This window comes from Dromiciops gliroides, chromosome 3, assembly GCF_019393635.1.
Source record: "Dromiciops gliroides isolate mDroGli1 chromosome 3, mDroGli1.pri, whole genome shotgun sequence".
Lineage (NCBI taxonomy): Eukaryota > Metazoa > Chordata > Mammalia > Microbiotheria > Microbiotheriidae > Dromiciops > Dromiciops gliroides.
The window spans coordinates 314,456,944-314,601,122 of NC_057863.1; the positions used below are offsets into that span (position 1 = coordinate 314,456,944).

Consider the following 144,179-nt stretch of genomic DNA (forward strand, 5'->3'; position numbering starts at 1 on the left):
GGCACCCATTCTCATTATCCCCATTATACAGATGAAGAAACTGAAGCACGTAGAGGTTGACTCATTTTCCCAGGATCACACAGCTAGTAAATAGCTGAGTCAGCATTAAAACTAAGGCGTTTTTTGAGTCTTAGTTCAGCATTCTCATTACTCTACCATCTAGCTGTCTCTACACTCCCATCCATCCAAAAAAAAATCAAATAATTGAAAATTTCTACTATATTTTTATGATAAAGCAACAGATGGCAAGTAAACAATCTGATACCACCAAGGATTTTTCTTTAAAGCAAGTTCTAGAATATGACAGAGAGGTCAGCACAAATTCAGTCCAATCTGTTCCAACTTCTACATTTAGAGTGGTGTCCAATTCAATAAGGATTGATTGAGCAACTGCTACATAGCACTTTGGGGTTGATAAGGCACTTTCTTCAGAACAATTCATACTATTGATATCCTGAAGATCTTCCAATTCCTCCCAAATCATCCAAGAAAGATGAAATTGTAGTATATCAAATCCTCTGAAATATGGTGGTCCATATGGCAATCAATGTTCAATTAAGTAGACTATTCAGTTAGCTAGAATACTTCATTTCTCTTGGCCATTTTGCATAAATGGTAGTTTATGATATTTGTTTTTAAAGTAAAAAAAAGGGGGGGGTTGGAAATGAAACCATAGGATGACAAACATTATTTCTTTTTTATTCTTTTTTTAAAATAATAAACATTTTTATTTGTAGTTTTGAGTTCCAGTTTTTATCCCTCCTTTCCTCTCTCCCCTCTCCCCTCCCTGAAGTGGTAAGCAATTAGATATGGGCTATACATGTGTGATAATATAAAACATTATCATATTAGTCATTTTGTACAAGAAGACTTGAATGGAAAAAATGAAAGAAAGTGATACATAGCATGCTTCAGTCTGTGTTCAATCAATATCAGTTCTTTCTTTGGAGGTGGATAATATGTTTCATCAATAGTCCTTTGGGGTTGTCTTAGATCATTGTATTGTTGAGAATAGTCGAGTCATTCACAGTTCTTCATTAAACAATACTGCTTTCACTATGCACAACATTCTCCTGGTTCTGCTTACTTCACTATACATCAGTTCATACAAGTCTTTCTAAGCCTTTCTGAAATCATCCTACTTGTCATATCTTATAGCACAATAATATTCCACCACCATCATATACCACAACTTGTTTAGTCATTCCCCAATTGATGGGTGTTCCATTGATTTACAATTCTTAGCCACTTCATTCTACGTAATCAAGATCAAACTGAATGATCAAGGTAAAATCATTCAAGATCCTATCCAGCAGCTAGGGGGTACAATGGATACAGCATCAGTCCTGAATAGAGTCAGGAAGACTTGAGTTCAACCCCAAGTCCCTTAACCTCTGCCTAAATCAGTTTCCTAATGTATTAAATAGGGATATTAATAGGACCTACCTCCCAGGGTTGTTTTGAGGATCAAATGAAATAATGTTTATAAATCCCTTAACACAGTACCTGGCACATTAGTAGGTGCTATATAAATGCCAGCTAGCTTATTATTGTTGTTGTTTTTCTTGTGATTATTATTATCCCTACTGTTCCTTACTATTTGCCAGAGTTCCTCTTCTAACCAAGAGCTGTCAGAGTATAGTTTATAATAATGTACCCCATTCCTGTGTGCCAATGTAGAAGCTTCCTTTCCTAATCTCTATCACCAAATATCCCAGATCTGAGATGCTGTGAGAGTCTGGTGAGTTTAAATGCTACCCATATTCCTTTTCTATCCAAGCCCCATTATGCGCTCAGCTACATCAGGGCAAATCAAAGCCATACCAAAGACCCATGAGATCTTTAAGAAACTGGTTTGCAAAAACACATATAAATCAAATCAATACAACTGTATCCCCAAGCCCTAGATTAATATTTAATACTTGGCTCTTAATTGATGGGGGGGAGCGGGGAGGGATAAAAGTTATGTCCAGAGAAAACTGGGCTTCCTGGAAAAATTAGAAGGCACAGATTAAGTTGATGTTGATTCTTGAAAAGTATGAGTTCATTCCTGCTGTCATAGAACTCTGCATTCAACCTAAGACTTTTTCATCTTTATCACAAATATGCGGATCCCTCCCTCTTCACAGTTTGCACATTACACAGAGAATTTGGCTCATTTTTGGCATTGTTCAATTTCTGCTCTAAAGAGTCCAGGAACTTGAACCAGAGCAAAGTTGTACGGAGTAGGTGAGATAGTTCTTATTTATCTTTTCTTGCCTATGGTGACCTTCTATCTCTGCTCCAGTACAGATAGGAAAATGCCAGATATAGTGCCAAGCACTGTGTTAAGTACTTTACAAATATTATCTCACTTGATCCTCACAACAACACTTTGAGGTAGGTGCTATTATTATCCCAATATTACAATTGAGGAAACTGAGGCAAACAGAGGTTAAGTGACTTGCCCAAGGTCACATAGCAAGTAAGTATCTGAGGCAATATTTAAACTTGAGTCTTCCTGACCCCAGGCCTGGAGTTCTATCCACTGTGCCACCTATCTGCCTAGTAAGGAATCTCATTATGAGCTACCATTTAAAAAAGGGGGGGGGCAACTAGGTGGCACAGTGGATAAAGCACTGGCCTTGGACTCAGGAGGACCTGAGTTCAAATCTGACCTCAGATACTTTATACTTACTATCTGTGTGACACTGGGCAAATCACTTAACCCTCATTTCCCTGTGCAAAAAAAAAAAAAAAAGAGAGAGCCATCATAATAGAATGTTGCCTGATAAATCAAGATTAAGCTAATTTGGATGTAAAGTTCTTGTGGATGGTCTGAGGGTTTTCCTGTTCTTTGGGACTAGAAGCAGGTCTAACTAACAGGTATAGTCAAAGAATCATACTCTCTTAAGAGCCAAAAGAGAACTAAACTCAATTAAATTATACATTAGTTAGCCCAACCCCTTCTTCCTTTTACAAATAAAGATGAGGTTCCCAATAGAGGGTAGGCTACTTGAGGATGAGGACTATTTTTGTTTTTGTCTTTGTATTTCCAGTACCTAGCATAGTACATAACATATAGTAGGCAGTTAACAAATGTTCATTTAATGAATGAATGAGTCCAAGGGGAAAGTGACTTACTTCAAAGTCATACATCAAGTTAAGGTCAGAGCCGTGATGACAACCTTGGCCTCTTACCCCCTAGTCCCCCAGCAAAATGCCTAGCATATAGTAGGAGCTTCATAATTGCTTATTGATTGATGATTGATAGACAGTCGACAGAATTAACATCCTCTATATTGTATTACCTACATTTTGACGTCTTATCTCTTAGTCACTGAATAAAGTCTCTGGAACTGAGACTGAATGATCCTGTCATCTCTTGATGGTGATGGAAGGGAGTGGCGCTCATGAAGCATACAGTGGCACTAGCAAGGTTACTCATATTCGGCAGCCTAATCAGAAACATTAGTCTTTAACATCGTCAGTCTAGTGTCTTCCACAAGCAGTAGAAATTGGGTAATTCAAAAGGCCAGGAATAAGTCACACACGCTTTGTTCAGCTGCTGTTAAGGATTTTTTAAAGGCTGTTATTGCCATTTAAAAACAAAGTACCTAATGTTTTAAAAAATGATTCTGGATGATTTGGAAAAGGTAATGCTCTTCTTATATTATGTGCTGCCCACGTGTACTTCTTAGGCTGTGATTCATTTGAACAGTGTTTTATAGTGAAAGAACATTTTATTCTAGAATGGGAAAAAAGTGCTGAGAATGCCCTCCGGCACCGTGGGTTTGCCATTGCTAAGGAATGACAGACAGTTTAATCGAAACCAAAATAAACTCTGTCATAATCTTACAGTATATCAAGGCTGTTGAGTGAATTCTTATGTACAGTATTTTGGTTTTCATGACCATCATTTCCAATGAAGTCACATGATGATGAGTCATGTTGCTGGGGCTCTCTGGTAACCAAGAATGTGTGTGTGTGAAAAGACGTTAGAGTTGGCTTTACTTTTCTCTTGGAAGGAAGCACTTCCTACTGTCTTCATGCTTACTGCCTGTTGCTGCTGCTGCTGCCAAAAACTGTACCCTTGGTATATTACTTGGCTTCCAAAGTTATAAAAGGAAGGCTTGAAACTTTGGGGGAGGAGAGTTAGGAAGTTCCAGACCTGTGATTTCATTGGTGTGGAGAATTCTTGGTGCAATAATTCCATCAAACACATCAGTAGTGTGTCCATAACAGGGATTCTTAACCTAGGTTCCACAAACTTTTTAGTTTTTAATTTTTTGGTAATTCTTAATTTCAATATAATTGACTTCCTTAGTAGTCTTATTTTTTTTTAATTTTATGAGTTTAAAAACATTATTCTGAGAAGGGGCTCATGGGCTTCACCCTACATCCAAATGGGTCTATGGCACAAAGACAAGTAAAAAATCTCTGATCTATAATTTATACTCTTAGAGAATATATCTTTGCCCCGTTTGTATGAAGGCCCATCTGACTCCAAGTTTGGGTCTTTATCCTCCATCACAGGTTGCCTCTCAATAAATTAGAGTGTTAAATGGAAAATCCATTAACAAATAATTAATTGAAAAGCAAGATGACTCTACAAGAAAGACTGATTGGCAGTAGCAATAATAATTTTGTGTCTTCTTTATCCTGGGGAGATGCAGCATCAAATAATATTGATTCCTTGTCCTTGACAGCAGCTCCTACCTTGGAAGTAGTCAGCAATAGCTGTAGCTTTATCCCTTCCCAAGTAGCCCTAGGGTTCTATTTCAACCAGCCAGTGGGGACAGATCCAACTAAAAAAGAATTATAGCCAGAGTTGTTTAGAGAGCATGGAATCTTAGAAAATTAGCATTATAAGGGGACTAAGAATGTATCCAATCCACAGGTTCTTAGTTGGGGGTCCATGGATAGATTTCAGAGGGTTTGTGAATTTGGATGGGGAAAAATGTTACATCTTTATCTTATTATCATTGGTTTCCTTTGCCATTTCCTATTTTATTTTATGCATTTAAGAACAAATTACTCTATCCACAGGCTTTACCAGACTGCCAAAGAGGTCTATGACTCAAAAAAGTTGAAGAATATAAGCCTAATCTAATCCTTTCATTTCAGTTAAGTAAACTGGCTCAGAGATGTTCAAGGTGACACAATGAGTTAGTGGTAGAGTTGGGACAGTTTTCCTTTTCCTACATCAAGATGCCTCTCTATTACATATATGTTAATAATTTGAAAGGGAGTGAGCCTCTACCCTAATACAATTCATATCCTGAGAAAAGGTAATGTAGAGAAGCACAGCAGATGGTATTAACCTCCTTGTAGTACCTATGATTTGGAAATAGACTTAAAGTTAATCTAGTTCAGAGTCTCACCCAAAACAGGCATCCCTCTCTATAACTTCCAGGATAAAACCACCCAGTCCGCTTTTGAGAATGCCACTCCACCGCTGAAACTACCTGAGCTCTGGTAACTTACCTTGGACCATATCTTGTTCCATTCCAGACCTCTTCCCATACTTCCTGAACATCATTCCTTCAATTCTGCATTTGGAGAGCAGCTTGGTGGGACCAATGCTAAGCAGGAATTGAGCTAAATCTGAGCTCATTCTCCCTAGAGACAAAGATGGGATAAAGAAGAACATGTCCCAAGGTGCTGGGGGGAAATGTTTGTACTTTTACTCTTCTGTATCTTCAAAGTAAACATGCCTTTAAAATGTTTTTGTTGACATTTTCAGTTTCTTACATCTCCAAGGTACCCCATGTATCTCTCTGTCCCACTCCCTCAGACTCATCCCATATGATGATACCTTCCTTTCCTTTCCCCCTCCCTTTTCAGAAACAGATGTGTTGTCTTTCTTCATTAGAATGCATGGAAACTCTGCTATAAATTGGTCTAAACATTCTGGAAAACAATTTGGAACTATGCCCCCAAAGCAGCAAATTGTACATACCCTTTGATGGAAGGATACCACTACTGGTCATCATATACCCCAAGGAGATCAAAAAGGAAAAGGACCCATATGTACAAAAATATTTATAGCCACTCTTTCCATAGTATCCTCAAACTAGAAACCAAGAGGGTACCTACCTATTGGGGAATGACAAGCAAATTATGGTATGAATATAATGGAACATTATTGTACCATAAGAAATTATCAAATGGACAGTTTCCAAGGAAACTGGCAAGCCCTCAGTTACAGGGCTTGTGCTGAGTACATCAGTGAGCTCAGCTGGTGTAAATTTCCCAAGTAGAAGAGCCTAGTGAGTCGGCTTCCAGGAGAATTGTAATGACTTAAAGAGATGTAAATATTCTGTGGTTCTGGTTGGCTAAGTGCGGTGAATAGGAGGCTGATTGGCTTCCAAGGCATTCAGAAAGGCCTAGCTGCCTAAAGCCTTGTTCATTTTGCTCTTTAGCTACTCACTTTTGGTTTGGTTCCTTCCCTAATGGCATCGAGTAAGAGACAATGCTGTAAGGGAAAAGGCATTGGGCTGAAGCTGACGTGTGATCCCTTGGAAACAGGGTTCAGTCCTTTAGCCTGCCTTCCCATTTGTTCTTTTCATTGTGGATGAAAGAGATTGAAAACTAGGATCTCTTGAGTTTCAAAAGGTCAGGAGTCTGGGAGTTGTGGTGTCTGGTCACCTCATTATCCCTGTTATTCCAATGTCCCAGCACCCAGTAGCCAGAACAGCAGTGACACCCTAAGGAACAAGGAATCACCTTCAAGAATAACCTTTAAGACCCATCCCAGTGACAGCTGAAATAAGGACCCACAAACCTTCAATTCTACATTTGGATATGGACTTGATCAGACAATTGAGCTAAATATGAGTCCATTCTCCCCAGAGAAAAATGTGGGATAGGGAAGAATATAGCCCAAGGTGCTGGGGGAAATATTTGTACTTTTACTCTTCTATATCTTCAAAGTAAATATGCCTTTTAAAATATTTTATTGACATTTTCTATTTCTTACATCTCTATAGTATCCCATGTATCCATTCTTCTCCCCCTCTAATAGAGCCATCCCATATGACAAATATATATATTTTTGTAGAGGAAAAAGGGGGGAAAGGTCAGCACAACTGATCGATACCTTGAAAAAGTTCAAAAAAGTATGAAATGTGTAATACCTATAGACCTCCCTTCACCATGAAGTGGTAAATTGGGGGGTGTCTTCTTATATATCTTCATTTGAGTCCCACTTATCTTTATAACTTTCTTTACTTTTGATTTTGGAGTATGTCACTGTTCTTTCAATTTAACTTGTTGGAGTTACTGTGTATATTTTTTTCTTGGCTCTGCTATGTCATCCTACATTAGCCCATATAGATCTTCTTTTTTTGTTGGTTTTTTTTTGTTTTTTTTGTTTTGCAGGGCAATGGGGGTTAAGTGACTTGCCCAGGGTCACACAGCTAGTAATTGTCAAGTGTCTGAGGCCGGATTTGAACTCAGGTACTCCTGAATCCAGGGCCGGTGCTTTATCCACTGCGCCACCTAGCTACCCGCTATATGTATGTTGTAATGTAATCCCACAAAAGATGCATTTATTTGTAGGTAGGGTATTGCCAGGTTCTGTCCATAATACTTCCTGTCTGTCTCTTCACCCTTAGCTCTACCAGATTCTCATCCCTGTCTCTGCATATACATTTAGAAAGATGTCTCTTACTGATCTCGTTATTGTCACTGTCCTTGCCTGTTGCATATATTATCTTCTCCTGTGTTTCTATTGTTTGGGGTGTTCAAGAGGTAAGTAATTTCTTCAGTTCTGGTTTTCTTTCTCAAATATTTCAAAGTATTCTTTATAATTATTATTATCTTTTGTTCTATAAGCTTAGATTTGCAGGATAGGTTACCCTGGGCTGCATCCTCAATTCCAGTACTCTTTGGAACACATTATTTCATTCCTGTCTCTTTTTCTAGTGGGTACAGAATAGTCCTTGCTTTATTATTCAAATGTCCTTTCCTGTGTATTTCTGATGACTTTTAAAACTTGCTGTTTCTGAATTGAATTGTTCAATTTAACCACTATGTATCTTGGAGTTTGCAGCCTTGGATTTTTTTCTAGAAGTGACCTGCGAATTCTTTCTACTGGAATTTTTATTTTCTATCTTCAGAAGTTCTGGATCGATCTCTTCTATTATTTCCTTCATTGTGGTGTTAAGATTTTTTGTCCTGATACATTCTGAGAGAATTAGAACAGCAAAGGGTAATGGGAATTGAGTGAACCACACTGTCTCCATCTTGTGACTTAATTCTGAATCTAGCTCAGTTCACTTTCTATTCAATTATGGGTCTAGTCCAATTTCTGTCTCGTGAGAAAACTTTATTCAATTGTGGGAATTGTCAAAAAACCTTATTTCATTGTTTGAACCTAGCCCTGTGTGTCTGGGAAGCCAGACTACCTCTACTTGCTGCTTAGAGACCCTTAACTAAGAACCTAGGTTATGCTGAACAGAAACTCAGATCCAAAGATTGATGCAAGGAGTTTTCTTCTAATTCTACATTTCAAGCAACCCATATGTCTTATCTGAAAACTGTCCCAGTATTGATCAATCAGCTTTTCTTTTTGAGGGGGATGGGACACCTCTTTTTTTTATTTCAAGGAATTGCACCTGTTCACTCTCCCCCTTCCAACTTGGAAAGTCCCTAATATTTCCTTCAATTAGAAAATAGATTACATAATTTTGTGTCTGGTTAATTGATTTATTTTTAATTAATTGGTCTTATTTGATTGTTTAAATGTATAAAAAAAAATTTCTGTCTTCCCCGCTGTATTCAGGGTCCTGTGCCAAAGCTGAGGGGCCTGGTCTCAATGCAACTGGAATGCATTGCTTAATAAATTGATATGCTTAGAAACATGAACCTTTGTTTCCTTAATCATTTCATCTTTTGCCAGCCATAATTCTTCTGGTAGACCCATGATCCTTAGGTTGTCTCTGCACATCCTGTCCTGTACATATTTTCTTTTAAAGTTATTTATTGTTTTTTGCTTCTCTTCTTCTAGGTTGTCTTTTACTTCTGTGTGTATTTGCATTCCCAATCTATTGATTTCTCTTTTATTTCTTTGGTGAGGTTTGCCATTGTAGATTCAAGTTTTTCTATTCTCTTCATTTTTTTTTTATGTTCAGTGAATAAATTCTACACTCAAATTCTCATTTCTCTTTTAAATCACCCAAGGACAGCATGTCATGGTTCAAATTCCTGTCTCATCAAGTGTTGGACCATTTTTCTTTAAAGTATTTAATCATGGATGCCTGAACTCATTTACTAGATCCAGACACTATATTTCCTTCTGTCATGACTGTTTTTCTTGTTTATCTATCTATATTCAAGGTTTCTTATTTTTCTTCTTCCTGAAATCTTTGGTACTTTCAACCTCCCCTGCCCCTTATTTTCCTTATCACTTGTTTCTTTACTCTCACTCTCCCTTCTGATTGTAGTTTTCTTGGGGGCTGGATCTCAAAGTGTCTCTGCCTCCTCCCACACTGGGCACACACAGATCATCTTAGTGCCCCCATTTACTTCTGAGTGGTCAGAACTAGTCCCAGCTAGATGCCGCGCTTTTTCCCTCAGGCTTTATAGAGTGCTGCACAACCTCCCACATGCACGGTGTCCTGTCCTGGTGACTTGTCCCATTCTCTCTGTTCCTCTGATCTCGAGCTCGTCTCGCGCTTGCAGTTCAGAACCTGCTTTTCCTAGCATCAACAGAACTCACTTTCCCTGACATTGGTGCATCTGGGTTACAGCACCCACAAGCTTTTGCTCCTGAAAGGCAGTGGCTAAGCCAGCTATCAAGGCCCAAGAAAATATCAGCAACCCGGAAGGAACCAGAGTTTCTGTAGTCCTGGAAAAATAAGGGGGTCTAAGGACAGATTTTGATGTAAGCCTGTGTTGTATTCTTGGGCCTGTTAGTTCTGCTATCATGCCAATACAGTGCGAAGTGGAGGAGGGGTGCTGAGCGGGAAGATGTATCAACCTGGTTCTGGAATAATAAGCCAGAGCATTACTTGCTGTACCTCTTTGTACTGATGCAAAATAAAGTGAGAACTGGGAAAATAATTTTTACGATGACAACTTCATAGACAAAATTAGTTTTGAAAGACCCTGGAACTTTGATCAGCACAAATGACAAGCTACAGTTTCAAAGACCAAAGATGAAGTAAACCACCTACCACCATCCAGAGAAGTGATGGATTTAAAATACAGACTGAGATAATCTTTCTTTCTTTCTTTCTTTCTTTCTTTCTTTCTTTCTTTCTTTCTTTCTTTCTTTCTTTCTTTCTTTCTTTCTTTCTTTCTTTCTTTCTTTCTTTCTTTTTTTGGGGCAATGAGGGCTAAGTGACTTGCCCAAGGTCACACAACTAGTAAGTGTCAAGTGTCTGAGGTCGGATTTGAACTCAGGTCCTCCTGAATCCAGGGCTGGTGCTTTATCCACTGTGCCACCTAGCTGCCCTGAGATAATCATTTTTTGATATGGTCAGGGTGGAAATTTGTTTTGCTTCACTATGTATATTTATTATGAGGGTTTCCCTTTTTGTCACATGAAAAGGTGTGTATGTGTGTGTGTGGGGGGGGGGGGGTCTTGGGTATTCCTCAGTAAAGAATTACACTCTGGAACACAGTCCAATTAGAATTAAAATGGTCCTTTATTGGCCACTAGAGAAAGTGACCCAGAGGGAAGTCAAAGACTTAGCCTCAAGGGGAGGGAGGAGTTGGCTTAGAAACATTCTCCTCTCAGAACAAAAGAAAGGCAAAAGCTTTTATAGAGGATAGATGGAGTAAACACCTAACAATGGAAAGTCCCTTTTTGGGTGGGGTGAGGAAAGCTTGGATGCTTGTGAGAGGGGGATTGTTGTTTAGGAATGATAATCCTGACCTCTGGAGTTATCTCTCTCTTAGCTCGGGTAGTAGCCATCCCTAACTGTCTTTCTTGCTATAGAATTTTATCTCCCTTTACTTCTTAGGTGTGTCCATCCTGATATCTAGTTGACTAGGCTAAACTTTAATAGTCCCTTGATTCCTCGATATGTCTGTCCTGTTATCTGGTTACCTTTGGTTTTACTTCTCAAAGGAGAAACTTCTTCTGAATTATCCAAATATCCTAATTTAGCCCCATCTTATTTTCCTTTCCTTTCCCTTTTTTTTTTTTTTTTGGTATTTATCTATTAGTAAAAGAAATGAAATAAATGCTTGCTAATTGGGAGAAGTAAAAAGTAAAAGTTGAAAACAAAACAAAAAGAATCTAAGTTTCTTTTTTTTAAATCTATTTTATCTTCAGGTCCACACTGTCTCCTTCTCACTCCCTGTCCCTCCCCTCAACATTGAATTTCCAAGGAGGGCTAGCTCTCAGCAAACCTGCGAAGTGTGATCATGGCATATTTGAAAGAGTATTTGTACTTGATAAAGAAAACCTGGAATTGATTACTGTCTCAAACAGCCCCAACCTCAATTTCCTTATTTACAAAATGTAAAAATACTTGCAGTAACTACCTAGTGGGTCATTGTGAGGAAGGTATCCTTGTAGCACTGTTATTAAGGTGAATGAGCATTTATTTTTCCTTGGCGTCCCTAATCTGCACCATTTCCTATTCCCCAGAGTAATCTTCCCCAACCTCACCCAGTGTCCTTAAAAATGTGATCTCACAAAGTACTGATAGTAATTCGTTTACATACAGTTTCTCTCCAAAGGTTAATTATGCTACAGGGCTTCCTTGTGATTATGAAATTAAAAACTTTGTCCTCTGTCTAAGACATTTTCAATATAGTTTCTCAGGTTTGGGGTAATTTGAGATGAGGTCACATGACAGACAGCCTTTCTCTGGATTCCTGAGATCAGGTCATGGAGGCAGGCCCTTATATGTGTTTAAAATGAGGCCTGCTATTTATACCTAATTTTTAAAATACATATAACATTATCCCTTTACTTATAAAACTCTTGTGTTGGATAATATGAAAAGACTGTTTTGTCTTTTAAGGACATCCCAGTTTCAGTGGTTAGAGCCCCACCCAAAGCCTAGGGAACTATTTCCACAGGACAGCTTCAAGCTAACTCCCTTACTCACAAGCACTCTGGCCAAAAAAAAAAAAAAAATCATTTTCCTAGTCACAAGATGTTAGAACTGGAGAAAACCTTAGAGATCAGGTCACTAAGAAGAAGCATATATTTTTGTATAGTTTTATTGATGCATATTGTTTTTATACTAGTCATTTCCTGGTGAATGAATCCCTCCTCACTAAACTCTGCCCTTTTGTAATGAAGAAAAACAGGCAATCTAAAGCAAATAACCATGACGATGTCTGTCGGTGAACAGACATTTAAGTGTCTCCTATGTGCCAGGCATTGTGCTAAGCACTGAAGATACAAACATGAAAATAGAAAGACAATCGTTACTCTCAAGAAGCTTACACTCTAATAGAGAAAGACAACACACAAAGGAAGATGAAAAGGGGTGGGTATGGTGAAACAGTTGTCTTTCCTCATTAACCATTTCCATTTTTTGTCATCTTTACAACTTCCTTAAGCATTAGGTGAAAATTCAGTTGTTTCCATTTGTATTTCACTGTTAATGATTTGGAACAATGGTTCACTTGGCTGTTAATAGTTTACAATTCTTTTGAAAACTACTCATTATTTGACCATTTATCAACTCAGTAATGGCTCTTAGTTATACATTTTTCTTTATGTAATTCATTATATATCTTGGATTTCAGACTTGTATCAAAAATAAGAATAGTTTGGGGGGTTTTTGAGAAAAGAAAACCAAGAACTATCACATAAAATTCAGCCAGCAATTCACAGTAGTTCAAAACTCTAAAATGCCTTCCCTTCCCTGTACCCCCATGAGTATTCTTTAGTGTTATCAAGATTAGGACAGGATTCATCCCCAGGGGAGTGTCTTCCTAGTTGTTTAGAGACAGGCCAGCCTCACTTTTCTCCAATTAACTCACACTAGGCACTAGGCCAATAAACACAGATTACCCCAGATTTTCAGAGAAAATAAAAGGGAGAGATCCAACATCCTCCTCCTTTCTCAGGTACAATTCAATCCTAAACACATATCCAAGTCTGAAAGTACTGAAAATCCTACACTAAACACATGGCTGTTTCACATATCTAAGCTCAGAACTCTGCTCCAGCTAAAGAAGAATTAATTACCCTTGACTATGTAATGAACATGAGTTTGTATATACATTGATATGAGCATTATATGGAAGTTGGTACATAATAAATGCATTTTAAAAATTATGGAGCTGATGACAAGGACAATGATGAATGTGATGACATTTTAGATGAAATCAAAACCAACTAGTTTGATGTAGAGGATGGTGTTGCAAAAAAGAAAAGTGGTGGTGATGTCATGTTCTTAAGGGAAGGGACAGCATGGTATAGTGGACAAAGCTCTTGATTTGGAGTTAAGACTTGGATCTACATCCTACTTAAAACATTGGCATAACCATGTTGTTTAATCTCACTCAATTTCAATTTTCTCACAGGCAAAATGGGAATTATGATAACTATAGCATTATACTAGTTTTTCAGGAACTAGGAGGATTTGACAAAGAATTAAGATTGGTCAGTAAGATTAAGACAAATTGATCCTTATTTAATTCACATGAGGGGACATTTAAGGACTAAAATGAACACTGGGAGCAAAGACTCAAGAACAGGGGTAACAAGGGAATAGGGAGGGTTGGTAAACAGTTCTCAGTCATCAAGGGAAGTTACTGTCACTTGCTAGTTAAAAGAAGGAGCATCAGAGTGATGGTCTTTAGACAACAAAAGTAGATAGAAGTTGGGAGTGGTACCAGTGATGGTACAAAGAAGCCCCTTTGGAGATGGTACATCCACTTTTTTGGGGGGGAGGGTGTGTGAGGCAATTGGGGTTAAGTGACTTGCCCAGGGTCCCACAGCTAGTAAGGGTCTGAGGGCAGATTTGAACTCAGATCCTCCTGAATCCAGGGTCGGTGCTCTATGGACTGCGCCACCTAGCTGCTCTGGTACATCCACTTTCACCAAGCCCTCCATTACTCCTAATGGATGGTATCAGCCTCCACCACAGGATAATTCATTGCTCTATACTTGCAATGGTTTTTAAAGAGCTAAGGAAGTATTTCTTAAATCTTGTTTTCAGATGCCACAAAAAGGGAGGAACTAACAAGAGTCTAGTCCCTCTCTTCAATTTCATAAACAAAGAACGTTTTCTAATGGGATGAAACAAATTGCTAAATGGGAAGCTCTCAAAAGATCATGGCTTACAAGTCACTTACATAAAGTTAAGGAATTGAGGTGGGAAAGGAGAATTCTACAGGAGATTCATTGCCTTGCAACATTCTATCACCAAAGAACTTTCAAGGTTATTGTACGGAACTCCCTTTCTTTGCAAACTTTCAAGCACTATATAAATATGATAAGTTGATTTACAATTAAAACATTATTTGTTATCAAGCTCAATAACAATTTTGGATATCTGAAGGTGACCCATACTGGAACCATTTTGATTTCTGATTTTAATTCCAGACAATGCAATTGTCTTTATTGAATATAGGGTAACACATAATGGAAAAACCAACTTCCAACCACAGGAATAATCCTTTTCATTTGCAATCTACAATAGGTTGGTTGGGAAAAAGGTAAATATTAGCAATCAGTAAAAATGTTGTTTGCGGGGCAGCTAGATGGCACAGTGGATAAAGCACCAGCCCTGAAGTCAGGAGGACCTGAGTTCAAATCCGACCTCTAACACTTGACACTTACTAGCTGTGTGACCCTTGGCAAGTCACTTAACCCTCATTGCCCTGCCAAAAACCAAAACAAACAAAACAAAAAAAAATGTTTGCCTTTATATATTTTGCATTTAGTTGACAGATACCTGGAGCACAGATTTGTAGTTGGGATTAGTTCATTTTCTCTTAAATTGGCATTTGTTCCTTATGTTCAAGATAGCAGTAGGCTTTTTATTGTATACTTGTATTCCCATGTAACTGATGTTTAAAACAGACAAAGTAAATATTTTGTTGGTGTTGAGATTTTGGACTTTGTGCAATTGTGGGAACATTTAAAAAGTAGAAGGGGTGGCATTTCAGTTTCTTTTTTCATCAGTCGCCTTTTTTTTTTTCAGTCCATATGTAATGCTGCAATCCACGGTACAAAGTGTTGAGAAAAAATTGTCTCAGACTCGTGCATATGTTTATGGTGTCTTGAGCATGTTTTACAAACCTATGGTTGAAATCAGAAACAAGCATCTGTTGGTTGGGAGACAGATGAAAGTTAGTATTAATGAGAATTGGGTGCAAAACCAGAAAATTTATGCTGTGTCTATACACTCTGTATAAATCTCTTCATTACATAACCTTGCCAATCATTTCAGCCATTTGAGCAATCAGACTTCCAAATGGGGATAAATTTATAATGCAGCAATCCAAAACAATGTCTGCGATAGATAAATGATACAGTATCAATGTCACAGGTCATTCATTTTATGTGTTAGACATTGCCTCAACTTCAGTAGGTTTAAAAAAAATGCCTTTGGTATTTGAAATGCCTTTGGATGCCTTCTTTCCTGATCTTGCCTTCAATGATTCATTAATAATTTCCACTATGATATGTCAGTTACTCAGTCAACTAGCATTTATTAAGTGCCTTCTATGTGTCAGGCACTTTGTTAAGAATTGGGGATGCAGGGGCAGCTAGGTGGCACAGTGGATAAAACACTGGTCCTGGATTCAGGAGGACCTGAGTTCAAATCCTACATCAGACACTTGACACTTACTAGCTGTGTGACTTTGGGCAAGTCACTTAACCCTCATTGCCCTGCAAAAAAAAAAAAAAAAGAATTGGGAATACAAGGAAAGATAAGAACAGTCCCTGCCCTCAAGGAACTCACATTCTAAAGAGAGTGACAACATGTGAATAGCTAGGTACATATGAGATACAAGGTGGACGGGAGATATTCTCAGAGGAAAGATACCATCAGTTGGCAGGGTGGGTAAGAGAAGGGGAAGGGGCAGCTAGGTGGCACAGTGGATAAAGCACTGGCCCTGGATTCAGAAGGACCTGAGTTCAAATCCGGCCTCAGACACTTTACATTTACTAGCTGTGTGACTTTGGGCAAGTCACTTAACCCTCATTGCCCTGCAAAAGAGAGAGAGAGAGAGAGAGAAGGGGGAAAACCTCCTCTAGAAGATGGGATTTGAGCTAAGTCTTGAAAGAAGCTGGAGAACCTGAAGCAGAGATGAGACGGAAGAGCATCTAAGGCATGAGAGATAGGAAATGAAAAGGAAGAGAGTTGGGAGATGGAGTATTGTGTTCAAGGAACAGCAAATAGACCAATAGAGTCAGATTATAAAGTTGGTAGAAGAGAAGAAAATATAAGACCAGAAAAGTAGCAAAAGACCAGGTTGTGATGGGCTTCAAATGACAAATATAAACACTATATTTGATCCTAGAGGTAATAGGAATCCCTGTAGTTTAATGAATAGAGGGGTGACATGATCAGATCTTATATTTAGGAAAGTCACTTTGGCAGCTGAACTGAGTAGAGAGTAACAAGTCAGAGATCCATCAGCTGATTATTGGAATAGTCCAGGAAAGATGTGATCAGAACCTGTATGAGAGTGACGGCTGTAAGGGCTGGAAAGAAGGTAAGATATATGATATGCTGTGAAGGTAGAAATAACAAGATTTCATGAAAAATTGGACTTTGTTTGGTGAGTATGAGAAAGGAGCTGAGGGTGATAATGAGGTTATGGTTCTGGGTGCCTAGGAGGAATATGGGAACCTAAGTAGTAATAGCAAAGTTGGGAAGACAGGAGAGTATGCAATTTGGAACATGGGAGACACCAATATAGCCTACAAACATACCTTATTTGCACTCTGAATCCCTGGTTTATTTATGCTTATAAAAATAAGCAAATACAGAAATATATAACCTTTCAATTCATCCTACGGACTGCTCTCAGATTTACCTCTCTAAAATGCTGCTTGGATCATAGCTCTACCTTTTCAAAGGATGCCCATTGCCTAATGTGAGCTCATAAGATCACAGAGTTAGAGCTGGAAAGCACTTTGGAGGTCATTCTGCAGATGAGGAAACTGGCCCTGGGAGGTTAAATAAATTGTCCAAGGTCACACAAGTAGTATGTGACCGAGGTAAGATTTTAACACGGGTCCTCTGATTTGAAAGCCATTGCTCTAGTCACATACCAGGTAAAATATAATTTTTGCCTGGTGTTCAAAGCCCTCATTACCCTGGCCTTAACATATCTTTCTACTCCTCTTGTATACAAACCTCTCACTATAGATAGTCACAGTGGTCTCATCTTCATAACAGAGCTTGAAATTTCATGCCTCCACACTTTTGCTCACCCATTTCCTCCTTTTTTAATTTATTTAATTTATAGTTTTTTGGTTCCAATCTCTACCCCTTCTTCCCTCCCTCCCCTCTCACCTCCCTGACGTGGCAAACAATCTGATATGGGTTATACATGTACGATCATGCAAAACCACCATATTTGTCACTTTTTACAAGCAAATTAAATCATTAAAAAATGCAAGAAAGTGAAAAATAGCATACTTCAATCTGTTCCATCAATATCAGTTCTTTCTTTGAAGGTGGATAGTATGTTTCATCAATATTCTTTTGGGATTGTCTTGGATTATTGTATTGTTGAGAATAGTCAAATCATTCACAGTTCTTCATCAAACAATATTGCTGTTTCTGTGTACAGTGTTCTTTTAGTTCTGCTCACTTCCCAATACATCATTTCCTACATGTCTTTCCAAGCTTCTCTAAAGTCATCCTGCTTGTCCTTTCTTATAGCACAATAATATTCCATCAACATCATATAACACAACTTGTTTAGCCATTCCCCAGTTGATGGGCATTCCTTTGATTTCCAATTCTTAGCCACCACAAAAAGAGCTGCTATAAATATTTTTGTACAAATAGGTCTTTTTCTCTTTATTGGGATGTCTTTGGGATATAAACCTAGTAGTGGTACTGCTGGATCAAAGGGTATGCACAATTCTCTAGCCCTTTGGGCATAATTCCAAATTGCTCTCTAGAATAGTTGGATTTTTTCACAACTCCACCAACAGTGGATTAGCATACCAGCTTTCCCACATCCCCTCCTACAACTGATATTTTCTGTTTTTGTTATATTTGCCACTCTGATAGGTGTAAGGTGATACCTCAGAGTTTTTTTAATTTGCATTTCTCTGATCAATAATGATCTAGAGCATTTTTTCATATAATTATTGATATCTTTGATTTCTTTGTCTGAAAACTGCCTGTTCAAATCCTTTGACCATTTACCAATTGGGGAACGACTTGTATTTTTATAAATTTGATGTGATTCTTTATATGTTTCAGAAATTTTCTCCTATCTGAAATCTTTTCCTTTACTCATTCTCCTTTCAATTATCATACATTCTCCATGTCCCAGCTCACACTTTCTTAGTTGTAAAGTCTTCTCTGACAACCCCCACATGGAATATACTCTCATATCACTGAACTCCTGTACTATATATTTAATTCAGTAATTAAACACCATCTGGTGATGTATTTTCTATTGTCTCAAACTGTTATTTAAATATTTTTGCTGTTTAACATTTCATATGTTTATGCCTTATCTTCTTGAGAGCAGGGGGCCATATCTTATTTTCTTTGGGATATGAAATTTCACTGTATACACAGTAAGTGCTTAATAATTATTTCTCAAATTGAATTGCTACATGTCCATCTTGTCCTAACTATAATTAGTTTCTTTTAAATAATAATAGTTTTCCATTCCAGGACTTGCACATTACTAATTCTGTCTTCCTGTTTTATGAATTCATCTTCATCGTAAATGGAATTCCTTGACAAACAGTATGCATGCACATAGTAGGTAACTGGGAAATATTTTTTGATTTGATCTCAAAATGCCACACTAACTTTAAAGGAACCCCGAAATAGTCTAGGGTTAAGGGGGAATCAACTAGCAAAAGAATGTTAGTGCATCAAGGGATAGAGGGCTAGACTCAAAATTAGGCCGCACTGGAGTCAAGTCCCACATATATTGACTATATGTGGGCTAGTGTTCAGTCTTTCAGTGAGTGCCCTCAGCATTTTCTCTAAGACTTTAAGTTGATGGTGTCCCTTCATAGAAGGATCTTGCTCATTGACAGCTCCCCACATCAATGAAACCAAATGTCTAGATGAATTCACAGGTTTACTGAACGCATTTGACATGGTATCCTTCAACATTCGTGTTATCTTCATTATCTGTTGTCTCAAATCGGTGCCTCACTTTTCACATCTGTAAAATAGGAACAATGAAATTTGTACCACAACTTCAAAAGGTTTTTTTGAGGATAACACTTAAACACTCCATAAATATGGGCTTGCCTTCATCAATAATGATGTACAGTAATCATAGCAATATTGATAATAACATTGATTTCTAAAACAAATGTGGAGAAAGAAGGACTTAGGGGGCAGCTAGGTGGTGCAGTGGATAGAGCACCAGCTCTGGAGTCAGGAGTACCTGGGTTCAAATCCGGCCTCAGACACTTAACACTTACTAGCTGTGTGACCCTGGGCAAGTCACTTAACCTCAATTGCCTCACCAAAAAAAAAAAAAAAAGAAAGACTTAGAAGTTTAGCAAGCTACACATTCAGAAAAAGAACTATGAAGTCTGAATGCAGATTGAAGCAAACTTTTTTCACTTTTTTTTTGGGGGGGGGTGTTTTTTCTTTCTTGTGGTTTTTCCCTTTTGTTCTGATTCTTCCTTCACAATATGACTAATGGGGAGATATGCTTAATATGATTGTACATACATAACCTATATCAGATTGCTTTCAGCCTTGGGGAAGGGGGAGGTAACAGAGGAAGGGAGAAAAATTTGAAACTCAAAATCCTACAAAAATTAATGTTGAAAACTATCTTTACATGTAATTGGGAAAAAATAAAATAGTATCAAGTGAAAAAAATCAAAATAAAAAAAAAGTTTAGCAAAGGATAAGTGACCCTCAAAAGTAGTCCAAAAGTAGAGGCAACTAGGTGGCACAGGGGTTAGAACAGCAGCCCTGGATTCAGGAGGACCTGATTTCAAATCCGGCCTCAGACACTTAACACTTACTAGCTGTGTGACCCTAGGCAAGTCACTTAACCCCAATTGCCTCACCAAAAAAAAAAAAAAAAGGAAGTAGTCCAAAACTGGACACTCTACTCTATCTTGAATAGAATCATGATCCACACAGTCTTGACGCAGGTAAGTCATGACACCTAGCATGGCGAGTGATCAGAAGTCCAGATATGAATAGCATCTATATTCATGATCCTCATAGGGCCTCTTCTGGGAGTTTCCCCCATCAATTTACCCCCAGGCAACAACTGCCATAGATTCAAAGGTACTCTGTGAGTATACACTTCTAAAATCATAGTTCACCAGCCTCCATTGGTACATTTACTTTTGCTAATCGGCTGGGGCATATGAGGTGTTCAGGAGGACCAGCACTCTGGTGTGAGGGCTTGCTGAGCCCTTTTTAGGATGTTCAGCCCCCTTTGGTGTCCACCTGATTCACCCAACTCTCACCTTTGGCTTCAAGTAGCTGTAGCATGCTTGGTGGCCACACCCTGATGAAACTGTCTTGGCCAGCATAACAATAACCAATAGACCTTGTAAGGAATTAATTGTGATTTGGGGTTTTCATAACCCTATCTTTGCTTCCTTATGGTCAGACTGAAAGAACGTAAGCTTAAAAACCTAAGAGAGGATGGGTGTGTACTTTGTGAGATAATTGAAAAAACAAGAGGAACTCTGACCACAGGGAACACTTATTGAAACTAATTAACTATGCCTCCTCTTTTAGCTTTCCCCACACCCACGTGGGTCTGGCTAGATTATATTGGGGGACAGCCCATGTGGGTGTGCTGAGCCAATTAGAGACTCAGCATGGCTAAGAACTGCCCCTCCCCTTCCTGTGAAAAAATCAGTTAGATACAGTTGTGATTTGGTTAGAGGAGGTTAGGAATAAAGGCAGTTAGAGAGTGTTCTGAAAGGAACGGGAAAGGAAAGCAGACATTTAGAGGAGCTGCTGGTGTTTGATCTTCAGACAAAACAGAAGAGACTGCACAGCTAATTCTCCTTAGAGCTACAGATTCCAGGTGTGGTGAGTTTGTTTGTGTTTTTTGAGGCAATGCTGGCTCTTGGGAGCTGGCTGGGGGGGAGGCAGGTTCAGGTGCCTGGGGCCTTTTTAACCCAGAGATTTATACATTGTTTCTAGTTCTATTAATCTCACTTGTGTGATTCAGATAGTGTTTTTACTTGTTGCCATTAATAAACCTGTTTTGTTTTTGGCTGTTTCTTTTCTTATCCAATATTAAGGCGAGCCGCCCGATTAACTCTTCCCATACTAAATTTGGTCCTTACCACCTCAGAACTGAAGGTGAGTTAGAGGCACATCTACCCCAAACATGTGAAGACTTCCCCCAGCAGAATGGGTAGATGGGAACAGCTTGTTCCAGAGGCCATGAAGGCTGCTGAAAAAGGAACTGTAGAGCTTGGGAAGACATCAAAGACTTCATGTTCATCCTCTGCATCGCGGGCCATCAACAGTTGTCTTGACTTTTGTCCTTCTACCAGAATTCTATGACTCAGAAGGCTGACGATTGCGGGACCTGCCTCACTTAAATCCAATTCATGCAAAAGTCAAGCTATCACCCTGTGATGTCACTTGTCCTCTTAAAAAACCAAGGACAAATAACAACTAATCATTCAGCAAAGGCAAATTAGCTCCTGGCATCAAAATAGCAATGTAATAAGACATTCTCCTCCTGTAAGTCTAGGATTCACCCTCCTACAACTATACACAACATCAGTGAAAATACCAGACCTATATTTAAAGCATGTCATTAGTAAACCATGTGTGTAGGGAACACACGTGGCCATGACAATTCATACTCCTTCTTGGTCACAGTCTCTCTCACTGCCAAGCCTAATCTCTTGAATCTATACTTGTCTCTCTTCTCTGCTGCCAAGGGTCATACTCTTTTGGAGTCACCTCTGCTGACTCTCTCTGCCTGTTACTTGCTGGGTGCAGTGTCTCCCTTCGGGTAAGTAGCTTCATTGCCAAATGCCTTAGCTGATGGGAGAAAGAAGGAAAATCACCACCATCTCCAGGTGGGAAATGATTCCTTCTCAAGAGAGGAATTCTTCTTCCATAACTAGTTTTCCTCAAGGCTATGAAGGGTCAACTTCACATAACCCTCCCACCTTGGCTGTGTCCAAGAGCTGGCCCATTTGCTTTTGACCGGCCACCAGGGGTTGGACATCTTTCAATTGCCAATGGCAAGTACCCCTTAAAAGTCCATCACAGAAAACTTCTTAAAGGGGTAACAAGGTCTAACATATTAACACCTTAGGACTGTTACCTGTGCCTTCTATGATTTAATCAACTCTATCAATTTGTATGCTGTTAAACATTTAACAACCTTAATTAAGACATGCTGTTTGGTTTAATCTGCATTAGTAACATTTCTCCACCACTTTAAAAAATCTAGACAATCAACAAAACAACCAAACAAGACCTGATTTTTAATATTTGCCATTATGTTTAAATGATCAAACTGAAATTTTAACTATCTGCTGAAATCTCTGGGTCCTCTGACTTCCTACACACACATACACACACTTCACCTGCATCCAACGAATGAAACCTTTATTAAGACACCTATTACACGAGTCATTTTACTAGTTGCTATATAAAGACAGAAAGTTTAAACCAGTCCCCATTTTTAAAGAGGTAACATTTTACTAGATGCTTCATGATATTTTTGTATTGCTTTCTTAGATTGTTATTTAACTTATATGAATATTTAACCTTATAATCTTTCTATCCCCTACTTTTCCCAGTATAGTGTTGTGTGGTGTTTTGTTTTTTAATGTGTTTAGGTTACTTAAAGGAACAAGATGCTGAGGGATTGGGGTTGGGGGGGGGGTTTGTTTTGGGTTTTGGTAGGCTGCTGATGTTCCCATTCCCATACCGAGAGCAAAGGAGGGGCCAACATTTATGGAGCAGCAAACCAACTATTTGTGCATTTAAGACAATGCCACACATGGAAATAGTTTAAATAAAGACACTTAAATCCTTTTAATCTGTCGACTCTGGGAGCAAAAGAAGAAGAAAGAAATGAAAGAAAATGTTGGCCAAATTAACATTGTAAAGACCTCACAGCTTCCAAAAATTATTTGCCAATATGGCTTAAATCATCTTAAAGAAAAACATCTATTTGGGGGTTATTCTTTTCAAAGGAAAGAAATAAGGTAAAAACCACAGCCATTAGACAGCAACAACAACAAACCCTAGAATTTTTGGTTTTGTTTTATTCTTGTTAACTTAGGTAATTTGTATAAATAGTTATCTATTCAAATAATTTTCCCTTCCCTTTCTTCATAAATGTTATATTTCTTCTACCTATCAAAGACCAAAATGCAATTTTCATTATTGCTATCATCACTTGGGACTGTATAAGAAAACTGCCTGCAAAGGGAGAATGGGACATAAAGACTGGGTTACAGCTTAAGAAAATGCATTTGGCAGGATGTTAAAATTAATAATGTAATAATAGTAATAATGATGTGTTAACAATAATATATTCTTTCCAAAGCACGTTTCCTATGGGGATCTCAAAGCATCCAACACTTAGGACACATTCTTGGGCCACGTTGATTCTCTGGCAAAAGTACTATACTTTAAAAAGAAAAAATTTAAGACTAACCCATCTTCATGCCTTCTTATCTTTCTCATATGACTAAGTGGTTCACTTGGAATTTTTAAAGACTTTTCTGTTCATGTTTTAACCTTGGGACACTGGGTAAACTCTTTCTTGCTTCTACAAAGGAAACACATTTGAGTTTTCCCCTCACAGTTGTGTTGTGCAGGTGCCTGCCTAGAAGCCAGAGCCAGAAGCAGGAAGTAATGGAGGAACATTAGTGATGGCCCAGTGGATGTATAGGGAGAGAACTAGGCTTTTATCATCCATATTTCTCCCTGCCTTTCTACATTTACTTGTCCCCAAAAATACCATGCAAGCCCAGCTGCAGTACATAAAAGTTGGAGCCAGGAGCAGGAGTTGGGGATAGTTACATGATGGATTATTCAGTAGGGCCCGTGTCTCTCTAAAGCAGAATGCTGATGGTTGGAAGGAGTTAGCCATAGCAGGTTGGGTTGGAAGGTCACCCAGGGTACTCCAATGCCAGGACACAGGACTCTAAAATGTGTGGACTTAATGAGCTTTCGGAGCTCAAGGAAGATGCACTGGCCTGGGTTCAAAGGCCTGAGGTTCTCTCTCCAGCTTTGCCACTAACTAACTACATTATCTTCATTCAATTCAATAACAATTATTATCCATCCACACTATGCAAGGGGGTGTGACCCTGGGCAAATCACTTAACCCCACTGTGCTCCAGGAAACTCCCTCAGACTACTAGTTTCAGAGAATGTGTTGAACTGCACTGGTAGAAGGAATACCTTCATGAAGCTTCCTACACCCATGAAATCACAGGTCCAGTCCCCTTCCCTATCCCCACCTGCAACGAAGCATTGTGTAGTGGATAGAGACCAGTCCTTCAAGTTGGGCTGGAAAGATGGTGGGAAATAAGCATTTATTAGGCACCTACTTTGGGCCAGGTACTGTGCTAAGTGGTTTAAACTTTATCTCATTTGATCCTCACAACAGCCCCAGGAGGTAAGTACTATTATCTTCATTTTACAGATGAGGAAGTGGAAACAAACAAGTTAAGTGACTTGCCCAGGGTCATGGAGTTTTGAACATAACTACTAAATAGCTAAATCTGGATTTGAACTCAGGCCTTATGATTCCAGGCCTGGCAATCTTGCCACTGCCCCACCTAGCTAACTTGGACAGTATTTGAAGATTCAAATCTGGCCCCTGGCACTTTAGGATAAAGTGATTTAGAGTTGGAAGGAACTTTAGAAGCTGGCTGATCCTCATTTTTTAGATGAGGAAACTGAGGCCTTGAGAAATTATTGTTTTTTTATGCTTCGTTTTCAAAGAGGACCAATGATGTCATGGAGTGATGTCCTGAGTCCTTAGGTAATAGGATTTAAGTGAGGCAGAGTTGAACAAAATTGTCAGCCTCACTCTCTCCTCCAAAGTCATCAAAGTCCAGTGGCAAAACAAAAATCAGGATGACCAGTCATGGCTGAGGATGCATTGGATGACCTTCAGTGTCTTCTATGTCTGACCAAGCTCTATGGGTCCCACAATGCCTGCTTCCCCCAACTTCATGGCCTTTAGAACAAATCATTTTCATCTGCTCATTCCACTGGGGAAAGCCTTCTCCTGCTTGAGATAGACATCTCCTAACTCACCAATGTGTTTGAAGCTTATTGATTACCCTCAACCTGAAAAGATTAAGTGACTTGCCCAGTGACATAGGTAGCAAGTGGCAAGGCTGGGATTGAATCCAGGACTGAGAGTTGAATCAAGGTCTTCTGACTGCAAAAGTAGCATTTGTTCCCCTGCACTACACTAGCTGCATGGCCTGTAATTCTTTTTTTTTTTTTTAAAGTGAGGCAATTGGGGTTAAGTGACTTGCCCAGGGTCACACAGCTAGTAAGTGTTAAGTGTCTGAGGCCGGATTTGAACTCAGGTACTCCTGACTCCAGAGTCGGTGCTCTATCCACTGCGCCACCTAGCCGCCCCATGGCCTGTGATTCTTGATCAGTCACTTAAATCTCTTATGTACATATGGAACTTGCTTATCTACAAGTCATAGACTATTGAGCTCTGCATTTGCCCAGGTAAAAGGAGTTCCCACACCTGGAATTCCCTACCATGACAAAAATCACATATCCTTCCCCTATTCAAATATGTTCAAGGCCCCAATAATTTCCCCTCTCTGGGCCACTGTTTCTTCATCCCTCAAACAGCAGTTGGCCAAGAAAATGTTCAATGTGTTCCAGTTCTTACATTGTATTAGATAAGACTCTTATGTTTCCCACCTTCCACCTGTTAGGAAGCCTTGCTCAGACTACAAAGTGATGAAGTGTCGTTTGCAAGACTCCAATTTGATCTTATTCCTCAGGACAGATGGAGCTTTTCTTCCTGGCAAAGCTCTGAAGGTGATTGCTTCTGATGACGTGCATTTCAGTGTAGGCTGCATTTAAACTGAACCTCCCATTCTTTCCTCTCTCATACCTACTTAAGGACCAGTATTTATACACAGCTATGTAATTATCTGCTAAGCAAGTGAAAAAAGAGCACAGCAACTCAAGTGTTGTGGAAGGGAGGCTGAGCGTACAGTAGTTTTATGAAAGTACACTTGACATTGACAGGTGCGGAAGGCCTGCACGTTTGAATAGGCCTCAAAAGCTATCAGGAGGCCTGAGCCTTTCTAGAAAAGCTCTTTCAGGGAGCCACCACAGCTTAAAAGCCATAGCCCAGGTGGCCTTAAAGCCTTATAACTGCTTATTAACAATTATCCTTAAAAATGATAAATGCTGTATAACTCTGGGAAGGAAGTCTGTGTTCAACATGGAAACGATATGTTGGGCAGCTAGATGGCACAGTGGATAGAGCACTGGGCCTTGGGGTCAGGCTGAATTATCTTTGAGAGTTCAGATCTGGCCTCAGATATCTACTAGCTGCATGACCTTGAGCAAATCACTTAACCCTGTTTGCCTCAGTTTCCTCATCTGTAAAATGAGCTGGAGAAGGATCCAGTATCTGTGCCAAGAAAACCCCAAATGGGGTCACAAAGGGTCAAACATGACTCAATAACCCCCACATGGAGATGTGTTGGTTTGATTCACAGATGATCTACAATTTGAGCTCTTTCCTGTTTGTTTTACAGTGAGGTGTTTAAGAAATCTAAGGTGGGAAATGTCAGCACTTGGGATAGAATAGATTCAGCTTCTGTTTAAACAAACAATTATAGCTGGTAAGGCTTTCCATGACATTCATTATCTTTGGGGGGAAGTTATTTGGTGTATTCTTTCAAAACAAATTAAAGGCTCCACAACTCCAAGAAATGCCCACTAAAAAAAAAAATCACATTTGGCCATACTTTTTATAGATAGTGCTCCGTATGTTTGTGCTGAGAATTAATCAAACCCTTTAATTCTGTTTGATTAAACCAACACTTAATAAGTGTCCCTGGAACAGCCTGATTCAATTCTGGGTTTAGTGACCGGAAAACCTAGCCTTAGATATGTAGCAATAAGCAAGTCACTGAACCCTTCTGAATCCAGGTAACTCTTTAAAACTTTGAATTATAACTGGATCGCAATCTTTCCAGTCACCCACCAGGAAACCAGGGCTTAACTTTGGCATCTTGGCATCTTGGCATCGGTCCTATCACTGCTTCTCCTCACTTGGAACTCTGCTCTCTGGTTCTGACCTTCAGAGGCCTTTCCCTCCTCCTCCCCCCTCCCCTCCCCTTCTCTTCAGTTTACTGAAGACGTCAGCTTTTGACGTCTGCCCAGGAACTGAGATGACCTGAGTGGATGAATACAAACTCACCTAATCTAAATCCTATCTAGCTGCCCCAGACCATGCCTGCCCACAGTCATCTTCCTGGAAACCTGGGCCTACCTGGGTTTCTTACCATCTTCCCTGATACCACACCACACACATTTAGCCCCCATCCTCCCATTTTACTTCTCACTCTGAGAGCAGTCATCAAATTGTTATCACCATTATTCCCAGAAAAGACATGACAATCCACACTGTCCAATGGCTCCATTCAAAATCCCTGTCATTCTTCAGACCCAAACTTCCTTCCCTGGTCACTATTCTCTATATGTGTCCCTGTTAGAAGGTAAGCTCTTTGAAGGCATGGATTCTTTTTACTTTTGTATTTGTATCCCCAGTGGCTAGCATAGTACCTGGCACAAAGTGACTACTTAATAATGTTCATCCATTCATTTATGTATTCATTACTTGGGTAAAGGAGTTCCCACACTCGGAGTTTCCACACAAAAGAAATTGTAGGTGCCTGATTTATTGATGTAATAAGTTTCTACTAGCTTCAAGGTACTGTGCTCCCGGTGCTTTTAAAGATGAAAATGTGATACTTTCTGATCTCAAGGAACTCAGGAGAAAATGACCAATATAATACAAGGTACAGTATGATGGGGAAAAAGAGCTCCAGACAATGCATTCTAAGAAACCAGAAGAATAGCATATGCAATGGCTACAGTAAGGTAAATAAATATAAACTAAAAGACAATTAATTCATGTCGAACAAAATGAAGGATGTTGCTTCCAAGCAGCTAACATTAAAAAACACACTTCCTTTTTAGAAATGATAAATTTGGAAGATTTTTTGTAAGAGTGCTAGAGGGAAGAGAAGACTTGGAGGGGGAAGGGATCAGGGAAGACTTAATGAGTGAGATGGCATCAGAGTTGAAACTTGAAGGAAGAGAATGAAAAAGCAAGGAGGTAGGAAAGGGTATGCCACATTGGAGAAACACCCAGTCATTCACATTTGCTTCAATTAAGAGTATATAAAAGGAGCTAATGGGAAAAGAAGCTGGCAAAGTAGGTTGGACTCAGATTGTGGAGGATCTTAAAATGTAGGCTAAATCATTTGCATTTTATTCTATAGACCATAAGGAGTTATTGAGTAGGGCAGAGACATGATAAGACTGTGTATTAGAAAATTATCTGGGCAGCTGTGTGAAGTATGAGAAAAGGGGAGAGACTGCAGGCATAGCTAACTAAAATTTTCACTTAGCAAATTATTAACAAATAGATACATCCATATCCCTTGCCACCCTGGAGAAACCTCTGTGCTAATTGGTGACTTTCTCCCTGGGAACACCTCTCTCTGGAAAGGACCTCAGCCATATTTCACCCCACCCCCATCTGGATTCACTCTCTGGACTCCTTTACTTTGCCCCATGGTACCCTTCCCTCCCTCCCTACTCCTTTTCAGATCTCCTATATGTATTTTTTTTTTTTGCGGGACAATGGGGGTTAAGTGACTTGCCCAGGGTCACACAGCTAGTAAGTGTCAATTGAGCGTCTAAGGCCGGATTTGAAGTCAGGTACTTCTGAATCCAGGGCCGGTGCTTTACCCACTGCACCACCAAGCTACCCGCTATATGTATTGTTTTTACCCTAATTAGAATGTAAGCTCTTTGAGGGTAGGGACTTTTGGGGGGGTTTTGTATTTGTATTTGTATCGCCATGGCTTACCTTGTACATAATAAGAAATTAATAAATGTTCTTTCATCTAACTTATGTCTGTCTGTCTACCTAAAAAAGTTAATGTACCATAAACAGTGTCCAACTTTCTACTTAGGGGTAAAGTTCTCATTGGCAGAACCTATTCAAATGTTAACTGTATATATAATTTAGTAATAAAATAAATCAACATTTGTTCTAAGAGTTGGATTCTCTTTTTATCTTTTATAATAGTTTGGCTTTTTTTTTTTTTATAATTTCAAAATGCTGTTACAGTCAAGTTTCCAGGCATCTGCTTCAGTTGACATAACTGAAAATGAGTTTGGCCTATTCTGGGTCATTTGGCTGTTTAATTCATCTTTTATTATCTAACTTAGAAAGGGAATATTGGCCTGGAGCCTTAGAAGTAGGAAGTGTTAGATCAATGTTTTTTAAACATCCATAAATTTCACTGGCCAAAAGGGACTTGTCTCTGTAGGTTGAATTACCAGACACAGTACAGTTTTCATGTAAAATTCTGTGAGCAATTTGAAGATTGTTAGGCCAACTGCAGTTGTGTTACTTTGTTCAAGTTCCATAAGGCTCTATATGTAGTAGGCATAAAATAAATGTTTGCCAAGTTTATCGAGTAGTAAGGGATATTCAACTTTTGCTACAAAAAGTACATTCTTTTTTTCATGTCATCAATATGTATTCTTAACTCACAGACACTTCACTTTTGGGGTTTTTTTTTTTTTGCAGGGCAGTGAGGGTTAAGTGACTTGCCCAGGGTCACACAGCTAGTAAGTGTCAAGGGTCTGAGAATAGATTTGAACTAAGGTCCTCCTGAATCTAGGACTGCTGCTCTATCCACTGTTCCACCTAGCTGCCCTGACACTTCACTGTTTAAGAAAGGTTCACATATATTTTAAATTGAAGATTTCTTTTGAAAATTCATAGATTGATCTTGCAGGAATCTGAATGTCCTTTTTAAGTAAAGGAACTGGACCTGTGATTTCGTGAAGTAAAGGGAACTCCCAGATAAAGAAACTCTTCCTACCAATGTAGATCAGCTTCTTTTCTGCAATTTAATAAGAGTTGCCTTAGCCCAGGGATTCTTAATCTTTTTTTCTTTCCATAGGAACTCTGCTGAAGCCTATGTACTCCTCAGAATAGTGTTTTTAAAGTATTAAATAAAATATATAGGATTACAAAGGAAACCAACTATAATGAAATCAAATTGTGTATATATGCGCATATATGCATAAAAACACATGTATGTACATGCATATACACAGACACTTAAAAGCAAGCTCACATCCATGACAATATTTCTAGCGGCTCTTTTTGTGGTGGTTAAGAATTGGAAATCAAAGGAATGCCCATCAATTGGGGAATGTGGTATATGATAGTGAAGGAATATTGCTGTGCTATAAGAAAGAACAAGCAGGATGATTTCAGAAAGGCCTGGAAATATTTGTATGAACTTAGGTATGGTAAAGTGAGCAGAACCAAGAGAACATTGTATACAGAGACAGCAATATTGTTTGATGAAGAACTATGAATGATTTAACTGTTCTCAACAATACGATGATCCAAGACAATCCCAAAGGACTAATGATGAAGCATACTATCCAACTCGCCTCCGGAATAAAAACTGTTATTGATTGAATACATGCTGAAGTATACTATTTTTCACTTTCTTTATTTCATTTTTTCCTTCTATTCAAGTCTTCTTATATAAAATGACTAACATGGAAATGTTTTATATAGTTATACATGTATAATATGTATCTGATTCCTTACTTCCTCAAGGAGTATGAGGGAGGGATAGAATTTGGAACTCAAAACTTTAAATAAAAATGTTTACTTTTTTTTTTTTTTTAAGGTAAGCTCAGGGGCAGCTAGGTGGCGCAGTGGATAGAGCACCGGCCCTGGAGTCAGGAGTACCTGAGTTCAAATCTGGCCTCAGACACTTAACACTTACTAGCTGTGTGACCCTGGGCAAGTCACTTAACCCTAATTGCCTCACTAAAAACAAAACAAAACAAAACGAAAAAACAAAAGGTAAGGTCACGGACCACAGGTTAAGAGCCACCACCTTAGATAGTTGGGCCTAGAACAATGAGAAATTAATGACTTGCCCAGGATCATAGAGCCAATATGCATCAGAACAGGACTTGAACCCAGATCTTCTTGACACTGTCAGCACACTTATCAGTACACCAAGCTGACTCTCATATTCTCTTAATTAGTTAAACATTATGAAACTCATGGGAGGTGAACGTTCTAAGGTACAGTAGTTTAGCCTGAGCAGTTGGGGCATGTTTTATCCATTTTACTAGAACAATAACAACCCCTAAAACAAAAGATATTTAAATAATTTCACTTTTTTAAAAAATCAATTCTATGTTGCTTAAAATTTGACTTTTGAAATACTTAAATTTTAAAAATGAAAAAACCTTTAAAAACTATTTTGCCCAAATCAGCATGAAAAATATTAAAATATCATAGAGCTCCTTCATAAGTATTTTTTGTTTGTTTGTTTGTTTTTGTGGGGCAATGAGGGTTAAGTGAAGTGACTTGCCCAGGGTAACATAGCTAGTAAGTTGTCAAGTGTCTGAGGCCAGATTTGAACTCAGGTACTCCTGAATCCAGGGGCCAGTGCTTTATCCACTGTGCCACCTAGCTGCCCCTCATAAATTTTTTTTTTTTAACTGAATTGAACTCACTCTTCATTTTTTCTCCTCTAATCTCTTAGTGGGCTGGGGGGGTGTGTGTGTGGTGGGGATGGATTTTCTTGATTTTTCAATTCTCTGAGGATTTTAAATTCATAATTAATAATTAAAGAAAAGCTATATTATTTCTAGGTACTAAAAGAGATACACATTTTAATAAGGCAGAACTGCCTTGATGGAAATATATTGATTAATAGGATGTATGTGTATATATACACATACACATATGGAGGTGTGTATACTGTATTATATGTGCACATGTGTATATTCATGTATGTCTTTATGTGTTTATGTCATGTATGTATGTGCATATGACATACCCAGAGTAACGATACTACAAACTAATTTATAAGGGGATTATACCTATGCCCTATCTTTTAGAGTTATTGGGAAAATGTGTTTTGTGAACACTTAAACTTTTTATATAAATATGAGCTATTATTATTAGAGAAGTGCAAAACAAAGTAACACATGAGGTCTCTAAAATGGAACTCATTATCTTTTGCCCTAAGTCCTGTCCCCTCTCCCCTTCTCCCCACTTCCCCCAAGCCTTCCCTATTTCTATAGAGGACAGCACCATCTTCCTAGGCACTTCAGGCTCATAATCCAGGGCGTCATCCTGGATTCTTCACTCTCTCTCACCTGGAGTAGCCAAGTTCTTGTCAAGGCTTTCACCTCTGTGCCATGTTTCACATATGTCCCTTTATCTTGTCTGACTCTGCTACCACACTATACAGCCCTCATCACCTTAGATATGGACCATTACAATAGGCTGATAGTGAGTCTGTCTGCCTCATCTCTCTCCAATCCATTCAGTCACCAAGATGATTTTCCTAAAGCTCCAATTTGACCATGTCACCTCCCCCACAGTTAAAATTTGACTTTCGAAATACTTATATTTTGAAAATGAAAAAAACCCACTTAATTAACTCCAGTGGCTCCCTATGGCCTCCAGGATCAAATAGAAAATTCTCTGTTTGATGCTCAAAGCCCTTCAAAACCTAGCCCTTACATACCTTTCCAGTCTTCTCACGCCTTACTCCCTGCAGCCAGCACTTACATCCAGTGACACTAGCCTCTTTATTTTCACCAAGTGGCTTCCCTGGATTCCTTTGTTTATTGTTGTTTGTCCTTCATTCTCAAAGAGGACCATGACATCAAGGTGAGTCATGACCTGCAGTGAATTGGATTTAAGTGAGGGAGGGCTGAGCAAGGACACCAACTTCCCTCTCTTCCATAGCTATCTGGGTCCAGTGGCAAGATATATATCAGGACAACTGGAGATGGCCCTGGATATTTGAGGCATTTGGGGATAAGTGACTTGCCCAGGGTCACACAGTGCCTGAGGTGAGATTTTTTTTTTTTTGGTGAGGCAATTGGGGTTAAGTGACTTGCCCAGGGTCACACAGCTAATAAGTGCCAAGTGTCTGAGGCTGGATTTGAACTCAGGTCCTCCTGAATCCAGGGCTGGTGCTCTATCCACTGCACCACCTAACTGCCCCGAGATTTTTTTTTTTAACATTGTGCATAGTTAGTTATTCATTCAGAGGGTCATATGTGTACTCAGATCTATAGTCTTGGGTTACCAGAGTATAGGGCTTTCTACTTTGCTAAAGCCAGGGTCCTTTTGAAGTTCCCAGTAGGTGTCATTAGAAACCCATGCTTCTCTTTGATTGGCATCAATGACTTAAAAAAATTTTTTTGGTATATGTTCCAGGTGATTTTCTTCCATGTATCACCTTCGAGATCTTTGGAGCTCTTCTACTCTTTGCTTCTCAGCAGCTGCTGCTTCTAAATTCCCTTCTTCCAAAAACTTTTGATCTGGCCTGAATCTAGCATCTGTCGGAGGAAGGAGATCTCTCAGGACAGGATCTAAGTCATTGAGTTCAATAGCGAACCTTGTAAAACCATAGTAGAGTTCATAATTGGTTGGCATGGAATCTGGCCTCCATATGCACTTTGCTGGTGGTGGTACAACACAGTATAATCCTTCATGAGTAGCCCATCAGAGTGTGAACTCCTACAGGGCAGGGGATGTTTTTGCCTCTTTTTGTATGCCAGCCACGCAGTGCCTGGCACCTAGTAGGCATTTTATAAGTATTTGTTGATTGATTCCCAGTTGGGGCAAAGAGGATCAGGAAAGGATTCCTAGAGGAGGTGACATTTGCATTGGCCTTTAAATAATGGGTAAGAAATTTAATGGAAAAGAGAGGGAGGGAAGATAACTCAGCAGAGAGAATAGTATAGACAAAAGCATAGAAGTGTTCTCAGGGGGAAGGGAGCTGAGAGTTGGTCTGAGCATAGAGTTATGAGAAATAATTTTGGATAGATAGGGTTTTACCAGATTATGGAGAACTTTGAATGTTTCCATAAAGCTTTATTGTTGTTCTGTTATTATAGTCCTGTCTGACTCTTCATGACCCCACTTGAGGTTTTCTTGGCAGAGATAGTAGCGTGGTTAGCCATTTCCTTCTCCAGTTCATTTTACAGATTAGGAAACTGAAGCAAACTGGGTTAAGTGACTTGCCCAGAGTCACTCAGCTAATAAGTGTCTGAGGTCAGATTTCAACTCAAGGATGTGTCTTCCTGAATCAAAGGCCAGCACTCCATCCGCTGCACCACTTAGCTACCCATCCATAAAGCTAGACTTATATAATACACTTATATAACCAGGTATGTATTCTAATTGTTTCCAACATAAGAGAACTTGCCAGAGCTTGTGCTTTGCTGGCACAACTTTAAAAAAAACCCCAAGGTCAAATGCATGCCCACAAAAATGAGGCACTGGAATAAGAGTTTAATGGAGAGAGTCCACATTAAAAAAAAAAAAGTAAAGAAAAACAAACAAACAAAGCCTATCTGTCCTCAGTTTAATCATCTGGAAAATGGATAGAATGATATTATTCCTACATCTCTTATGGATGATGTGAAGCTAGTTCACTGACATAAGTAAAATGCATTGAACACTTTTTATACAAACACCAGTGGCATGTGTTGCAATACTCTCAGCTTCTGGCAACAAGACTGACATATTTCAGTTGAAAGTGTATGCATGTGCAGATGTTATTTTCAAATACAACAGATCAGAAATGATTGTTGCTATAATCCAGTATTGTGCCACTCATGGTGACAAACTGCTGTGCCTGAGAAACCATTGCCTTTTAATCGATGATTCAATAGGAAGTTATACATAGTAACATTGAAGGAAGAGAATAAAGGCATCGCACCATCACCTGACAAAAATATGCCAGTGGTGCCCAGGTGTGGAGACAGGTTTCTGCATGTTTCAGGAGTAGAATTATTTCAGTGTTTATTATATTTGTTAAAGTCAGAACCTAATTAGATTTTTGACAAAATGTAGCAAGGTTATTTTTCTCAACAGCAACACAATAAGCAAATAATTAAATTAATTTTATGGTGCATTTTTTTCATAGGGCTCAGTGCCTTCATTTACAGACATACCTTGTTTTATTGTACTTCATTTTATTGCACTTTGCAGACACTGCATTTTTTTCCCCACAAATTGAAGGTTTGTGGCAACCCTACATTGACCAAGTCTATTAGGGCCATTTTTTTCCGACAGCATGTTGCTCACATTGTGTGTCTGCATCATATTTTGGTAATTCTAATAATATTTCAAACTTTTTCATTCTTATTACATCTATTATGGTCATCTGTGATCAGTGATCTTTGATGTTACTATTGTAATTGTTTTGGGATGCCATGAACCACACTCATATGACAGTGAACTTAATCGACAAATGTCATGTGTGTTCTAACTGCTCCACCTCCCAGCTGCTCCCCCATCTTTCTCCCTCTCCTTAGGCCTCCCTATTCACTGAGACACAACTGTAATGAAGAATATTAAACTTAGTTGATAAAGCAGTGGCAGCAGCAGGGTTTGAGAGGATTGACTCCAATTCTGAAAGTTCTGCTGTGGGTAAAATGCCATCAAACAGCATCCCACACTGCAGAGAAATCTGTCATGAAAGGAAGAGTCAACCGATGGTGCAAATTTTACTGTTGTCTTATTTTATTTTTATTTTATTTTATTTTTTGTTTTTGTTTTTTGTTTGTTTTTGGCAGAGCAATAAGGGTCAAGTGACTTGCCCAGGGTCACATAGCTAGTAAGTGTCAAGTGTCTGAGACTGGATTTGAACTCAGGTTCTCCTGAATCTGAGGCCAGTGCTTCATCCACTTAGCCACCTAATTGCCCCCACTGTTGTCTTATTTTAAGAAACTGCCACAGCCACCCCAACCTTCAGCAGCCGCCACCCTGATCAGTCAGCAGCCATCAGCGTCAAGGCAAGGTCCTCCACCAGCAGAAAGATTATGGCTTGCTGAAGGCTCAGATGAGGGTTAGCATTTTTTAGCAATAAGTATTTTTTTTTTTTTTTAGTGAAGCAATTGGAGTTAAGTGACTTGCCCAGGGTCACACAGCTAGTAAGTGTTAAGTGTCTGAGGCCGGATTTGAACTCATGTACTCCTGACTCCAGGGCCAGTGCTCTATCCACTGCGCCACCTAGCTACCCCAACAATAAGTATTTTTAATTAAGATATATATATATATATATATATTTTTTTTTAAAGACATAATACTCTTATACACTTAATTTTATATTCACTGGGAAAGCAAAACATTCATGTACTCAATTTATTGCAATATTCACTTTAGTGCAGTGTTCTGGAACCAAACTCACAATATCTCCAAAGTATAGCTATATATATTTGTTCATTCTCTCATAATGAAGATGGGGAGGATGGAGCAGAGAGGAAAAGAATGTAAAAGCAGACAGGACGTTACACATTCCACAATCTAGACAAATAAACAGCTTTGGCACATGTAAGGTCTGCATTTGAGTCCTGATTCTGACAACTCTACTGGTTGTACAACCTTGGGCAAGTCACCTCACCTCCTCAGGGTCTCATATTTCTCATCTATAAAATTAGTCTTTGTCTTGATTGTCTAAGAACTAGCCTCGCTAAATTTGGAGAGACATATCACCAGAAGGTTGACCTTCTGGTAATGAATGAGGTAATGAATTATTTTGTCCACAGAAACTCATGAAACTATCTACTAGGTATGGAAAGGGTCGCAACCTGCATCAATAGAAGGATACCCACAGAATTGAAATTGTGTCATTTAAAATATTGGGGGCCAGCCTGTCTCTGTTTCAAATTATTGGGAAACTTGACTGGGGTTTTTAAGATATTGCTACTTATAAATTAATGGCTATTGCACCAATTTTTGGCATTAAGCATTTATTAATCATATTAAATGATAGTAAAAAGTTGACCATGTGTCTGCCTGACTTCCCTACTAGTTATATACCTAGCACATTTTTCCAATCAGGAGAGGAGAGAGTGTGGCTAGCTGAAGCAGGTCCCTAGTGCAAGAGAGAGAGCACATGGTTCCAATAGAGTTCAGAAGCCTTACATTACGAGAGAGAGAGAGAGAGAGAGAGAGAGAGAGAGGTGAGAGAGAGAGAGAGAGAGGAGAGGAGAGAGAGAGGGAGAGAGCTTAGCTACCACAGCCTTCCTCACCTACCATGTCCCCCAGAATAGCCTTCACCTAATGATCTCCATTCTCTTTTCCTCTTCTGATAGAGGTGGCTCTTGCACATTGATCAAAGCTCACTGGACTAGAATCATTCAATTTCATTGGTGAGGGTGGTCCATATTAGAATGAGCTATAGCTAATAGGTCAGGGTCTAGTGAAAGACAAACCCTCTCAGGTTTTAATCTCTATTGAGTTCGTCAATCTCCATTTCTATTGATCCACCCATGGGCTCCTGGATGGTCCCAAAAGAGATTAGCTAAAGTTTCTGAGCTAAGCCTTCGAGGTGGGGGGTCCTGTGTCCCCAAAAAGTCCATTATTAATAATTATTTTCTCACAAATTATAGGTCTTTGAATATTGGAGTATTGTCTGAAAGAATAAAAAGTACATCCAAAGGTTGTTGCAAAGGCTTATGGTTAAAATAAGTAGACTCCAAGGCATTATCAATGATTATTGTAAACTATAATTTGTATTAAGGATATCATTGAGAGGTACATAAGATACAGAAAAGGAGTCACCAAGTGAGAATGAGAAACAATAGATAGCCCAAATATTACATTGGTACAATAAACATGCTAAAGAAAATGAGGAAGGCACCAAGGTATTGGACATGTCTTCTATGAAGAATTCATGAAAAGAAATCGACAAAAATAGCACAGATCTATAGCAGTGGAAAGAGTACAAATGCTGGCAAAATCACAGGTCCTTCAAAACATTAAATTATATTTTTCTCAATTAGTAAGTTTGAACCACTAAAGACCCAAAAGCTATTATTTGTGATCCCCACCTCTAATTTTAAAATGCTCTATTTCTAGTCTGCTATTAAGTATGATTTTGGGCAAGGCTCTCCTTCTCTGCACCTCAATTTCCCCATCTGTACATAACATTTTAAAAAGATAAACTGCTGTTCTCTTATAACAGAACTGTCCTCAAAGTCGAGGGCCTTCTCACCCTAGAGCATCCAACCACTTCCCTGCAGCCTTCTCAAACTGGAATATTCCTCTATCTGATCTGCACCCCTACTTCTCCCATTGGTGAGTTCCTCCTGAAGTCTCCATTTTGTGGTGCACCCAACCAAACCTTAATTCTACTCCTTGACTGTTCCTAACTTCTGGAATTCAAAATTATGCCTCTATACTAGGTACCTTCATCCCTGTTGCCATCTCCTTTCTAGCTCCTTTTGTTGTGTTATCTATCTTCATTAGAATTTAAGCTCATGAGAGCAGGGACTATCTTTTTTCCTTATCCTCAGCACTTAGCACAGAGGCCTGGCATATAGTAAGCACTTAATAAATGTAATTACCCTCTCAGCTCATTCCACTATTGCAACTGTTGCCCTGACTGTTTTCAACTCCTCAGAGCAAGAAGTCTCTCCCAGGATAAGCTCATCACTTCTAAACTCACCACCATGATGCTAACTCAGTTTGATTGGTACCTCCTTCCTCAGTTTCCTCTCCCCTCTGATTGGAGGGCTGGACGATGGAGTACCAAACTCCTTTTATAGATGTCTTTTATATATGGTAGAAATTGGTATCAGCTCATACTATTTTGCATTGGCTCTTCTGCCTGGTTTCAACTCCATAGAACAAGATACCTCCATGGGTACCCCCCGGTATCCCTTCTCCTCACCTCCCTAATTTTCTCATCTTCTTGGCTGTGTTGTATCCTCCCCTTTAGATTGTAAACTCCCTGAAGGCAAGAATAGTCTTTCTTTTATTAATTATATCCTCAGTCTTTAGCATAGGGGCCTGCGATATAATGGGCACTTAATAGATGTTTATTGGATTGGGTTGGATTTTGTCTTTCTGTATATCCCTAGTGCTTACCACAGTGCCTGGTATATGTTAAGTCCTTAAAAAATGCTAATTGACTGACTGACTTTTAGGGGTGTTAGACTTCCTTGTCTGGAATGAAACTAGTCAGGAATGCATTAGAGGTTTTCTGTCTGTCATCATTCATCCATCCATCTATCTATTTATGTCTCTTTCTGAGGTGCTAACAACTCTCTCTCTCTCTCTCTCACACACACACACACAGACATCCCATATTGGATCAATGAGATATATTAAAAATAGGTCCAATGTTACAGAAAATAGCAGCTATAAACTGTTCTTTCAGATCTCTTACTCTTGATCATGAGTTCTCTTCTGTCAGCTAGCCTCTACAGAGAACAGGGAAATATTTAATTTTATTTCTAGGGTTGCTATCACTATCATCTAGTAACTTTTATTTCTTAATTGAGTTTATCATTATTCCAGATAGTGTTTGTTCCAAATGTGATATTAACTTTTAAAACTCATCTTAAATTTTGTATGATTAAGATTCTGACTATTCTTTCAAAGTTTCTGCTAAACTAATATTTGAAAACTTCCATTATAATTAGTGTTCAATGGGAGTAAAATACCATTCAAATGATTTTTTTATTCAGCTGTTTCACTTATACTAATAAACCAAGATAGTAATCAACCAAGACAGTCTTAAGGTAGTGAGATTATTATTGTTGTTGATATCATTAATAACAATAACATCTTTTACAGTTTTCAAAGCCCCTTTATATGCATAATTTTTATTATAAATAATCTAATTTACTTTTTTTTTTATTCTTTCTTTTTTTTGTGGGGCAATGAGGGTTAAGTGACTTGCCCAGGGTCACACAGCTAGTAAGTGTCAAGTGGCTGATGCTGGGATTTGAACTCAGGTCCTCCTGAATCCAGGGCTGGTGCTTTATCCACTGTGCCACCTAGCTGCCCTCTCATTTACTTTCATTCAAGAAAGTAAATGGTTAAGTTTGGGACACTCATCCAAAACTGAAAAAGGAAAGTTGTTGGGTTTTTTTTCTTTTTAATGGCTCTAAAGTTTTTTAAACTCTATGAAATTCTTTTTTTTTCTTTTCTTTAGAATAGAGAAGGAATCTGAATCAACAGACACAGAAGGCAAGGCCTTCTCAGTTCTACTTTAGGGTTTAGAAAATTAGAGTCAAGTTAAGTGGATTATCAAACTTCAAGTTTTTAAAACTATTAAGGTATAATATTGATAAACTTGTCTCACCTAATGGGTACAGCCTATGGTGAAACCATATTTCAGGCAGAGGTTTTGACCTGGTGTAATTATGGGCTGTCACATAATCTTAGCTCAAAAAGTAGTAAAAAGGCTTAATTATATACACTTGAGCTTTTGAATAAGAGTAATCTTGCCTGTCTGAACCAAGCCTGATACAGATATGTCTCTTCCTAATACTAATCAGTATTAGATAGTGGGATTTTGGTTCATTTGGGAAAATGTGCATATTGGCCCAAGAATGCATAAAACTAATTTGTTAAACTGCAGCCTCACAGGGCAGGTGGAAGACAAGGATACACAACAGTACAATATCATAAGGGAAATTGCAATTGGTGATTTATTATCTCTATGTATGTGTTGAGATGCTCTTAGATAGTGCATCATGATTACAAAGTATACTTATTTTTTAAATACTCAGAATCTATGGCTTTATTTTATTTATTTTAACACTCTATATCTTAATTAAGCACATTCAGTAGCTTACATTTTTCAGTTTTCCATGACACTCTGGAGAGAACATTGAGTTTGAAGTCAGAGAACTGGATTTTGAATAATAACTCTGTTTCACAGCCCTGTTACCTTCGGCTAAAATCACAACCTTTCTGGCCTCAGTTTCCTCATTTTAGCAGCAAGTTGCACAATGGATAGAGCGTCAAGACGAGTCTGAAAGACGAGTTCAAATTCAGACTCAGATACTTACTCGCTCTGTGACCCTGGATAAATCACTTGACCTCTGTTTGCTTCAGTTTCCTGAACTGTTAAATAAGATAATAATAACAACTCCCAGATTGCTGTGAAGATCAAATGAGATAATAATTTGTAAAGCATATAGCACAGTACCTAGAATATAATTGGGATTACATAAATGTTTGCTATTGTTGTTGTTGCTATTAGTTATTATTATTATCTTAAGGGGGTGCATCTTTTATTCCCACATTTTAGTTGCTTCTGGCAATAATTCTTTGATAGCGATAATGCCTTCAGTCTCCTGTTAGTATTCTTTGTTTGCCCAATGATTCACATTTATTTTTTCCTCTTATATGGTTTCAGGATACACTCTTTTCTTTTGTTTCTGCTTTTTTCCCCGTTGCATTGTTTCCTAAATATCTTTCCAGATTTCTGTGCAATATTCATACAAGTGAGTCTTAATGGCATTATTGTATTCTATTATATTAATGCACCACAGTTCATTTAACCATTGATCTATTTGAGGGCATTTAGGTTGCTACCAATTTTTTTGCACATAGAAAATAGTTGAGAGAGAGAGAGAGAGAGAGTAGCAGACAGACAGGACAGAGAGACAGGCCAAGAAGACAAAAATGACATTACTATGTTGGAGTCAAGGTACAGGTGTGTTGGACTGTGGCTGATCAGACCAATTCAAGCTTGGAATGCTCTACCATAGGTTGGGCACAAATAGTCTATTATGGATATTTGGGGTAGATATCTCTAAATTTGTGCACCTCACTTTTCTTTGAGCTACTGAAAATCTGCTGCACTCATAGAGCACAGTGCCTTCTTTAATGTGGGCGCACACATGCTGGGTGGTCCTTTACCACCATCTCCCATGTCACATAATTGATTCCAAAGTTCTTCAAGAAATCTTGAGCAGTCCTTGTATTGCTTCTTCTGACCACCATGTGAGCACTTTCCTTGCATGAGTTCTCCGTAAAATAGTCTTTTAGGCAAACGTAATATTTGGCATTCGAACAACATGGCTAGCCCATCAGAGTTGTGCCTCTGTAGTAGATTCTGAATGCTTGACAGTTTAGTTAGAGAAAGACCTCAGTGTCCACTACCTTATCTGGCCAGGGGAACTTCAGAATCTTCCTAAGACAATTCAAATGGAAGCAATTCAGTTTCCTGGAATGGTGCTGGTAGATTGTCCAGGTTTCACAAGAATACAGTGAGGACAATACAACAGCTCTGTAGGCAGCCTAATACCTCTTCTCTCCCACATTTTTCCTTCAGAGCCTCCCAACACTGAGCTAGGTCTGACAATACATGTGCCAACCTCATATCAATGTTCACATCCCTGGTAAGTAAACCTGCCAAGGTAAGTGAACTTATCCACAGTAGTCAAAGCTTTTCCATCCATAACCAAGATAATAAATAGACAGAATATACAGTGATTACTTACTTCATGCCAGTCATGTCTAAAAAAAATTTACGAGTCTCATATAACGATATAAAAATGCTTGGGTAGGCTCTTTAGTTTATACTTTTTCTAATACTTCCAGGGTATATTCCCATACTGAATTTCAGGTCAAAGAGCATGATTATTTATAATACTGTGTATTATCAGATTGGTGTTCAAAAAAGATTCAATAAGTTTGGCAATCCTACCATCAATTGTTATTTTATTTCATGAAGGAACAAGGTATGATCAAATTCATGGAGAGCCCAGGTGTTTATTAGGAATGGGTTTCAGGTCATATACCAAGTTTAATGTTGGGAAGAAATGAGGCATTTCTAGGTCATTGCACAGTTTACAAAGTGAGGTTTGCTTACCTATAGCAGAGAAAGTTATCAGTAAGAAGATCGTAGCACTTAGTTTCTGGGGAGAAGTGTGGTCCACCTTGACTCAGTATGGAAGTCCATGTGGTCAGCAGAACAGGATGTGATATCTCCAGTGATCTAGAAATATCCACCAAGTTTGGGTGGTACAAATCCATATGGGTGGACCATTTTATGCCTTTCAGGTTGACAAGGAAGTCACATGAATATAACCAGAAAGCTGACTAAGAGATTGAATCAAGGGAGGCACAGCTTGAGCCTTGTTCCACTTCAAGACCAGTGAACTATAGGCTTTGTTTCCTTCTATGGAAAATCTAGCCTAACTCATGGGGTTGGAATACTTGGTAGATATTGGCCCTATCACAGTGCCACTAAATAAAGATGAGTAGTAGCTAATCCAAAAATGCTTCTGATACTCGTGAAACAATCAAATTTTCATATGGTCTATAAAACTCTCATTTTTTTTTCAACCAGTAGAAGAGTTGGCCTTCCATTGTTCTTAGTGTTGAGTGAGAGCAAAAGTAAGCTGTCCTCAATTACTGCTTTATCTTACAGTGATTTGGAATCTTCTATCTACATATGTAAATATCTATATAATATATGTAAATCTACATATTTGGTATCACATCTGTAAAATAGTCTATTAAAATCAGTACTGTTTCGATCTCAAAGATTAAACAAATTTTGAGTTAAACATTACTTTACGAAGTATTGAAAATGGGAAATTAGACATTGGGAGGGGCCACACAGTACAGAGATGCACAAAATAGCAGATAAAATTAGACATGGAAATGTCACTATATCCATGATTTGCCATTATAGTTATTATATACAGTGTACATTTTGGCATTTGTTATCTTGCTGTCTTGTATTTTTTTTAAATAATAAACTTTTTATTTATAGTTTTGAGTACAAATTTTATCTCTTCTTCCCTCCTTCCCCTTCCCTCCTCCCCAGGTGGTAAGCAATCAGATATGGGTATACATATGCAGTTATGTAAAACATTACCATTTTAGTCATTTGTACAAGAAAAATTTGAATAAAAGAAAAAATGAAAGTGAAAAATAACATGCTTCAGTCTGGTTCAATCAATATCTGCTCTTTCTTCAGAGGTGGATAGTATGTTTCATCATTAGTTCTTTGGGATTGTCTTGGATCATTGTATTGCTGAGATAGTTAAATCATTCACAGTCTTCATCAATTTTGCTGTCACTGTACACAACGTTCTCCTGATTCTGCTCACTGCACTATACATCAGTTCATACAAGTCTTCCAAACCTTTCTGAAATCATCCTGCTTGTCCTTTCTTATAGCACAATAATATTCCATCACCATCATATACCACAGATTGTTTAGCCATTTCCCCATAGACAGGCATTCCTTTTGACTTCCAATTCTTAGCTTCACAAAAAAGAGCTGGCTAGAAATATCTTTGTATAAATAGGTCCTTTTTCTCTTTTGGTGGATGTCTTTGGGATGTAAACCTAGCAGTGTTATTACTATATCAAAGGGTATGCACAGTTATATAACCCTTTGGCATAGTTCCAAATTGCTCCTCAGTAATGGTTGGATCTTTTCACAACTCCACCAGCTGGGATTAGCATCCCAGTTTTCCCACATCCCCTCCAACATCCAATATCTTCCTTTTTTGTTATATTTGCCATTCTGAAAGGTGTGAGGTGATATCTCAAAGTTCTTTTAATTTGCATTTCTCTGATCAACTGTCTTGTATTGCTAGCTGATACACAAACTCAATTAATTACCAACAAGAATTGGTAAGTGGAATATATTCTTTTGGAAAGACAGCATGGGGTAGTGGAAAGAGTGCTGGACTTGGCATGAGGTGAACAGGCTTGAGTCCATGTGTACTTTGTGACCATAGGTAAATCACTTAAACTTTAAGGTCATTTTTCTTCATCTGTAAAATGGGAATAAAAATACTTCTGCTATTTATGCTATAGGGTTGTAAAGAAGTAGTTTGTAAACCATAAAGTATTATAGAAATAGGATCTTGTTTTGAAATCTGTAATTTGATTTTTGAATTCCTTTTTAAATTCTTCCAAGAGTTCTTTTTGGGCTTGTGGTCATTTGACATTACTCCGTGGAATTGTCTCCCTGAGAGCTCACAAGATTAAGGTCAAAGACTATGTCTTACTCTGCTTCTGCTATAATCCCCCCCCCCAATGACAGGAATGTAGGAGATAATAAATATTTGTAGAAGTGAAAAATTGATGTTAAAATTTGTTTTTACATATATTTTGGGAAAATAAAATTCTATTCAAAGCAAAAAAAAAGTGAATATGAATTCTAGGCCATATCTAAGGTGACTCAGTTACTTAACCAATTAGAAGAAGAATATTATACTAGGGATACATTATACATAGCTGTTCTGTGTAGTAGAGCTTAGAAAATTATATATATGTATATGTATATGTATATATGTATATGTATATATATAAATTTATTTATACACATATACATATGCACAAAATGTCTAAGCACCTCAGACTTGGTGGATTTCTAAAGCCCACAGGAGTTACCTTACCCTGTCCTGCTAACCCAGAGACTTTGTAATAGAGGCAATGGGGGCTGTATGCAGAGAAGGCTGAGAGTCACCAACTCCCTAGTGCATAGTTTTACTGTGTTAAGACAAAGTAAATCTCCTTGGTGTTAAATATTCAATGACTTTCTAGTGCTTTATTTCATCCTGAGTGGGACAAAATGGCCACCTACTCTAAATAATACCTGGAGTCAGAGAGTGAAAGTAGAAAAGAAAGAAAATTTCTTTCTTTCTCGAGAAAGGGCACAAACCTAAATATGACAAGTGTACCACACAAGCTCAGAAGTAAACCTTATATGTGTCCTAACACAACACCCCCTCCCACCCCTGTCTGACCTCCCATTGGCTGGTCATCGAGATTGTACAATCTACACATGACATCTAACCCAATCAGAGAAAAGGGGAGGGAAAGTTATATAACAACAAAAACAAGATGCAGGTGTCCCTAAAGTTACATTAAAAAAAAAAAACAGGATGATGATGATGTTCCTAAAGTTAAGTAACAAAAACAGGATAAACACAAGACAATCTGAGAAGAACACACTGCCCCCCCAATCTCCACAATCCCAAAATTGAACCTGAACTTAGAGGGTGCTAGTGTTAGAGCAGCACCTCTGATTTGTAGATACTCATGCATATTTTATACATCTAGCTATATTGTTTATATAAAATCCAAATGCACATACAAATATAGAGACTTATAAATATACACATCATTGAGGGCCTTGGAACATGGTGAGGTCTATCTCACTGTCAAAGAGTTCACTTACTTCATATATTCATTCACCTACTTTATATAAATCCTCCAATTTCTGCTACTGTCACTTTTTTGTTTGTTTACTTTTATAAACATATGGATTAGGTATTTGTGATTATCTTTGTCTAACCAAGAAAGGCTAGTTAGGTGACACAGTGGAAGGAGTATTGAGCCTGGAGTTAAGAAGACTCATCTTCCTGAGTTCAAATCTTGCCTCAGACACTTACTAGCTATGTGACCTTGGGCAAGTCACTTAACCCTGTTTGCATTGATTCCTCCTTTTGTAAAATGAGCTGAAGAATGAAATGGCACACCACTCCAGTATCTTTGCAAGAAAAACCTCAAATGGGAAAAATGAAGAGTCAGACAACTTAAAAATGACTGACACATTTATCTTATAAGCATTTGATGGAAGGAAGCTGTGTTACCCTCCCCTTAAGAGCAACTAGGGAAACACATTTTATTCTAATCTTGTAAAAGAAAGTGTCATATCTCTAGACTACATATATTTGATGCATGGTAAACAGACATATATTCTAGTCTTATGTCTCTTAGAACTGCCAGAGCAAAAGGGAGAGATTCACCTAGCCACAGTTAGAATGGATCCTGCCTGCCCCTCCTATTCTCCACAAAGTGGGAAATAGTAGTCTATCTTTTGAGATGGGAAATAGGGGTGTTCAGATCCCAGATCAGATATCTATCCATCCATCATCCTTGCCATAGGAGGGCCAACCATAGCATCATGCTAGATGTATCCACATCTATATTACATTGGATTTGGAAAATAAGTTGCAGGGGTCTACACTTACCATGTACATGTTGTGGGATTTTTTTTTCCCTCACAACAGCAGAATGTAAGCTCCTTGAAGACAAAGTCTATTCAATTTTTTTTATCCTTAGCACCTTGCATAGTACCTAGCACATAGTAAATAATCAATAAATCCATATTGAACTTAATGAAATTGCCAGCAAAGCCAGTTCCTCTAACAACAAATCTAGAATTCCTTCTAACACACCATGCTGCTTTCAGATGTACTGTGTGAGAAAAACAAATTGTTCCCAGCCTTGCTTCAATGAATCCCAGAATGTTTTCAGATGCTTTCTTGGTGATAAAGAAACCTCTTCAGAGGACATGTTTACTGAGCTTCAGGGCCTAGCATTAAAATATGCCAAGAGGGAATCCAGGAGGTAGTTAAGACAGCTACTTGTTTGGAAGTTTTAGCTGGGGCTCATGGACTCTAAAGAAAGGTTGGCAACAATATAGACATCCCAATGCCCCCATTCATCTGCTAAGTGGCCTGGACAGTGGACCTCAACATCAACAGGAGTTTTCATGGTATATTGAGGATGTGAAAGCACGTAGGATTAAACTCAGGTTCCAGGAGGAAGGATGGGTTTTTTTTTCCCCTCTGTATTATAATAAAAAATTGGTAGGATTTTTTGTTTGTTTGTTTGTTTCTCTCTGGAATGATAAAATGCCCCTAGGATTGGACTATATTAGAAGGAAAACTAGGGGAAAACTCCAGTTCCATGAAGCCTAAAAAATCTCAAGTGGTCTATTCAAGTCTCATATGATCCTGATTTTCCCAGCCCTGACATACCTCAGTTTTTAATCAGGGAGTAGCATTTACATGTCATAAAATGGAATTAGTCATCTCCTTCCTCCCTGCCTCCTTCTCTGGCTTGGCACAAAGAAAACATACTTTTGAGAATCTACCCTTATTCACCCAGGCATAAGCAAGATCATAGAACTGCAAGGGACTTTACAAGTCATCTAGTCTAGCCTCCTCATTTTATAGAGGAGGAAACAAGGCACTCAGTAATGGTGTGGAACTGGATTTGAACCTCAGTCCCTGGACTCCAAATCTAATACTCTTTCGGTATACACACAGCAGACAGTTAGCCATGTACTATAGGAGGACTTGACAAAGAAGCCAACCAACTGAATAGCCGAGCCCATGGCCAAGCTGAACAGTCTGAATAATCACATAAAAAATGAAAAATAAATGTTTTTTAAAAAGTCTTTCTAAAAGATTATCTATGCATTTTAGCAAAGCAACTACAAAATTTGTTTTAAAAATACCCAACTTTAAGCCTGACAGTATAAGGGTTGCAAAATTAATTGTAATGCCAGAGGAAATAGGTGATGAGTTTGGAAAGGAAAAGAGAAAAACTGCCAAGAAGCCATTAAAGGCTTTGGGAATGAGATGGGGAGGGGAGGGAGGTACAATGTGAAAAGTAGGTCTCAGAGAAATTAATACAGTGGAATTAGTTGAACTTCCAAAGATAAGAACTTCAAAATCATGAAAATCTCTTAAAGAGGTGTTATATGAAATGATACAGGGCAGAGGTTCCCCAAATCTCTCACAGTCAGTCCCTGCAGGACTGACCAAGGGTACCAACCCTTGATAATCGCATCCTAGGGACATATATCAAAATGGGATTGTAATGTTTTCTTTTAAGTCAGGACCTTATTCTGTCACCCAAAATGGTACTATTTCTTGAATTTAACAAAAACCTAGAAAGAAGGGAAATGTGGGTGCATGGACAATATGAACTTTTGCACAAATTCAGAGTACTGTAAGAAACTTCTGGAGATCACTGAGTCTGAGTGTGCATTACAACTTGCTACACAATCTAACTGTGACATTTAAAAAGCCTGAAAGACAGTTCCTGGGTAATTTAATAATTTTATTAATAATGCTAGCATGTTATTAATAAAGGATGTTCATTTGGCATTCTCTCTTAGACCAAAGACCGCTCATGATGGTGGATTCAGAGTTTATATGCTCTTGGAGAGCAGGTGTTCCTGAGCATGGCAATGAATTCTGATTGGCTAACAATTAATGAGAAAATGAATATTACAATGAGGGTCTAGGGGTATATGGCTTTAATCACCCAAATTTTGGTCAAAGAGACTTATTGATATTCATATCATAGAGAGAATCCACTTCTATCCCAGACCTTCCTGATAAACACAATGAACAAGAATCCTCCCATTAGCTCAAATTTAGAATTTCTTAGAACTGTCTGATTATATCTTAGCTTAGGTAAATCTTTGAGAAAGATTTCCCACACTGGTTGATTTCTGATAAAGAAGTAGAAAAGGAAAAAAAAAACTTGATCTCAATTAATAATTAGTTATTAATACAAGAAAGAAGTAATTATTTCTCTCTTGACCCAATGGGACATTTGTCCAATTGCCAAATTGCTATAGATCACCAGGTAACTCCTTTTTGTATTCAACAATGCTCACTGTCAGGACATTATTTACTACCTAAATTCCTTCTACTGTACTTTAAGCCTTAATGCCCTTGACATTTCCTAAAAAGAGATGAAATATAATTACCATTCATTATTCTCAAGATAATTCCTTCAGCCAAACCATTTAAACATTTACTGAGTGATTCCTACTCTGTGCCCAGCATTGTGCTAAGTACCTTGTAGACATTAAGAAAGATAAGAGAAAATCTAAGACCTTGAATACCTTAAAATAGAGTTGGAGAGATGATATATGATCATAATATTTAGAGCCCCTCATTTTTATAGATATATACCCATAAAGTATCATTAAGGATATAGTCAAAGGACTATATAATTGGGAATAAAAGATGGTGTGGTTCATTCAGGAAGAATGAAAGTTAGCAAATGGGATAGCCACTTTCTCCATTGTAACCATGAAATCTCTATTTATTTTGAAGATTTACTTATTTTTATTCTGAACTTAACAAGTAGCAAGTAAAATGAGCATTTACACACAAAGGGAACAGAAAAAAAAAGATGATTATACATGAAACAAGTAAAACTCTATCATAGTTTGCTTTTCCTTTTTTTAAAGAAAATATTATAAATTCAACATGTAACTTTCAAAGCTGTCCTGTTTAGTCTGTGTTTCCTTATAGCCTTCATTCCATTCATACATGTGCATTTTAAAATGTTTAAATAACTTTTTCTTTCTTTTCTTTTCCTTTCTTTTTTTGGGGGAAGGACATTCTATCTCTGGTCTTCCCTTCTGCCCTCTCCCACTGAAAAATAAAATCAAAACCTTGGAACAACTAAGCATAATAATGCAAAAACAAATTCCTATTGACTATGTTTAAAAATGTACATCTCATTCTGCACCAGTGAGTTCATCCCCTTTCTGTCAGGAGGTTGGTGGCATGCTTATCATTGATCCTGTGGAATTATGGTTTGTCATATAACTAGAGAATCTCACCAGAAGACAAGGAAGGCCCCCAAAACACATTGGGTAGACACAGGGAAAAATTAAAGAATATAGATTATGATCTGTACACACATCAGTGGGCTCATAATGCATAACCACATCAGAAACCACATAAAATGTTAAGTAATAATAGAGTTATACTTATTATCAAGATAGCAATACAAGGGATATCCCATGGTATCTCATACCATGGAGGAGTGAATACAGACAGTTAAGTATATGAATTCAGAAAAAAGGTCCATCCTTGTGGAATGCAGTGGAATAGGCCTCTTGGAAGAGGTATTACTTCATCTGGGCCTTGAAAAGAGGTAAAAAAATAACTTTATGTTTACTAACAAATATTAACTTTATTGTACTCAGAAGAAAGAATTTACAATAAAGAAAAGATGAAAATGATTTTATGTGTCCAACTCATTAGGTCATTGTGTTGGTTCTCTATAGATCCTTCTTCAGATTCTCCACTGGTGGCTACCTCCCAACAAGAAAGGGCAGCTGACCTGTCCATCAGCAAGGCAATAGCTATCGCCATTGACTCCACTGTGGGAAACCAGTCTATCTCCAACTTGGAGGCCCTGGTGAGTAAGAGAAAAAAAATAGGACATCCACGTCTCATAGCAGGTGTTTCTATTGGTCAGTTGCATGTGTTGGTTGTAAAGTCATAGATTTTACACCTGGAAGGGACCTCAGAGATCATCTAGTGCAGCTGGGATCATTTTATAGATGAGAAAACTAAGGCTAAAAAAGGTTGATACTTGTCCAGAATCATAGCTAGTAAGCATGAGATAAAGAATTTGTTCTTGTGACTCCTGGTCCAGTAATCCATCTACTTTTGTTAGGCTAGAGAACTCTTTTTGTTAGAACAATGTAGCTTTGGGGGACTCTGATTACCAAAAGATATTCCTGAGTTTGCACTATTTTGTGTTGTCATGCTGCTTGAGGTAACAAGATTATAGATTGAGACTTGGAAGGGGACGTCTGAGGTCAGCTAGTCCAACAACCTCATTTTATAGGTGAGAATCCTGAGGCTGAGAGAAGTTAGGGGACTTGTTCAAAGTCATACAGATGACATGTGTGACACAAGTCCCAGGATTACAAATTCAACACATTTCCTACAGAAAACATACTGCCTCTTTTTTAGCACAGAATAGGCCAAATATCTGGGGACTGATGGCTCTATGTCAAAAAATTAGTGCTAGTGGCTACTTTGACAGGCGCCATCTGATGCCGTCTATATCTTCTGGGCATGGGCATTCCTGTGTCAGAAGTCATGAAACACTTGGCACAGAGTTAGCACTTGATAAATGGTTTTACTTGATCCATTCATCAACAATGAGATGATAATTAAACCCTAGGAGTTGATGAAATTACCAAAAGGGAATGTTGAGAGAGAAATAGAAGAGAATATAGGATGAAAATCTGGAAGAGGAGGAGCAAAGGAGACTGAGAAGGAATGGTCACACAGGTAAGAGGAAACTCAAGAGAACAGTATCTCAAAAACCCAGAGAGGAGAGAATACCCAGAGGGAAGGGTGATCAGCAGTGTCATATGCTACAGAGATGTTGAAGAAATGATAATTAAGTAAAAGCCATTTGTTTTGGCAATAAAAAGGAATGACTTTTGAGAGAGCAGTTTCTTTTAGAATGGGGGAGCCTCTGTTTTCTCATCAAAGTTTGAGGTTAGGAAATTCAGGAAGGAATGGGATTGGGACTGAAGGGACAAGTAGGTTTGGCCTGGGCAAGGAGTGACTGACTGACTTCAGACTCTTGTAGAAGACAAAATGGAAATGAAAGCAAAGCAAAATATCCCAAATACGACCCAGAGATTCTCTCTCCTATTTAATTCTAGGAAATATTTATCTTCCCTCTCTTTCCAAATATTTTGTAAAATAATCATAAATGGCTTCAGAATTGTGATAAAAAAAAAATCACATGCTCCCTTGTGCTCGTGTGCGCACATGCGCAACACTCCAAGAATTGAGGATTAAGCAAGCCAAGAAATCACAACACCCTTGAAGGATAGCCCACTGATTCTATTAACTCAAGGAATAACAAGAAAAAATCCACCCCATGCCCTATTAAACACACACAATGCATAGTATTTACATACAATAATACCTCCCTGTAGGCAGAGGGACTACAAAGGGCTCTTGAAGTTGCAGAGAAAATGGATATAGTACCATTAAAGCATTTTTAAAAACTCAGACTTCCCAAATGAAAATTATTATACAATAAATTATTTTTATATGAAAATTTCCTAAAACACTAGTTTGACCATGTCCCCCCTGCTCAGCTAACTCCAGTGACTTTCTGTCACCTCTAAAATCAAATCTAAACCCCTCTGTTGGGTATTTAAAGCTCTTCACAATCTTTCCTCTTTTTTCTTGTCTTACCACTATTATTTTTTTTAATTACATTTTTTTTTTTTTGTGGGGCAATTGAGGGTTAAGTGACGTGCCCAGGGTCACACAGCTAGTAAGTGTCTAAAGCTGGATTTAAACTCAGGTCCTCCTGAATCCAGGGCTGGTGCTTTATCCACTGTGCCACCTAGCTGCCTCTCACTGTCTTACACATTATTCCTTCCTACGTACCTCACAGTTCAGCCATGTTGGGTCTACGTTCACACCTGCTTCATTTTATTGCCTTTGCTTGACTGTTGCCCATGCTTTCAATGCTCTCCCTTGGCATCTCCATGTCTTCAAGGCAGTGAATAGAACTCTAGACTTAAGAATTAGAAAGGACTGGATTCAAATTCTGCCTCAGATACTTACTGGTTGATTAACGTCCCTGGACCTCAGTTTCCTCATCTTAAAAATGAGAATAATCATACATATCCTCTCAATAAACTCCAGTGGCTTCCCTATCTCCTCCAGGTTCAAATACAAAATCCCCTGCTTGGCAATTCAATGCTCATCATAATCTCGTCCCCTTTTATCTTTCCTGTCTTCTTACATCTTACTGAGGCACTCCATCTCTTAGCTCCAGACACTTTCTCTGGCTTTCCCTGCACCTGAAATGCTTTTCCTTCTCATCTCTGCCGGTTGCCTTCTCTGTCTTCCTTTAAGTACAAACTAAATTCCCACGTTCTACAGGAAGTCTTCTCTAATCCCTCTTAATTTCAGTGCCTTCTTTCTTATTCCTGTCTGTCCTGCATGTTGCTAGCTTTATATATATTGCTTTCATGTCGTTCCCCTCTGTTAGACTGTGAGCTCTTTGTGGGCAGGGACTCTTTTGCCTCTTTTCTATCCCAAGCACTTAGCATAATGTCTGGCACATACTAGGCATTTAATAAATGTTTATTGATTGATCAGTGCCCCCAGAAACCTTTCTAAAACTTTAAGTGCAGAAAATGTGTCCCATCTGCCATGAGGAGGGAAAATCTCTCAGCTGGAGTTCCGCATCCCTATGAAATCAAAAGTGATCTTAAAGATGGGGAAGGGAAAGACACAGATGCAAATAATTATAATAAATGCAATAGCATAACAAGTTCATTAGTGATACAAAAATAAATGCTTTGTGAGATAGTGGAAAGCAATTTTAATACTAAAACCAGAGCATAGGGGGCAGCTAGGTGGCACAGTGGATAGAGCACTGACCTGGGTTCAGGAGGACCTGAGTTCAAATTTGACCTCAAACACTTAACACTTACTAACTATGTGACCCTGGGCAAGTTACTTAACCCCAATTGCCTCACCAAAAACAAAAACAAAAAACCAGAGGCATAAAACTGCAACATTAGGTGAGAGCCTATCCAGTTCAGAATTCTCATCTGATAGTGTTATGTTAAATAAACTACTTAGGGGAAAAGTTGTTTGTCCTTCCTCCTTAACATTGGTGATGTCATAACTTGCACTGAATTGTATTTAATTGAGGGAGGGCTGTGCAAGGGTCACCAATCTCACTCTCTCTTCCAGAGCTATCTGGATCTGTCCAATGGCAAGATATATATCAGAACAACTGGAAATGGTGCAGGATATTTAAGGCAATTGGAGTTAAGTGACTTGTTCAGGGTCACATAGCTAGTAAGTATCTGAGGTGAGATTTGAAGTAGGTACTACCAACCTTTAGGTCTAGTGCTCTATCTTCTAACTGCCCCTAGGAGGAAAGTAGATATATACTGTTATACCAGATATGAGAGCAACCCAGTATGGTAACATTGGAAAAAAAGAAAGGACACCACCAATTTAAGGAATATTTTCGGGGTGGGGGGGGAGGGGGAAGCAATAATAATAAGCCTTTGTCACTGTACCTAGGGAATGAAAAGGAGAAATAAATCAATTAAGAAAAACACATTTTATTTCTATGCACTATTTACTGAGAAGGAAAGCTAAGTGGCAAAGTATCTAGAGCAACAGACCTGGAGTCAGGAAGATTCACCTTCTTGAGTTCAAATCTGACCTCAAAAAACTTATTAGCCATGTGGCCCTGGCCAATTCACTTAACCCTTTTCACCTCAGTTTCCTCATCTGGAAAATGAGCTGGAGAAGAAAATGCCAAACCACTCCAGTATCTCTGCCAAGAAAACCCAAATGACGTCACAAAGAGTTGGGCACAACTGAACAACAAAAATGTGCCGAGAAGCAGCATGGTGAACCAAGAGCTGGTCTCAAAGTAAGAAATATATGGGTTCATGGGGCAGCTAGGTGGTACAGTGGATAAAGCGCTGCCCTGGATTCAGGAGGACCTGAGTTCAAATCTGGCCTCAGACCCTTAGAAACTTACTAGCTGTGTGACCCTGGGCAAGTCACTTAACCCCCATTGCCCTGAAAAAATAATCTACAGAAATATATGGATTCAAATTTCCCCTCTGGCACAGACTGATCTTCAAATTGGTAGCAGTTGATTGCATGTGAAGGACACTCTAGTGGCATACTTATCTCTTCTTGGCTTTCTAGCTGATCGTTAAATTTTCAGTATGAGCCTTTACACTTCTTACATCAACAAATGCTGCCTATCAGGGCTTGATTTATAGTTGTATTGATTGTCTAGACTTAAGCAAGTGAGGGGGGAAATGGTCAATAATGTATATTAAACTTAAAAGTATGTCAAGGGTTCTTTATTCTTTTTTTCTAAGAGCTAATTGTTAAATAATCCACATACTTTTTAAACCTTAAAAAACCATCCACAAACTTTGAAAACAAAAGCATACCTCTGCTATTTCAGAATGACTATTGGATCAATTAGAATCATCAGCAGTGGTCAGCCATCCTCATCCAACCTGACAGACTGAGTGAGTCTAGAGGCAATGCTACACATTAATTGGATTCATTCACACAACTGTTCATTATTAAGCCACTCCTGAGTACAAGACTACCGTAGTACCTGATATACAGGGACAAAAGGTCTTTGCCTTCAAGGAGTTTACAATCTACAGTAAAACAGTTGAATAGCATGGGAGCACAGCATATAAATAAGTAAATAAAACACTATATATATGTATATGTACCATATATAAATTACATATATATATGTTACATTATATAAAAATACATATAAACACAGATATATACACGTGTGTATTACATATATACAATATATACATATGTATGTGTATACACACACATATAAAATACAATGTAATTTTTAGGGGAGAATGAACCCTAACAACTGGGGGAACCAAGAAAAGCCTCATTAGCAGGTGTTATCTGAGATAAGCTTTAAAGGGAGTTGTGGGGAGAAACATAAGTAAGGAGAAAGAGAGAGTGCTTGGACAAGCTTGTTCAAAAGCAGGAGAGAAGGAGAATAGGAAGTCCAACTGGACTAAGAGAGGGTATACAATGAGATGATCAAAAGACCTTCCGAAGGAAAAAATGAATCCTTGCATCTAAGGGCCACCATCAGTGTATTAACCAGACCACAAGGGAAAATGTTGTATGTATGGGGAAAATGTATATACCTAATACCATTGATGATCAAAGAAAGAGAAAAGGACCCTTGTGTACAAAAATATTTATAGTAGCTTTCTTTGTATTAGACCCCCAACTGAAAACTAAGGGAATGACAATTGTGGGGGGAGGTAGATGTGAATTTTAGAGAAATATCTTCTCCCCAGAAAAAGTAATTTTAGAAATCACAGAAATAGACCTATTTGTTGTTGTTGTTCAGTCGTTTCAGTCATATCTGATGCTTCATGAGCCCATTTGGAATTTTCTCCACAAAAACACTGGAGTGGTTCTGCCATTTCCTTCTCCAGCTCATTTTACAAAGGAGGAAACGGAGTCAAACAGGGTTAAGTGACTTGGCCCAGGGTCACACAGTAACTGAGGCTAGAGTTGAACTCAGGAAGATGAGTCTTCCTGACTCCAGGTCTTGTACTCTATCCACTGTGCCACCTAACTAACCCCTAAAATAACTAAAAAATTAATTTTAGAAATCAAAGAAACAGAACTCTACAGTTGTATAAATAAAAACCCACTGGCTGGCAAGGATGGAATTAGCCTTACTGATTCTATCTTAAAGGAAGATTCTACAATTTTAGAGATTTCCTAGCAGGATATCTGATAAGATTAACTACAGAGAAAACATCTGGACCAAATCTCAAATCTGGCAACTCCTGAAACCCCACCCCCCAACATTAAAGTATTCACCGCCAAATCACTTAATATCCTTTCCCTATTTCTCAGTCTCCCAAATAAGGGAAAATGGCTGAGCAGCATCACCTAATTGTCTCCTTTTGCATGTAATGTCACCCTTAGGACTGTGTAAAACTCTAACTAAATAGGTAGGAATAGATAGATGATAGATAGATGGATAGAGAGATGGATGCATGTATGATATGGTAGATAGGTAGATAGATAGATATAGCTATAAAACATATATACCCACATATATGTAGACATATTTTTAAACATGCACATAGACATATACGTATAGGCAGGTGTATCTCCTTTTGTTGTACAACGTTGCCATCCACCCAGCAACTTTTTATCAGTTGATGCTAACTAAAGTTTTTATCTACTAGTTTCATTTCCTGATTTATTAAACTCAAGTTAAATATACCAAGGAGGGGAGGAATTACTCTCTGAAGTATATGATGACCTCTGGGATTGAGGAATTCCCAGTACCACCTATTGAGGGAAGAACTAAACAAATTGTGGCATTTGTACAAAGTGGCATATTATTGTGCCTTAAGAAATGACAAAATGAGCAGTTTCAAAGAAAACTAGGAAGATCTCTATTATCTGAGGTAAAGTAAAGTGAGCAGAAAAATAAGAATGATTTACACAGTAACAGCAACAATATAGAGGAAAAACAAACAACTTTGAAAGATTTTAGGACTCTAATAAATGGAAATCGTGAGTCTAGAGGACTGAAAAGGAAGCACACTACCCACCTCCTGCTGGAGAAATAATAGATTTGAAATCCAGAATGAGACATCAATTTTTGGCCTTGCCCAGTATGGGAATTTATTTTGCTGGAGTATGGAGGTTTGTAGTTAGGGTTTTGTTTATTTGTTTGTTTAAAGTTACTTTTATTGTTCAGTGGAGTGGGATACAATGAGAAGGAAGGATAATAAAAGTTTGAGAAAGGAGGAGTGAAGGGAAGAGAAAAAGAAAAGGAAAGAAAGAGGGAAGAGAGAAGGAAAAAGAAAAAAAGGGAAGAGAGAAAGGGAGGGAAGAGAGAAGGGAAGAAAGGAGAGAAGAGAAAAAAGAAAGAAAGAGGAGCAAAGAGAAGGGAAGGAAAAAAGGAGAAGAAAGAGTGGAGAGGAAGAAAGGAAGGAATCGTAAATTATACATAAAAGTAGAGCGTATTCTCTACCGGACTCTCCTTAAGACACAGTTGATCCAGTCACTTCCTCATCTTTTTTCCCTTAGTTTCTTATTTGTTAAATGAAGGGGTAGAGACTAGATGAAATTCTAATTCTGGCAGTTGTGTATCTTTTATAAATAGGTCAATGTTTGTTAGTACTAGATCCTCATTCAAGTCATGGGTGAGTTGAGATCCCTTGAAAAGCTTGATATGGGATAGGGTACAAAGCAAAGGGACTGGGTACTGGTGAGGGACACAGGTATTGCTATATAATTTTCAGTATTATAAGTTATAGGTAATGTTAGCTGTTAGATTTTAGCTAGTGGAAAGTGCCAAGGTTGTTCAGCAGGATATATTTCCTAGGTTTTAATCCTGTAGAATTATAGCCCCCCACCCACAGAAGCCTGAGGACACAAACACTCTGTATATACCAACATTTTCATAGCTACATTTTATGGTAGAACAAAGGGGAAGGGTCAACAAAGTGGTTGCCTATCATGAGGGAATGGCTATGTGAATGGAATGACACTTCACAAACAACAAATATGAGGAATTTGGATAAACCGCAAAGACGGGTATGATATCATGTAGGATGAAGTAAGGAGCACCAGGAGACAACATACACAACGGTCACAATCATAAAGCACCATCTCCTCATCCCCACCAAAAACCTCCACAGACCATAGCAGGAAGCCAAGCACAGATTAATTGCAATGACTAATCATGTTTCTAGATATGATGTAAATACACCTCCTTCCTCTCGGCAGAGTAACTGGGCTTACTGTTCCCACAATGTGCATATACCAGCAGTCTCTAAACTTTTTGATTGGTCACTCAGACTGTGTCCACTGGAGTTGAGGATAAACTTATATTTCTAATAGCTGGAGGGAAACCCCATTTGGAAAAGGCAATCTCCCAGCATTGCTGGTGGGATCTGGCTTCTAAAATCCTAGTTAGAGTGGTCTTACAACCCCTGGATCTGTGACCCAGAGAGTGTTAGGTCTTGAAAAAGTCTGAGAGACATTGTTTATAGGTAATTAATAGTCAGCTTATTAATTATGGCTAGCAGATCATGCACTGAGGTCAGTGGTTTCTCTTATAAACAAAGGCCACTGAATGTTTAAATACTCTTGGAAAAGGGGTTGTCTCAACAGGTGGAAATCAACTCTGATTGGTTATCAATTAATGAGAGACTGACTATTATAATAAGAAATGGACTTATTCTAATGACGGGTGGAGATATGACTTTGGTCACGTCACCTCCTGGACAAAGACACTCATCTCTACCCAGATCACCCTTCTACAGCCCCACCCCCCCACCCCCCACCTAGGGAAATCTAGACAAAAGGGTCTATTCTCCACCTAATCCTGTCAGAGTAGGGACACAATGGGCCAGAATTCACCTAGATTAGATTCTCTTTACCCTTTAATGAGAATAAACTCTCTTAGTTGGGTGGAGTCCTGCCCAGATTGAGGAGAATGTCTCATTGTCAGCCCCGTCCTTCACAAGGGACTGGGCTTTGAATAAGGGAAATATAAGAGTAACCGGGATCCTCCCCCCATATCATTAATTGGTTATTAATCATCATCTTTCTCAGTCTCCAGGAAGCTGCAGAGACCAGGTTCACAATCTCACTGGCCAGGTATCCCTGGCCAGGGATCAAAGAATGATCATAACTACGGTAGACACCTAAAAAGGTTATTTGTTCACCCTCTATCTGTATAGCCTCCTGTAATTTCCCTGTTTCCTATAGCCTTTAATGTGTGTTTGGTTATTCATTCATTTATTATGTATATGTATTACTGCACTAACATATTATGCACATTATAAACATATAAAATTAGATATTAAAAGAAAACATAAAGATGAATAAAATTTAAATATTTTCTTTATTAATGGCATAAATTCTTTTTTCCTCTCACTCAAAAAATAATAATATTTCTTAGCAAAAGGCAATGTGATTGAATATGTTTTTTTAATATCCTGGCATATCACATTTTGATGCAAATACTCAAAGGTCTGATTCTAAGTTCTGTTTGCTTCCACACTTGGTTTAATGTCTGTCTTAGCTGTAAATGGTGGACTAGAAACAAAGATACATGGACCCAAATGGAAAAAATGCATCAATGGCTACGCTTAATAAATCATGATACGTATTTTTCAATCTCATCCAACACTATCTCTCAAAAAAAAACCCCATCAATTAAGCAGAGGTTTTAGTTGAATTAAGCTAGTAAATTTCCATTTTCCTCGATGTCAACTAGTTCTCTTAATAATAGCTAGCACCTGGGGCAGCTAGGTGGTACAGTGGATAGAGCACTGGCCCGGATTCAGGAGGACCTGAGTTCAAATCCCACCTCAGACACGTGACACTTAACTAGCTGTGTGACCTTGGGTAAGTCACTTAACCCCATTTGCTTCCCCCCCCAAAATAGAATTATATAATGATAGCACCTACTATGTGCCAGGCACTTTACAATATGATCTCCTTTGATCCTCACAATAACTCTGGAAATAGGTGCTATTTTTTAATCCCCATCTTACAGTTGAGGGCACTGAGGTTAAGTGATTTGCTTAAGTATCTGAGACTGATTTGAACTCAGGTCTTCCGACTTGAGGCTCAGCACTCTAGTCCACTGTGTCATCTAGGTTGCCACTAAGTTCAAAGGATCAAATCAGGGGTGAAGAATAGACTTTACTTTGAAGGAAGGTCTTAAACCTGAATATGCTGTATCTTGAACAGTTTAAAATGGACCGAAAGCTTTTCCTGGCTTTCATCAAGACTGAATTGGTAGGGCAGCTAGGTGGTGCAGTGGATAGAGCACTGGCCCTGGAGTCAGGAGTACCTGAGTTCAAATACGACCTCAGACACTTACACTTACTAGCTATGTGACCCTGGGCAAGTCACTTACCCCAATCGCCTCACTTAAAAAAAAAAAAAGACTGGAATTGGTGATTGTATCAGATTAAGGAGATTATACCAAATTAACTTGTTGAGAAGGCCATATCTGAAGAGAATAGTCAGTAGTTAGATAGTCCAATGATTAGAGTGCTGGACTGGAAACTAAGAAAACCTGAGTTCAAATCCCACCTTACTCATTAGCCAGGCAAATTGTTTCAACTCTCAGCCTCAGTTTCCTCATCTGTAAAATGGAGATAATAAATAGAGTATCTATAGCAGAGAGTTATTGAAAGGTCAAAATGAAATAGAGATAAACAGACCTTTGCAAACCTTAAAGCACGATGTAGATGCTAGCTACCATAGCTAATTCTTAAAGCAGGGCTTCTTAAAACTTTTTCCACTCGAGACCCCCTTTTCTCCCAAGAAGTTTTTATGCGACCCCAGGTACATAAAATAGGTACACATAACCTTTTACTATTGCCCAACTTTTTGTGACCCCCACATCCAGTTAGTGACCCCATATGGGGTCATGACTTACAATTTAAGAAGCTAGGTCTTACAGGATAGATCCTGCCAGATATTTGGGGTTTATTCAGCCTTTCATTTAGGAAAGCCTTTTGGTGGAGTTTTAATGTAATCTACTGGGATAGCAGTGTGGTGGCCAAATTTAATACATGGAGAGATAATTGGTGCGTCACCGAAATATTGGAGTCCAGAAACAATGAGGGACCTCTAGGTTCAAAGCTCCCTCCCCTCCAAAGTGCCTTTTAGATATTTCTCCCAGAGCAATAAGAAAGGAGCCTAAGAGTCTCTGTTCCACAAATGAATCAGGTTTTATTAATGAGAATAAAGTAAACAGCAAAGGTGAAATTAATAAAATCAAAGACAAGGGAATAGGGGAAAGAATTATGGATAATTCTCCTAGCTCTAACCTAAGTATATTCAAAAGAGCAGAGTGAGTATTTTAACTCACCACCTGGGGGCTTGTAGCTTCATCTGCCACTGCTACTGCTGCTCACCAGAAGGAAAGATAATTTCAGAAGAGTAGGCAAACTCCCCTCAGGGAGCGGTTTAATCTTCCTCCCCCAAAAGGGGAGGTCCTTCAAAAACTGCCTATGGAGAGTGGTTTTCTCCTTCTGACCTCAGCAGCATACGTCACTTCAGGACAGGCCAGGTGTAACCTCTCCCAATGAGTCAGCTAAACTCCAATAATCTTAGCACAGCAGAGAGCACAAGTAGCTTCAAGAAATTAAGTACCCCCTTTATATTTTGTTAGAATGTTAAATTATTTATCATCACATTTTGAGAGACAGTGTGATATAATGGATTGAAGGCCAGTCTTCAAGTCATAAAGATGTGAGTTCAAATCCTGCCTTTCCATATACTGGTTGTATGACTGGTTGTAGGGCAAGTCACCTTACCCTAGCAACTTTCTAAGAGTACAAGTTATTTGAATTGCTCCTCTGTACTCACAGAGGAAATCTCTATATCCTTAAATTGGAGCTGACTAGCAAGCAGTTGGAGGAACTATAATGTTTTTTAGAGGAGAAGATGACCACTAACAGGAGAATGAATTCAAACCTCAGCCTGGCTTCCTATAAGACACAGGAAGACATCGAGCAGGTCATTTGCACAGTGCAGAACTAAGCTGAAGATGAAATCATTAGCAGTCCAGCAAAATGACTTAGTTTTGTTGTTTTTAAATATCAATCTCCTTGAGAATAATCACAGGAGTCAGAGGTTACTGCTTCATGTTCTAAGTTATTGTCAGTGTGCACTGATGAGGTTTTGTTTGTTTAGGATTCACAGAATAGCAAGGAGGCTGGTATCACTGGACTGAGATTATGTTTTAGGGAATAAGGTGTAAGAAGACTGGAAAAGTAGGATGGGTAGGATTTTGTATTGATGCTGGAGGTGATCGGTATCCCCTGGAGTTTATTTGCATGGAGGGGGTAAGGAGGGCAATATAGTCAGACATATGTTATGGGAAAAATCACTTTAGTTACTGAATGGAGGATAGACGGAAGTGGCAAGAGACTTGAAGCAGGCAGGTCCACCATTAGGCCATTGCAATAATCCAGGTGTGAGGTGATGAGGGCCTGCCACTGAGTGGTAGTGTCAGAGCAGAGAAGGGGTACAAATATATATAGGAAAGATGTTGCCAAGGTGAAATCAAGAAACCTTGCCAACAGACTGGATAGAAATTACTCTCCCAATCTGTATTATATTAAACACTAAGTATCTTTCTAATTCCTTTGGAAGATGCTAGGCATGAGCCAAACTGAAACTTTTAATGATTTTCCCTGGAGGCTCTAAGGTAGAAATAATATAAGATCCAGGGACAATGAAAAATGAGACCTACTCCACCCTGAGAGAGTAAGGTCCTGCAGGAACTGTGGCTCCACAGTCACCTGACTCAAATCACCCCACTATCACCACCCACAGAGCACTAAAGAGAAGTGCTCAAGTTTCTCCCACATCCTAATGAATCTTCTTGCATGTTACTTGGAGTGCAATAACATACTTTCACTATGGTGACCACTGGTATATACTATCGTACGAGGTCACCGAGTGAGTTTTTGTGTTCTGTTTTTTGTTACACCGGCCGGGGCGGGGTGCATTCTGTGGTGGTGGATATATAGATATTCAGGCTCTCATTACTTCTATCACTGGACTATTTGTAATAACCTCCTAACTGGTCTCCTGAGGTTGATCTCTCCAGTCTCCAGTCTCTTCACAGGCCGCTGCCAGGGGAGTATATCAAGAAATAATTGTAGTGTGAAAACAAAAGGCATCAATAAAATTTCAAGGAAGCCTCAGGTCTCTAAGATTACATTAGCTTACAAATGTGGAGAGCTATATAGGATCTAGTCATCTTTAGGCATCAATTTGATTCTGAACATAGCAAAAAAATAAAAGGCCATTCCCAATTAATTAATAGTTTTTGGATACAGACAGGCAGTTCTCAAGGGAAGAAATCCAGGCTATTTTATAGCCATATGAAAAAAATGCTCCAAATAACTATTAATTAGAGAAATGCAAATTAAAGCAATTCTGAGATTTCATCTCACATCCATAAGATTGCAAAGATGACTAAAAAGCTAAATGATATAATGTTGGAGGGACATTGATGGTCCTGTTGTTGGACTTGTAAATAGATACAACTATTCTGGAAAGCAATTTGGAATTATTCACAAAGTTACTAAACAATGGATGCCTGCTTTTTGACCCAGTTATACTATACTTTGAGTCCCATACCCTGCAAAGGATAAAAGAAATAGGAAAAAGTCAGCTATGTATGTACAAATGTGTGTATGAGTATATGTGTATTTGTGTGTGTAAAAGCTCTTTTTGTGGTGACAAAAAACTGGAAACTACAAAGATGTCCATCAATTGAAGAATGGCTGAATAAGTTGTGGTATATATGAATGAAATGGAATACTGTTGTGCTGGAAGAAATGGAGGAAACAGATGGTTTCAAAGAGACATGGAAAATTTATATGAACTACTACTGAGTGAAGTGAATAGAACCAGAAAAAACTATACTGAGAGAAAATTATTATTAATAACCAATTATGGAGGGAGATCCAGTCTTCTTCCCTGTCCTAGTTTCTTCATTTAAAAGCCCAGCCTTTGAAGGACATTACTGACTTCTTCTACCAAAAATGTACCCCACCTAGACTATCTTATCTAGGTGAATTCCTAGCCACTATGTTCTACCCAGGTTTCAGAGGGTGATAACTTCTTTGATTAAATTGCCTAAAGCTGAGGGTGATTTGGGAAGTAATAGGACATGACCAAAGTTCTTCATTAGAATAGGTTCACCTCTCATTATAATACTTAATTCTCTCTCATTACGTGTTAGCCAATCAGAGTCAATTGCCACCCTCATCAACACCCACTCTTCCAAAGGGCATATAAGCATCGAGTGGGTTCCATGAGGAGTCTTTGGCATTCAAGATTGTGGCTGACCCCTTTTAATAATAATATGCTAGCATTATTAATAAAATGATTAATTACCGAGAAATTATCTCTCAAACTTTTATACTTATACGTCACAATACTATGACATCAATATTATAAAAATAAATAGTTCAGAAGACTTTTATAAACTGATAAAGAATGAAATGAACAGAACCACGAGAATAATTTACATGATAATACTATAAAGATAAATATTTTGAAATACAGTGACTATCCGTGCATGATTCCAGAAGACCAATGATGAAACATACTATCTACCGCCTGACAGAGAGGTGATAGATTTAGGGTGCAGAAAGAGTGAGTGAGAAAGACAGAGAGAGAGAGAGAGAGAGATACATTTGTGTATGTGGGGTGATATATATCATGTTTTAGAGTTACATATATTGATATAAATAAATGCATATATAGACACACATGTGTATTTATATACAGCCAATAAAGGAATTGGATAGCTTGACCATGCAGATTTGTTATAAGGAATTTTTCTTTGTTTTCAATGGAGAGGGGAGGAGAGAAAACAGATTTCTATTATTTTTTTTAAAAGATGAGGGGGTGCTAAAGTTGTGAAATGTCCTGTTGGAAAAGGTCACAATACTGTTAGTTTTACTTAATTGTTTTAACTTTGTTATTGGATTTCTCAGGAGTAAGTTATACTCTGCAAATGTCTGTAATGCAAAAAACAAAGCACGTCAATAAAACTTTTTAAAAATAGGCCAAAGCAATTTGTAAGCACTAGGCGTCAACATTTCTATTACAGTAAATACTGACACCCATCTTATTGCAAGAAAACACTATTGAGAAGTTAAGTGCCTTGCTCAAGATCATTTTAAAGAATATTTTATAGAACCTAGCGATAGAATGTATGAGATGTGGACCTCCCAATTCTAGAATATTACTTTCCAGATTCAACTTCCCCATGAGAGGTTAGGGGTGGAGTTGCAGAGGAGACAAACAGACAGGACAGAGACAGAGAGACAGGGAGAGACAGACAGAGACAGACAAAGACAGAGAGACAGGGAGAGGACAGAGGCAGAGAGAGACACAGAGACACACAGAGAGAGACAGAGACACAGAGACACAGACACAGACACACCACAGACACAGACACAGACACAGACAGACACACAGAGAGAAACAGAGACAGAGAGACACACACAGACACAGAGACGGAGACAGAGAAAAAGAGACAGAAACAGACATAGACAGAGGGATGACTAACATTTTCTCTTATTTTATTCATCTCTCGCCTCCTTATTTTCATCCACTCACTGACTTAGTTACCTAGTTCAGATGGAATAAAGAGACAAAAGATATGAGAGTTAATCATTATCCTTTTGACTTCCTTCAGTCTATGTTTGAGTACATTAGATTTTAATTCAAGAAATTAGTCATCTAACATACCTTCCCCTCATCTTTTCTTCCCTCCCCAGTTCCATCTCCTGGATGCATATATGTTTTCTAGCTGCATGGGTTGAATGAAATGAATCAGCATTGGAGGAGTGTGACTCAACACATGACACCCCATTGTTTCACAGAGAATAGATGATTATAATTGGATCCCAAGTCAGTCTTAAGCACTTTTTCTCTCTAACCCTCCCCAGCTCCCTCTCTCTAATACAGATTCAATTTATGTGTCAACATACCTATTCATATGTATCTTTATGGAAAATACACACACTTGTGTAATAACCCAGTAAGCACTAAGGTTTTCTCCGCCCACTTCCCAGCAGCCCTCTCTGTACCTTGTAGATAAACCAGAAGTGGCCCAGATGATAAATTCATTCCGCCTCATGACACATTCTGATTTGTTCAAGATAAATTAGTTCCCGTGGTTACCTGCATGAAGCACTGAGGTGTTCAAAATGAACAAGCTTTAACAGTTCTTACCAAGCTGAAAAGATTTTGATCATCAATTTAGGTGAGGCTGGAGTGTCTGCCTCTGGCTGTGATGGGGGAAACAAGACTCTTCCATTCCTTCATTTTCCTGTAGTGGTAGGTATATATGAGTTTATGTATATATACCTATATATACATGCATGCAAAATACACGTGTGCATATACATATATACATGCCTACACATATATATTATGTGAATGATGACTGATACTTCTCGAGTGACTGACTATTGGGTACAGTACTAGAAAGGATACTTATGAACAATGGTATGCTACTAAATGTTTTAACAACAAACTTGGCGGGGAGGAAGATGTATACCAACATACTTTTAAGTTTAATTTATATTATTAATGTTTTTCTATCACTTTAAGTCTAGAAAATTAATAAAACAATAAAGCAAGCTCCAATTTGTATTTGTAGATTTTTGAGGTGTAAATACATTAACGATTTAACAATCAGCTCTCAGAATTTTGTTTAAGGTGTTTGCAGCCCAGTGTTTATAACCATTCCATCACTGTGCTCCAGGGCAAAGGGCTAAGAGTGTTATGTTATATGGTATACACAGGCCCTCTGCAGTCTATGATTGGGGGAGTAGAGGAACCACTTCATTTGTGTCAGGGGAGAGGTGTCTATTCCTTCAGTGTTATTGTGGTGGAAGTCTGTCCCTCTGCAAGTGGGTTCTGGTAGATGATATAGTGGAAAGAGTATTGCATCATGTAAGGAGACCAGGTTTTAGTCCAAACTCTGCTAGTAATATAAAAATTATGTGGGTATCAATAAGTCACTTACCCTCTACCCTACTTTGGTTTCCTCCTCTGAAAAAATGAGGGAATAGGATGGGGGGGGGAATCCAACACTTTAAGCCCCCCATTCAGGTTCAATTGTTTATGTTAGCTAGAGTTCACAAAGGAATTTAAGATTTGCAAAGTTTTACATATATTATCCCATCTGAGCCTCACAGCAACTTTTATAAGGTGGGTGCTATGATATATATTTATTTTATTTTATTGATTTGGGGGGGGTTGGGAAATGAGGGTTAAGTGACTTGCCCAGGGTCACACAGCTAGTAGTGTCAAGTGTCTGAGGCTGCATTTGAACTCAGGTCCTCCTGACTCCAGGGCCAGTGCTCTATCCACTGCACCACTTAGCTGCCCCCTTCTCTAATTTTTTGTTTGTTTGTTTTAATATTTATTTTTATTACTCTTTTTTTAGTTTTGAGTTCTAAATTCTCTCCCTCCCTCTGCTCCTTCCCCACCCATTAAGAAGGTAAGTAATATATCAATTATACATGTAAAGTCATTCAAAACATTTCCATATTAGCTCTGTTGCAAAAAAAAAAAAAGCAAGAAAAAGCAAGAAATATAAAGAAAGTGAAAAAGTATGTTTCTATCTGCACTCAGAGTTCATCACTTCTCTCTCTGGAGGTGGTTAGCAATTTTCATCATGAGTCCTTCAGAATTGTCTTGGATGTTTGTATTGATCAAGAGTAGGTAAGTCTTTTACAGTTGATCATCAACAATATTCTTATTACTGTGTACAATGTTCTTTTGGTTCTGTTCACTTCATTTATATCAGTTTCGTGAGTCTTTCTAGGTTTTTCTGAAACCATTCTGCTCATCATTCTCAATAGTATTCCATCACAAATTGGGCAGCTAGGTGGCACAGTGGACAGAATGCTGGGAATGGAGTCAGGAAGACTCATCTTCCTGAGTTCAAATCTGGCCTCAGACACTTAGTAGCTGTGTAACCCTGGGCAAGTCCCTTAATCCTGTTTGCCTCAGTTTCTCATCTATAAAATGAGTTGGAGAAGGAACGTCAAAGCCTCCAGTATTTTTATCAAGAAAACCCTAATATGGTCACAATCAGATGCAATTGAATAATAACAACAATACTATCACAGTTAGATACCACAGTTTGTGCAACCATTCCTCAATTGATGAGCATTACCTCAGTTTCCAATCTTTGCAACCCAAAAAGAGCTGCTATAAATCTTTTGTAGGTGCGATTATCCTCATTTTACAGATGTTGAAAATGAGTTTGAGAAATGTTAAATGGGGGCAGCTAGGTGGCACAGTGGATAAAGCAACTGCCCTGGATTCAGGAGGACCTGAGTTCAAATTCGACCTTAGACACTTGCTAGCTGTGTGACCCTGGGCAAGTCACTTAACCCTCATCGCCCCACCAAAAGAGAGAGAGAGAGAGAAAGAGAGAGAGAAAGAGAGAGAGAGAGAGAGAGAGAGAGAGAGAGAGAGAGAGAGAGAGAGAGAGAGAGAGAGAGAGAGAGAAATGTTAAATGACATGCTCAGGCTCATACTACTAGTAAGTATTTCAGATAGGACTTGAACTGAGGTCTTCCTGACTCCAAGTCCAACACTGTCCACTATACCACTTAGCTACCATAAAAAACATGTGGTCCAATGGAACCATAATATCATTCAATATGCATTTAGTAAGAACTTGCTATGTATCAGGTACTGGGAAAAGAAAGACAAAACCTAAATAAAATTTTCCTCAAGTAATTTACATTCTACGAGTGGAAAATATGTACACAATAAAGTACATACTAAATAAAGGGTGTCCCAAAAGTCTTAGTGCAGTTTTTATAGCAAATGTGAAATAAATACAAATGATTTCAGGAGGAGAACACCAGCTGGTAACAATGGAGAGACCACTTGAATTGGGAGTCTGGAAGCCCTGAGACCCAAATCTGACCTCAGACCCTTACTAGCTATGTGACTGTATGCAAGTCATTTAACCCCTGTTTGCCTCAGTTTCCTCATCTATAAAAGGACTCAGGTTGAGTGTCTTGCCCAGGGACACACAGCTAGTGTCAAGTGTCTGAGGCCAGATTTGAACTCAGCTGTGTGTCCCTGGGCAAGTCATTTAACCCAAATTACCTCCAAAAACCCAAAACAAATAACTAAGAGTGAGGAGGAAGTCAGGAAAAGTTTCATGTATGAAGGGACACTCAACCTGAGTCTTAAAAGGAGAGAGGAATTCCTAGAAGTAGAAGTGAGGAGATAGAGAATTTAAGACGTGAGGAAGATTGCTCATGCAAAGATATGGAGGAGGGAGATAGAATATCATGTAATGAAATTAACAAGGAGGTCATGGCTGAAATAAAGAGAGGTGTGTGTGTGTGTGTGTGTGTGTGTGAAGGACTGATGTAAGATCAACCTTGAAAGACTGATTGGAACCAGCAATGGACTTGGCATCATAATACTTGGGTTCGATTCCTGGCTTAGAGTACAGGATTGCATGATATTGGGCAAGTCTTCTAACCTCCTTGTATCTCTGGGTTTTCTTATCTGTAAAATGATAATACCCACTACCTGGTAGAGCTGTTCTGAGATTCAAAAGAAACAATTTATGTAAAGCACTTGTGTAAACCATAAAGTGCTAAATAAAGTCAGCTGTTATTGGGATGATTCTATGATTGATGAATCACAAGCCCAGACTCATTAATTCTTAGATACCCTCCATTTCAAAAATAGGCTCCCAATTGTAGTAAATGTTAATTATTCTGTTAGACACAAAGTTCTCATGGTAAACACGTTGTGTTAAATGCTAATTAAGCCTCAAGCATTTAAACAGTCCATTTGATTGTTATCTGATGTTTGTCATTAGCAGTTTAAATTAAATATTTCCCTATGTAATTGAGAACTAGTATGCAGGAAAAAAAAGTTAAAGAGCTTCTTGTGAAGTCTGTTATAATCCTCAAAAAAAGAAAAAGATACCAATTAACTGTAGGAAAATTCCAAGGTCATATAAGACATTCATTTATTCTTTCACAGGTGAACTGGAGTCCAGAGTTTATATTCTTATAAACAATACATAGTGCTGGTGATTCTCTTTCTTCCTCTTGCCCTCCCTTAATATGAAACATTCTTCAAGTTTCTGCCTTTGGCCATATTTTTTAAAATTTATTTTATTTTTTATTATCAGTTTAAGAAAATTAATAAACAGGAATATTTCAGTGAACAATGAACAAAGAAACAGAATTGTACATGAGACAACTTCTGTTATATCTTTTTTATTATTAACATTAGTATCTACTAAAGAGTGGTAGATAGAAAGTTGATCTTGGAGTCATTTAACTTCTGCCTTTGATAAATGCTGGCTATGTGACCTTTGGCAAGTCACAGGACTTCTCTGTACTCTAGACAACTCTCTAAGACTAAAGATTTCAGAGAAAGTTTATGGTATGTTTATGTTGAAGTTTCTTCATCCAACAATTCCATGAAGCAATGAACTCACAGGTCCAGTTCCTTTCCCTTTTCTCTTTATTAGCCCTGGACCTTCCTCAATTAAATTCAATGCATCACATGTCATGACATCTGTCATGGTCCTCTTTGAGAAGAAAGGACAAAGAACAACCAACACATTGTGAGTAGTAGCTGGTCAGGTCAAGTTGGGCAATGCAGTTTTTCTTTCATTGCTTGGCCATTTTCTCATGTCTTTTCACTCCTTCCCTCCTATAACTTCAACTCATACTTCAACATTTCTAGCCCTGAACCATGTGGAATTCAAGACTCTCACCTTCTACTGTGCTAATACAGACAAAAGAAAGTTTAGAATAATAATAATCCAATAAGGAAATATGGAGCACAGCAAAATGGTAAAGAAAGTCAGCTTTGTATGAGAGGTAATAGTCACAATATGAAAAATGTGAGAGAAATAGGGCCCACATAGAATTGAGTGAACCCTACTGGGGTCCAGTAGTTGATAGGGCTCCCTCCCCAACAATAATGTCTCATGCATTTTTATCGGGGTTGTTATTTGAGTCAAACAATACCAGGCATGTAGGAGGAAGATACCAGGATCCTCGATTTGGGAGCACTGGTGCTAAGATCATGAGAGCAGCTAAGGGCACAGTGATAGAGGATAGAGGCCTGGAGTCAGGAAGACCTGAGTTCAAATCTGTGTCATACACTTACGAGCTGTGTTGACCCTGGGCTTAACGCTGTTTGCCTCAGTTTTCTCATCTGTAAAATGAGCTGGAGAAGAAAATGGCAAACCACTCCAGTATCTTTGCCAAAAAAAACCCAAATGAGGAGACAAAGAGTCAGACATGACTGAAAACAACCGCAAAGCTAAATTATGCTATTGTTTGGGAGAAGACTGGGTATTGGAAGACTAGTTTAATTTTCACATTCTTTGCCAGTGGAAAGGGACTTGGGTGGTTGCTGCTGATCTTAGTCTGAAGTGACTTTGGGATTTTGAGCTGCTTGAGTGGGATCTTCCTTATCTTCAGGGTCTCTCCAAGGGGTGTATGAAGTACTGGGTAGTAGCTCAGAGGGGGAATGGTTATTATTCATAGGGTGAAGATCAAAAGCCATAGTAAATCAACTACATGGAAAATGTATGGGGGGGGGCAGGGTTGCCCAAACAAGTTCAAAATAAACATAGGGACATAAGGGGACTTTAATAGGTGCTACTACATAAGCTGCTACTGCCCTGGCCTGATGTGGATGAAGTGACAGGAAGACTGTTGTCACCTCTGCATTTCTCAACTTTATGAAGCATGGGGCCGCAGGGGCTATAAAAGGACCAATAATGGGGAGGTTCTTCAAGTCAGGACAGGAGGTGATGCAGCTGTTTCCACTCCCAGGGTTTGTCATCATCTAGTGGGAGTATTTCTCAATAGAGGAGTGAAATGAAAGTCAGGGTAGGAAAAGAAATGAAAGTGAGAGAAGGGAAAGAAGTTGTCCTAATCCAAGGAGACTGTGACTCAGCATTCAGTGAAGTGAAACCCATTGACAAGAGACTGGGTGAGAAGCAAGAAGAGGTTGCCATTAGTGGCCAGCTAGCTGGAGAGAAGAACAGAAGGCGTGAGCTGAGCAATAGGAGTGGTTGTGGGGACTGGGCTATCAGGAGTAGTGGCGGTAACAAAGAAATGATGGGAGAAATGGGGGACTTGATAATGGTGTTTCCTCATTCCAACCCATGGCATGTAGGAGGTGAATACAGCTTTCTAGCTCCACTGGCGCCAACAGGTGATTAGGGTGATGGTGCAGTTTGTCAGGTGTCTCATGGAGGTTTCCACAGCAAACTCAGCTTTGATGTCCCAATTACTGAGGACTGCCTCAGTGAAGTCAGCAAACTGTTCTAGGTCTTTTGTAGCAGAGCATTCTCTTGCCGTCCTCTCCTGACCTTGTCCCTCGCCTTACTGTTTCACTAACATCTCATACTCAGCATGTTCAAACAAAAACATTATCTTTCCCCTCCCCTCTACTCCTTTTTCTTATATTTTGTATTTCGACTAACAGCTTTATTATTCTTCCAGTCACAGATGTCTGATAGCTACCCTTGCCAGATAACATGTCACCCTGTTCTATTGATTCTATGCCTTGAATATCTATCACATCTGGCCCCTTCCTTTCTATTCTTAGTACTGTAACCTCCTACATCAAAGTCCCTTTTCCAAAGGCTTTTCTCATGAAGGCATTGCTACATGCCCCGTGTGAGTGTCAGAATTGAGGAGAGCTTTCATAGAGAAAGATTCTGGTCTTCTTGTTACAGTTTTGAGAGAGAAGATGTGCCATTCTGGATTCTCTTTGAGGAGAGGTGTCTGAAGGGAAAGAAAACCCTGGAAGAAGATGATATGTAGAGGAAACAGCACCTCATTCATATCCCTATTTCTGGCTCATGAGACTAGAGACGTTAGAGAATTTCACCCTTGGAGTCAGATCTAAGAATCCTTCTCCTTATTGAGCTAAGACATTTTGCCTTCAGTGGGAAAGCTCATTCATTCTGCATAATGTCTGTATATTTCATCAGTATTCCTTTTCTGATTTCTCTTTGCTATCACCTTGGACAAATGGGTTTATTTGCTATTCATTACACATGTTTTTTGGTGAAACCAGGATTTGTTGAGAGGGTAATCAAGTCTTGGATATATAGTTTAGGGCATTCCCTTCCTGCTAAGGGATAATGATCATAATGATCAGGTAGCTCAGCTTGAACCTAAACATTATTTCCTCTAAATTAAATAATATTTAGAATGGTAGATAGATACAGTTCTGGCCTAGTACTGCAATTCTCTGAGAAGAGCAGAGTGCCTGGTTGCTCTTGCCCATTTCCTGCTTCCCACTCCTTGAAGAAATCAAAGTATTCCTCTTAGAGAAGGGTGGGGAGAGGAGACTCTAGAGATATCTAATCGTTTCTCCCTTCAAGTTATATCTTTTTTTTGTTTTGTTTTGTTTTAGTGAGGCAATTGGGGTTAAGTGACTTGCCAGGGTAACACAGCTAGTAAGTGTTAAGTGTCTGATGGTCAGATTTGAACTCTGGTACTCCTGAATCCAGGGCCGGTACTACTATCCACTGCGCCACCTAGCTGCCCCCCTTCAAGTTACATCTTGACAGATCTATTGATACACATAACCTACTTGGATCAGCACACACACACACGCACCCTACATGAAAGCCCCCTCTTTCAGGCCCTCATTACCTCTTCTTCTAAACTATCTTAAACAGACTCCCCAGCAAATCTTCCCAACTCTAGGCCTCTCCCAGACCCTCCCCTTCATATTTTCTACCTATATAGTCCAATACATGGACATTCTCCTAAGTTGAGGAAAACAGAAGCAAAAGAGTGGGTAGCTTTGCATTCTATCATCCAATTAAAATATAAGCCCTTGAAGTCAGGGACTATTTAGCTTTATCTGCATATCCTGAGCACTTAGCACAATGCCTGGAACATAGTAGACACATATTAAATGCTAGCTGACTGATGGATAGATTGCTTGTACTCTTCTACCATAATTGTTATTCAGTCATATCCAACTCTTTATGACCCCATTTGGAGTTTGCTTGGCAAAGATGCTGGAAAGTTTTGTTCTCCAGCTCTTATTACATATGAAGAAATTAAGGCAAATAGGGTTAAGTGACTTGCCCAGGGTCACACAGCTAATAAATGTCAAAGGCTGGATTTGAACTCAGGAATTCTGATGCCAGGCCCAGTATTCTTTCCATTGTACCACCTAACTGCCCCCTTCTACTGTAAACATCCATTATAATTTTTCTTTTCCCTCCTCTGCTTTTTGTTTTTAATCTTAACTGATGATTTCACTGGTCTGGGGAACTACATAATGATGCTGGGTAGTCTTTTTATTATACAAACTTGAGTTAATTTAATTCAACTCTTGTTTGATTTTACTTTTGTTTTCTGCCAAGAATGATCTTTGTACCAGAAGGGACAAAAAAAAGGCTGGGGGGAGTAGGAAATTGATATCCAAATTATGTTGGAAATTAATTTAAAAAAAAACCACTTGCCCTTGATGAGTTCATGTTACTAAACCCAGTTCATGTCACTAAATGTCCAGGATACTAAAAAGCACAAGAAAACAAAATAAAACTGGCAGATGAGATTGGAAACCACTATCAATGATTTTCTAAAGACTGAAGAGAAGGCAGAACCAAGATGGCGGGGTAGTAGGAAGAAATGTAGCATGATCCTTACAAAACACCCCCAAACAAATCTAGAAAATGCAAGAGAAAGTCTAGAAAAATATAGGGAGGCCTTTTTCAGGAACATTTTTTGAAATGTCACAGCAAGTCATTTTTCAAGCCCAGATCAACATAAAGAGACAGAGAGGTCTGTGAACACTGCGGACAATCTGTCTAGAAGAACGCTGAATGGAACATTATAGTGCTTAAGGATTAAAAGAAGATCAAGACATATACCAGAGTAAGACAAGGTCCCAGACCCATGCCAGAGCATTGTGACATCATATAGGGTGCAGGACAGGTACCAACTGTCAGTATTGTTGCTCACTCCCCAGTTCTGGGTCACAGATCCAAGGAAGACTGAGGAAGATATGCAGGAGTGATACTCCAGGGTAGGGCCAAATGCTATTGTGCTGTACAAAGTGATGAAGGGGATGGTTTCAGGGAAGTCTGGGAAGATATCTATGAAATGATATAATATGAAGTGAATAGAACCAGAAGAACAGCTTACACAAAGATAACAACATTGTAGAATCAAACAGATTTGAAAGATTTAGGAACTCACTAAGCAGCATAATAACCATCCACAATACTAAAGATGACACATGCTACCCACCTCCTGATAAAGATTTAAAGGGTTCAGAATGCAAAATGAGACCTTTTTTGCATGGCCAATGGTGAAATTTGTTTTGCTTGACTATACATATACACTAACAGGGATTTCGTTTTTCTTTCTTTCTCAATAAGGGAAGGGGTGAGGGTAGGAGGGAGTAAAGGTGGACTTTTGCTAAAAACATAACCCAAGCCCTAAAGACCACTGGTATGAGACACTTTTCTCATTGGTGGAGATTATGCCCCTGTGGGAGATGAAGGACAGAGATGCTAGAGTGGGAGAGAAGAGAGATCTATTTTCTTTAGTGTTTTCAATCTTTCTAGTTTCTAGCTTTGAGACAGGGATTCTGCAATGCCAGCCTCTCTTAAGAACAGTGAAGGGAGAAGACTCTAAGGAAGAAGCCAACATGAGAGAAGCTGTCAGTTTCCATCATATCCATATACACACCTTGCTACATACATTAGAGAGTTTGGGAAATTTCCCCTTGGGTGAGATTTGGGATTCTCTTGGTTGAACTGAGTTACCTCGCTCCCAATGGAGAGCTCCTTCAATCTATATTGTCTGGTATATATTCTCAATTCTCTGATTTCTGTTTTGCTAATGACTTGGATAAATAGCTTTCTTTGGAACTGGCATCTGGTGGGAAAGGGGTTTAAGAGCTTGGGACATACCTTTTATGATGAAAAACCTATCTGGCTCCAGAGAAAGAACTGATATTGTCTGAATACAGACTGAAACTACTATTTTTCTTTCTTTTTTCTTTTTTTCTTTTTGGGTCTTTTTGAACGAAATGACTAATATGGAAATGTTTTACATGATTGCACATGTATAACCTATATCAGATTGCTTACTGTCTCAGGGAGAAAGGGAGGGATATAATTTAAAAATCAAAACTTTTTAAAACTTAAAAAAATTAGCATGTAATTTGAGGGGATAAAATAGTATTTTAAAAAGAAATAGCAAGCAGGAGTTTAATTTAAACCTAAAAATTGTATCCCCAAGACAAAGAGTATTTAAGAGAGCATATATAATTCTCTCCAAGTAGCCTACTCTCTCTAAGGAGAGCAGCCTTTGGCCCCAACTTCCTGCTTTCCCACCTTGAGGAATTAAAGTCTCCCTTTGGAGAAATAGGGGAGGAAGGGAAGGAGACACTCTAGATATCTATTCTTGCCTTCCTGTGAGTCACATCAAGATAGTCTATCTCCCCCACACACCCAAAAAAATCTTAATTTAAAAAATATGAGGAAAATGGTAAAACTACTAGAGTAATGGAGATGAACAAATGTACCAGTTTTCAAAAAAGGGAAGGTAATTGAGTCTATGAAGAATAGAGTAGCAATCTTAACTTTGATCTTTGGAAATCTTCTACAATATATTATTAAAGGGATAATTAATGAACATTTAGAAAAGAAAACAATGATCACAGAAAACCACCATTCTTCAATAAAACAGGTTCATTCAGAGTTATCACATTTCCTTTTTAACAAAAGTTACTAGATTAATAGGTTGGGGGAATACTATAGACCTCATTTACTTAAATTTTTAGCAAGTCATTTGACACGATCTCTCATTGCTGTTCTTGTACACAAGATGGAGAGAAGTACACTTGACAGCTAAGTGAACTTGGAATTCATTGGTTGAACATTTGTATTAAAAAAGTAGTCATTACTGGCTTCCTGTCAAGTTGGAATCGAGGTCTCTAGTGGAATGCCCCAGGGAACCTGTGCTTGACCCTGTGCTCTTTAACTTTTAAAAAAAAATCTATGACTTCGATAGATGGCATGTTTGTCAAGTATGTTGTAGAAGGAATTCTTGTACAGGTATAAATTGGGCCAGATGGCTTCTGAATTCTCTTTTAACTCCAAGGCTCTATAATAAATGTTTGTATCTACTTTTAATACGAATTTGTGATCTCATCAATAAGGGCATTTGCTCCATCAATGCAGAGTATGACTCATCTATGCCTTACTATCATGTGTAATTTGCAACCGTATCATCTCATGCATGTTATCTCCATGAGTTGTTTTTTCCTTAATATTTCACAGGTACTGTTTAAATAAATGGGTCATTTATCTGTTATTTCTTTATTTTACTAAATGACTGGTCTACCACATTTTCCAATCATATGTTCTTTCATTGATATTCTTCATATGACTTCTTTTTTCTTTTTTAGGTTTTTTTTGGGGGGAGGGGGCAGGGCAATAAGGGTTAAGTGACTTGCCCAGGGTCACACAGCTAGTAAGTGTCAAGTGTCTGAGGCTAGATTTGAATTCAGGTCCTCCTGAATCCAGGGCCAGTGTACATGACTTCTTAAACACTGATCATCATTGGAAGCACACTGTAGCCAACTTATATTTACCAGGTGTTTCCCCATTGTCTCTCAGGACACATGCAACTGATTCCTTGAGAGACTGTAGTATTCTAAAATTCACAAACATATAGAATGACTAGAAAAAAAATCTATATTAAAATGATGTTTTGTTTTGGATTTTTTTTTTACAGGGAACATCTTGAAAGAATTTGAAACACTGAAATTTTTCCAAATGCAATTTAGTCCATTCTCCTTCTCCCATTCAATTTTGTAGTCAACTCATATGTTTTATATGTTGTTGTTAATCAGTTGTTTAGTCATTTCCAATTCTTTATGACCCCATGGACCACATCATACCAGGCCCTCCTATCTTCCATTATATCCCAAAGTCTGTCCTAACTCATGTTCATTGCTTCTATGAGACTATGTATCCAACTCACCCTCTGCTGTCCCCTTTTCCCCCTTTGCCTTCAATCTTTCTCAACATCAGGGTCTCTTCCAGTGAATCCTGGCTTCTTATTATGTGGCCAAACTATTTAAGCTTCAGCTTCAGTATTTGACCTTGCATGAGTAGCCTGAGTTAATTTCTTTATATATACTAATCCATGAATTTGATGGACTGAACACTAAACTATACAGCTGTTTTAACTTTTATTTATTTTTTCGGGGGTGAGGCAATTGGGGTTAAGTGACTTGCCTAGGGTCACACAGCTAGTAAGTGTTAAGTGTCTGAGGCCAGATTTGAATCCTGGGCTGGTACTCTATCCACTGCACCACATAGCTGCCCCTGTTTTAACTTTTAATGAGAGTAAGCTGCCCCTGATAAAATATACAAATCACATTCAGCATTATCAACACTATTTGTTGAATAGTTTATAGTTTGGTAAAAGCTTTCAACAGGAAAATGCTAATCAATATCTTTAGTTGAAGTAGTCTAGTGCTCAATTGATTCTAAGCAAAAATATTTCAATATTTATTATTGTTCCCAACTTTCTCTTCTGATGGATAAATAACTCTAATGATTTGATTTCAGTAAAATATGATGGCCACATTCTCTCATGATTCCTATATACTACAATCCCATTAAGCATCCCATTGTTATGTCTGCTTGTTAAGTTAATGATGATGGACTGTCATCCAATGACTAGCCTAATCAAGTCAAGACTCATTGCTAAAAAGCTGATCAGCAGGTGATGAACGTTTTAGTGACAATAACACATGAACCTATCTACTAACATACAGAAGCACAGTAAAGAACAGGCATATCAGTGGAATTCGAAATTTTTTGATATGTTAAAGTTGTATTTCTAAAATATCCATCTTATTATTCAATGAGTCATAAGTTGAGCCAAAAAGTATACAAGGATCCCCCTCACATTTTACATATGAAAAACCTGAGACTCAAATAGGTTTCAATAAATAACTTGCTTATGGTATGCAACTAGTATGCAGCAAATCCAGGATTTAATTTTTTTTTTTTTTGCTTTTCTGATTTAATAACAATGTTGGCTAGCTTTTATGTGTCCTTTTAAGATTTGGGTCCTCATATGTGCCAAAATATTTATAGTAGCATCCTTTGTGGTAGTAAAGAATTGGAAACAATGTAGACATGCATTGATTAAGGAATGGCTAAGGAAATGGTAGTACATGAATGTAACAAAATATTACTGTGTTTTAAGAAATGGCAAATATGATGAATATAAAGAAGTACAGAAAGACATATGAACTGATAGAGTTAAATAAACAGAGCCAAGAAAACAATATGCACAATGATTACAACAAAAATAACACAATGTAAAGAACAATAACAACAGGGCAATTAAAAGTGAATGTTGCAAAGAACAAGCATGGCCCCAAAGAGTATATGAGAAGACGCCTTAGCTTACTGCTTTGCAGAGATGGGAGGCCCATAAGAATGGACCATTGTACATATATATTTTCAGACTTTTAAAATACATTGATCGGTTTTGCTTATTTTTTTTCACTTATTCCCTTTCTTCTTTCTCTTTCCTTAAAACAAATTCTTTGTTATATGAAATGGTCAGGAGGTGAGGAAGGAATACTTGGGCAGGAGAGGGGGGGAATTGGCAATGTAAAAACAAAAGATATCAATAAAAATTAATTTTAAAATGTTCAGGTGGTGGAGATTTGCAACATGTTTACGTTTGTTATCTGTTTAGGTCCTCTCAACAACCTTGTGAGAGAGAAGCCATTATCCCCATTTTACAGATGAGGAAGTTGGGGCTGAGAGAGTTTGGGGGACTTGCCCAGGATTGTACAAGAACTAAGGGGTCTGTGTCTAGATTCAAACTCAGCTCTTTCTAACACTGTCCAGTGCTAAAGTATAAATGCAAGAGAAAGGCTGTGGGGTCCACTGGATCCCTTCAATGTTGCAAAGTAAAGCTCCAGAGTTTAATAACTCTAACCCTGACACTAGCTGCTGAGGGCATGATGGAATTTGAAAGTCTTGGAGGATCTGGGGTTCAAATCTGAAATTTCATTGGGTCAGGGAATTCCTTGTAAAGCAGCTAGCAGGTGCAGTGGATAAAGTGTTAGACATGAACCCAGGAAACTCTGAGTTCATATTCTGCCTCGGATTTACTAGTTCTATAATGATAGACAAATCACTAAACCACTCTGTCTCAGTTTTGTCTTCTATAAAATGGGTATAATAATGGCATTTACCTTGCAGGACTATTGTGAAGATCAAATGAGATACTATATGTAAAGTGACACATAAATATTAGTTATTATTATCAACCAAGTAAGATCAACAACTGTTCTGTAGGGTACTGGGAAATTATATGGGGTGGCACTGCTACATAGCTACTATGTGGCTGAGACAGGACTTGAATTCAGGGTTTCATCACCCTAATCCCTGCTTGCTATACACAATACCATTTTATGTCAGTGGAGTAATGTAACCACTGCAAACTAAATATCATGAGTTTGGATAAATTTCCTCTTTGGGGTACAGGCTTTGATCTGAAGGGTTTCCTTGTGCTTTCCAGACATGGGTAGTGAACCTGACTAACAAGTGAGTAGAAAATGTGCAGATTAGCTTTATAAGGTCTTTTCCTCTACATGTAGCTTGGGGATGTCATTTATATAGCTCAAAGGGAGATAGGACATCTCTAGCCTCTTCTCCCCCAACCATTCTTCAAGGGAGATTTTTATTCCTACCAGTAAGGGAAGCAGGAAGTTGAGGACAAAAGCTTGGTCTCTCTTTAGAAAGACAGAGGGTAGGCAGGCTAGACTTATTTATATCTGCTTCCATAAGTATTATTAGTCTAGAGGCTGTGGTGTTTCAGGTTCAACATAACTTTTTATTGCATCTGGGGCAATCTCCAGTCTTCCTGATCTATATCTTGCCACTGGATCCAGATGGCTCTGGAGGAGAGAGTGAGGCTGGTGAGTTTTCATAGTCCTCCCTCACTTAAATCCAAGTCATGACATCATTTCCCCAATGTCATTGTCCTCTTCAAGAATGAAAGACAAACAACTTTTTAATCACTGTTTCATTAATGGGAGGAAGGGAGAGAAACAGGACCCCAAGAAATGGAAGCAAACTCAAGAGAACTGAAGAGACTGGAACTCTTTCCCCTGTCCTGCATCTCAGACTAGCACAGGGTATTTATTCATCTCCACCAAGGAGGAAAGAGTCCCATTCCAATGGGCTTTGGGACTCAGGTTACAGCCTGAAGCAAGTTTTGGCTTGCTTTGCACAAAAGAGCAGTAACAGTGCCTTTGAGAAAGAAAAATCCCCAGCAATTGAAAATCTCTCCTGCAGATGGCAGGAACTCAGCAGAGAAGAAGCCCAGCAATAGATACCAGTAGAATTTCTGCAGAGAAGCAACCAGGAGCAGTTTGGCCCAAGAACAGCTAGCAATGAAGGTGGAGTGGAGCAACAGTGAGGCACCCTGATGCTGTAAGAGGCATTCCACCTGGATACTAGACTAGGAGTGTAAGTTGCCTGGGGAGTGTTTCCTCCTGCACTGATTGCATGGGAATCTATGAAGATCAAACTGTTCTTTAATCCTAGAGGGATTTTTCTCTGTTATTTACCTTACTATTCTGTTAAATTAATTCTATTTTGCTTTGAACTAATAATGTCATTTGATCTGATGTAGAAAAGAGATTCATTAGAAAATGGGACAGTGTTTCTGATAAAGACCTCATTTCTAAAATACATAGAGAACAAAATCAAATTTATATGAATACAAGTCATTCCCCAGTTGAGAAATGGATAAGGGATATGAACAGGCAACTTCCAGATAAAAAAATTATAGCTATCTGCTGTCATATGAAAAAATTATCTAAATCACTATTGATTAGAGAAATGCAAATTAAAACAATTCTGAGGTACCACCTCTTACCTATCAGGTTGGCTAATATGACAAAAAAGAAAAATAATAAATGTTGGAGAAGCTGTGAAAAAATTGGAACACTAATGCATTGTTGGTAGAGTTGTGAACTGATCCAGCCACACCAGAGAGCAATTCAGAACTATGCCCAAAGGGCTATGGGGCTGTATATACCCTATGACCCAGTAATACCACTACTAGGACTGTATCCCAAAGAGATTATAAAAAAGGGAAAAGGACCCACATGTACAAACATGTTTATATCAGCTCTCTCTGTGGTGGCAAAGAATTGGAAATTGAGGGGATGCCCATCAACTGGGAATGGCTGAACAAGTTGTGGTATAGAAATGTAATGGAATACTATTGTGCTATAAGAAATGATGAGCAAATTTCAGAAAAACCTGGAAAGTCTTAGATGAATTGATGTTGAGTGAAGTGAGCAAAACCAGGAGAACATTGTACACAATAACAGCAACAGTGTGTGATGATCAACTGTGATAGACTTGGCTTTTCTCAGCAATACAATGATCCAAGACAATTCCAAAGGACTTATGATCAAAAATGCTCTCCACATACAGAACAAACAACTACGGAATATGAATGCAGTTTGGACCATACTATTTCTACTTTTTTGTTGTTGTTGTTTTTCTTTTCTGAGGTTTTTCCTTTTTGTTCTGTTTCTTTCACAACATGACTAATGCAGAAATAGATTTACCGTGATTATACATTTGCAACCTATATCAGATTGCTTTATGTCTTGGGGAGGGGGGAGGGAAAAGAGAAAGGGAGAAAAATTGGAACTCAAAATTTTATAAAAAATAAATGTTGAGGGGCGCAGTGGATAAAGCACTAGCCCTGGATTCAGGAGGACCTGAGTTCAAATCCTGCCTCAGACACTTGACACTCACTAGCTGTGTGACCTTGCGCAAGTCACTTAACCCTCATTGCCCAGCAAAAAATTAAATAAATAAAAAATAAATGTTGAAAGCTATCTTTACATGTAACTGGAAAAAATAAAATGATATCAAGATTGGGGGGGGAAAGAAAATGGGGCGGGGGTTGAAACTGATGAACCAAACAGTACTCCAAACCTGAGAAGCAGTAAAGGATCTCTGAGTTGTGTGGGGAACTAAGAGGACCTATGGTAAAATGAAATTGTATAATAGGCTTTTTTTTTTTTTGTACAAGGCAATGGGGGTTAAGTGACTTGCCCAGGGTCACACAGCTAGTGTCAAGTGTCTGAGGCCGGACCTGAACTCAGGCACTCCTGAATCTAGGGCCGGTGCTCCATCCACTGCGCCATCTAGCTGCCCCCCTATAATAGGCTTTTTGAGGGAAATTGTAGTGTTTTCATTGGTTCCAGATTGCTCACTGTTGTAAAAGGCAATCTCTTTATTATCTTTTACATCAATATAAGGCAGTAAGATACCAAAGTAAATAGAGTGATGGGTACAGAGTTCAAAAGATGTGAGTTCAAATCTGGTCCCAGAAATTTAATAGCTGTGTGACCCTGGACAAGTCACAATCACTCTCTGCCTCAGTTTATTTGGTTGTAAAATGGGAATAATAATAGTACCTACTTTCCAGAGTTATTGTAAGAATTAATATTTGCCAAGTTTCTGATTCAAAGAAGATACTCAATTAATGTTTTTTTTCCCTTCCTTCAATATTTCCCTAATGATGCTAAATCACTGTGAATCACAGGACATTATTATTTCAAAAGAATCATAGAAATGTTTACATTCCTATATGGGAAGGTGATAACATCTAACCCCTAAGAACTTTATCATCATTAGGGCAGTTAAAAGGAGTTTACTTAGAGGGCACGGGCATAAGTCAGTTATGTTGTAAAAATCTCAAAAGAAAAAAGGAAGAGAGATGCACTGGAAGTGGGGAAAGGGGGAGGAAAAATAGGGGAAATGATCTCACATACCCTCCAATGGAGGGTAAAGGAATGCGGGAGTTGTGCAGGAAAGACTTGAAACTCACTTTCATCTAAATTAGTTCAAGAAGGGACAAGTACACACACACACACACACACACACACATACATACATACATACAATTGGATATAGAAATTCATCTTACCCAATAGGGAACTAGTAACAGAAAGGGCTAAGAAAAAGATGGGGGAAGGTGATAAGAAGGAAAGTAGATAAAGGTAGGCTATAGTCAAAAGCAAAACAGACTTTTGAGGTGGAGACAAGGTAAAAAAAAAGAAGCAGTAGAGGAAAATAGGATGGAGGGAAATACACAGAAAGCGATCATAATTGTAAATGTGAAGAGGATGAACTCATCCATAAAATAGAAGAGCAAAATGGACAAGAAACTAGAATCCAACAATATGTTGCTTATAAGGAACACAAAACATACACACAGTTAAAATAAGGGGTCAGAGCAGAATCTATCATATTTCAGCTGACAAAAAATGTAGAGCTAGCAATTATGATCTCAGGCAAACAAAAGCAAAAATAGACCTAATTAAAAGAGACAATCAGGGAAACCACTTTTTGCTAAAAGGTATAATAACCAATAGTTTGATTGCAGCACTGAATATATATGCACTAAATTGTATAGCAACCAAATTCTTGAAGGAAAAGTTAAATGAGTAACAGGAAGAAATAGTAAAATTATACTATTGGGGGACTTAAATTTACTCCTCTCAGATCTAGAAAAAGAATCTAACTATAAAATAAACAAGAAAGAAGTTAAGGAAATGAATAGAATTTTAGAAAAGTTAGATATGATAGATTTCTGGTGAATATTGAATGGCAAGAGAAAGGCATCTCAGCTCTCCAGGTCAATCTCACAAAATTTATCATGTTTTCCTGCATAAAAACCTCATAACAATGCAGAAAAACAGAAATATTAAATGCACTCTTTTTGCACAATAATGCAATAAAAATACATTCAATAAAAGGCCTGGAAAGCATAGATAAAAAATTAATTGGAAACTAAATAATTTAATCCTAAAGAATGGATGGGTCAAAGAACAAATCATAGGAACAATCAATAATTTCACTAAACATAATGACAACAATGAGACAACATACCAAAATTTGTGGAATGGAGCCAAAGCAGAGCTTAGGGGGAAATATATATATATATATATATATATATATATATATATCAATAAAAGAGAGAAAGAGCAGATCAATGAATTGGGCATGCAACTAAAAATAATAATAAATTTAAAATCCTCAATCAACAACCAAAATAGAAAACGTATAAACCAAAAGAGAGATTTATAAAATTGAAAGTTAAAACACACCCACATTAATATATAAAAGTAGGGGGCTGGTTTTAGTTTTTAAAAAATAATAGAAACCGATAAACCACTGGCTAATTTGATTTTTAAAAAAAGAAAGAAAAAACCAAATAATTAATATCAAAAATGAAAAAGGCAATGAACAACCAATGAAGGTGACATTCAAACAATTATTAGGACCTATTTTGCCCAACTATATGCCAATAAAATTGACCATCTAAAAGAAATGAATGAATATTTACAAAAAGTTGTCTAGATTAACAGAAGAGGAAATAGAATACTTAAATAACCCAGAATACTTTAATAACTCTATTTTAGAAAAAGAAATTGAACAAGCCATGAATGAGCTTCCTAAGAAAGAAACTCCAGGATCAAATGAATTAATAAGTAAATTCTACCAGACATTTAATGAGCAATTTCATTACTATATAAACTATTTGCAAAATAGATAAAGGAGTCCTATAAAATTCCTTCTATGACACAAATATAATTTTAGTTCCTAAACAAGGGGAATAAAAACAGAGGAAGGAAATTAGAGATCAATTTCCCTGATAAACAATGATGTAAAATTTTTTAATAAAATACTAACAAGGAAATTATAGCAATATATCACAAATATCATATACTATAACCAAGCTAAATTTATGTGAGGGCTACTTCAATATTAAGAAAACTAGAAGAAGAATTGATCATATTAATAACAAAACTTTTAAGTCATATGATTATGTCAATAGTTGCAGAAAAAGCTTTTGACAAAATACAACACCCATTCCTATTAAAAATACTAGAGGGGTCAGCTAGGTGGCACAGTGGATAAAGCACCGGCCCTGGATTCAGGAGTACCTGAGTTCAAATTCGGCCTCGGACACTTGACACTTACTAGCTGTGTGACCCTGGGCAAGTCACTTAACCCCCATTGCCCCGCAAAAAACAAAAAACAAAAAAAAAATACTAGAAAGCATGGGAACAAATAGAGCTTTTCTTAAAATAACAAGTAGTATTTATTTAAAACCAATATCAAGGGGACACCTAGGTGATGCAGTGGATAAAGCACCGGCCCTGGAATCAGGAAGATCTGAGTTCAAATCGGACCTCAGACACTTGACACTTACTAGCTGTGTGACCCTGGGCAAGTCACTTAATCCTCATTGACCTGCAAAAAATAAAAAATAAAAAACCAACAACAACAATATCAAGCATTACCTGTAATGGGGATAAACTAGAAGCCTTTCATATAAGATCAATGGTGAAACAAGGATGTCCATTATCACCAATATTATTCAACATTGTAATAGAAATGCTAGCTATAACAACAAAACAAGAAATCAGAGAAGTATAGGCAATGAGGAAAAAAGACTGTAATTTTTACAGAAGACATAAAGGTATACTTGGAGAACCCTAGTGAATCAACCAAAAAACTAGTCAAAACAATTACCAACTTTAGCAAAGTTGCAAAATATAAATAAACCTACATAAATCGTCAGCACTCTGCGAACTACCAACAAAACCCAGTAGAAAGGGATAAGAAGAGAAAATCCATTTAAGTTAATAGCAGGCAGTATAATATACTTGGGAATCTACCTGTAAAGCCACAGGCAGGAAGTATATGAACACAATTATAAGACATTCTTCATACCAATAAAGACATATCCAAATAACTAGAGAAATATTTATTGCTTATGGGGAGGCCCAGCCTACCATACACATAATAAAAATGCCAATACCAACTAAATTAATTTATTCAGTGCCATGACAATAAAACTATCAAAGAATTAATTTATTGAGCTAGAAAAAAATAATAAAATTAATCTGAAAGAACAAAAGATCAAGAATATGAAGGGAATCAATGGGGCGGGGGGAGTAAGTGAAGGAAGGTGGCCTAGTATTATTAGGCCTTCATCTACACTTAAAAACAGTAATCACCCAAACCATTGGGTACCGGCTAAGAGAGTGGCTGGTCAATGGCATAGATTAGATGCACAAAATCAAGATCCAAATGAACATAGTAACCCAGTGTTTTATAAGCTCCAAATCCCAGCTAATAGGGCAAGAACTGTTTGAGAAAAACTGCTGGGAAAACCTGAAAGCAATTGGACAGAAACTAGGCACAGATCAGCGTTTCATATACCACATAACTAAGAAGTTTCAAAATAGGTTAAATTTGGATGTAAAGAGTGATATCATAATCAAATTAGGGGAGCAAGGGGAGATTTTCCGTCAGATCTTTTGGTTTTGTTTTGTTTTTTTTAAATGAGGCAATTGGGGTTAAGTGACTTGCCCAGGGTCACACAGCTAGTAAGTGTTATGTGTCTGAGGCCGGATTTGAGCTCAGGTACTCCTGACTCCAGGGCCGGTGCTTTATCCACTGCACCACCTAGCCGCCCCTCTGTCAGATCTTTTGAAAAGGGAAGTTGCATGATCAAGAAAGAGAGAGAGAGATTCATGGGAGGTAAAATGCATAAGTCGATTACATTAAATTAAAAATATTTTGCACAAACAAGACCAATACAAGCCAAAATTAAAAGGAAAACAAGGAACTGGGGGGAAATGTACAGCAAATTTCTCTAATAAAAGTCTCATTTCTCAAATATATTGCTTTTGGAGTCAAATTTACAAAAAACTAGAGCCATTTCCCAGCTGATAAATGGTCAAAGGATATGAACGGTCAGTTTTCAGAAGAAGCAATCAAAGATATTGAGACCCATATAAAAATGTTCAAGATTACTAATGATTAGAGAATAAAAATTAAAACAATTCTAAGGTACCAATTCATAACCATCTGGTTTACTAAGATAACAGAAAAAGGGAAATCACAAATGGTGGACAGATATGGAAAAACAGGTGCAATCACGCATTGCTGGTAGAGCTATAAACTAGTCTAGTCATTTTGGAGAACAATTTGGAACCATGCCTAAAGGGCTATAAAATTATGCATACTCTTTGACCCTACTATTAGGAATATGCTCCAAAGAGATCAAATTAAAAGGAAAAGCACTCATGTTTACAAAAATAAAATGTAAAGTCTCCATCTTTGTGTTGGCAAATAATTGGAAACTGAGAAGGTGAACATTAATTGGGAATGGCTGAATAAGTTTTGATATATTATTGTGATGGAATATTATTGTGCTATAAGAAATGATGAAGTGTTTCAGAAAAACCTGGGAAGATATTTATGAACTGATACAAACTGAAGTAAACGGAACTAGGAGAACATTATAAGTAGTAAGAGCAATATTGTAATGATAATTGTGAAAAACTTAGCTACTCAGATCAATACAACAATGCAAAACAATTCCAAAGGACTCATGATGAAAAATGCTACCTCCAGAGAGAACTGATAGACTCTGAGCACAGATTTAAGCACAATTGTTTTCTCTTTCTTTATTTTTCTTGCTTTCTCTGCCCCTTATATTGTGACCAATGTGGGTTTCCATCATATTTCTTGCCATTTGAATGGGTGGGAAGGTGGTTGAGGGAAAGAATTTGGAACTGAAAATAAAAATTAAAAATTAAATTTAAAAGAGTGCATAGCATGAAAAGCCATGGATTCATTGCAATCTGTATTAGAGCCACATTGTTGAGATCACAGACCCAATTAAGTTTCTAATTAATGAAGTATAAGATTTTCATATTTATCCCTATTAAACTTTTCATTAGATTTTCTTTTTTTCAAGTCTACTGAAATGGAGGAGGGTTGTACAGATTCTGTCATTTGATAGGCTAAGACTCCTGTAAAATCAGTCAATTAACGAGCATTTGTTAAGAATTTACTATGTGCTAGCAGGGTGCTAGCTGGAAATACATAGAAAAGCAAAACAAAGACAAAAAACAAAAACAAAAAAACAACCAACCTCACGATCCTACTCTCAGGAAGCTCACAGTCTAATAGGGGAGAGAACATGCAAACGGCTGTATACAGGATAAAAGGGAAATAAACAACAGACAGAAGGAACTAGTATGGGGGGGGCAGGGTAGTGAGGGTTAAGTGACTTGGCCAGGGTCACACAGCTAGTAAGTGTCAGTTGTCTGATGCCAAATTTGAACTCAGGTCCTCCTGAATCCAAGGCCGGTGCTTTATCTACTGCGCCACCTAGCTGCCCCCGAAGGAACTAGTTTTAAGAGGCATGGGGAAATACTTGTAGAAGGTAGGATTTTAGCCAAAGGAAGCCAGGGAAGTCAGGAAATGGAATTGATCTGGTCACCACTTTCTCATCACCCACTTATCTAATACCCACTTATCTAATAACCATACTCTGTAACATGGTTTCATCTAAAGTACTGATAAACAAATCATGAACAGAACAGGGCCAAGGATAGATTCCTGAGGTGCTCCACTAGAGATTTATCTCCAGGTTAATATGAATTCATTAATCTTAACAAAATCTCATTATTTAAAAAAATCAAAGGACAGTTTTGGTTTTGGTTTTTTTAAGAAAGGAAATATATTTGAATTTATGCATAAGGAAATGTGTGGCTAGAATACTCCACTTAGATTTAGGAAACTTGGGTTCAAATCCCACCTCTGACACTTACTAGCGGTATGGCCATGGATATCAGTCATTAGCCTGAGTTTCCTCATCTATAGAATAGGAATAGTAACATCTGCATAAGAATTATTGCGAGGTTCAAATGAGGCAAAGTACTTAAGCTCTTTGTAAACTTTAAAGTGCTGTGTGTTCGTGTTTTAATACAAATAGCCAAAAAGCTGTCAAACCAGTTTTTGTTTAATGCAAATGGGAATACCAGAGGTGAAATACACCAGTATATACCAGGCTAGGAATAGGACTATGGGCTCTTAAAACAAACACCTGGTAATTGATTCTCACAAATTTCCATGAGATCTATGAATGTTTCCAGGGACCACATCTCTCTAAGCCTGGAAGTTACATATTTGAAAGACAATGATATTTCACCTGGTTGCCTTGTTGTACTGTTTCTTTAATTTTTCTTATGTTATTTTGTATCTATTGACATGAAACAACAAGTTTCCTTCCATAAAGCAAAGACAGAGATTAGAAGGATAAAAGTTATACATGCATGTGTGTATGTATGTATTTTCAGGGAGAGCTACGTAGCACAGCCGATTAAGCTCCAGGCCTGGAGTCAGGAAGACTCCTCTTCCTAAATTCAAATCTTGCCTCAGACACTTACTAGCTGTGTAACCCTGGGGAAGTCACTTAACCCTGCTTGCCTCAGTTTCTTCATTTGTAAAATGAGCTGGAAAAGGAAATGGCAAACCACTCCAGGACCTTTCCCAAGAAAATCCCAAATGATATCATAAGGAGTTAGACATGACTGAAAATGACTGGACAACACATATGCACACATATATACACATGTATATAATATATAATTATATGTATATGTATACATATGTGCATGTATATCTACATGTGTATATCTATACCTATAAATACACCTATATCTACATCATATCCACATCCATATGCATATCCATATCTATATCTATGCTACACACATATGCATGCACAAGCAGTCTGGATTGACATTTAAACATTCCCAAATACTTTTTCAAATATTTCTTCCATGGCATTTTGCAAGCTGGAAACACCTGCAGTAGTAATGTACTTTTAAAAAAAATGAGCCTTAGATTAAAATATTTAAAACAATGAATGAGCATTTTGGATTTCTTAGTTCATAGCTCTCAAAACCTAGGTAGAGAGAAAACCTCATTTTAAAAAGTCGCCTCTCGGCATTTTCTTTTTTGTATGTATGCAAAGTATGTGGGGAGAAGGAATATATTTGGAAAGTTAAATGAGATCTTTGTAATCTAAACCCTTACAGGAGAAATGAAGCTCGCAGTGGGCTTTAAGCAGAGAAATGAAATGATTCTAAAATCAAAGAACAGGCACTGAGGAAACAGTATATAATAATACTGGTTTGAAATCCTTCAGTGAGAGGCCCTCTATGAATTTCTCTTGAACAGGCATTCACATTAACCCTTTGGCTGTTCTGTCAAGCATGGAACAACATGGGGCAGCATGGGGAGGTCCTCCTTCCACAGATAGAGTGCAAGGGAAGAGATATTCTCCAGGAGAGACAGAAGCAAATGTAAGAATAGAATCAAGTGAATAATACATATTTACCTGGCAGGGACTCTATCTGGTGAAAATTCAGTTGGAAATATAAAGATCTAATAATAACAACAACAATAATAACAATTAATATGTCATTCAAGGTAATCATTCTTTAGAGAAATTCAATGCAGCATTTATTTGAATTCTTTATACCCTTTTGCAACGTTCACCAAGAAAACGACTTCTAGAAGACAGATAATTTATTGTAAAAGAACATTAAAGACTAACAAATTCAAACTCCAAGGCTACATAGGTATGTGCACACACACACTTAAGGCTAAGGCTATGCTAGCAAGATTAACATGCCCAGGTCAGCATAATTATGTAAATTGGATTGTCTTTTATAACTACAGGATTTATCTAATAGTCCTACATGTGGTGATGTCAGTTTCATTTTCCTGGTTTATAGCTATTGGTGGGCCAAAGCTGATGGAGGAAAGGTGAAATATCAAGGAGCCTTAAAGGTTTTTTTGTTTTTGTTTTTTAGTGAGGCAATTGGGGTTAAGTGACTTGCCCAGGGTCACACAGCTAGTTAAGTGTTAAGTGTCTGAGGCCGGATTTCAACTCAGGTACTCCTGACTCCAGGGCCAGTGCTCTATCCACTGCAACATCTAGCTGCCCTGCCTTAAAGGTTTTTGAAGATGAATAGAGACAAGAGAGGGCAATAACAAAAAAGAAGGGAGACAAACTTTCTATACCCTCAGGTCATATCTCTGTACTCAGTCTCTAATACTGAGAATTTTGACACATGAACCAGATCCACCCTTGGAAAGTTAAGGCACTGAGCTAGTGAAAGAACAGGTCAGGTCAGGGGGACAGTGATCATAGCCATGGCAATGAGTAGAGTAGGACTGGGGGCCAATGGAACTAGAATGAGATCTGGAACTATAAGTAGAATCCCTATGACAAGGTAAGATAAATTAGGTTGGTAGAGTAAATATTGAAGTTGGGTGAATAAGAATTTATGCTTGGGGCAACTAGGTGGAGCAGTGGATAAAGCACCAGCCCTGGATTCAGGAGGACCTGAATTCAAATCCAGCCTCAGACACTTGACACTTACTAGCTGTGTGACCCTGGGCAAGTCACTTAACTCTCATTGACCTGCCCCCCACCCCAAAACTAAATAATAAATAAATAATTTAAGCTGACCATCTTGGATTTTTGTGCTTTTCTATTTTGATTGAAATATTATTCTAATTTTGCATGGAGCCTTGAGTAATTAAGAAATTCTACAGAGATCAGGACAATGAGGATGATTTTTCTTAGAGGCCAAATGAACCATAATCTGATTGAATAATCCATAATAACCCTTAAACAAACAAGAGTCAAGTGATATCACACCTAAAGTATAGGAACTAAGGGGAGAGTGACAGCCAGCTCTCTGAGACCCAGAGAAAGAAATTGTTGGTTCTCTAAGAATGCCCTCAAGTATTGAGTGGTACTCTTGAAAGGTGAGTCTAGGTTGTCACTATTTATAATGGGCATAGTGACCCCAACTGTTAGAGTTAACTTTTATTGATTTTTACTTCCATGCTTGTTTAGAATCTGATCGCCATATTCCATAGATTTTAATTTCCATAGTTCCACATTTGAAAAGTTAGTATTAAATGGTTTCTAAAAAAAAGAGGCTGAATAGTATCAACGCAATAAAAAGTGAAATGTTTAAATACACTAACAAGCAGAATCAATTCACCATTTTCATGAAAAGTAATAGATGAAGGGCTAAACAAAAACACTCCTCATGTTATTTTCTTTCATTTCCAGTAATTGACTTTTACAGATACAACATTGTTCCCATTAAGTCTTATAAAGACTTTATAAAGAGTGTCAATCATAAAGTAAGTGGAACCTCTGGAGGATTTAGAAGAAAGATTTTAAAGGGGAAGCCTGAAGGTGACATTCACAGAGACCCTAAGACTATAAAAGTGAGTAACATATAACCAGGGGACCACCCTGACACATGGAAAATAATGGAGAGGGACAGAGAGTAGAGGTTAGATTTATAGGTTCACAGAGACTTAGGGCTAGAATGGACCCTTGATTTCGTTCTACTCCAAACCTCTCGTTTTACAGAAGAGGAAAAAAGAACCCAAGGTGATGTGACTTACCCAAGGTCATAGAGTACAAGTCTCCAGTGTCCTGAAAGTAAATAGCAGGAAGAGTGAGTCAGATAAGGTAATTTAAGTTTATTGTAAATTTGGAATTAGGTCCAGTAATAATATGACTAAGGAGATAAGTAGCTGATTACCAGCAGCTCATGTGCCCCTAGGGGTCTAGAGAAAACACCAATTAGTTGTGTGTAGTCCCATAGAGACCTGCAAGAGTTAATATAGCTCCAAAGGTGGACCACCTACTGTATGCCCCACTCCTCTGCAGGTCTCAGCTTACTGCCTCTGTATGAATTCATCACCTGCTCTAGTACTTAGCTTTATTGGGATATAAATTCCTTATTCACTGTTCTATGTGGATCTAATTCCAAATTTTTCTTGAAGTCATTCTATCTTATCTCCAATTTATCCATCAGAACCAGGGAATTCTTTTAGGCCATTGGGGATGGATTTAGTAAAATCACTACATAAGAATTATTAAATGACCCCCCAGGAGACTGAAAGAGTTACCATAATTATCTTTTACAAGATGAGCAATTTCTTCCCTAGCCGCTTCTAATAGGATCAAGCCCTGAAGATTTAAAGGTGCATATTACAGACCCAATATTTTCTCTGTCACATCCTTTTGGTCAATAAGATCTAAGATAAATTCTTTTTTGTGTGATTCTTCCATAATCTGTGAGATTTTATTTATTTTTACTTTGTGTTTTTTGAAATAAAATAAAAGTATTCTTTATTTTAAAATCATTTAAAAATTATATTTCTAGGGCAGCTAGGTGGCGCAGTGGATAAAGCACCAGCCCTGGATTCAGGAGGACCTGAGTTCAAATATGACCTCAGACACTTGACACTTACTAGCTGTGTGACCCTGGGCAAGTCACTTAACCCTCAATTGCCCTGAAAAAATAAATTATATTTTCTAAACTTTACTCCCTACCTCCAGCCCTTCCCCACTACCCATTGAGCAGGCAAGCCAATATGATATCGATTATACATGTGAATTATGCAACCAGTATTTCCATATTATCCACTTTACAAAAAAAAGCAAGAAAAAATCAAGAGAAGTGAAAAAATTATACTTGTATTATCACCAACTTAGACTTCATCATGTTCTCTGATGGTAGATAGCATTTTTTCATCATGAGTCCTTAGAGTTATTTTGAATCATATTGATTCAGACTAGCTAGGTTTCTTCAGTTGACTCATCATTAGAACTATTGCTTCCACACATGCTACAATAGTTCTCCATAATTGTATCAGATCACAAAACGTCTTTACATCAGATTCACATAAGGTGGTTTTTTTTTTTTGTAAAGTATCCTCGTTCATATTTCTTATAGCACAGTAATATTCTCCATCACCAATCATCATATTACAGCTGTTCACCATTCCCCAGTAGTATGGACATCTCCTCTATTTCTAATTCTTTGTCACTACAAAAAGAGCTTCTATAATTACTTTCCTACATATAGGTCCATCCCTGCCTTTTTTTTTTTTGGTGAAGCAATTGTGGTTAAGTGACTTGCCCAGGGTCACACAGCTAGTAAGTGTTAAGTGTCTGAGGCCATATTTGAACTCAGGTCCTCCTGACTCCAGGGCCAGTGCTCTATCCACTGCACCACCTAGCTGCCCTCCATCCCGGCCTTTTAAAAATCTTTTTTGGGATACAGATCTAGTGGTGGTATTGCTGGGTCAAAAGGACATGCAGTTTATATAGTCCTTGGGCATAGTTCCAAATTGTTCTTCAGAATGGTTGAACCAATTCCTGACTCAACCAACAATGTATTAGTGTCCCAATTTTTCCACATCCTTCCAGCATTGTCAATTTCATTTTCTATCATGTCAACTAATCTGACAGATACTACTCAGAGTTGTTTTTAATTTGCATTTCTTGGATTCAATAATAGGGCAGTTGAGTAGCACATTGGTGGAGAGCTGGGCATGAAATCAGGAAGACTTGAATTCAACATCTGGCATCAGATACTTACTAGCTGTGTGACCCTAGGCAAGTCACTTGATTCTGCTTGCCTCAGTTTCCTCATCTGTTAAAAGAAATGCAAAGATACTCAGTGTCTTTGCCATAGAAACCCCATATGGGGTCATGAAGAGTTGTATACAACTGAAAACAACAAACAAACAACAAAAATCAACAGTAATTTAAAGCTTTTTTTTAATAAGGATCCATGATACGTCTAAGAGTTTAAAGTCTTCATCTCTTTCAGAAATTTTGAGAATGGATTCTTCAATGTCATCAAAACTCTGTCCAGAACATACTTCTTTGTATTCTTGGTATAATATAGTTTCTGTTCTTTCAGTGACTTTTCTACTTTCACTTGCGCACTGTGATGCGAAAAGTCCACATGTGGTGTCTCCACTGTCATTAGAGAAAAGAGTCATAGAAACTTGACAGATCTTTTCTATTTATTCTCTTATTGTTGTTCTCTTCCCCATTTTATGTCCATAAAGTAGTGATAGTCTAGTATGGTGAGCAGTATTACTCAATCACTGCTATTTGTTACACTCGCCCTAGTACTGATGAGTTTCTTTGCCCCAAGAAGCAGTAATAAAAAGATTTATAATTATCTTAAATATCTTATAATTATCAGAACTAAAAAAGTTCTGAGCCCTCAGACAATAACAGTGTTCTGGCAAAACACCTAAGTAAAAAATCTATCATTCTTTTCTCTGAGGATGCCCCCCCAACCTTTCCTCCTCCCCAAATGCCTCCTGGCAACTGCAAAATCACGATAGTACAATCAATGATAGAAAATAAGTGTGGTTAACGTTGTTTATTTTTTTAAAAAGTGTTTCAGATGAAGAAAGGAAAATGAACTGGAGGGAGTGCTTCCCTCAAACTACCATCAGGTAGCTTAAGTAGAGAAAAAAGAGCTTGGAGTTTATACTGGGGGGGAGGAAGGAGGAGGTCAGCACCATGGCATTTTTTCTGGAACTCTTTATGTCAGATCAACCTTCCCATCCTTGCTCCTGGGCCTGGGCCTTGTGACTGCTGCTTCTGTCTACTGCACTTTCACTCTCCCAATTCCATTAACATGCTCAAAGGCTCACTTCTCCATGTATTTTCTACATGTCTGATTAGGGACTGGGTTCCTCTTTTGAGCCTGACTTCCTGTACTTACTTACTTACTTACTGAAATGGACTGAATTCTAAAGGTCTCTTAGAGCTGTGGTCTATTCTGTGTTGTTCCTCTCCTTCTAATTGATTCAAGGGACTTGTTTGTACCTCATAAGGGGTCTCACTTTTAAAGTTCCAACAATGAAGTTAGTGATTATGGATGATATAAAAAACATGGGATGCTTAATGCCCTTTGATACCTTTTCTCATACTCTGTTAATAGAAGGAGGACACATGAAACTAAGGCAAGAATAATTTATAAAAAATTTTCTTTCTTTCCTGAACTACCATAATTATATATATATATATATATATATATATATATATATATATATGTGTGTGTGTGTGTGTGTACACACATACACATATATATATATATACATGCACTATATATATATAATATATATGCTGTAAGGGGCTAAAATTCTAGCTATACTATCTAAAGTCTAATGAGTGGTCACCAATAAATTATAAGCTTTAGAAAGAGTATTTAAGTGTTTAAGCATTTATTAAAGAGCATTAGGATCAGAGAGAAAGGTAAAAATCTAACTATTTCTAAGAGACCCCATCATCCTACCCAACATGACAAGGCAGGAACCAAAAGAGGAAGAACCCCTCTGCCAATGTCTGCTTCCTATTTCTTGTTTCTTCCCCAGATTGGCTGGTAGTTTTGATAGACAATACACATGAGCAAACATACCCTTCCTGACCACCAAAGAAAGCTGCATGGCTTGCCCTCAGATGCCTTCTCCTCAATGGAAGAGCTTTCCTACAGTGTCTCCAGCCAGGTGGTGCCATTCCTATCTTTACAATGCACACACACAATTGTCAAGTGACCTCTCATACTGGTGAGGAGACCATCTGTTCTTAGCTAGGTCTAGTCCTCAGAAAGCAGATAAATACGCTACTAAGAACATACCTAAAGTTCCTCAACATGGGGGTGTGGGATTTAACCTTAGAGATAATCTGTTCCAATATCTTTATTTTATAGATTTGGATGCTGAGGCCCAGAGGGTTAAAATGATTTACTGAAGGTCACATAGATGGAATGTAATCAGAGGTAAAAATTAAAACCAAATTCTATAAGTATATAGACGTATCTCTTATTACCAACATCATAGCTATCCCTATTTAAAACATAGATGCTCTTGGATGGTGATGTGTTTTAGCCTCCTTATGTCTATCATTAGTCTTTCCAGTGCCCTTTGGACTATGATTCTTGTATTTTGTTTGTTATTCAGTCATCCATTTATTTATTATTTCTAGTTTTCAAATTCTCTTCGCTTCCTCACCCACTGAGGGAGGCAAGAAATATGATACCCATTATACATAAGAAGTCATGCGAAAACAATTTCTGTATTAGACATGTTCTGGGGGGAAAGCAACAAAAATATAGGAAGGAAAAAAAATATGCTATAACTCTATACTTAGAGGCCATCAGTTTTCTATCTGGAGGTAGTTAGCATTCGAGTCATGAGTGTATTAGAGTTATAGTGCATCATTGTATTGATCAGAGTTACTGAGTCTTTTGCAGTTGATTTTATTTACTATACTGCTATTTACTATGTATAATATTCTCCTAGTTCTCGCTCACTTCACTTTAGATCAGTTCATATGGTCTTTCCAGGTTTTTCTGAAACCATCTCCATTATTTCTTTGTTTTTGTTTTTTGACAGGCCATGAGGGTTAATGTGACTTGCCCAGGGTCACACAGCTAATAAGTGTCAAGTGTCCTGAGGCCAGATTTGAACTCAGGTCTTTCCTGAATCCAGGGTTGATGCTTTATCCACTGTGCCACCCTAGCTGCCCCTTACCTTTCATTATTTCCTTACAGCACAATAGTATTCTAATCACATTCATAATCCATAACTGTTTCAGTCATTCCCTAGATGAATGGGCAATCCCCCTCAGTTTCCAATTCTTTATCACCACAAAAACAACTGGTATGAATATTTCTACACATATGAGTCCTTTTCCTTTGATCTCCTTAGGATGCAGATGTAGTAGCAGTATTGCTGGGCCAAAGGGTGTGCACAGCTTTATAGTCCTTTAGGCATAGTTTCAAATTATTTTCAAGAATGGTTGGACTGGTTCAGAACTCCTCCAACAGTGCATTAGTACACCTATTTTTCCACACCCCCTCCAGAATTTGTCAATTTCCTTTTCTATCATCTTAGCCAAACCAGTGACTGTGGAGTGGTAACTCTAAGTTGTTTTAATTTGCACTTCTCTAATTATTTAGTGATTAGAGCTTATTGATATCCTTTGACCATTTATCAATTGGAGGAATACCGTCTTTTATTTTTTATCAAATTCGGCTCAGTTCTCTATATATATTTGAGAAATGAGTTCTTTCTCATAAATTTGCTACAAAATTTCCCCCAGTTCCCTATTTTCCTTCTAATTTTTGCTGCACTGGTTTTGTTTATACAAAATTTTTTTAATTTACTATAATCAAAGTTAACCATTTTACTTCCAGTGAACCTTTCTATCTTTTGTTTGGTCATGAATTTTTCCCCTCTCCATGGATCTTATTTTGAACTTATCTTTGGGTATATGGTTTGAACTGTTGGTGCATACCTACTTTCTACCAAACTTTTTTCAGTTTTTCCAACAGTTTTTGTCAAATAATGAGTTCTTGCCCCAGCAACTAGGAACTTTGGGTTTTTCAAACCATACTCATTAAGTCACTATGCTCATTTGTTTCAGTATATTTGAACCTAATCTTTTCCATTGATCAACCACTCAATGGAGTCTTATCTAGGACCAAAATTGTTTTGATAATTAAAAATAGATTTTAAAAATCTAGTACTATAAAGCCTCTTTCCATCACATTTTCCCATTGATTACCTTGATGTTCCTGTACTTTTGTTCCTCCAAATGAATTTTGTTATTTATTTCTAGGTCTATAATTTTTTATTGGTATGGCACTAAGTAAATCAATTTAGGTAATATTATGATTTGATTGCTACTTTGCCATTTTTACTTCAGTTTAAGCATAATATATTCTGTTCCTGGTTCTTATTGTACTGTGATTGTGTTATCTGCTATCCTCTTCTGTTTTATAGATGAGATCATCCCATTCATATTCATAATTATTACTGCTAAGTATATTTCTCTCCATTTTATTTTCTTCTATTTATCCTTCTCTTTTTTATCCTGTCCTCTCTTCAAATGTCTATTCTACTTCTGACCCCTGCCTCCCTCTCTTAATCTGTCTCCCCTCTTATCACTCAATTCCCTTTCCCTAAACCCCTCTAACCTTGTTATGATTCCTTATTATTATTGTTATGATTACTTATATGTCTTGCTTTTTATGCTTATCTCAAATCTTGTGTTTGAATCATGATATATATATATATATATCATATATATGGAGAGAGAGAGAAAGGGAGAGAGAGCAAAGCTTCTTAAACTAGGAGTCTTAAAATTTAATTGGGAAAAAATTGACAACAGTAAAAGATTATGTATACCTATTTGACATGCCTATATCCTGGTGTCATGTAAAAATTTCTCAGGTGAAAAGGGGTCATGAGTGGAAAAAGTTAAAGAAGCCCTGATGTGTGTTTGTGTGTGTATGTGTATACTTGACCATATCCTTCAAAGAATCCTCCCCAGGACACAGCTACCTTATGTTTTAGGGGCAGCTAGGTGGTGTAGTGTATAGAACACTGGCATTGGAGTCAGGAGGAAGTGAGTTCAAATCTGGCCTCAGACATTTGACACTTACTAGCTGTGTAACCCTGGGCAAGTCATTTAACCCTGATTGCCTCAAATATATGGGACCATCTTTAGTCATCCTGATGTATAATTTGCCACTTCACCCAGATGGCTCTGGAGGAGATAGTGGGGCTGGTGACTGCACAGCCCTGCCTCACTTAAATACAATTCACTGCAGGTCACAACATCACCTCCCAATGTCATGGTTCTCTTCAAGAACAAAGGGCAAACCACCACCACCACCACCACCTTATATTGTTTTTTTGTTTGGTTGGTTGGTTTTGCTTGGGTTTTTTTGGTGGGGCAATGAGAGTTAAGTGACTTGCCCAGGGTCACACAGCTAGTAAATGTCAAGTGTCTGAGGCCAGATTTGAACTCAGGTCCTCCTGAACCCAGGGTTGGTGCTTTATCCACTGTGCCACCTAGCTGCCCCCTAGTATCTTATGTTTTAAGGACCTTCCTCTCTAGCCATTGTACAGATACTATGGTCTTACATTTGGATTTTTGAAAAATCAACTGTATCAACAGAAGATGGAGAAATGTAGCTCAAATGAAAACAAAAAGTGACTTGGAGGTTTCATTGTAATTTAACCTCAATATGAAACAAAAATATGACTGTTGCCACAAATATTAATGTGATTAATGGGTAAAAATCCCATTACCAGTCTGCATGTCCTAGAGATAAAGGAGCTAATTTGGGGCCTCTGTATAATAAAAGTCATAATAATTACAATAAGTCTTTACAGACATTATGTAGTTTGATAGAGGGAGTGGGGCATAGTATATAAAGAGCAGGCCTTAAAGCCTAGAAGATCTGAATTCAAATCTTGTCAGACATATTCTGCCTATGTGACCCTGGGCAAGTCACTTAGCTCTTGGTATGCTGGGCTTCCCTATAGCTTCTTGCTGAGAAGGTTCCAATCTACATTGGTAGAAAGAATTTTCTTATCTGAAAGTTCGCTATACTGATGAAATCCCATTCATTCCCTTTGTATAAAGTTTAATCCATATAACATCCCCATTAGTCAAATATTCTCCTTGTTCTATGTTTGAAAAATGGAGGCTGGGGATTAAAATCACTAGACTAAACAAAACTAGCTAAGGAGGGAAACAAGGCTTAACCACAAGAATTGTTCCTACAGTGTCCTGCCCATAGTCAACACTTAAATGTTTTTCTACTTGGATATTTTGTTGAACATGAAAAGGGTTATGTATTTATCAAAGAAAAGAGAAAGGTAGCTTGTAGCTGCTATCTTCACTACTTCCTCTGCCTTTTTACTTTCAGTATATCATTGAAGAGGATCATTGGGGTGGGCATTTGCTTTGGTAGGGTATCTTGTATATCTAACACCAGAGGGGTAAAAAGGAATATTCACTGATACTTGATAAGAGGACAAAAAAGTTGAAGGGAAAATCTCAAAAAAAAAAAAATCATCTGGCTCTTTCAGTATACACAGCTATTGATGGATAGAGGCCAGAGGAAGCACTTGCACAAGATTATTCTTTAGAAGATCATTGCTTTTAACCACATAATTAAAATTCAGCTCAATTCAATAGACATTTGTTGAATGACTTACTGTATAGCACCGTGCTGGATACTGAGTTGGGAATCACTGGAAGTCCAATAATATCCTCTCTTTATAACCTCATTGTACAATGTCATTGAAGAGGAAACACATGTACATCAAACAGTTAAATAGAAGATGACAGTATATGAATCCATGACAAAGTGAGTGGTGATGACAGTGTTATAGGAGGAATTCAGAAAAAATTATATAGTGCTATACAGACCTAATCCACATATCATTATAGATGGAGACACCATAGTGCAGTTCAACAAAACATTCAACCTGGAAAGGACTTCAGAAATCTTCTAGTCTAGGAGTTCTTAACCTTTTTTTCTGTGTCATGGACTCATTTGTCAGTCTGGTGAAGACTGCATTCTACAGAATAATGATTTTCAATAAAATAAAACACATAGGATGACAAAGAAAACTAATTGTATGGAAAAATATTTTTAAAAAATTTTTTAAGTTCATGAACCTTAAGTCTATAAGAACTCTTCTATCTCTTCCATATGTACCTGAAAAAGAATCTTGTCTATCCAGTGATCTGCTGATAAATGTTTAATAACTGGCTCTTAGAGGGGGGAGAGGGAGAGAATGTACACAGGATACACTTTTAAATTTAATCTGCATCTTTAGCATTTTCTTCATCACTTCATCACTATGAAATCAACGAAATAATAAATCAAGTCAGATTGTAGCATTTGCTGATTTCTGAAGTATATATAAATGCTTATTCTGAAATTTTAATCACCAGCTCTCCCAAGAAGGCAAGCACTGGCTCCAGCACAATGCTTCTGCCTCTACCACTTCCCTACTAGTATCCACATGACATCCACATCTTTGATGTCATTTGTGCCTTTATGCAAGCTACTGATAAAAATGTTGCACGGTATATATTCAGCCTTTGCTGGGAGACCTCCAGAACAAGAGAAGCAGCTACCTTCCAAGGCAGTCTGTTCCAAGTTGGGAAGCTCTTCCTTAGGTTGAACTAAATAAAGCCTTCCAGCCTTCTACAGTTTCCACTGACTGCTCCTCCTTCCACTGGGGACATGCAAAATAAATGGAACCCTTCAACCCTTTAAATACTTGAAAAAATCTATCATTTCCTCCCCTCAATCTTCTTTTCCAAGATAAACATCCCTAGATCCTCCCAAAATACCCTTATATGACATGGTCTCTGATCATCTCACCATCCTCGTTGCCCTTGTTTGGAAATCTTGTGGGTTGTCAAAATCCTTTCTAAAATGCAGAATCGAATAGAATACTCCTGATATATCTGATCAGAACAGAATACCATGGAACTATTAGCATCTTCATTCTGGACAACTGTTGCTATTACATAGATAATATGAAAATAACGACGATGATGATGATAGGATATAGAGAGGTCATGTCAAAGATTGGGTTTTGGTTCTGTACCTGTTCTGATACCTCATCCTAATGTGAGGGGTTAGCCTGGATCTAGCAAATCACAACCTCTTGTAGGTCCTTCTAAGATGGAAAAGCTCTGAGTATGATCCCAGCAAGAGACTGTCTGTCATCACAGGACAGAATTAATTAAGTTCAGAGATGCTCATTATCAGAGAATAGGTCACCAATGAATGATTTCTTGGACCACATCAAACACTAATGCTTAATAACCTCTCAGTGCTCTAGGTAACTCTCTAAGTTATTGTGAATTGCATGAGTGAAGGGGATATCTTTGCTGAAAAAATCATAATCCTTAAAATATCAAAATTTGCAGATAATCATGAGTAGTATGAAATGAGAGAGATAAATCTCAGGAATAAATTTTAGATCCCTAGATAAACAATTATAATATACTTAGTCATTTTATCACTAATATGTTCAAAGATTATTATTATTATTATTATTAGAAATAAGCTGAATGTCCAAGGAATAAAGTTAAAGGCTAACTCCAAATAGAGGCTGCTAGGTAGCCCAGTAGATAGAGCACTAGGCCTGGAATAAGGAAGACCTAAGTTCAAATCCCACCTCAGGTACTTATTAGCTGTGTGACCCTGGGCAAGTCACTTAATCCTGGTTGCCTCAGTTTCCTCATCTATAAAATGAACTGGAGAAGGAAATGGCAAACCACTTTAGCATCTTTGCCAAGAAAACCCCAAATGGGGTCACTAAGAATTGAACATGACTGAAACAACACAACACACTCCAAATATGCTAAATGGGCCAAAAGTTCCATTTTTCCAAGGACAGATTTTCAAAAGTTGATGATATAAAGAAATATAAAATGCAATTAAGATATCCACGAAAGGTATAATACAATGCTATTTTATAGTTTTAAACTTGAACAACTTCCATGGCAATAGCCATTGTGACATCAGAGTCTGGTCATCTGACCAACCCATAAAAGGGCTATGGAATTTGCCAGTATTTCAGTGAATTCTACTTGGTTTGTCCTATAGAGAGGAGAGCAACCCAGAATCCTTTCCCATTACCTCTGGTGTTCTTCATGCTAGGACCTTCTAGCTGGCATACACGGAAGGCATCCAACAAATAGTAAGGGGAAACCTATTTTGTTCCAGCATTATTTTCTCCTGTGTTTTTGGCTTAGTTCCTTCCCTTCCCTTAATTTCCCCTTCCCTTTCCCCTCAACCATATCCACGCAATTTTACTATGCAAAATGCATCGACTTCTGACCAAAAGGGTAAAAGCTGCAGCGGGGCAAATGTGGACCACAAATAACTATTCAGTGCAAAAATATTTTAAAAATGATGTTCAGCATTGCAAGGTACAGCCCCGGACTTCAGTAAGAATAGTGTCTAAGGCTACAGATGCTCATCCCCTAGATGCCTTCTGCAGAGATGGGGATATGAACTTAATTGTAATGTTTCAAGACATTAAGACTTCCCAAGATGTCCTCCTGAGCCAATTGACTGACATTGTTACCGCCGTGTCCATAATCCAGGAAAAAATTGACACTTACCAGAAGCAGATGGAAGTCATAGAAATGAGGGTGAGTGTTAATGAAGACAGGCGATCCCAAATGGCTAATGATCTCCTCTTAATAAAATCAGATGTCACTGTTTTGAAGAAGATAGCCACAGAACTTGAAGCTCAGAGTGCGTGCTCCACCTTGCATTGTGTAGAGCTTCCTGATGGAGAGAAGAGCAGAGAAATAGTGGAACTGATCCACAATGTCATGGGACCTACAATACCACAAAATTCACTGGTGACCACAGGTGAACTGGAGAAAGTCCACAGCATGTTAGGATCCAGACCCCAACAAGATGAAAAAGCTGGCTCTCAGATGATAAAAATATTGAAGGAAAATAGTCAAGAAAACATAGTGAGGAGCTTAAAGAAAGCAAATTCCAATATCTATGTTTATCCAGACTTCAGTACATGGATCAAACTCACTTTTGTCCATGGAGGGAAGTGGAGATTTTTTCTCAGTGCTACCAAACTGGAAGAATTCATCCAGTGGGTCCTTACTATGCCAGCAGTCTTCCCTGGAAAGCCCCAGCTCATAGCCCAAAAATATTATCCATTTGCTGGGCCTTTCACATGCCTGACTACTCTCTGCCTATCTGCTTTCAATTACCTCTACTGTTTTTTTCATTCTGGGAAAGAACAAGTAACTAGAATGTAGAGTGTTTTAGAGAGTCTATTATCTCATGATTTGACTGACATGAAATAAATGTATCTTGGTTGCCCCAGGTATTCACTTGTCTATTTGGCAGCAGGGACCCACTTTGTGAAATGTTCCCTTTTTGAGTCAGGGTTCTGCTAAGTTTCTGAATAGGAGCAGAAAGTTCAGTCATGGGCTCCAGCTGTTCTGTCGTGATCCGTTTCTTGGTGATGCTGATAGCGACATTTCATGGGGATTTGCCAGACCCAGAACTAGCAATTTCTGTGCTCCAGGAAAGTTTTTTTTTTTTAAATACACTCAGGAAAAAACAGCAGGAAAGAGCTTTCAAATCAATATTTAAAGAAAAATTCCACCCAGGGATGGGAGAGGGAGAACCTAGGGCACATGGCCCCACAGGGGGCAAGACCTAGGCATACCACCTTGATCAGGATAGATAGAGACTCCAGCACATCTCACACCACTACTGGAGGTGCTACTGCCTAGGGGAAGTGGAATAGGGCAGGATTCAACCAAAAAGAAACCTAAAGCATGGTTACTTGAGGATTTCTGAGAGAGGAGGGGAGTGGAAGGAAAGAATCATGCAAGCTGGGTATCTTCCTATTTTAATTATTCTTGCTAAGTGCTAAGATTAGTTGATTCTATCCTGTTGAAGGAGTGGGTTGTCAATGTCCCTTAAATTTCAGTGCCCAAGGTGAAGCTCTTATCACCCTACCCTAGTTATATCTTCATAGCTCACTTCTAAGGAAAGAGAAGTAGTGTGGAGTAGTGGAAAGAAAGGCTCAGAGCTAGGAAGACTTGAGTTCAAATCCAACCTCTAACATATATGCCCCTGGACAAGTTACCTAATCTTTCAATGTTCCAGGCAATTCCCTAATATAATAAGTTGCTAACCTGTATGGGTAAAGGGAGTTTTCTCCTCATGGGGTTCCTAATACCAGTATAATCACAATTTGGTCAAGAGGCAATTTTTAAGCACTTACTATGTTCCAGGTGCTCTACTAATCGCTAGGGATAAAAAGAAAAGTAAAGACACAGTTCTCTACCCTCAAAGAATTAACATTATAATGGGAGAGACAACATTTTAATATCTATATACATACAAAATATGTACAAACTGGCTGGAAGATAATCACTGAGGGAAGGCACTAGCAGTTGTAAACAGAAGGATAAGGCTTCTTACTGAAATTGAGATATGATCTGAGTCTTGGAGACAGCCAGGGAAGCTGTAGGTGGAAGTGACAGAGGAGAGCATTCCAAGTATGAGGGATAGCCAGTGAAAAAGCACAGCCTTGGGGAAATAAATGGTGTTTCATATGAGAAGCAGCCAGAATGTAGGTGGCAAGTATTGCTAGATAATAAAGGTAATATAGTACAGTGTAAGAAGACTGGAATGATAGGAAGGGGCCAAATTGTGAAAGGCTTTAAAGGTCAAAGAGCATTTTATATTTGATCTTGGAGGTAATAGAGAGCCAGTGAAGTTATTGAGTAGAGGTGACGTACTGTGCTGACCAACTCTTCAGGAAAAGTAGGACGGATTGGAGTGGGGAGAGACTTGAGGCAAGGAGATCAACCAGAAGACTTTTACAGTAGTCTAAACATAAGGTAAAACGGACCTGCCCAGGTTGGTGGCTGAGTGCAAAGAAAGGAGATGTATATGAAACATGTTATAAAGGTAGAAATGTCAAGTTTTGACAACTAATTGGATGAGTAGAGTAAATATAAGAGAGTGGTCAAGGAAATGACACCAAAGTAGCAAGCCTGGGCTACAAGGAATATTGTACTGCCTTGGACAGCAACAGGAAAGTTGGGAACAGGGGAGGGTTTGAGGGAAGTGATAATGAGTTCTTTTGGTCATTTAGAGTTTGAGAGGATGATAGGACATCCAGTCTGAGATTTTCAAAAGCCAGTTGGTAACCCAGGACTGGAGATCCAGACAGAGACTAGGGCTGGATATATAGATTTGGCACTATATGCATAAAGATGATAATTGAACCAAGATAGTTGATGAGATCACCAAGTGAATAGTATATAGAGAGAAGAGATGGGAGTCTAGCACAGAACCTTGGAAGATATCTAGACTTTATTAATGTAATCTAGATAAAGAACCAGTGGGGGCAGCTAGATGGCTCAGTGGATAGAGCACCGGCCCTGGAGTCAGGAGGACCTGAGTTCAAATCCAGCCTTAGACACTTAACACTTACTGGCTTTGTGACCCTGGGCAAGTCACTTAACCCCAATTGCCTCACCAAAAAAACAAAACAAAACACACACACACACACACAGAACCAGCAAAAAAAAATTGAGGAAAAGGTCCAGTCCCTACCCTATTTTCAAAGATGAATAGATACAATCTGGGAGATAAAAGAGACAAATCAATATGATATGTTGATTGTGTTGCTTAGGTTAGCAAAAAGGTGTCCTTCCAGTAGTCAGAGGTCCTCATGGAGAAACAACCAGTTTCCTACCCTTTTCTCAAAACTCTTTTTAAAATTATATTTGTTATAGCAGCTCTTTTTGTGGTGGCTAAAAATGGGAAATCAAAGGAATGACCATCAACTGGGGAAATAGCTAAACAAGCCTTCTATAGGCACATGAAAAGCAGCAAAGGAAGTTTGAAGTCAAAGTCCTAGCTGATGGAGGAGGCTAAAAAGGGTTAACAGATAACTTAAGACCTGTGCCTTAACTAAGACCTGAGCTCTAATCAACAGTAGCTTAAAAGTTCTTATCAATAGTAGCTAAAAGTGTCAACAGAGAAACTAAGGTTTGTATTCTTATGGACAAGTAACCAAAGGGTTAGTCCCTATCAACCAACACTATCAACAGAAGCTTAAACAGTAGCCAGGGATTAATAATCCTGGATGACAGGAAATAGAAATTGTACCTAGAAACTGGATCTTAAAGTAAAGAAATATCCTAAACAGAGAAAGTCTTGGGGTCTCACAAGTTTAAACATGTCTTTAGCAACATTCACAGAAGGACCAAATGTGTCCTTAGGTTCACCTTATGATGTTGAAACCCTAAAAACACACCCCTAGGGTGATTCTCCCTGTGGCCTCACAGTTTTTTAATAAAACTTAGGAAACTGAGTCACTGAGTCTTGTAATTATTTGGGATGCCTCATGATCAATTTGATCAATTAAATCCACCCCCCACTTCACTAGCTATGGCAGTTATGAGTTATGTGACCTTGCACCTCAATTATAAATTCAGTCACATCCAGTTGAGGGATGCTACTGTTTCTTCTTTCTTCTCCTTCTTCTTCTCCTCCTCCTCCCCCCCTCCTCCTCCTCCTCTTTCACCTCTTCCTCCTTCTTCCTCCTCCTTCTTCTTCCTCCTTCTCCTCCTTTCCTCCTCTTCTCCCCCTCTTCTTCATCCTCCTTTACTTTTTATTCACTCAGCACATGTGGTCCCTCTCTCCACTTTTATTATGATAAACTAGGCTATCTTTCTCTCAATTCTTACCTAGCCCTTAGTAATTGAATAGGTGTTGCCTCAAACGAACAGACCTGTGAAAGACTTTAATTTAGAAAGGCCATGATCAACCACTGCATCCTGGGCCATTGCTGGTCATCTTGACTTTTGTCTTGACACTGGACTCTGATGACTCTGGAAGAGAGAGTGAGGCTGACAACTTTGTATATCTCTGCCTCATTTAAATCCAATTCAAGAGCAAGTCAAAACATCCTCCTGATGTCATTGGTCCCCTATGAAAATGAAGGAGGAACAACAACAAATTCAGTCACATAGTCTTCTAAAAGTGTGATACTTTTTGAAAAAAAAAGTATGTGAAGGTTCTTTGTTAACTGTAAAATTATATAAATGCTGACTATTAACTTTAATAAATCATTTAATGAGAAAAGAAAAAAAATGATTGCAAAAAAGTTCCCTGGGCTGAAATCCTTCTAAGCAAAAAGTCTAATTCCCCAAATGGGTTTGTATCCTTGAACTTCTATTTCTGTTCATACCATTAAGAAATGGAAGTCTAGAATTGGACCCTGACAACTCCTTGCTTTTGATGAAATGGAGTAGAAATCATGTTCCTTAATAGACTATATGTCTAGGCCACTGAGACAAAATGGCTTTCCCAGGGTCGCACAATTAACGTGTGTCATAGGTAGAATCTAGCCCCTGGTCTTTCTGAGTCTGAGGTTTAACACTCTAGCCACCAGGTTATGCTTCCTCTCACCATAGCATTTGCTGTTGTCCAGTTGTTTTCAGTCTTGTCCAGATCTTCTTGACCTCATTTGGGTTTTTCTTGACAAAGATAATGGAGTGGTTTGCCATTTCCTTCTCCAGATTGTTTTATAGATGAGGAAACTGAGACAAACAGGGTTAAGTGACTTACCCAAGGTCACACAGCTAGTAAGTGTCTGAGGCCAGATTTGAACTCAAGAAGATGAGTCTTCCTGACTCCAGGCCAAGTACTCTATCCACTGCACCACCTAGCTGCCCCTCTCACATAGTTGGCACCCTACTATAGTAGGTACTATTGAATGAATGAAGACTTAACTGTGTAAAAAGTCTTCATCTCTAAATGTGTATAAAATGCAATCAATCGTATTAGTAAAGTGTGACAAATTAAGAGTTTGTCACTGCCATGCAGCTAGATGAAGCACTGGACAGTGAACTGGACTTAGGAAGACCTGAGTTCCAATAATGGCTTAGACATGTATTAGCTGTGTGACCCTCTGTTAGTCACTTAGCTTCTGTCTGTCTCATTTTCCTCATCTGTAAAATGGAGATAATAATTGTACCTACCTCCAAGGGTAGTTGTGAGGATCAAATGAGATGATATTTGTAAAACTTTTTGCAAACCTTAACATCACAATAAAAATGCTATTAGCTACAGCCATCTCTTGAGTACATCAAATCACTGTGTTATTACCTGGTCTTCATGTTTCCTTTCTTTTAATTTCTACATGCATTTATAAAACACATATCATGTGTCAGGAAGTATATTTGACTCCAGTGATACCAAAAAAAAAGAAAAAAAAAAGATAGTCCTTGCCCTCAAGGAACTTTTATTCTAACGGGAATTCACAAGATTAAATTAAATTAAATGACAAATGAAAAGATACAAGATATACATAGACATAGACATATATACACATGTGTGTGTATAAATTAATACAAAGTCATATGAGGGAAGGAAAGACTAACAATTCAGGGAAATAATAGTATCTTAAAGGATGTAGCACTTGGATAAAACCTTGAAGGGAGGAATAATTTTCCAAGAAGCTGAAGTAAAGAGGTTGAACGCTTCAGAAATGGGAGACATACTATACAAAATGAAAGAGGCAACTGGAAAGCAGAGACAAGGATTAATACATAGGCCAGGTTGGCTGACATTTCAATGTGAAGAGGTGTATGGTTTAATTACCCTGGAAAAATAGGTAGGACCCAGATTATAAAGGTCTTTAAATGCCCAACAGAAAAGTTTAAAGACAATAGGGAAGCACTATTCCTCAATCCAGAAATGATTTGGTCTCTCACCATGGGAGGTGATGGGACTCAGATCACACAGAAAATTCTTGTGACTACTTAAGAGGCCTGCCTCACCTCTCAAAGCTTCCCTACTACTTCCATACATACCAGTATACATTTTTTTCCCCAGTAGGGCAACCTTTAACAGATTTGATTCTCGGACTGTGAAGTGATTTCATAGGATCATAGATTTAAAGCTAAAAAGTGCATTAAACTCCATCTAGACCAACATCCTAATTTTACAGTTGAGGAAATTAAGGTCCAGGTATGTTAAATGACTTGTCCAGGGTTACACAAATGGTAAATATAGCACCAGGATTCAAACTCAAGTCCTCTGGCTCCATACCCACAACTCTTTCTACTCATTCCACCTCAAGTGTCTTAGCCCCTTGCTAGACTGTCACCTCCCTTAAGATGAGGGTACTATCTCATTCTTCCTGCATTTCTTTAAATTAAATTTCATTTTTTTAGGATTAATAAAATAATCATCAACAAATAAAAATATTTCATTTTATAAAGATTACATATGGAACCATGAACTTGTGTTTCGTAGTTTGTGACCTGTCATGGGGGAAATGGTTGGTGTGGGGGGTCCTTAGGTATTCCTCTTTAAAGAATTACACCCTCTCACACACAAATTCGATTAGAATAAAATAATGTTTTATTTGAGCGCTAGAGAAAGGAAACCTCAAGAGCAGTCTCAAGGGGTGATAGATCCAGATACATGGTTCTTTGAGATACCTATATCCCTGAACAGGAGAAAGGCCATAGCTTTTATAGATGGTAGATGGGGTGGGCTGGGAGAAGTTGGGTGAGGGGGGGTGATCAACATCTGACAATGGAAAGTTCCCTTTGGGGGTGGGGAAAGCTTGAATGAAAGGACTTCTGCAGTTATCTCTGTCTCCTTGGCTCCACTCAGGCAATAGCCATGCCTAATAGGATTATCTCACCAGGGGTGGGGAAGACTGGTTTCTTTAGGTGTGTCTGTGTCTGTCCTTTGGTTTAGCTTCTCAAGGAGAAGGTTCCCTAAGTTCCCCCAGAAAACTTCTAAAGTACCCCAGGCCCATAATATGACCCATTCTGAAATTCCCTTTAGAAATGTTTTAAATGTCTTTTTTTTGCAGGGCAATGAGGGTTAGGTGACTTGCCCAGGGTCACACAGCTAGTAAGTGTCAAGTATGTGAGGCCGGATTTGAACTCAGGTCCTCCTGAATCCAGAGCTGGTGCTTTATCCACTACATCACCTAGCTGCCCCCTAAATGTCTTTTTTTTTTAATGTCTCACCACACATTAACTCACCTTCCTCACCAAAATAATGTCTCTCTTATAACAAATAATATGTATAGGGAGGCAAAACAGTTCAATATATTAGCCATGTTGTGTTTGTCCTTCATTCTCAAAGAGAACCATGACATCAGGATGATGTCATGACTTGAAGTGAATTGAAGTGAGGGAGGGCTGTGCAAAGTCACCAACCAGAGCCTCCAGAGACATCTCTGTCTAGTGGAAAGATATACACATCAGGACCACTGGAGATGGACCCTGATGTTTAAGGCAATGGGGGTTAAGTGACTTGCCCACAGTCACACAGTTAATAAGTGTCTTAAATAAGATTTGAACTCAGGTCCTCCCAACTTCAGGGTCAGTGCTCTACCTACTGTGCCACCTAGCTGCCATGTATTGGCCATATATATCTCCTTCTGAACTTCTCATCCATCACCTCTCTACAAAGAAGTGAGTAGCATGTTTCATCATCAGTCTTCCAAAAGTCATAATTGGTCAGTGTATTGTTAAAAGTTCTGTAATCTTTCAAAATTATTGTAATCATGTAAATTGTTCTGATTCTGCTCACTTCACATTCTATCAATTCATACAAATCTTCCCATAAAGGAAAGAATTCAGGTTTCTCTGAATTCATCATATTCCTTTACATTCATTGGTGCAGTCATTGCATAATTTATGGGCATGTACTTTGTTTCCAATTCTTTGCCATAACTAAAATTGATACTATAAATACTTAATTTGTGCCTTAGCAGCCATTTATATTTGATTCTCTTTATTAGTGGAGATGGCTAGTGTCTATGTGAGAGGCAGACTTGGAGAGAGCTTGGGAAAAGAAAGATTTGGGTATTCTACTTTCCAGCGTTGAAAAAGAAAACATGTGATTCTAGATTCTCTTCAGGTCTCTAAACAGAGAGACAGACTTTGGGAAGAGGCTGACATGTAGAGGAGCCAGAACTCTATTTATGTCCTCAGCCTACCTTACTCAAGACTTTAGGGAATTTCCCCTGGGGTGAGATCAGGGACTCTTTGTTGAGCTGAAACATCTCACTTTCAATGGGAGAGCTGACCTATTCTTTGTATTACATGGCATGTATTTTCATCTGCACACCTTCTGTAGTTTCTGCCTGCTCTCAGCTTGAATAAATAGGTTTATTTGCTTCACGTGTTCATTGTGGAATTAGCATTTGGTGAAAAGTGAGTCAAGCCTTGGAAGTATAGCTTGAAGCACTCCTTTCCCATTAAGGGATAGTGATCAAGAACTCAGTTTAAAGCTAAAATTTCTTTCCTCTAGACTATCAATATTTAATGAGTTAGATATAAACATAATTCCAGCTCAGTACCCATTCTCTCAGTAAAACAGAGAGGCCAGCCTCTGGCCCCAACCTCCTGCTCCCATTGTGGCTAGAATCAAAGACTCCCTTTGGAGAAGAATAGATGGAGGAGACTGTAGAGATAGCTATTCATACCTCTATATAAGCCATGACAAGACAAACCCATATGTACTCATGTGGGCAAAACAGAACACAACCTGTCGTTTACAATTTCCCTCAATGTTTGACCACTTGAGGACATATGCCCAGCAGTGGTACCACTAGATCAAAGGGATAAATATAGTAAAGTGGCTTTATGGTTATAGTTCCAAATGGCTTTCCTGTATAGTTAGAGTATTTCACAGCATCATATAGAGTATATCACTGTACCTGACCTCTTATATCCCCTCAACAATTACATTTTCCAATTTTTGTCATTTATTTCTAATCTGATGAGTATAACTAAGTGTTTTTTTAAGGCCCTGTGCTGACATAGCAACTAGATACTTGTTGCCCAGGCAATAACTCAGGGAGTCAGCCTCCTAGGGAACCAGAGGTTATCCACCTAATACTAAAAAGGACCAAGACTCCTGTGACGGGTAAAACTAAATATGTGTGGTCACCTTATCTGTCCCCAGTGTGGGGAAAGCTAGCTAGGATTTACTTATAAATTAGAAGCTTCAGCAGTAGTTTAGGCATTAAGCATTTATTAAAGTATGTTAGAGGTTAACGAAAAGAGAACATGTGTCTCTGAAAGAATAGGAAAACCTAGCTAAGATTTATGTGGGAGAGAGAGAAGAAAGAGCTGCCTCCACCTAAGAGTCCCAGGCCACCAAGAGAAAGATCCTGTGTCTCTTTGAGCAGAAGCTCCCTGAAGGACAGGAAGAGAGACTGTCCTCACACACAGCTCCAAGCCAATTGGTTGGTAGCATTCAAGTTCATTGATTGACATGACTTTAAGGTGGTCCATGAATTGTGAGGTAAGTTCTGGACATTGGATTGACCTTAGAAAGGTCAACCCATGCTCTCTCATCAGGGGGAGTCCTTGGTAATAATATTCTCACACTCCCATACAACAAATTACCCCCATCTCAATGAAAAAGAGAGAGAGAGAAAGAGAGAGAGAGAGAGACAGAGACAGAAAAGTGATTGAGAGAGATTTGTTCTCTTATCTGGGAGTTCCTTATAACAAAGAAATTACTGATAATTCCTAATCTTACATTTAGTATGAACTTATATGTCCACATTTTGCCCCCTACATAGGACATAAGAAACTCTGTGAAGTGAAGAATCATTTCACCATCTGTATCTCCAATATGTAGCACAATGCTTGGCATATGATAGGTGCTTAGTAAATACTTATTAAATAATTTATTGATCTTCAAATCCTCTTTCACCCTCTTTCTTTTTCCATTTCCAAACAATGACAAAGCCCCATTGAGTCTTCCTCCATAATATAATTGTGTCCATTCACTCCCTTGCACTCATATCGTTCACATCTTCCTTAGGATCCTTATCATGCTTTCCTCTCTCTGTGTCATTGTCAAAGCTCATCCCTATGTCTTGAATACCCTACCTTGCATTCTTCATTGGTTGAATTCTAGTCCTGTCAAGTTGAGTTAAAATGCCACCTCCTTCAAAAAAGTCTTCCTTGATCTCTCCCCACAAGGAAAGACCTCTCTTAGACACCTCTAAGGCACTTGTCATGTATTAATTAGTGTGAGCCACAATTTTATCTATGGATTTATGGATATATGTCTATCAATATGGATAACCCTTCCCTAGCCCATCAGCTCCATTAGGGCAGAGACCCTGGCTTGCCTACATTTTCTATTTCCTCCCTGCCTATGCACATAGATCAGACAGCCCATATTATTTAGCCTTGGAGCATGAGAGTTATAGAAAGATAGGACTTTTCTGCTTAGCCCCAGAGGGCAGAAGTGGAAGCAAAAGGTAGATGTTTCAAATACTGGATCTTGATATGAAGAAAAACTTCCTTAAGATTAAGACTGCACAAAAGTGAAATGAGCTGCTTCCAGATATCACAAAAGTTCTTCTAGTAAATGGCTGGATGACCACTCATTAGGAATGTTGTGGAAAGGATTCCTGTTCAGGTAAAATATGATATCCTCTGAAGTACCTTCCAACTCTTAGATTCTGTGATTTTGTGACAAATGTTTGTCGTGCTGAACTCTGGAGCGAGAGTAAATAATCTGGTATATGTAGGTGGAGTCAATAGTTCTTAAGGTGAAACCCAATCTGCTGTAGAAAATATAGTATGACTATAACACAATGAGATTCATTTTCATATGGGGCAAAGGCAAATTATTCCATTATATTATACTACATGTTTCATTAAAATGTTTGTTTAAAACTGATGTCATTTCTAGTCAAGACTTTAGCTTCAGGACCTAATCAAGATGTCCTTAGAGCCATATGTAAATGATGAAGAAAATGTCAGATTAATGTAATGGGGAAAGTGGGGTACGGGTTGGGGTAAGGGTCGGGGTTCTTATGAATTACTCTTTAAAGAATTACACCCTCTTGCACACAAAAGTAGTTAGAAAGGTGGTAGTTTATTTAGGGCCAAGGGAATGGAAGGGTTGGGGGAGGGAAACCATGACAGAAATCCTTGGACTTCTCATGGGGAGATAGGCACAAAGCACATGGCTCAGAGGTACCAAATCTCCTCCAACAGGAGACTGGAAGGTACTTTTATAGAGGACTGATGGGAGTGGACCATCTGCCTGTGAAAAGTTCCTTAGTGAGGGAGGACCATCCCCCACTGGTAGTGACTAGAGGAATTCGGTGAGGGGTGGCTCTTCAGGACACAAAGGCCGCAGCCACACCCAAGGGAGACCGGAATGAAGGGGGTGGGAATCCGAAGCTAGCTCAGTCCAATTTGGTTCTGCTTATCTCTCTAGGCGTTATCTGTCCTCCTTGATGTGCCCCAGAGAAATTCTGGGGTGCTCTGCACCCCATGACATTAAGCAAACACAAAAAATCCCTACAAACCATCTGACAGTATCTCAGACCACTTGACATTCATTTAAACATGTTGTGATCCAGTTAAGACAGAACTCTACTACAAGTCTGAGCAATAAACTGACTTTCTAGATTTAGTCAATTTAAGTCTATCAACTCCAATATTTTCTCTCCATCTTTTTAGCAGCAGGCAGGATAAAGAAGAAACATGGTTGGGGGTGGGAGTGGGGAAGCTAAGTTTAGGGAAGAGTAATATTCCCAATTGGAAGAATTTGCCTTGTAACAACTTCCATTCTCTTATCTGGCATTGGTGCCCAACTCAGCTCCAAAATCAACCCTGTCTTGTTACTTTAGTTTATTTTGAGGTTAAAAAGTCAACCATTTTGCTAAAGCTATATTGTAAAACAGCAAGGCATATTGGATAGAGTGTCAGGCTGGGAATCAAGGAGACTAGGATCAAATCAACATCAGACATTTACTAGCCCTGGGCAAGTCTCTTCATCTCTCTGGGTGTCCATCTTCATATCTGTAAAACAAAGAGTTTGGATTCAATTACCTTTTTTTTTTTTTTTTGGTGAGGCAATTGGGGTTAAGTGACTTGCCCAGGGGTCACACAGCTAGTAAGTTTTAAGTGTCTGAGGCTGGATTTGAACTCAAGTACTCCTGCATCCAGGGTTGGTGCTTTATCCACTGCGCCATCTAGCTGCCCTGGATTCAATTACCTTTAAAGTGACTTCCTTCTTTCTCCACCTCTAAGATACCATATATCATTTGACCTTTCTGGGCCTTATCGATTGCTCATCTCTGAAATGAGAGGGACGGAATTAATGGTCTCAAAGCCCCTTCTAGCTTTAATTCTCAGATCCTATATCTTAGGGAATAAGTATATGTCAAATAATTTTCTGTTGTTGTTGTTGTTGTTGTTGTTGTTTTTTGGGGTTTTTTTAGTGAGGCAATTGGGGTTAAGTGACTTGCCCAAGGTCACACAGCTAGCAGGTGTTAAGTGTCTGAGGCCAGATTTGAACTCAGGTACTCCTGACTTCAGGGCGGGTGCTTTATCCACTACGCCACCTAGCCGCCCCTCCAATAATTTTTAAAAACAAACTTTTTTTTAAAACTTTAAAAAACAAACTTTTAACATTTCTAGGAATATTCTAAGGAAAATTCCAAGCACAGGAGATAGCCAATGCAAAGACAGAGTTAGGATAGGGAGTGTCCAGGCACAGCAAATAAGCCAATGAAATTGGATCAGAGCATATATGAAGACTGAAAAGGTAGGATGGAGCCCATGTCGTGATGGCCTTGAAATGCCAAAAAGAGGACTTGACATTGATCCCAGAGGTAAGAGTGAGTTTAGCACTAGAGTTCATTGAGTAGGGGGATGATACAATCAGACCTACACTTTGCCAGCTGAGTGGAAGACAGTTTGGAGGTTTGAAGTAAGAAGAGATTAGAAGCCAGAGAGAGAAATTAAAAGGTTATTTTTTAAAAATTTATTTTATTTTCAATTCACAGTACAAAAAAAGCATTTCCCTAACACAGTACAATAAAAAAGATGTTTACACATGAAACTACAAATCTACCATGAGCAATTTGCTATTCTCTCCAAATACACAAGAAAATTATCATGTAAATTTCTTTTTTTTTCCCTTCCCCTCCTTCCTCCCAGAGATGGCTACCATTAGACACAAATATATGTGTGTGTGTTTGTGTGTAGATGCATGGGTATGGGTATGGGTATGGGTATAGGTATATATACATATACATTTACATTTATACACATGGGGGGGTGTAAGATTATCCTATACATATTTCTATCTATCAGTTCTTTTCTCTGGACAAAGGTTATGGTAATAGTCCAGGACAGAGGTAATCAAGGCTTGTACTAGGATGGTTGCCAGTATGAGAAGAGAAATGAGAATGTATATGAGAGACGTAAAAGTAGAAACAAGAAGATTCAGCAACATTTTGTTCATGTTGGATGAATGGGAAGAGCTGTGGATGACACTGAGGCTGTAAGCCTAAGAGCCTGGAAGGATGGTAGCTCCCTCCATAGTAATGAGAAAGTTTGGAAGAGGGGAGGGTTTGGGAAGAAAATGAATTTTGTTTTGTTTCAAGTCTCAGATACCTATGGGACAACCAGTTCAGCATGTCTAAGAAGCAGCTAGAAATGTATGACATGCTCAGGAGAGAGACTAAGGCTAGAAATAAAAATCTGAGACTCATCTGTATTGAGAAGATAATTGAACCATGGGGAGGTTATGAGATCACTTGGTTAGATGGTATAGAATGAAAGGAGAAGATTGGCTAGACCACTAGTGCACTATTGGTAGAGCTGTAGATTAATTGGTTCTAGCCATTCTGGAACACAATTTGGAACTGTGGTCCCCAAACTACTCAATTTTGCATAAGCTTTGAACCAGCCATACCACTAGAGATCAATGAAAAAGGAAAAGGATCTATATGTGCAAAAATATTTCTAACAACTTTTTTCATAGAAGACCAAAGTTCGAAACCAAGAGACTATTCTATTGGGGAATAGCTAAACAAAATATGCTATATGAGTAAAATGGAATGTTACAGTGCCATAAGAAATGACGAAATAGACAGTTGCAGAGGAAACTGGGCAGATCTTTATGATCTAATGTAGAGCAAAGTGAGCAGAACTAGGAGATTCATTTCCACAGTGACAACAACATTATTGAGAAAAACAACATTGAAAGCCTTTAGAATCCTGATCAATGCAATGATAAATCATAAGCCCACAACACTGAAGATGAAACATGACACCTACCTCCTGCCAGAGACATACATTCTGAGGAATGAACAATCTGAGAATCTGTTTTGCTGGACTACACATATTTATGATGAGGGTTTTATTTTTTGTTTTTTGTTTTGTTGTTGTTATTGGTCAATGGGAGGAGAGCAGTAGGAAGAAAAAATGTAAATGTATGTAGAAGTTTTTAAAAATAAATTTTAAGAGATCCCAGGATAGAGCCATGGGGGATAGCCACAGTTAATAGACATGACATAGATAAAGAACTGGCAAAGGAGATTTTAAAATGTATAATATTAATTTATTATGGAATCCAATTTCAAAAAGCTATGTAGAAAAAGCCTTTGCTAACTTTCAAAATTATTTTCTTGGGTCTTCAAAAGGCATTTTTATTTCTATATTCTTTTGACTTAGCAACCGGCTATGTTCCAAAAGTTCATTTTTCATTTGGTTGTTTGGAATTAGGAATGTACTTTTCCACAGAAACAATGTTGTAAATGATGGTTAGGTTTTCAGTTCAGGCCACAAAACTTTCTATGGCTCCATGATATACCCAAAGTATGGCACAGATGGAACAATTGGACCTAAATACTATTTTTCATGGTGTTTCTATAGGGAAATGTACCTAGTATTCTGTCATAGGATATCATGACCATATAGACTCATAAAATAATAAAGTTTGGAACCTTGGAGATTATCTAATCCAGGCCTTTCATTTCACAGGTAAAGAGACTGAGACAAAGAGAGGTAATGATTTACCATAGTCACACAGCTAGCTGATGGTGGAGGTAGTACTAGAACTTACTTCTCTGACTCCCAGTTTAGAGGTAAAGAAATCCTAGTGAGGAATTTACATCTACCAATGCAGACCAGCAGGTTTCTGGAATTTACAGTCTAAGAATCATTGTCTGGCACACTGAAGAATAAATGACATACTCAGGGTGACACAATCAGATTCTGATAGAAATAGAGCTTGAACCTAGGTCATCTTTTTTTTTTTTTTTTTTTTTTGGTGAGGCAATTGGGGTTAAGTGACTTGCCCAGGGTCACACAGCTAGTAAGTGTTAAGTGTCTGAGGCCAGATTTGAACTCAGGTCCTCCTGACTCCAGGGCAGGTGCTCTATCCACTGCGCCACCTAGCTGCCCCAAACCTAGGTCATCTTGACTCTAAAGCTGACCTTTGGTTCATTAAACTAAACTGCTTCTCAATGATTAAAAATAAGAAAAAGAAAAATGGATTTTAATCTTTTTTAAGTTTTCACATGTCTCACATATTTCATTTGAAACCTCAAAACAACTCTGTGAGATAGGTAGTACAGGTTCTATTATCTCGATTTTACAGAAGGAGAAATTAAGGCTCACAGCAAATAAGTTACTTGCCTGAGTACTGATGAGGTTTGCCCTCTGTTGCCTCACCTCCTGCAGATACAGCTCTCACAGCAGTAACAGACTCCTCTTCCCCTCACATTTTAAACCTTTGGAATAGGGGAGAGGAGACTCCACAATTTAAAGATCCAAGAGGTGACTCCCTTGGCGGGAAGCAAGGGCTCTAATACTGGAGACTGGTTAGGGGCAGGGAAGGAAGGAAACAGTCTTCCAACTCCAGATCTAGCACTTCACCCACTTCATGACCTAACTGCTCAGTATAGCTTGTTTTTCTCTATGTTCCCACTCTCTCCCCTTCTTTCATGGGATGAGGTGGGAGGCAAGAATGTAGCAGCAGCAGAAAAGGGGTGCTTTCTTTTCCACCTTCCATCTTCTAGGAATGCTCGCTTAAATCCAATTCATTCAAGTCATGACATCACCTCCCCATGTCATGGTCCATCTTCTAGGAATCATAAGATGTCTCACGCCCAGTACAGGAGAACAGCTTGGAAGAATATTGTTTTCAAAAGAATGAATGGATGGAAAGAACAGGGATAGGGATTATACCTGTGATTTCATTAGTATAGAGAACTTTGGGGGGGGGGAAGCAATTGGGGTTAAGTGACTTGCCCAGGGTAACATATCTAGTAAATATCTGAGGTCAAATTTGAACTCAGGTCCTCTGAACTCCAATGGCCAGTGCTTTATCAACTAAGGCACCTAGCTGCTCCAATATAGGGAGCTCCTGACAAGAAACTCCTACTCAAGGAAGACTGCACAGTAGTGCACTCCAACAGTTCCCCCAACCCTACTTTCCTTGCAGAATCAAGAAGAAAATAGAAGGAAAGGCATTAAAATATATCAGGGTGAGAGCTTAATTCTGAATTGTATCTTGATGCACAAGATAAGGAGTTGACCTCTGAGACTGGAAGGCTTTGAACTTATCTAGGCCTCCTATATGCTAGCTGTGTGGCCTTGGGCAAGTCACTTAACACATCAGTACATCAGACAATTCTCTAAAGGCTTTGAACTGCAGTTTGTTGATCTCTATCTCTCTTCTTTCCATCCACTCATTCTTTTGAAAACAGTGTTCCTCCAAGCTGATATCTTGTAGCAGGCTTGAGACATCTTTCATTTTTCAGGTAATTGAAATGTGTGCACCATTCTCATTTAGATCAAAGCTTCTTAAATTGTATGGTCACGCTGAATGTGGACATAGTGAAAAATTTGGCAGTAGATGTTTGATTTGTATGCCTGTTTTATATATCTATATACCTGAAATCACATAAAAATATCTCGGTTGAAAAGGGGTCGCAACAGCAATATTGTTTGATAAAGAGCAATGAATGACTTTGTATTCTCAGCAATACAACGATGCAAGACAATTCTGAAGGACTAATGATGAAACATACTATCCACCTCCAAAGAAAGAACTGATATTGATTGAACACAGACTGAAGCATGCAATTTTTCACTTTCATTTTTTCTTTTATTCAAGTTTTCTTGTACAAAATTAGTAATATGGTTATGTTTTACATGATTACACATGTATAGCCCATATGTGATTGCTTACCACCTTAGGGAGGGGAGTGAGGAGGGAGGAAAGGAGTGATAGAAATTGGAACTCAAAACTATAAATAAAAAATGTTTATTTAGACCACAATCAACTCAATATCAGCCAAATATAACACTAGTCTCAAATTTATAGAGAACCAAGTCAAATTCATAAGAATACAGGTCATTCCCCAATTTATAAATGGTCAAAGGATATGAATAGACAGTTCTCAGATAAAGAAATCAAAGCTATCTATAATCATATGAAAAAAATGCTCTAAATCACTATTGATCAGAGAAATGCAAATGAAAACAACTCTGAAGTACCACGTCACATCTATCAGAGTGACTAATATGACCAAAAAGAGGAAAATATTGGAGGGGATGTAGTAAAACTGGGACACTAATCCACTGTTGGTGGAGTGGTAAACTGGTCCAACCATTCTGGAGAGCAATTTGGAACTATGCCCAAAGGGCTTTAAAACTGTGTATACCCTTTGATCCAGCAATAACACTGTTAGATTTATATCGCAAATACATCCCCCAAAAGAGAAAAAGACCTATTTGTAAAAAAACATTTCTAGCAGCTCTTTTAGTGGTGGCTAAGAATTGGAAATCAAGGGAATGCCCATCAATTAGGGAATGGCTAAACAAGCTGTAGTATATGATTGTAATGGAATATTATTATGTTATAAGAAAGGACAAGCAGGATGATTTCAGAAAGGCCTGGAAAGACTTGTATGAACTGATGTATAATGAAGTGAACAGAACCAGGAGAAAGTTGTGCACAGTGACAGCAATATTGTTTGATGAGGAACTCTGAATAACCGTACTATTCTCAGCAATACAATGTTCCAAGATAATCCCAAAGGACCAATGGTAAAGTATGCCATCTACCTCCAAAGAAAGAACTAATATTGATTGAACACAAATTGAAGCATGCTATTTTTCACTTTCTTTCATTTTTCTTTTATATGTCTTATATAAAATGACTAATATAGAAATGTTTTATATAATTGTACATGTATAACCTGTATCTGATTGTTTACTGCCTGGGGCGGGGCGGGGGGGGGGGGAGGGATAGAATTTGAAACTCAGAACTTTAAATTAAAATGTTAATTAAAAAATAAAAATAAATAAAAACAGAATGGATCAACTAAAAAAAATGCTAGTAATTGGCAGCTATGTAGTATAGTGGATAGAATGCTGGACCTGGAATCAGGAAGACCTGAATTCAAATCAGAATCAGAAATTTACTAGCTGTGTGACCCTGGGCAAGTCACTTAACCTTATTTGCCTCAGTTTCTTCATCTATAAAATGAGTTAGAGAAGGAAATAGTAAACCATTCCAGTATCTTTTGGGGGTGGAGGGAGGGGGACAATGAGGGTTAAGTGACTTTTCCAGAGCCACACAGCTAGTGTCAAGTGTCTGAGTCCAGATTTGAATTCAGGTCCTCCTGAATCCAGGGCCGGTGCTTTAACCACTGAGCCACCTAGCTGCCCCTCACTCCAGTATCTTTGCCAAGAAAATCCCAAATGGGGTCATGAAGATCTGGACACAACTGAAAAACACCACTAATAATTTTTAGTTATTAGCTCTCAGTGACACGTTATGGTAGTGTTACGGTAGTATTAATGATATTGTGCTCACAGCAGCCTAATTAAAACCATAAGTTACTTGGCAGTTTAAATATGTTATCATACACATATGTGTGTGTATACACACACACACACACACACACATATCTCCAAAGTAGTAACAGAGCTGAGTTAATGAAGTTACCTATTAGAAGCTGGTGTTAAGATTCTTTGTTCAGAAGCCTGGCTAAGTGAAAGACTGAACTAAACCCTTTGGGTAGGAAGGGGATAGGTAACTTTCAGGCCATTGGAGACCACTTAACATCCTAGAGAGCCAGGTTGAACAAAATTTAACCTGGTCCTGTGAATGCAGTGCCACAACCTTTCTATCTTGAAGTACTCCCATGAAACACTTGGGGGAAAGCACTGTGGAATAATAGAAAGAAGACTAAGAGAAGAGACCTGGTTTCCTGAACATACTCTACTACTACTTACCTGAAAGACTTTCATCAGTGAATTTAATCAACAGGCATTTATTAAGTGGCTACTCTGTGCTAGATACTAGGATAGCAAGATAAGAATAAAAGTGTCCCTGCCCTCAAGGAGATTTCATTCTACCCAGAGAAACAATATGTCTGTGCATAAGTAAACATGATACATATATATGCACACATGTAGTAACTTTTATAGCTGAGCGGGTGGAGATCAGGGAAATCTTCATGTAGGAGAGGATATCTTGACTGAACTTTGAAGATAACTAGAGCTTCCAGGGAGAAATAACTGAAAAGATTGTATTCTGGGATGGGGGAATAGTCTTGGGCAAACTGCTTCCCATCTGCAGACCTCAATTTCTTTGTCTGTAAGATGAGCAGTTTAAAACTAAATGAACATTCTATGATTCATTTTTATTTCTTCAGAGTTTTGGGTTTAAAAACAACCTAATTCTTTTTTTTTCTACCCTGGAGAACCCTCCACTCTTATGGTGACACCCCCCCCCCACCACCACCACTATCAGCATTATAGGAAGGACCCCTGCTGCCAGGCTTCACCATTTCTAACACTGGTATTCTTCCTTCTCCCCCGCCCCTTTCCAGCACATACATATGTGCTGTCTTTCTCCTTTAGCATATTGCTTCTGTAAGGTAGGGATTGTCTTGCTTGTATTTCTCTCACTCTTCCCTCTCTATCTCTGTCTCGGCTTCTGTCTTTGTTTCTGCCCCTCTATCTCTCTATGTGTCTCTCTGTCTCCTTTTCTCTATTTCTCTCTATCTTCCTTTCTCTCTGTTTCTCTCTGTATCTGTCATTCTCTCTGTCCTTATCTGTCTCTATTTCTGTCTTTGTCTCTCTCTCTCTCTGCCTATCTCTCTTTTTCTCTGTCTCTATCCCAATCTCTCCCTCTTTTTCTGTCTCTCCTCTATCTCTTTTTCTTTTTCTTCTTTTTTTGGCAAGGCAATGAGGGTTAAGTGACTTGCCCAGGGTCACACAGCTAGTCAAGTATCTGAGGCCAGATTTGAACGTGGGTCCTCCTGAATCCAGGGCCAATGCTTTATCCATCTTCTATCTCTTTCACTCTCATCACTCTCCCTCTCGCCCTCCCTCCCTTCAAATGCAAATTATGAAAAATAAGGCCTGCCATATCCCAAGCCTATTTCCTCATCTGTAAAGTAGGGACGGTCACGCTGCTACTACCTCCATACAACACAGGGTTGTTGTGAGGTGAGCATTTCGAAAATTGTGAAAAGTCCCTCATAAACATGAGCTATAGCACCTTAATTTTTTAAAGCACTTTCATCTCTCAAATCCCATTTTTACTCTCAACAACCATGTGAGGGAAGATAGATATTTTACAGTTGACAAAGTGGAGGTATAGACAAGTTAGGTGATTTGTCTAAGGTTTCACAGCTAGGCAGTGACAGAGCCCAAACCAGAATTTCTTAGATGCCCAAGTACAGGGCTTTTAAAAAAATCCATGTTGATTTTCCCTTTTCCTATCCCAAATTCCACCGTTCCACCAAAGAAAAAATATGTATTGTGTACACAGTCACTTTATGAATCAAATGATGCTAATATGAGGAAAAAGATGAAACTTCTGGGTGCTTCCTTTCATCCAGGTGTGCCTCAGTGCTGAAGAACTCTTCTGCTTTGAGATGATAAGGCAATTATATTAACACCACACAGCACAGGTGAGGGAAGCCATTAGATTTTGGTATGATTTTGTAAAACCTTCCAAGATAATAGAATTCTGGTCACTGCTTCTATAGCCTGGAAAATCATTCACCCATCCCCTCCCCCCCTCCACACACACACACACACACACACACACACACACACACACAGATTTTGCTCTAAATACATTTGGAGAAGAGAAAACCTTTTGCAAGGGTTCTTAACTTGAAGCATGTGAACTTGTTTTCATTCATACACACATATACACATACAAGCATATACATATATATGCAACATGTACATATATATACAAGATATGCACTATATTTAGAATATATGTACAATGTATACATATATGCAATACACGCAAAAATATAGACATATAGACCTATATGTGCAAGTGTATATACACATACATATATGCACGTTCTTATATATATATGTGTTCACATGTATATGTATATGTCTGCACACATTATATATATGCATAATATTTCAATATTATTTCCTTTCTTTGGAGTTCTACACATTTTTGTTTTGCATTAATTTTTTTTTTCTAAGAAAGGGGTCGATGATTTTTTTTAAAAGGTTAAAAACGTCTGCCAAAGGTTTAAGGAGAGCAGTAGAAAATCTGTAAATAGTAGTTAATCACTCTCTGGGCCCTAGAAGATAAGTTACTCTGAAGCTTGCAGCCTCAGTAAAGAACAAAGTATGAATGGGATGATTTATTCTGAGAACCAGACTAGTTACATTTGGAGAGACTAATCACCTCACTTCACCTCACATCTTTCAGAACCTCTCTTCTACATGTCTCTTTTTATCTTGCTCATTTTTTCCGCATGTGTTTATGCATGCCTCTTTCTTCCTCTGTGTGTGTCTCTTTCCAGATCTTTATGTCTCTGCATCCCTGTCTTTCCTTCTCCTTGCCTCTCTCGCCTTCCCTCTCTGTCTTTCTGTCTCTCCCTTTCCCCTCTATTTGTCTGTCTGTCCCCTCTTGCCTGCTGCCCAATCAGTTTGCTTCTTCCCTTTCTAGAAGCAGGCAGGCTGCCCGTGCACACAGAGGTTAGCTGATAGCCAGGGGCAGGTGCTGGAAGAGACTCCAGTGGGAAATCTGACTCTCTAGCCCTACCTTGTTCCAGCCTGAACTGTGTGGGGCTTCCCCTCCCCCTCCTGACCCTGACATCTGGTGTTCCTTACCTTGGACTCAGCAGCAGACTTGGAGCTCTGATGCCTCCGCCTCTCATTTCTTCTTGTATCTACCCCGTCGCCTCCCACTTCTACCAGGCCCCAACCACTCCGATTTCTATTTCCAAGCCCAGCTTAATAACCGATCCAAACTCCTAATTGCTTCTTTCCCTTGGCAGTTTGGTTCGGTGTTCCTGACCCTGGGCTGCACCCTGGGCCAATTAACCCCACTACAGGATCTCAGCAGCAAGGCCAAAGTGGCTTCTCTTGACACTCTCTTGTCTGGCTTTGTCTGGCTCTCCCTTTTTCCAGCCTTGCCTCCTTTTCTTCATTCCACATACCTTTCATCATCTTAAGCTGTTAATTATCTATAATATAAAACACATTTTAAATAGTTACTTAAATACATATGAAATATAAATTTAAATATATTTGAGAGAGAGAGAGAGAGAGAGAAAGGTGTTTTCCTGATGGTCATCAGGACAAAAAGATCTCTCCACCTCTGATACAAAACATGCAAAAACAAGTCCTAGCTCTCGATATTATTCTGCCCACTCACTTAAGAATTCTGCTTACTTATAGCATTTAAGACAATCAGAATGTTTGAATTTTGGGGAAAAGTGATGGTTTCCCTTTCCAGGTAAATACTACACCTGCCCTGTAGTGAGAGGAACTGTAATCTCTTCATCTACGGCAAGGAAATGAGAAGCAGCATAGAACAGAGCATAGAGAATCAGTCATATGGGTCAGAAAGATCTGGGTTCAAGTCTCACCTCAGACACTGACAACAAACTGTCTGACCATGGACAAGTCACTTATGCTCTGGGTGTTCCCAGGCAGCTCTTTCAGACTATAAATCACAAAATTGTTGGCAATCTATATTGATAGAGGGAGTTTCCTTCATTGAAGCTTTCTATGATGACACCAGTGATAGAAATGGTGACACCAAAGATAGAAATCACAGGTCCAAAGAACAACATAACTAGAATGAAAAATAAGATAGCATCAGGGGGGAAAATAACTTATGATAGTTCTACTAATATTTACAATGTTCAGATATCACTGAATTGGGATTGGGTTTTTTGTTGCTTTTTTAAAAAGGATTAGTCTCTTCACCCTTGATGGAAATTCAGATGGAACCATAGTTTTTCTCTTTTTTCTTTTTTTTCTTTCTTTCTTTTTTTTTTTTAGTGAGGCAATTGGGGTTAAGTGACGGAACCATAGTTTTTAAACTTCTTTGGTGATTAAAAAACAAACAATCCCATGTTTCTCATTGTATTCACAACACTAGATATATCTAGATCAGAGCTTCTTAAACTTTTTCCACTCACAATCCCTTTTTGCCTGAGAAATTTTTATCCAACCCCAGGTATATAGGTGTATAAAATAGATACACATAACCTTTTACTGTTTCCAAATTTTTCCTAGACCACCACATTCAGTTTGGTCCATTTCTCTGGGAGTCATCTTTGTGGTTCATTTAAGTGGGCACTTCAAAAGCACTAATTCTATTTCATTCATTCATTCATTCAACTAACATCTGTTAAGTACCTCCTATGTACCAGGCTCTGTGCTAGGCAAAGGATACACAAAGATAGATTCATTAATATGATCCTCGGTCCATTGGACTGATAGAATTCTAGCTTTAAGTCAGATGTGGTTTCATTCAGATAAAGCTGTATGCCTCTATTGACTTCTCTGTTCTCATCTATAGCTAGTTGTAGGATTATGAAATCATAGAATGTAAGAGAGGCATCAAAGCAAAATGCAAGAGACCCAGTTTAGGAAGACCTGAGTTCACATCCTACCTCTGATGTATACTGGGTGATGACAGACCAGTCACTTAACATTTTAGTGCCCCAGGAAGATCCCTAAAACTCTTTTTTTTTTTTTAAAGTGAGGCAATTGGGGTTAAGTGACTTGCCCAAGGTCACACAGCCAGTAAGTGTAAAGTGTCTGAGACTGGATTTGAACTCAGGTACTCCTGACTCGAGGGCCGGTGCTCTATCCACTGCGCCACCTAGCTGCCCCTCAGATCCCTGAAACTCTTAAATTAAGCATGAGTTACTGATCCACATTGCCTTCATTTCTGCAAACCAGGTTTTGCATACTGATGAAATCACAGTTCTGGACACCTACCACCACCAACACCACCATCAGGGAAAAAAAACTGAGCAAGAAGGGATCTCACAACTCATTTAATCTAACCCTTCATTTCACAGATGATAACACTTAAATTAGTATACTCACATTTTCACTTATATCTCCTGACAAAGCCAGGAAGCAACAGAGTACTGAACTTAGAATCAGGAAGACTTGAGTTTAAATTCTGCTTTAGAAACTTACTGGCTTTGTGAATGATCAGGTCACTTAAGTTCTCTCAGCCTCTGTTTCCTTATCTGTGCAGTGAGAAGTTTAGACTCAGTGACCTGCTAAGGTCCCCTCTGACTCTAAATCTATGATCTTATGTTCTTAGAACCTAGGGCAACTAGGTAGCACAGTGCATAGAGTGCCAGGCCTGAAATCAAGAAGTCCTGAGTTCAAATACAACCTCAGACTGTACAAGCTGTCTGCCACTGGGCAAGTCACTTAACCCTGTTTGCCTTAGTTTCCTTATCTGGAAAAGGGGGTAAATAAGGAAATGGCAAAGCACTCCAGTATCTTTGTGAAGAAAACTCCAAAAGGGGCCATGAAGAGTCAGACATGACTGAAAACAACTAAACAACAGCATAATCTTAGGAAATTGGTATTTACTAATTTGGGGGGGGGGGAATCTAACATTCCTAGAACAATCCACATAAGAAAGCTATTCTCTTTATTGCATAGGGTCATATATTTAGAACTGGATGGGACCTTAGAGGTCATCATATATGACACTGCCTCATTTTACATATAAGGAAACTGAGGCCCAGAGAGGTTAAGTGACTTGCCCAGGGTAAAACACTCATAAGCAGCTAAGGTGAGATTCAAATCCAGGTCTTCCTCAACCTCAAATCAGCACACTGTCCCCTATCCCCTTTCCAATTTGGTCAGTGCTTATTCAACTCATGCTTTAAAAGGCCTGTAAATAATCAAAAATTGACTTATTCATATGACCAAATCCTCCCATCATCAGTCACCAGAGGGGGAAAAAGGGATAGTAGAAGAGTAATTCTCTTTTCTAGGGCATTTTCCCCTTTTAAATATAATTTTAATTCCAAAACCATGGACAATTATGTCGGTGTTGTGTGTAGACCGAGCAAGGCAAGAACTGAAAAACGAGGTACTCAATACAATCCCTTAAGTGGCCCTCTTAATATAACCACTGGTATATGAAACTGTGTCACTTGGGTCAGTAAATGATACACTGCTGGAGTGGAAGGATTAACATATAATGAGGTGTTACAGAAACCAGGAATATTGAATCGGGAAATGTGCAAAGAAGGCTCTGGTTTTTAAACATCTAAGTAAACGATGTGAAGGGTACACACTGTATTTACAGAACAGCTTGGTGGAAGAGCAATGGGCCACAGAGGAAGCAATGGGAGGAAAAGTGAAGGAGGACCTCCTCCCCTCCCCAAATCAGGTTCAAAAGGCCCTCACTTTTAGTGTTGCTGACTTTTTAAGACATGATAAAAGGTGAAGGAGTGGGAACAAGATGCCTTCGAGTGCCCGTGATGAGGGCACTTGGAGGATCTACTTGGCAAAGGGGAGGAACAGAGAGAGAGAGAGATCTTGATAGGAAGAGCCAGCAGCCACAAGTGTAAAGTCTTGCCTGGATCGCTGCCCTGGTTTGCTTCTGAAGAAACAGCCGGGAGAAATGGATTCTGAGGACAACGCATTCGGACAACAAGTGACAATTATCCTTATCAAAGCTGCCCCTTATCATGCCAAAATTGCCTCCAGATAATTAGGTGGCCATGGTCCAGTTGAACTAACCTTGAAGCAAGAAGGTGTAGGTTCAAATCTAGACTTTGACAAACACTGATTGGGTGACCTTGGACAAGTCATTGGGTATCTGATCCAGGACAATGGCAACAGTGATAGCAACAAAAAATAGGTACCTTTAGGGATGGGTGAATTATGCTTTGGATGATGTTCTTCTGTAGGAGCTTTCAGTTTCATTTGAGGGATGAGGTTAGAAACCATATTGCAAAGGTTTGAGAAGTAAGCGAGAAAAGAGGAAGTAGAGGAATTAATGTTTTTTTCAAGGAATTTGAGAACGAGAAGAGAGGATGATAGCTTGAGGGTCAAGTATGATCTAGTGAAGGCTTTTTAGAAGAGAGTTGGGTGTGTTTGAAGGCAACAAGACACCCCAGGGAAAGGTTTGAAGTTTGCAGAGAGCCTCAGTTTCCCCTTATATAAAATGGGTATAACAATGTTATACTCCTATACTAGGAGTATTCTGAAGCTAACTTTTGCTGACTTAAAAGATTCAATTATTAAATTTTCACTGTGAGCATTTACACCTCAGAAATCTGCAAATTCTGTAAATCAAGGCTTGAACTACTTTTTATTGATTGGATTGTCTAGAATTAAGAAAGTAATGAAGAAAACATTAATGCGGATTAAACATAAATGTGTGCCTGGCATGTTTTTCTCCAAGAAAGTCAGTTGTTAACATTCCCTAGCATATATCCATCCCTATATGGTACTCAATTCACAAGGGTGGTATGAGGTTCAGATGACAGAATGTATGGAAAGAGTTTTTCAAACCTTGAAATGGTATATAAATAGCAGTCACACTACTATATCACCACTAGTAGAAAAACAACTCAAAAAAAGGGGGGGGGGCAGCTAGATGGCACAGTGATTAAAGCACCGGCCCTGGATTCAGGAGTACCTGAGTTCAAATCCGGCCTCAGACACTTGACACTTACTAGCTGTGTGACCATGGGCAAGTCACTTAACCCCCATTGCCTAAAAAAAAAAAAAGAAAGAAAGAAAGACAGAAAGAAAAAAGAAAAAGAAAAACAACTCAAGGACTCATTGTTATGTTGAATGGTGAGAAGACAAAAAGTAGAGTATCTTCTTCTTACCACCTAAATATCAGGCTACCAAGCTTTCTCACACCCGTGTTAAAGAGTGGAAAGAAGTGCTGTTAAATGTGCCTTGGGGATGCAACCTTACTGATTTTACATCAGGAACTCATCACAGATCAGTCCTCAGTGGTACACTTTATGCCCAGAGCTCAGATACCATAGGTTGGAAAGATACACAAGAAACTACAAAAAGAATATAGAAAAAGGGAAATAAACATCAGAATCACACAGCCATGTTCCTCTGCCCCAACAATTCCTCAGCCTACTCATGTGTCTCTCTGGTCATAGGCACTGCATCTCTGCAGTGGTAATTTCCAGATACTAGCAGCAGAGGCCATGTTTGTTCTTTCCTAAATGTACAGGCTGGAAGGGTTTATGCATTCCTCAGGGCCTGGGGACAAAGCTACCCCACTCCTGCCTCTGATACTCAATTGCCCTGCTGTCCCTGCTTGGCTAACTGCAAGGACATATGGGAGTATGGTGACATGAGCCCACTTCTTTACGGTGACCTTTTTTTTTTCTTCCACAACTAAACCCCAACAATGGGCTCACTAGTGGCCCCTACTGATTGCGAGCTGCTACCATCTCTTTTTTGAGCTGAGCTCCCTCTATCCCAGATTGTCCTTTGGAAAAGGAAATAAGCCCTTCTCTGTGCTTACTGAAGATAGCTTACCACTTACTACTTAGAGTTAAGGGGTCTTACAATTAAGTATTACAGGGCAATCTTCCAATAACAATCAATGGAACAATAAAAGAAAATTCTCCATAGGACTTAATTTCTCATACTGAGACCTATATGGGATGTAGCATGGGACATTACCAGGCAAGGACTCTAATAGATGAAGAAGCTTCAGAAGGCAAGGAGATTAAAAAAAAAAAGGCTGAGAAAACTATGGAGGTAGGTAGATGGGACTGGCAAGACACAGAGAAGCAGTTGAGGTAGAAAGAGAAAAGATGGCCCATGGTGGTTATAGAACCCAAGACCCTGGCATCCCACCTGAAAAAAAGATGATGGCTATAGAACCCAGATGAGAGTGCTGTTCTCCAGAATGTCCTGATGGACTCCAGGAAGGTGACAACAACATGGTCACTACCATTCAAACTGTAAACTACAATCTGACGGCTCTTTAGAGCTATGCTGGAAAATCAGGGGCATAGCTACCCTGGAGTTTGTAGGTGATTTGAGCCTCTTGGTGTATGGACAAAGGTAGATAGAGCACTGTACTTAATCAATAATACCTAAGTTCAAATCACGCCTTGGACAATTGCTAAGTGTGTGACCCTGTGCAAGCCACTGAACTTGTGTTTGCCTATTTCCTCCTTCATAAAATGGGGATAATAATAGCACCTACCCCGATTGGATTATTGATAAGAATAAAAATAATATTTGTAAAACACTTTTTTGTGGGGTTATGAGGGTTAAGTGACTTGCCCAGGGTCACACAGGTGGTAAGTGTCTAAGGCTAGATTTGAACTCAGGTCCTCCTGAATCCAAGGCCAGTGCTTTATCCACTGTACCACCTAGCTGTCCCCAGTAAAACACTTTAAAAACTTTGAAACATTACATAAATGCTAGTTCTTCTCATCCTCATCATCACCACCACTGTCATTTTTATCAATATCACTACTACTACCACCACCACCACTACTAAATTCTTTTTTTCTGTTGCTTTATGTCTTAAATACTTTTGCTATCACTCATATGTGTCTTCAGCATGACTAGAAATATAGTAACACAACTCATATCATACATTGCATAGCTATTCCTCTAAAACAGCCACACAGAACCTCAAAGTAGCTAAGCACAATGCCAAAACTATAAGATCTTTTCAGTCAGTCTTGTTCTTCCATGTACACTTCCAGAAAACTTAAGTCAATTTTTTCATAATTCCTTCTCCCTTTATCTGGCTGACCTGCCCCTTCCACTGGATCTTATCCTCAGGTTCAACAGGTAGGTTATAAGCCCATTCTTGATATGTACTCAATGGACTCATATGAGCAAAGTTTAAGGCATTACAGTCTCCTAGAATTCATTTCTCCTAACCTTATTCCTAGGAAGAGAATCTCCAAGTCTTAGATAACATCCCTTTTTCACGGCTCCCCAAGATGACCCTTTCCCCATTTTCTGGCCACAAAGAGGATAACCTGAGTGCATGGATAAAAGACCTTTCCCATCTAGGCTTCTCCAATATTTTCCCCCAGAACCTCTGATCTTGGAAAGTAATGGAATAATGACTTTCCTTCCTTCTTTGGATGACTCTCAGCAAAGCTTGGATGACTCCTAGTCAGGTATGTTTTACGAGGGATTCTTAGTTTGTACATGGATCAGCTAGGTGGCCCTTGAGATTCTTTCCAACATGGCGATTCAATAAAGTTTGCCTCACTTTCCTTATGCCTTTTCTTAGAGGTCTGGAGGATAAATCTAGTCTTGGAAATTCCTGGTTTCTTACCTTTGACCATTCCTTTCTGTCCTGATTGATTTGAAGAGGGGGAATGGAGTAGTGGAAAGATTGCTAAGCTTTGGAGTCGAGAGACCTGAGTTTTTAAACTTGCTTCAGATCATACTAATTTTACAAGTCATTTAAACATTAAGAATTTCAGTTTCCTCTTTCCTTGAGCCATCCTAGGTAATCATTTAAAATGGTGAGGTATTCTCTTGATCCAGAGAACCCCACAAAATTATACAAATCAAGGGGTTCAATTCTCCAGGTCCACTTCGAGAATACCGGTGAAAGAGCCCAAGCTTTCAAGGGCATGCATATCTAAAAAGCTACCAAGTATTTGAAAGATGTCACGTTGAAGAAATAATGTGTTCCCTTCCATCGTTACAATGGTGGAGTTGGCAGGTGTGCCCAGGCTAAGCAGTGGGGTTGGACACTGGGTCGTTGGCCCAAAAAGAGTGCTGAGTTCTTGCATATGTTTAAAAATACAGAAAATAACACTGAACTGAAGGGTTTGGATGTGGATTCTCTTGTCATGGAGCATATTCAGGTTAACAAGGCCCCCAAAATGAGATGGCTTACTTACAGGGCTCATGGTCAAATCAACCCATACATGAGTTCCCCTTGCCATATTGAGATGATAGTGACTGAAAAGGAACAAATTGTTCCAAAACCAGAAGAGGAGGTTGCTCAGAAGAAAAAGATATCCCAAAAGAAACTGAAGAAACAAAATCTTATGGCAGGGGAGTAAATGTGACATTAATATGCAAATAAAAGTGAAAAAGTGTTTACCTTACCACAAAAAAAAAAAAAAAAGAAAAGAATTTCAGTTTCCTCTTTTGTAAAATAATCATCATAAAACTTGCGCTTTACACAAAGTCCTGCTCTGGTCATGACATAGAGGTTACCTTGGGTTCTCTGATAGGTTTAACCATGCCAGAAAAGCTTTATACACTTAATCCCAGTGTAACAGACATTGTATAGGGCTAGGACTACATGAGCCATTCCATGGCTTAGCTGGGTTCACCTGACCACTTCTAATAAAACATATTTACCTCTGAGGGATTTGCTCTTTGAAATGGCAAAACAGTGCCTTTATTGGTCACTGAGCAGAAAGATCCCATTACTCAATGGGTCTGTAAAAATAAGTGATTGGCTTTCTTCTTCTCTTCTGTCTGCAAACAGCATCCGGGATATTGGAAACTACCGTAACATAAGCATCTCAAAGAGTAAGTATTTCAGAGGGGAATATGTTTCGCTGGATTTGGTTAGGGCAACTTGCTCTACATTGCACAGGATGATCCTCACAGGACTATCTCCATGCATGTTCTTGGGTTTTGGGGGCTTTTTTTTTTGGTTGGGGTTGGGGTTCTTTTGTTTGTTTGGGGTTTTTGTGGGGCAATGAGGGTTAAGTGACTTGTCCAGGCTAGTAAGTGTCAAGTGTCTGAGGTCAGATTTGAACTCAGGTCCTCCTGAATCCAGGGCTGGTGCTTTATCCACTGCACCAACTAGCTGCCCCCCATGCATATTCTATGAGTTTCAAACCCTGCCACATCAGCAGCAGATTGTGTGCTATATATCAAAATATTAATGTAAAATAATACTTCAACTATCTATTTTACAGGGCTATTGTGAGGAAAGCACCTTGAATGTTTTTTAAGTTTTACAGAACTCAAGCTATATTATAAAGCAGAAATCACAAAAACCATTTGGTGATGGTTAAAAATAAGAAAGTTGGTGGGGGGCAGGAGTTCAGGAGGACCTGAGTTCAAATTCAGCCTCAGACACTTGACACTTACTAGCCGAGTGAGCCTAGGCAGGTCACTTAATCCTCATTGCCGCTAAAAAAACAAACAAAAATAAGAAAGTAGCTCAATGGAACATATTAGACAGGGGAGAATAAAAAAATAATTAAACTTCATAATCTAGTGAGACAATAAACCTAAAAAGTAACACCTTATTTGATGAGATGTTAGGAAAACTGGGAAGCAGTTTGGTAGAAATCAGCCTTAGAAGAATATCTTACACCATATTCCACAGTAAACTCAAAATGGATACTCAAATCTATAGGAAAACAAATGCTTGTTAATCTAAAAAAGAAAAAAAACATTTAAGGTAGGAGAGAACAAGTCCAGGTACCTTTCATAATTATTGCTAGGAGATGAATTCTTAACTGAGCAAGGCACAGAGGCAACTATAAAAAATAAAAGAGATAATTTTGATTACATGAAATTAAAAAGCTTTCACATAAACAAAATTTACATAGCTAAGATAAGGAAAGCAGTTAACAGGAAGAAAAATTTTTGTATCAAACATCTCTGATAAGGATTTGATATACAAGATCTATAGACAACTAACAGAAATATATAAGATAGAAATCATTCCCCTTCAGATAAGTGATCATAGGATATGAACAATTCTCAAAAGAAGAATTGGAAACTATTAACAACTATATGAAAGAATATTATAAATAATTCATAAGATAAATGCACATGAAAACAAGCTTGAGATTTCACCTGACATCCAGCAAATTAGTAAAGATGACAAAAGATTGGAACAGCCAGTGTTGGAGAGGGTAGGGAAAGACAGTAGCACTAATGCATTGTTGGTGGAGCTATGCATTGCTACAACCATTCTGGAAAGTAACTTGGAATGATCCAAATACCATAGCTAAAATGCAGATACCCTTTGACTCAGACATTCTACTGCTAGGCATATGCTGCAAAGTGGTAACTGACAAAAAGAAAGATTCCATATACCCAATGTATATAGCAGTACTTTTTGTGGTAGCAAAGAACTGGAAACAAATTAAATGACCTTTGACTGGGACAGGGCTAAACAAATTATGCTATATTAAGATAATGGAGCATTACTGTGATGTAGGGAATGATTAATTCAGAGGAATCTGTAAAGACTTATATGAATTGATACAAAGTAGAATAAGCCAAACCAGGAAAACATAATATACACCAGTGGCCTTATACCATATTGTAATCCATAGCCATTAACCTCAACATAGATTTTTTTTTTTTACAACTTTTCACTTCTCTTTTTGAAAGCGGTGCTTCTTGAAACATTTCAATGAGTTCATTGCAAAATCTCTCTTATGAAGTTATGAGGGGAAGAATGCTATTTTAAGAATCTGAACTGGTTTCATGATATATAGCACACACTAACCTGATTTGAAATTTTGATTTGGCCAAGAATTTCTAAGGATAACTGTCTCATGTACGTAGAAGCACCAAAGGTCCCTTAAGGTAAAATGAAGTAATAAATTTGACAGGATCACTGTATGGATGTGCCCATACAACTTACAAGTAATGATGGAGTGAAAAATTGAGATAAGCCCGTTGTGGATAATGAAGCTTACTTACAAAAACTGTGTTGATAGATTTTTAGAAAGAAGAGGATGTTGCCTATTTTAGTCATACCATTTTGCATGAGGTTTGACTAAACCACTAAGCCTGATAAAATCATGGGTCCAGTCTAAAAAAGGACTACGTATATACTACTTCCTCAATTTTCAGCTGTAGAAATGGAAAGGCAGTGCTGTAGAGTATCACAGAGGAAAAGAGAATTGAGTTAGAAATTAGTTCATTAGCTAGCCGACTATGTGGTTAACAACTGGTAGAATTTCTTAAGAAGCTTTCTGATTCCGTTAAGAAAGTAAGTCCACTAAAGCCATGACCCTCTCTCTCAAGGGTCAGACTGAAGTAGTAGGAAACTAGAGCAAGGACAACAACAAAGATAAAAAAGTTGATGCCATTCCTGGAATGCCAACAAGTTGTTATGGCAGACAAGTCAACAGCTAAGTACTTCCTGGTTGCCAGAAGTCTGGTATAAAGCAGAGGCCAAGGATGAGCACAATCAAAATGGACATAAAAAGGATTAACAAGTCACCATTTGGGAGTACAGACTTCTAGGCAGGCAGTCAAGGTTTAAAGAACCAGAAAATCTCAGTGGAGTCAAGAAAGGCAAAGGGTCTAGGATATAGTTAATAAGGTAGATTGAGTTAAAGGTACAGCAATCAAAGCACAGGAGGGAGTTTAATCACAAAGAAATCTGGTCTAGGTAACCTAGGTCATGCCAGAACAGAAAAAAGTCTCAGTCTGAATCCACCACAGGAAACATGTGGCTTCATCTAGCTGAGGAGGATGTTAGGGAGCTAGGATCAGTTGCAGGATTACTGGTAAGTGTTTAACAACCACATCTTTGGAAGAATATACAAATGTGTGTATCTATCATTCATTTATCTATCTATCTATCTATCTATCTATCTATCTATCTATCTATCTATCTATCTATCTATCTATCTATCTATCTATCTATCATCTATCTTCCTGACACATTTTTAAGTTTAATATGTGTTGTTCACATTCTCTCTAGCACTTTCTAGACAATTATCAAAATAATAAATGAAACCCATTATTTAAAACATTTGCCTATTTCCAAGGTATAAATAAATGCTCCCATTGAAAATTTAGCAATTGGCTTTCCCAAGATGTTTGAGTTTGCTCTTGCACACAGGTGACAAGCCGTCATGAGGATGAAAAAATCACTAAATGCGAGTATTGGAAAGGCCCTACCACAGACAAAAGCTAGTCCAAGTAACCTCATTTCAACAAAGCAGTGGTTGCTCTTAGATTCTGATAAGAAATATACAAGTTCAATACAAATGGGAGATGATAATACCTGCATGAAGAGAGTGGGGAGACATCCTTCCCCTCTGGGTAAATACTCAAAACCTTTCCTTTTTCAGATGTATGGTATCACTAGCCTTTGCAGAAAAAAAGTTAAGAAATTCATTTTTCCAGAGGGCCTGATACAAACTAAGAAGCTGGTACAGAGCTTCTGTATCTTTCCAAATGGTTCGACTTTATAAAAAACATAACATCTGAAGAGTGTCATGTACTCTATGTGTACTCAGTAAATGTTAATGGAAATGTGAATCCATAAATGAGTGAATAGATAATTGAATTACATAGCTGGTGTTTATTTGGTTGGGGTTTTTTGTTTGTTTTTTTTTTTAAAACAGGTGATGTGAATCTTTTGCCACCTAGTGGCAAAATCAACATGTTCAAGTGATTTCAAATAGGCCTATTACAAAAAGGAGAACTTTCATTCTCTGTCCCTGGGACCCATTCACAACTCCTGAATATGCAGTTACTCTGGAAAAGGGGCCTATTGACAAGGAATTGTTTAAATCTTAGAGGTGGAAAAGACTTTAGGGGCTTATCTAGTCCAGGGCTTCTTAAACTTTTTCCACTTGAGACCACTTTTTGCCCCAGAATTTTTACTTGACCCTGGGTATCTAGGTATATAAAATAGGTTTACATAACCTTTTACTGTTGCCAAATTTTTCACAATCCCCACATTCAGTATCATGACCCCATATGGAGTTGTGACCCACAGTTTAAGAAGCTTCTGTCTAGTCCAAACCCTTCAATCTACAAATTAGGAAACTGAAGCCCCAAAATGTTGTGACTTAGTCAAATTAGTTGGTGACTAGAGACAGTATCAAAATACTAGTCTTGGGATACTTTACATCACGGCCTCTCCATTTCTGCAGCTGAAACTTAGGAAGGTATGTATGCATATTGTTTTGGGGGTATCATTATAGGAAGTTCCCGGTGAAGAATATCCCCTCATGTGAAATTTATGATGATAACTTATATTTTTTATGTGTACATATATACACATGGGATAGCTGGGTGGATAGAGCACCTGGAGTCAGGAAGACTTATCTTCATGAGTTCCAATCTTCCCTCAGACACTTACTACCTGTGTGACCTTAGGCAAATTACTTAACCCTATTTGCCTCGGTCTCCTTATCTGTAAAATGAGGTAGAGAAGAAAATGGCAAACCACCCCAGTATCTTCGCAAAAAAAAATAACTGAAAATGGTGTCACAAATAGTCAGACACAAATGAAACAAACAAAAAACAACTGTCTGTCTATCTATCTATCTATCTATCTATCTACCTATCTATCTGATATAGGGTTGGGACATATCAAGGAATTTGGGACTATTAAAGTTTAAAATAGCCTACTAGTTAAAGGACAAACATAACTTGAGAAGTAAGAGAGATACGCCCATTAGGCATGGCTGCTGCCTGATAGGTGCCAGGGGACAGAGATACTCCAGAAGTCAGGACCACTACTTCACTCAAGCTTTCCCCCACCCTCAAAGGGAACTTTTCATTGTCACCCCATCTACCATCTATAGAAGCTTTTGCCTTTCTCCTGTTCAAGGAGAAAGGTATCTCAGAGAATCATGTCTCTGAACCATCTCCCCCTTTGATTTCCCTCTGGGTTCCCTTCTTTAGCGCCTAAATAAAAGATTATTTTATTCTAATTGGATTTGTGTGTGAGAGGGTGTAATTCCTTAAAGAGAAATACCCTAAAGACCCCCCCACATCCCCAATTTCTCTGTGACATATTTATGTATCTGTATATATGTATGTATGTATGTATATACATATATGCATATACATCTATATATACACATGTGTATATATAGAGAGAAATGTGTGTATATGCACACATATGTATATATACATTTTTAGAGAGAACATTGATAATTTTTAATAAAAAGTATTTTAACCATTACACATGGAAAAATATTTGCAAGTACATACAAGATAAGTGGAAAGTCCCGCTACTGTAACATTTTTTTTATGAATAAGAAAGTAAGCTGAAACATAAAGCAAGCAGTTTCTTTCAACTTGAACTGAATGAGTTGTTCTTCAAATGTGTAGTGATTTTTGCCTTGTTTATATATTTATGCCTCAGGCCAATAGCTAAATAAAATTCAGAACTAGATCTCATCCCTTCCATAAATAAGAATGGCATATGCATGAAGCTAGCTAGGATAACATTTATAACTAATGTCAGCCTTGAGGTCTGAGAGACTTCATAATTTTGTCAGCAGTTAGGGGTAGAAAACCATTTTAATCAATCAATCTAGAAGTAGTTGAGGAAGGGAAAGGGGAGTGAAAGAAGGGAAATGAATGCGGATTGTAATCCTTCAGGATAGCTTTGCAGAGGGTACAGAGAAGAGACATAAGACATTATGGGAGTAAGGAGTAGCAACGGCAACAGTTGAGGTTATTTCTACATTCATCTGCTTTTGCTTGCATTGTGTGTTTGTCCTGGATTGTTCTCTCATCCCCCCTCTGTCTTTCCAAACATATCTATCCTTCATGGCCTAGCTCAAACTCTGCTTCCTATATGAAGCCTTCTTTGTTACTCCTGCCTTCATCAATATCCCTTTCCTCTGGATGCCTGAAGGGTATTCCATCTCTACTACATAATTTAGCATTACATATTCTTCCATTGTTTATTATCATTCTTCTCTCCCTAGCTTCTTCTCTCCCTAGCTATATTATAAACTCCTTGGGGACTGGGATTATATTTCAAACAGTTTCTATATTCCCAGAAGCAGTTAGCACAGTGCTAATCACTAGTGCAATGTTGGTTGGCTAATTGGTTATTGTATCAATCAACAGTTTGTGACACACTAGATAGAGAGTTGGCTTCAGAGCCAGGAAGATCTGAGTTCAAGTCTACGACACATACTAATTTTGTGACCTCGAGAAAATCACTTCACATCTCAGTATTCTGGGCAAATCTCCAAGATTATTAATTGCAGAGAAGATACTGATTAGGATGGGGAGAGGAAGTTTTCACTTTTGTGAGTTCCCTATACCAGTGAAGGGATAACAAGATGGTGCAATGGATAGTGTCAGGCCTGGAGGCAGGAAGACTCCTCTCCCTGAGTTGAAATCTGGCCTCAGACACTTACTGGCTATGTGACCCTGGGTTAGTCATTTAACTCTGTTTGCCTCAGTTTCCTCATCTGCAAATGAACTGGAGAAGGAAATGGCAAAGCACTCCAGTGTCTTTGCAAAGAAAACCCCAAATTGGGGTCATGAAGAGTCAGACAGGACTGAATACCAGTGAACTCTCAAATCCAGTCCAGTCCCTATTCTCTATCCTAAACTGCTCTATTAGGTTATATATTGCTCAAGGGCAGGACTATTAACTTGTTTGCCTTGGATTCCCCATCAACTCTAAATACGGTGTTTTTCACACAATGAAAGTTAAACAATTACTTTTTGAATGAATGGCAAGACTGGCCAGAAAAAAAAATAAGAGGATACTTTTTCTCTAAACCAGGTATAAAGAGCTTGGGGAGGTTATAGATGAAACTGCATAGATAGATGGAAAAAGCTGAGAGATTTTATGAAAGGTTAGGAATGATTAAGCAGGAGAGTATAGGGCAGAGAACAGGGCAGAGAAACCACTCTTGAATGTTTGTCCCGGGCTGAGAATTTAGGAAAGAAATAGACAAGCTCATGGAGATTCCTGTGACCTATATTATTAGAAACTAACTAGAGTTCAGTCTGGTCTAAAAAGGAGGGCATAAGGCCTGGAGAAATCAAACAGAAGGGAAAAAAACACCTAGTGTTCCTTCTTCACAGTTCAAAAAAAGTTAAAGAAAAGGAACTCTGGCTGGAATTAAGAAGAGTATCCAAAGAGGCAAGTGGGAAATGTTAACCCAACCCCAACATGTCATGACTTATCATTTCCTTTCAGGTTTTTTACTCTATACACTGAGGTCTTGGGTTACTTTAAAAAAAAAAAATTTAAATGGGGATTTGCTTGAATTACAGA

At 38.4% G+C, this 144,179-nt stretch overlaps 1 protein-coding gene, 1 long non-coding RNA gene and 1 pseudogene across 2 annotated transcripts; 2 read left to right on the plus strand and 1 right to left on the minus strand.

The window, feature by feature from the left end:
- Nucleotides 1–19,112: 19,112 nt before the first annotated feature.
- LOC122745805 lies at nucleotides 19,113–96,343 on the minus strand. Its single transcript, XR_006355492.1, has 4 exons — nucleotides 96,309–96,343; nucleotides 94,321–94,351; nucleotides 92,222–92,268; nucleotides 19,113–19,287 (listed from the first exon to the last, which is right to left on the minus strand). It is a non-coding gene; the product is annotated as an uncharacterized LOC122745805 (long non-coding RNA).
- Nucleotides 96,344–105,385: 9,042 nt separating this feature from the next.
- On the plus strand, nucleotides 105,386–106,354 carry CCDC54 (coiled-coil domain containing 54). The gene has a single exon (XM_043991256.1). It carries the CDS (start codon nucleotides 105,386–105,388, stop codon nucleotides 106,352–106,354), a length of 969 nt encoding a protein of 322 aa, XP_043847191.1.
- Nucleotides 106,355–135,702: 29,348 nt separating this feature from the next.
- Nucleotides 135,703–136,254, plus strand: LOC122750512 (annotated as a pseudogene).
- The last annotated feature ends 7,925 nt before the right edge of the window (nucleotides 136,255–144,179 follow it).

What these genes read in the sequence shown, in the direction of transcription:
- CCDC54 (XM_043991256.1), top strand. Translation starts at nt 105,386, where the DNA reads ATGCATCGACTTCTGACCAAAAGGGTAAAAGCTGCAGCGGGGCAAATG.